The sequence below is a fragment of the Prionailurus bengalensis genome, chromosome B1, assembly GCF_016509475.1.
Source record: "Prionailurus bengalensis isolate Pbe53 chromosome B1, Fcat_Pben_1.1_paternal_pri, whole genome shotgun sequence".
Taxonomy (NCBI): domain Eukaryota; kingdom Metazoa; phylum Chordata; class Mammalia; order Carnivora; family Felidae; genus Prionailurus; species Prionailurus bengalensis.
The window spans coordinates 72,217,867-72,362,045 of record NC_057344.1 but is presented as its reverse complement, the minus strand read 5'-3'; the positions used below and the strand labels follow the sequence as shown (position 1 = coordinate 72,362,045).

General features: G+C 38.5%; 1 protein-coding gene and 1 pseudogene across 2 annotated transcripts; one reads left to right on the top strand and one right to left on the bottom strand.

The window, feature by feature from the left end:
- Window positions 1-37,492: 37,492 nt before the first annotated feature.
- LOC122467816 lies at window positions 37,493-37,901 on the bottom strand (annotated as a pseudogene).
- Window positions 37,902-51,630: 13,729 nt separating this feature from the next.
- On the top strand, window positions 51,631-113,553 carry GUCY1A1 (guanylate cyclase 1 soluble subunit alpha 1). 2 transcript variants are annotated; one of them, XM_043566838.1, is made up of 10 exons: window positions 51,631-51,704; window positions 80,512-80,664; window positions 81,862-82,230; window positions 85,809-85,870; window positions 89,296-89,354; window positions 90,662-91,371; window positions 93,007-93,492; window positions 97,336-97,479; window positions 101,715-101,869; window positions 112,657-113,553. In XM_043566838.1, exons 3-10 carry the CDS (start codon window positions 81,976-81,978, stop codon window positions 112,856-112,858), a joined length of 2,073 nt encoding a protein of 690 aa, XP_043422773.1. In that variant the 5' UTR covers window positions 51,631-51,704; window positions 80,512-80,664; window positions 81,862-81,975; the 3' UTR covers window positions 112,859-113,553. The 2 variants fall into 2 exon arrangements, with proteins under 2 accessions (XP_043422773.1, XP_043422779.1); XM_043566844.1 differs by lacking the exon at window positions 51,631-51,704 and adding an exon at window positions 52,199-52,291.
- The last annotated feature ends 30,626 nt before the right edge of the window (window positions 113,554-144,179 follow it).

The following is a 144,179-nucleotide window of genomic DNA, read 5'->3' as shown; positions in this document are numbered from 1 at the left end:
TGATTCAACTCTTCCATATGTTACTCCATGTTCATGGTGATAAGTGCATTCTAAATTCCCTTCACCTATTTCATGAATCTCCTACCCACCTCCCCTCTGGTAACCATTTGTTTGTTCTCTAGAGTCTGTTTCTTGGTTTGTCTCCCCTTTTTTTTCTTGGCTTGTTTGTTTTGTTTCTTAAATTCCACACATGAGGGGCGCCTGGGTGGCTCAGTCGGTTAAGGCTCCGACTTCAGCTCAGGTCATGATCTCACGGTCCGTGAGTTTGAGCCCTGCGTCGGGCTCTGTGCCAACCGCTCAGAGCCTGGAGCCTGTTTCCGATTCTGTGTCTCCCTCTCTCTCTGCCCCTCCCCCATTCATGCTCTGTCTCTCTCTGTCTCAAAAATAAATAAACGTTAAAAAAAATAAAAATAAAAAAATAAAAATAAATTCCACACATGAGTGAAATCATATGGTATTTGTCTTTCTCTAACATTTCTTTTAGCATTATACTCTGTAGCTCCATCCATGTTGCTGCAAATGGCAAGATTCCATTCTTTTTGATGGCTGAGTAATATTCCATTACATATATACCACATCTTCTTTATCCATTCATCTACGGATGGACACTGGAGCTGCTTCCATAATTTGGCTATTGTAGATAATGCTGCTATAAACATAAGATTGTGTGCATTCTTTCAAATTAGTGTTCTCTTGTTCTTTAGGTAAATACTCAGTAGTGAGATTACTGAGTACTTCTATTTTTAATATTTTGAGGAACCTCAAAAATTTTTGAGTAACCTCCCTACTTCCACAGTGGCTGCACCAGTTTACAGCCCCACCAACAATGCATGAGGGTTCTTTTTTTCTCCACATCCTCGCCGGCACTTGTTGTTTCTTGGGTTTTTGTTTTTGTTTTTATTTTGGCCATTCTGACAGATGTGCTATCTCACTGTGGTTTTTTTTTTGTTTTGTTTTTTGTGTTTTTTGTGTTTTTTTTTAATTTTTTTCTCAACGTTTATTTATTTTGGGGACAGAGAGAGACAGAGCATGAACAGGGGAGGGGCAGAGAGAGAGGGAGACACAGAATGGGAAACAGGCTCCAGGCTCCGAGCCATCAGCCCAGAGCCTGACGCGGGGCTCGAACTCACAGACCGCGAGATCGTGACCTGGCTGAAGTCGGACGCTTAACCGACTGTGCCACCCAGGCGCCCCTCTCACTGTGTTTTTGATTCGAATTTCTATGATGATGAGTGATGTTGAGCAACTTTTCATGTGTCTGTTGACCATCTGTATGTCTTCTTTGGGGAACTGTTTGTTCGTGTTTTCTACCCATTTTTTAAATGAATTATTTGGTTTTCGCGTGTTCAGTTGTATAAGTTCTTTATATATTTTGGATACTAACCCTTTATCAGATATGTCACTTGAAAATATTTTCTCTCATTCAGTAGGTTGTCTTTTAGTTTTGTTCCTTTGCTGTGCACAGTATCTGAAATTCTTATTCAGTGTTGGGTTGTTGTAGAGACTAATATTTAAAGATTTTTTTTCTTTATTTGTTTATTTAGCTAACTGACTTTAAGATCTCCTCTAGGGCATGAGATATTTTTTGTAACTATAGTCCCTCTTCTTTCCCATAGAAAACTAATTTTCCTAATTTAGATAAGATCATAAAAGCAAAGCCTGACCCTTATTTCAGTCATGAGTGTTCTTAAATACAATTGATATGTCAATTCTATATATAAATATGAAAACCAGGCCTTAGAAAAAAAATGTATTTAATAAGCCTTGACTCTTCCTATAGGATGGGATAAATGTTTGGTTAATGCAGAATTGGAAGGATATTGAGGATATTGAAGGTATTATGATGTCAGAAAGAATGTAATATGTGGAATCTTTTAAATCCTGGTTTTCTAATTTATTGCTCAATCCTATAGGTTCCAAAACAATTATAAAATGACATAATTAAAAGCCATAGTTTGTGGTTACTTAATTTTCTGTATTATCCCTATACTCTAAAGATCCCTATTGTGGCTGGTAAATGAGCAATCTCAATACTAGTAACTAAAAAAATCCATTTTTTGTTGCTGTTGAGGAAGAGCAGGAGAACCATATTTAAATTTCTTTCTACACTTAACATTATGACTTGGATACATAATCATTTAATGATGTTGTTAACATTGTATTCACGCCAAAGTCAGGAGAGTCCTTACTGTCATTACTGAAAGATAGTCGGAAGGTACACAGCATAAAATTAAGATGTTTATAAGAAACATGCATATAACATGTATTCATTTAGCAGACAGGAGTCATGTGTATTAGTCACTAATTTGTTTCTTCATTAATGGTATGACTGTGGTACCAAGTTAATTAATATTTCAGAAAACTGTAACATTTTATTTCTAGACCAGAGATGATATCTTTCTCATCTTATGACATATGGCTTTGTCGAAATTTCATGATGACGAACCACATTTTGAAAAAATGCAAGTTGCTATATTTCTTTGAGATAGTATCGAATCATAGCTCTTCAACAAGCTCCTCAACAGCACTTTTTTTCTTTTCCTCCTCTTGACTCAGTTTGATCAAATAATAGCACAATTTCAAGAATATTCAATTCTCAGAAAAGTAAATGCTTTAAAAAAAAAAAAAAGAATTTGTTCAGTCTTAAAAGTCTTCCAACTTGTTCCTGTATGTGTAGTGTCTTGGGTCATGAAATAATAATTGCCATATACAAAAAAAAATTTACTATTATAAAAATTAGACTATTCCTAAGTGATCAAAATAAAATGTTTAGTTTTATTAACTTATTATATCCAGAGCACTATAAGACTTTTCAACAAGGTTTTTTAGCTTCATATATTTTTTAAATTTTGCATGACTATATATATTATCGATATATTAAATATAATATATACTTTATCACTACAGATATGGATATGGATAAACTATAGATAGAGATGTAAATATATATAGATATAGATTTATCAGTTAAAGCTAATTTCATGCCAAAAGCCTCCCACTGAAAGGTGAGCTTTCCAAGCCATATGCATGGATTTTTAAATGCTTGCTTATTTATTTACTTATTTTTAATTTATTATTATTTTTTATTTTTTTAGAGAACACATGCGAGCAGGGGGAAAGGCAGAGAGAGAGGAGAGAGAGAATCCCAAGTAGGCTCCCTGCTGTCAGTGCAGAGCCCCATGCAGATCTCTATCCCACGAACTCAGGAGATCATGACCTGAGCAGAAACCAACAGTTGGTTGCTTAATGGACTGAGCTATCCAGGTGCCCCCAGATGCAGGAATTTTTAACATTAGCCTGTTTGGTATGCTTCAACTTTCATAGTTTTGTAGAGATACAGAGATTACTACTTGTTCCCTCCTTGGCTTTTTGGGTACTGAGTGGCTATTATAGAAACCCGTTACGTATAAGTCATTTAATCAAGGTATTTCCCATAAGTATCATTTCATCCACCCGTTCATTCACTAATTCACCAGTGTTTATTGCATACTTACCATGTGCTGAGCTCAGTGCCAGGTGCTAAGAGCAGAATGGTGAATAGGCATAGTAGTGGCTCCATGGAGTCTACTCTATGTATGTATCCAACATGTTGATGTTTTCTGTCAAGAAATTAACCAAAAGAATCAATGGTTCTTTTTAGTGTTTGCTTTTTTTTTTAATGTTTATTTTTACTAGTTTTGAGGGAGAAAGAGAGACAGAGCATGAGCCGGGGAGGGGCAGAGAGCAAGAGGGAGACCCAAATCTGAAACAGGCTCCAGGCTCTGAGCTGTCAGCACACAGCCCGATGTGGGGCTTGAACTCACTAACCATGAGCCAAAGTCAGACACTTAACCGACTGAGCCACCCTAGTGTTTGCTTTTTTTTAAGATTCTACAATTTAATAACATTAAAAAAATTCTTCTTTGGACTTTAAAATTTCTTTACTTCAGATTAACTCAAAATATATTTGAAACATAAAAGAAAGAAAATTTTTTATGAAATTACTAAATGCAATGTTTTATAAATTTGTTGACAACTGTGAAATTTGCTAATCATCCCCACACACACAATATGGCTCATCTATCTTCAGTAACAGTGGAGGGAAAAAAAATAAAGCTATTCTATATTTAATCATACTTCCTCTAAAGCTCTGTATGACCAAAACAGGATTTCTCATGGAAAAATAAATGTGACTGACTAATGTATGTTAAGAGAACTAATTCGTACATCAACAGTGAATTTTCATACACTAGATGGGTATATTTCCCCAATCCCATGTAAAAGGTTTCAGGTGTCAAAAATGTTTCATAATTTAGGATATATGGAACAATTGGGGGAAAATGCCTTCTTAGCCAATAATCAGGAACCTACTTTCATTGGTGCTTGAGTTTATGTCAATAATAGTGATGATCAAGGTGGTTAATGGTAGCAATTTATTGACTGTTTTTTCTTAGTGTAATACAATTTATCTCAATTGTGATATTGGTATAAATAAAGATTATAATAGTGAAATCCCATCACTTTAGCATTTAATATGCAGAAATAATTCTATTCACTTCTGTGGCTATAATGCCATGTCACCTCACCCTCACCAACACATCTAGTTACATGTTTGGTTGATCTACCCTAAGTGTGCTATGTTTGATTTTGTCACATTTATCCTCATGACATTTGTACTGCCCCTGCCATACACCCATATCCCATCCACAAATAAATTTGAAGATTCATAATAATTCCAAATTGCCTGAACTTTTCTGTACTTATGGCCTCTTTTAAATCACCAGTTCCTCATTCCCTGCATAATGATTCCCTACATGGCAACATCTAACCTTCCACAAGCTATTAAACTTGACCCCTTTAAGATCACTGATGACTTCTTCAACATTAAATATAGCTCCTTCTTAGTCCTTGCCATTCCCAGTCCTACTTGCAGAAATCAATACTTCTCTAGGCTCCCAGAAATAATATGATGACACCCAGTGTGTCAGAAATGGTGCTTTGCAACAAGAAACAGAAACTGGTGCTGGCCATCTGAAATAAGAAAGAAGTTTGAGCAGAACCAGGGACTTCATGATCAATGGGAAGCTGAGGACCTGCTCAGGAAATCTGGCAAGAACAAAGAGGCCACAGGATTTGCTGGCTGCCCAGTTCCCGTGGCTAAAGCAGTCTGTTTTTCTCACACACCAAGAACCTTGCTTATTTCAGTCTCCAAGCTTCTTTGTGTAAGAGTCCAAGTTCACTTCTTCAAGGAAGAGTCAATAGTCCTAGAGAAAGCATCTGAGGGACAAGCCAAACGCATCATCATGCTTCCTCCTACCTGTAGTCTTAACTGTTTCCACAGAATCTTTCCACTCTTGGTTTCTAGGAAACTATATCACTATTATTTAGAGAAGGAGAACACCTCTGGCTGCATTTTCTCTGCTTCCTTTGCCAGAAGTACTCATTGTAGGCATAGCCTCCCCTCTCTTGCCTGTCTCTAAATTTCCTCTTCAGAGGCACACTCAACATTTAAAGAACACCTCTCCTGGTCAACATCTTTCATCAGCCTTGACTTCTCTTGACTTCTCCCCACTTCTCCTCCCTCTCCTTCTCCTCCTCCTCCCCCTCTGCCTTCTTCGTCTTCTCCTTCTTTCTTCTTCTTCTCCTTCTTCTTCTTCATCCCTACTGCCTGCTGGATATTTCCAGCAGCGTAAATCATTGTCACTTCAAATTCAATATATTTAAACCTAAACTTGTAATCTTCCTTCTCTTTTCTACTAAAAAAAACCTTAATAGCACATTATCCCAACCATATACATCGTGTCAGCCTTCTACCTTAAGTTATTCCTAATACTTAGAAAACCACTGCTCTAATTTCCTATGTTCTCTTCCAACTCGTTCATCTGAGATATCAGTTTATTTAGTTTACTATTGATTGGTCACCCCACGTGCAGAATGTCTGGGTTTTGCAACAGGTCCTCTGAAGGGCTTCTTTTGAAATGTCAACAGTGAGTCAAATGAGGTTCAGAAACTACTTGAGAAATAGGCACTGTTTTTAAGATTTGTTTAAATTCTAGTTAGTTAACATACAGTGTAATATTAGTTTCAGGTGTACAATGTAGTTATTCAACACTTCCATAACACCTGGTGGTCATCACAAGTGCCCTCTTTAATCCTCATCATCTATTTCACCCATCCCCCCATCTACCTCCCCTCTGGTAACCATCAGTTTGTTCACTATACTTAAGAGTCTATTTCTTGGTTTGTCTCTCTTTCTCTCTTTTTTCCCCTTTGCTCGTTTGTTTTGTTTCTTAAATTCTACATATGAGTGAAATCTTATGATATTTGTCTTTCTCTGACTGACTTATTTTGCTTAACATTATACACTCTAGCTCCATTCATGTTGCAAATAGCAAGATTTCATTCTTTTTATGGATGAGTAATATTCCATTGTATATATGTTTTCCTTATCCAGTCACCAGTTTACGAGCATTTGGACTCTTTCCATAATTTGGCTATTGTAAATAATGCTGCTATAAATATAGGGGGCTATATGTATCCTTTTGAATTAGTATTTTTGTATTTTTGGGGTAAATACTGGGTAGTAAATTTGCTGGATCATAAGGTAATTCTATCTTTAGAACTCCTCCATACTGTTTTCCACAGTAGCTGCACCAATTTACAGTCCCATAAACAATGCAAGAGGGTTCCTTATTCTCTACATCCTCACCAACGCTTGTTGTTTCTTGTGTTGTTGATTTTAGCTATTTGGACAGTTGTGAGGTGGTATCTCTTCTTCCTTTTTTTTTTTTCCTGATGATCAGTGATATTGGGCATCTTTTCATGTGTCTGTTGGCCATCTGTATGTCTTCTTTGTAGAAATGTCTGTTCATGTCTCCTGCTCATTTTTAACTGGATTATTCATTTTTTGTGTGTTGAGTTGTCTAAGTTCTTTGTAGATTTTGGATACTAATCCTTTATTAGATATGTCATTTGCAAATATCTTCTCCCATTCCATAGGCTGCCTTTTAGCTTTGTTGATGGTTTCCTTTGCTGTGCAGAAGCTTTTTATTTTGATACAGTTCCAATAGTTCATTTTTCCTTTTGTTTCTTTTGCCTCAGGAGACATATCTAGAAGGAAGTTGCTATGACTTATGTTAAAAAGGTTACTGCCTATGTTCTTCTCTAGGACTTTTATGGTTTCATTTCTCACATTTAGGTCTGTAATCCATTTTGAATTTATTTTTGTGGTTGGAATAAGAAAATTGTTAAAAAAGGAAAGAAGAAGAAGGGAAGAAGAAAAAAGAAAGAAAAAAGAAAGAAAGAGGAAAGGAAAAGAAAAGGAAAAAGAAAAAAGATGCTGTAAATAGGGGCACCTGGGTGGCTCAGTTGGTTAAGCTTCTGACCTCGGCTCAGGTCATGATCTTGTGGTTTGTGAGTTCGAGCCCCATGTCAGGCTCTGTGCTGACAGCTCAGAGCCTGGAGTCTGCTTCAGATTCTGTGTCTCCATCTCTCTCTGCCCCAACCCACTCGCATTCTGTCTCTGTCTCTCTCAAAAATAAAATAAACATTAAAAAAATTAAAAAAGAAAAGACGCTGTAAATAAAAAAGTACTCAATAAAGCTTTAGGAGATCCAGGTTCTACTTCTGTACTTCCCACTAATTAGTGCTAGTAAACCATTAAACATCCCCTGGCTTTCAATGTCTTCATCTATGAGATGAGGCATACATAGGGTGTGTGGCATAAGGTCTCTTCTAGTTCTAACACTTTATGACTTTTCTTCAGATGTTCCTGTTTTCCAGATGGTGTCATTAAAGCTAAATTATCAGAGGCCCCTAGATTTAAGGAGAGTTCTCAACAAGCACCCCCTTTCCCAGGTGGTGCTCAACATTACTGAAGGGGAGTAAAAGAGCCTGTGATTCTCTAATTTCCCCTTCCTAAGTAATCAGGATCTGAAATTCTGAGCAAGAGTTGGGGTACAGTATTTGGGAGTCTGGGTAAATTATAGGATAGGCATCTCTCATGGGCTACAATATGTAGCACAAAATAATAATTTAAGATATCATCTTAGGAAGAATCTGAATCCAAAGCCAATTATACTACCCAAGAAAATCAACAATCTAAAAGAGTTAGGCAGAAGGGAGAAAAATACAAATGAGGTGGAGAAATGTTCTAGGAAATTTCTCTTAGAAGAATTTTGTCACAGAATCATCATGATCTAAGCTAAAATCTTTTACCTGGCTGGTGTGTGTGTGTGTGTGTGTGTGTGTGTGTGTGTGATAGTTAAAAACTAAAAAGCAATGGGCTAAAATGTAAATGAAATGTTAGAAAATGAAGGTGAAAATACATAAATCATTCTTTAAATGCTTTCAAGACATCTAATAGTGAAGGGGAAAAAATACGTATTAGCAAGAGGTAGGTTGGGGAAAATATTTATTAAAAACCTATTTCATGGGGGCATATGGGTTGCTCAGTTATTTAAGCATCTGACTGACTCTTGGTTTCAGCTCAGGTCATGATCTCACTGTTTGTGGGATCAAGCCCTGCATCAGGCTCTGCACTGTTAGCGCTGGGGATTCTTTCTCTCCCTCTCTGCCCTTCTCCTGTTCATTCTTTCTCTCTCTCTCAAAGTAAATAAATAAATAAACGAAAGAAAAAAAAAGAAAAGAAAAACCTGTTGCATGTATGACACTATTCTAGAGAGTCAGCAACATATATCATAAACACAGACCTAAAACTACACTGTGATGTTAATGTAAAACTAAAATTATCATATTTCTAGATAAAAATTAGACTGCCAAACATTGTTTATAAAAATATACATCATAAAGAAGAAAGCAGATTAAGGAAGATGGTGATTTACCAAATCTTCATGTAAAACTTCTATAGGTCTGCCTGAAATAGGCTGGCCTTGCTGTCTCACATTTGTGACCCAAAGATAAATTGTCCTTTGTGGCTGCTGAAATCATTAGGGGGCATGACTACCACTATGAAATTGAACACATTCAGGGGACTCATCTGACAAAAATGTAATCTAGGCTGCAGTTTGTGACTAAAACTTTTCACAGAGTTCTGTAGTTTGAAAATGTGTGATTAACACAAAGTGGGACTGGTGCGCGTTATAGGTCAGTGGTAACGCTTTTCCTTTTAGAATCCCATCTGTCACCACAGCAGAGAAAATCTCGATGTAGCGTTGTCGCTCACACAATCTCCCCCAACACTTACGGATGTGAGAACTGCTTTGACTACTTTTCCTTCATTTATTTGTTTGTCATTCATTCATACAACATGGCCATGGTACTCAAGATACTAAGAGACGAAAAAGAAAGAATGCCATGTCCTCCCAGAGTTGACCACCTCGTAGGGGATACAAACAACCAAATAATCACAATGCAATGCAATAAGCACTATTATTACAGAGTGCTGTAGAAACACAAGAGTTGGGGGGCGCCTGGGTGGCGCAGTCGGTTAAGCGTCCGACTTCAGCCAGGTCACGATCCCGCGGTCCGTGAGTTCGAGCCCCGCCGTCGGGCTCTGGGCTGATGGCTCAGAGCCTGGAGCCTGTTTCCGATTCTGTGTCTCCCTCTCTCTCTGCCCCTCCCCCATTCATGCTCTGTCTCTCTCTGTCCCAAAAATAAATAAAAAACATTGAAAAAAAAATTTAAAAAAAAGAAAAGAAACACAAGAGTTGGTACCAGCCAAGAATTGAGAAATGGATTATGAAAAGAATAAAATTTCAGCTGAAACAAGAGATAGGAGTTAGATGGGCAAAGAAGGAGAAGACTCTTCCAGGCAGATGTATTAGTAAAAGTAGGTAGGCAAAGTTATGCTCAGATAAGATCTCCAAGTATCATGGTTTACAACTACGGAGGCTGATTTTGCTTCCATTCTGTGTGTCCATCAGAGATAGGTTGCAGCTTTTCTCCACATCTTCTTTTTTCCAGGATGCAAGTTGATGAATCATCCTTCAGTTGAGACATTGGCTGTGTGTGGCAGAAGACATACATCCTGTTTAAGCACACAATGGCTCTTAAAGCTGTCATCCAGAAGTGACAAGTGCCGCTTCTGTTTACATTTCACTGGACAAAGCAAATCATGTGGCCAAATCCACAGGACAAGGATGTATAATCATCCAATGGGCAGGGAGGGGAGCCACATTGAGAACTGGATGTAACAGCAGAACAATGAAATCATCTATCAGCGGTATAAACAAAGGGACAGACCCAACACAGAATTTGGTATAGCCTAAGACTTAAAATGATTTCAATTTGCTAGAGCTTAGGTGATGAAGCAGAAAAGTGACCAGGCATAAAGCTGGATTAGTGAGCATGAGCTGGATTAAGTAAGCTCTACAGGGCAATTAAGAAGTGAGAACCTTATCATAAATGCTTTGGGTAGCCTTTGATGACTGACTGGAACATGGAAACTAGATTGGAGACAGGCCAGATCGAAGTAAGAGGGACCAGTTTGAAAGTGTGGGTCTTAAGCCGATTGAAAAATCATGAGACCCAAATAAAACCAGAAGGAATAGAAAAAGCCACTAAGATTTATGGAATGTTTGGAAAACTGACTCAGCAGTGGTTGGAGAATGCTTGGATATGAGAGGTTAACAGGAAAGGAAGGAAAGAAGCAGCTCAAGGTTTTTGTTTGTTTGTTTGTTTTTTGATTTGGTAGAGTGATATTAATCCCAATGCAGAAAACACAGAGAGGGATCAGGTTTTGAAACAAGATGGGAAATCTGTTTGGGACATTTTGAGTGCGGCTCCCTGGAAGGCATTCCGCTGAAAGTATCCAGTAGACAGGCACTCATTTAGATCTAAAGTTATGGAAGAAGGAAAATCCAAGCCAGAGAGATATAAATACGGGAGTCATCAGGATACAGTTTGTGTAAACTAAGCTATAGAGTGACTGATGTCATCCAGGGAGATGGTATGAAAGGAGAGAGTATTAAAATTTAATGCAGCACAACATATTTTTCTTGTGCAGAGATTTTCTCCGGCCTTTATTGAAAGTGTACTCCCCATACTTTTATTAGTCTGCTGGTAGAGGAAGGGCCATCATTCTCTGAGAAGGGCCCTAGGTGCTTCCTCAGGATCGGCCCAGCACTCATCTTAGTGTGGTCAGACCAATTCACTAGTGAGTCATGAGGTTTGCGTCTCAGTTCCTAGTTTTGCTCATAGCAACCATGTGTTCTTGGAAAAACCTTTAATCAGCCCTGTCTTAATTCTCTCATTGGTGACACGTGGGTGCTAACACCCCCATTCCACACTGAGTGAGGTTGTCAGAACGGGCAAAGCTGAATAATATAGACGAAAGCTCTTTGGAAGCTGAAAAGTATCTTTTCAATACAAACTGGTATTATGATGTCCACTCTAGGAGGGGAAATTCCTAAATCTATTTCGAGGTCTCATAAAATACGCAGAAAATAGAAAGTTCTTTGCCAAACCTCATAAAAGAAAAATTGACAACATTTCTGACATGACTCATTCTTCCTTTGAAAACCAAGTATCAGATAAGGGTCAGCTCCTTTTAAATAGAAACTGAAGGAAAACAAACGTTTTAGGAAGTCTTTTCCGTGTGAGACTGCTGTTTTTCACGTTGCTCGTTTTGGACGTGTCTATTACTTCTATAAGTGTTGCCCTCTGGCCCTAACCCTAACCTTAATCTTTGTCTTTTTCCCCCTCAGGCAGATACGCTTGAATGGTGGATAAAATAGTTCCATTTTCCAATTACGTTACCAAATCTTTAGCGATCTTTCCTGTGGAGCTCTGTATGAACCAAAAACTTTGAACACCATCGTACTTATAAAAAAAATTAATTCCAGAAGACTTGTTTAGAGGCCCGAAACCAGGAGTTGAGTTTTGCACCCCCAATGGCCCAGTGAATGTGTTTCCTATAACTTACATTTTCCAACAGTAATTACAACCTCCTTTTCAACAATTTTCATTTATTTAGATTAGAGCCAATCTTCACTATCATTGTTTATATGTTTTGTTATTGTCAACTCGGATGTAAAAACTCTTTAGTACCCACTATCCAAGCAGTTTATAAGAAAGTTTGGACTCTTGGTTGTATGTCAAGTGTTATTTTTTAAAGTGTTACTTTAAGTATTCTATCAAGAGTAGGATTTATGCTTTCGGTTTACTGTAATTTCTTTGTTTTATTTTCACAAACCCAAATTGCCCCAAACCTGAAAGCAATCTGAAAGTTTTTGTATACCACGGAAAGTATTAAGTGTGATTTAGAGAGAAAAAGAAATAAAACCTTCACTATACATGCAATTAAATTTGAATTTTGAGGAATAAAATGCTAACTATATATTAAGGGATATATAATTAGAAATGTTGGTCTTTACGGTTCATTTCTAATGTAATTTAGCTCTAGAAATAATATATATTAAGTATATGGGTGATGACCCACCACCCCCACCCCCAAAGTCACTAACTTGCCATTATATGTCTTCTCAAAGTGTCCTCAGAATCTCTCTCAACACAACACAACAGGCAGCCACTACTAATCACTTAGAATTGGCAAAGAAGAGAAACTGATTTGCCACTCTGAGACCAACAGTCTAGATAGTGATAAACACCGAAACATAAATGTATTTCATCCTATTGTATAGTAGATACATCTTGTATGTAGATACAATCTTTGAGTGTAAAAACAAATCTTTCTTGTAACTTAAATTATGCTATAAGAGTGAAACTTGTATACAACTACTTTTTACAGGTATTAACACGACTTATGGAATATTGAATTATTACTTTTGGCCAGTATCCTCTCTGTCACCCTTCACTACCATCCAAAAAGAATGAAGTGCTTGCTAATTGTTAATCATTAAATGCTCATCTAACAATTATCACTGCGCTCACTTCAAGTAAACTGTTATTTTAGAAATGGAAGAACATGTTGACTTAAAATCTTATGCAATTTATCACTTCCATGACTACAGCTTATTTTTTCATATTTCAGCTTCTCTTTTCATTACTGTTTGTAAAGCAATAACAAAATGGACATTTATTATGCACTAATGTGGAAAGTTATCATTATTCTTCTGGAATACATCCTTTTGCTTCTTATTGAGAGGGGTTTTCCTCTTTTTTACATTATTTTAGGCTCTTTCAAGCGAAACTCCAGTAATTGCATTGTAAAGTCACATCAGGTAGCTTTTAAGATCATGCGGACGTGTGTTGACAAAATAGCTATTCCAAACTATGTACATTGCCTTGAAAAAAGTGTTTTAATGACTGGGAAATGAGATTTGTTAAAGAAAATGCGTTGACTGAAGATAAGCAGCTGTTTCTGTTTTAAATATTCCACCTGTTGAACCGCATTTTATATCTGTCCCTTTTTCAAGTCAAATTTTCAACAGATTCATCTTTTAGTATTTATTTAACAATACATGTCTGATATTTATAGTTTATGATATGTATATCATAAAATATACGTATAGTTTATATACATATGTATATGTATATATATATGTATATGTATATATAAACTATATATATAGTTTATAATATATATATATATCAAGCTGTGTGATGAGAGTTATACTGGACCTCTTGGCTGGGGGTGCTTGGAAACTTTATTACAGTGCACAGTTCTTGGTTGACAGCATGAAACAGATTTCCAACTGTCATGGAAAAATGCAATGATACCTCATTGTCCATAGCATCATAATGTGAGATCTTACCTAAATGTGAGGCAGGAAACCATCAAAATCCTAGAGCAAAACACAGGCAGCAACTTCTTTGATCTTGGCCAGAGCAACGTCTTACTAGACACGTATCGGAAGGCAAGGGAAACAAAAGCAAACCTGAACTATGAAGACTTCATCAAGATAAAATCTTCTGCATAACAAAGGAAACAATCAACAAAACTAAAGGGCAGCCTACAGAATGGGAGAAGATATTTGCAAATGACATATCTGATAAAAGGTTAGTATCCAAAATCTGTTAAGAACTTGTCAAACTCAACACCCAGAAAACAAATAACACAGTTAAGAAACGGGCAGAAGAGGGGTGCCTGGGTGGTCCAGTCGGTTGAGCATCTGACTTTGGCTCAGGTCATGATCTTGCAGTCCTGGAGTTCGAGGCCTGTGTCGGGCTCTGGGCTGACAGCTTGGAGCCTGGAGCCTGCTTCAGATTCTGAGTCTCCCTCTCTCTCTGCCCCTCCCCTGCTCATGCTCTGTCTCTCTCTGTCTCAAAAATAAAAATAAACATTAAAAAAAATTTTAGAAAAAAGAAATGGGCAGAAGACATGAATAGACATTTTTCTAAAGAAGACAGCCAGATGGCCAACAGACACATGAAGAGATGCTCAACATCGCTCATCATCAGGGAAATACAAATCAAAACCACAATGAGATACCACCTCACACCTGTCAAAATGGCTGAAATTAACAACATAAAAAATAACAGGTGTTGGTGAGGATGTGGAGAAAAAAAGAACACTCTCACACTGTTGATGGGAATGCAAACTGGTGCAGCCATTCTGCGGAACAGTATGGAGGATCGTTAAGAAACTAAAAACAGAACTACCCTATGATCCAGCAATTGTATGTTTAGGCATTTACCCAAAAGATGCAAAAATATAGATTTGAAGGGGTACATGCACCACAATGTTTATAGCAGCATTATCAACAATAGCAATGTTTATAGCAACATTATCAAACTATGGAGAGAGCCTAAATGTCCATCAACTGATGAATGGATAAAGAAGATGTGGTATATATATGCAATGGAGTATACTCAGCCATCAAAAAGAATGAAATCTTGTGATTTGCAGTGATGTGAATGGAGCTAGAATAGATTATGCTAAGTGAAACAACTCAATCAGAGAAAGACCAATACCATATGATTTCACTCATATTTGGAATTTAAGAAACAAAACAGATAAACATATGGGAAGGGGGCAGAAATAGAAAAGAGAGGGAAACAAATGACAAAAGACTCTTAGTGATGGAGAACAAACTATGGGTTGATGGAGGGAGGTGGGTGGGAGATTGGTTAGATGGGTGATGGGCGCTAAGGAGGGCACTTATTGTGATGAGCACTGGGTGTGATATATAAGCAATGAATCACTGAATTCTACTCCTAAAGCCAAAATTCCACGGTATGTTAACTAACTAAAATTTAAATTAAAAAAAAAATTTTAACTAGCATGAGATCTTAGAAATGTAGTTCCTTAAAAACAAATCTTAATATATTGGCTTTGTAACAATACTTAATATATTTCTTTTTAGACAGTCCACATTTAAAACTCACTTTGAATCAACTTAATAAGTCCTTGCTATGAAAACCTTTTATGGCTACTTATCAAAGGATCTTTAGGTAAAAAATAATTGTAATTATCAAAAATTGTTATTTGTTTATTTTTTTATTATGAATATTGTATGATTGTGGGAGTATAATCATTAAAACACATTCAGATCATGGGGCACCTGGGTGGCTCAGTTGGTTGAGTGATTCTTGGTTTCAGCTCAGGTCATGATCCAAGTGCAAGGCCCACGCTGCGCTCTCTGCTGACATCACGGAGACCGCGTGGAATTCTCTCCCCCTCTCGTTGCCCCTCCCCTCCTCTCTTCTCAAAAATAAAATAAAATAAATATATGTAAGTTATTTATACAAATCACTACTTAAACATCTTAAATAAATGGACTGATTCACTCAATATTAAGTGATTTTTTATTAGCAGTATTTCTTAAAAATACACATGCCTCGTCTCACATATAGCCAACACTTCAACCACCTAACATACACCTTTTCTTCCGCCAGATTTAGAGACACACAGATAATAAGACGCAGTCCCTGTTTTTAAGGAGTTTATAATTTGGTGGAGCTTGAAGTCAAATAATCAGTCTGTTAAAAAAAACCAAAAACAAAACAAACAGAAACAAAAAAACAAAAAAAAAAAAACAAAAAAAAACCTTGAGCAAGATTTATTCACCTACTTACCTCGTCTGTTGACAAAATTAATTGAACAAATCACTGAAAAGAATTTTTTTTTAACAAATCATCGGCTGTAGTTTGTTTGTTTGTCTTTAATAAATTATAGGAAACTAATCTGGTGAATGCACTTGGAACTGTCTGGAATTCATTACTGGTACATCAGTGGTCTTTAATTTGGTAATGACATATCACATAATACCCTGGGAAGGTCCACAGAGACTCCACGTGCAGCTACGATTTACATGAGTACAGGTGACTGGTATTCCCGGAGCTGTGCAGTATGCAATGTGTACAATCTTCACCTGTCCTGAGAGCCTGCAAGTGGCTTGGTATTAATGTTTTGATTAACAGGTTTGATGATTAACACGATTCTCACTTTTATGTCACGATTGGCCCTACGTTTGCTAAGAGAAAATTTACTCTGTTCCTTTCAGAGTGACTGTGTTAAACGAGACAGGAGTCCTAAATTACGGTTTGTTAAGATTGAATTGTGAACTGCGTTCAAAACCTGACCGATTTTTAGCAAAATCCTCAAGTATGTGCAAGCTTTGCTTGAAAAATAAAGTAGATTCAAGGTTATCCCTACAGTAGTGTCACTCTCATTTGCATCTCAAAGTGCTTTCTGGAGTAGCTGGTGAGGAATGACACCATAAGTGAGCACCTCTAGGACTGTCTAATCAGTGCCCCCTTCTGCCTGTACCACAGTCCCTACTAGAGGTGGACCCATGGGAATGTGGGGCACGATGTGTTGGGAAGACAAAAAAAAGAGGAGGCCTGCTCTGAAAATGAGTTAGATTCACAAATACAGTCTAGTCAAGATAAAGTTCCGACCTTTAAGAATAGGAAAGTGAAAACAAACAAACAAACAACCTTGAGACCCAGAGTCACGGGCAGCAGATTTGCATTGGCAGCTGTGTCTGGCCCGACTCAATGCCCCCTTTGGCCACCTTTCCATGGTTATTGCAAATGAAGACTTTCTGCTGACCAGGCCACTCGTCTTAGGTAAAGCCTAAAGGGAATGAATTCAGCGTCAAAGTTCTAATTCTCTAGTAACTACATAAGCTTTATTTTACTCATCCATTCAACAAATATATATTAATTTCTAATGTATAGAAATTCTTTCTCAAACAGCTCATAGTCAAGTAATGCAGACTGTTGTAAACAAAATAGTGCAATATAACATCCTAAATCCTAAATCCATGTATGTGCAAAACAAAAAAGAAGTAGGCTCGATCTTTCTTTAGGGTTTGGGCCTAGAGTGGGAGACTTCGCACGCGACAGGAAGTTAGAGCAGCAAAGGGAGTAGGACCCATAAGAATGTCAGTGCCATGCTCGGCTTCTCTAACCTCTGGAATAGAAGAAGAAATCTCCATGGAAGAGTGTACAAGGGGCTGAGGTCGGGGCTTCTTCACAACAGAGCCAAATTCCCCTGCATCCTGCAGGTGGTAATGTTTTCTGAGAAGAAATACAAATTTATAAGAGAATAGAGTACAACATGGGTCCAAGGTGGGCATGGAGATCAGAGAATGTGATCTCTGGCTCCCCCCTGGACCACTGCGCTTTGAAACCCAGATCAAAGTCAGAAGTTGTTCTTATACATTGCAAGGCCACCATGTCTTTCTCTCTGCCATTTCCATACCAGCTACACTCATCTCCCTTTCAGTTCTTCCACCACGCTTTGTTTCCTATCCTCAGGGCTCTTGCATATACTGTTCCTTCTGTCAAAAAAACACCCTTCCTTCCCCCACACTCCATGAAATTGCCAAGCACAGATCACATCTCAGCTTCAACTTCACTTCCTCTGGGAGGTCCCTGACCACCTATCCACCTCCCATCTGAGAAAATCAGATTGCCCCTTTGTAAGTTCTCATTCTTCCCTGTTCTTTGTTTTTTTCATAGCACTTAGGCTGTTTTTAATTACATATTTGGCCATTGTTCCCCACCTCACTAAATATGGACAAAATATTAAACTGTTTGGCTCCCCACTGTATTTTGTTAATGTGTATTTAGTCTAGACTTTAGTTAATAAATAAAATACATGCTTAAATATATTTGAAAAAGTTATCTTTGATATACTCCTTTGTTATGACTCCTTCAGTGGTACCCTTCATTTCTGAATCTCAACATAGACTATTCAAATCAGATGTTTTATTTATTTTCCATTGCACCTTCTAGTATATAATCTCTAATTTTCGAAAAGGAAAAGTAGCTTTGCTTTTTCAAAAGTAAGGCTTAAGGGAAAAATCTTTACTGTCCACTTTTTCATTTTTGCTGTTCTTTTGATACATCTAACTTGGCAGTTATAAAAATTGTCTTCTGAGAAAGAAAAGACCTCTGAGCCACAGGCCCTTCTAAAGTGAAGCATAGGAAATTTCTGTTATAAACAGAGGAAGTTGGATGTTTCCTTTTCCATAACTTCTAAGAAAGTTATTATTGCTAACATCTATTCCCACCTAGGAATAAAAATAACTTAATAACAAATCCAAGAAATCCCTCGCACAGAAATTTACTTGCTCCTTCTAAAGAAATAGATATTCAACAACATTCTTATCAACTTGATGGGAATATTTGCTGTTTGTACCTAATATAGGTAAGTGTATTTAGTTATTGGCAAGTCGACACCATTTTCTGTGAATGCAGGATGATTTTATATTTACCAAATATTTGAATATGGTAATGACAACTAGATAATGAGTCATTGTAGATGAAACAGAATACATTATAGTCAAACACTTGCACAGGGCTCTGTAGGTTCTCAAGTTTCCCCATACTATGTATAGTCCAATTCAAACACTTTTGAGATGGCAAGAGAATACTAACAGTAAAATTAAAATTATATAAATATAACTTTCAAAATGTTTAACTTTTTCTGATAAGACACTTTTCGTATATTGTGGATTTTTTAAAAAATACATCTGTTTTCAAAAGTATTTTCTTCTTAAAAGTAACATATCTGGGGGCACCTGGGTGGCTCAGTTGGTTAAGCGTCTGACTCTTGATTTCAGCTCAGGTCACGATTTCATGGTCGTGAGATCGATTGAGCTCCACGTTGAGTTCTGCACTGAGCATGGAGCCTGCTTGAGATTCTCTCTCTCTCTCTCTCTCTCTCTCTCTCTCTCCTTTTGCCTCTCTCTCCCACTAGTGCTCTCTCTCTCTCTCTCTCAAATAAAAAAGTAACATATCTATATAAATTAAATCAAAGTGATATTTTTAATCTTTTTTTTTTAAATGTTTATTTATTTTTGAGACAGAGAGAGACAGAGCATGAACAGGGGAGGGGCAGAGAGAGAAGGAGACACAGAATCTGAAACAGGCTCCAGGCTCTGAGCTGTCAGCACAGAGCCCGACGGGGGCTCGAACTCACGGACAGTGAGATCATGACCTGAGCCGAAGTCGGATGCTTAACTGACCAAGCCACCCAGACGCCCCTTTTTAATCTTTTTTATACTGACTACTTTGTTTTTTTGTGTTTTTTTTTAAATTTTTTTTCAACGTTTATTTATTTTTGGGACAGAGAGAGACAGAGCATGAACGAGGGAGGGGCAGAGAGAGAGGGAGACACAGAATCGGAAACAGGCTCCAGGCTCTGAGCCATCAGCCCAGAGCCTGACGCGGGGCTCGAACTCACAGACCGCGAGATCGTGACCTGGCTGAAGTCGGCCGCTTAACCGACTGCGCCACCCAGGCGCCCCTATACTGACTACTTTGAATGTAAGCTGAACTTTTAGCTTCAGCTCTGACATGTAAAGAGCTAAGAAGCTGTCACTCCCTGTTTTCACAAAAAGAAAAATTCCAATAAACAGAATATCAGCTATTGTTTTAAACCCACCAGAGAACTGAGGTGGCACAGCAAATCACAATCCCCAAATCTAAAGAGATGGGAGAATTGGGGGACGACATAAACTGGTAGAAACATTCACGTGATCATTTTGATTAATCACCAGATGTTGAGAATGGTCTGGGATGAGAGTGAGAAACTCCTGAAGGCCACAGTCTAATAAGGGTCCCCATACATGTGGATTTTACTTCCAGGCATCTCTTCATGTTCTCATAGTGAGGATCTGGGAAAAATAGTAGAGGGAAAGACAGAAATAATTGTGAAATATGCCCACTGCCTCCTCCATGACAAAAACCTATTCTCTAGGGAAAAAGTTTTGCCAGAACCTTATCTTTTCTGGAGGAAGGCATCCCTCCCACTCCAACCTTCCAGTATTATCTAAGGGAGGGACAAATGAAACCACTGGAAAAACACTATCAATGTCACATCCTAGAGTCACAGGCCCACTGACAGACTGAGATTCAATCATAAGATTATAGAACACTTTCTCATCTTCCACATCTCACCACCACACCGACAGAGCTCTCGCATAGCAGTAGTGGATCACAGCTGACATTGCCACAATATACAAACTCGGGGAAGCCCAGAATCAAGAGGAGACATGAAAACAAACAAAAAAAAAAACTAAAAGAATTTGAAGCCTTGGGCACCTAGAGCTAAAGCAAACATCAAGCACCCCAATATCTTTCATAACATAAATTTTCACACTAAAGTCCTATTTTCTTCAATTTCTATTACACAGTGTAATACGTACAGCTCTCTCCAAAAATTACAAGTCATGCCAAAAAATGAAAGAAAACAACAATGATAAAAACAAGCAAACAAAAACCCCCACAGTCTAAAGAAACAAAGCAAGTTGGGGCACCTGGGTGGCTCAGTCAGTTAAGCATCTGACTTCAGCTGATGTCATGGCCTTGTTGTTTGTGGGTTCAAGCCCCCTGTCGGACTCTGTGCTGACAGCTCAGAGCCTGGAGCCTGCTTCGGATTCTGTGTCTCCCTCTCTCCCTCCCGCTCATGCTCTCTCTCTCTCTCAAAAATATATAAACATTAAAAAAAATAGGAAGCAAGCATCAGAAGCAGACTCAGGTGTGACACCAATGTTGGAATCATTAGACCAACTAATTTTAAAACAAAATTAGTATATTGAAGGTGCTAATGAAAAAAGTGGACAACTTGCAAGAACAGATGGGTAATATAAGCAGAGAGATGAGAACTCTTAAGAATGAAAAGAAAATGATAGAAATAAAAAATAGGATAATAGAAATGAAGAATGACTTGGACTGATTTATTAGTAAATAGGACTCAGCCAAGGAAAAAAATCAAGAAACTTGAAGACAGTTTAATGGAATCTTTACAAACTGAAATTCAAAAACCAAAAAATAAATAAAAAATAATAATAAAAAAAAAGAACAAACAGAACAGAACGTTCAAGGACAATGGGAAAATTTCAAAAGGTATAACATAATTGGATTACTAGAAGAAGATAAAACAAAAGAAACATTTGAAATAATAATGGCTGAGAACTTTCCAAAATGAAGGGCAGCAAACCACAGATGCAGAAATTTTAGGGAACACCAAGCAGGATAAACACCAAAACGAGCAAACAAACAAACAAACAAACAAAAAAAAACCACCTAGGCATACAATATTCAAGCTGCAAAACTACAAAGGCAAAAAGAAAATCTTCAAAAAAAATTGGAGAGTGGTTGGGAGGAAGGAAATACTAACTGTAGAAGAATGAAGAGAAGAATCATACTGGACTTCTCATCAGGAACACGCAAGAAGAAAGTAGAGTCAGATATTTAAAGTATTAAGTGAGGGGCACCTGACTGACTCTCAGAGGAGCACGTGACTCTTGATCGCCACTGAGATTGTGAGTTTGAGTCTCACGTTGGGGGTAAAGATTACTTAAATAAACTTAAAAAAAAAATAAAGTATTAAGTGAAAAAAAATCCACCCACCAACTATTACATATCCAGCAAAATTAACCTTTATAAATGAAAGAGAAATAAAGACTTTCTCAGACAAACAAAAACTGAGGAGATTCATTGCCAACAACCAAGTAAGAAATGTATAAAGTTCTTCAAAGAGAAAGACCATGATATAGGTCAGAAGCTTGGATCCACAAAAATAGCATGTTGGAGAAACAATAAAAGTATTTTTTTTCTTTTTCCTATTTAAGTTTATGTAGAAAAAATGATTGTTCCTTTAAAGTAACAATAGTAAAAGTGTGTTGAGTGATTATAGCATATGCATAAGTGACATGAATGACATCAATGTCATAGGGATGGGAATAGGAATAGAGAATATTCTAAGTTACCTACACCACATAAGAAGCAGTCTAGCATTAGTTGAAGGATAACTTGTATTAGTTAAATATATATATATATGTATTTATATATATGTGTGTGTATATATGTATTTATATTTATATGTGTATATACATATACATATATACACATATGTATACATATGTATACATATGCATATATATGTATATATATACATATATACATACGTATATATATATATATATATTTAACTAATACAAGTTATCCTTCAACTAATCTTAGACTGCTTCATATGTAGTGTAGGTAACTTAGAATATTCTCTATTCCTGCTCCCATCCTATGACACTATGTCATTCATGTCACTTATCCATATGCTATAATATATATATATTTAGTTGTTCATATAATATTATGAACAACTTTACTTTATGCCTATATATATATATATATGTATATATATATATGGGGGGGGTGCCTGGGTGGCTCAGTTGGTTGAGCATCCAACTTTGGCTCATGTCATGATTTCATAGAGTGTGAGTTCAAACCCCACATCGTGCTCTGTGCTGCTAGCTCAGAGCCTGGTGCCTGCTTCAGATTCTGTGTCTCCCTCTCTCTCAGCTATTCTCCCACTCATGCTCTGTCAATCTCTCTTTCAAAATAAGTGATATTCTATTATATATATATATTAGAGAGTTTAGGGAAAACCCTAATTTTTTTTAAAACAAATATAACTGATATGCTAAGAAACAAGATAAAACAGAATCATGAAAACGCCTTTTAAAACCAGGAACAGAAAAGCAGGAAGGAAAAAGAAACAAGGAACAAATGTAATGAATAGAAAAAAGTTGCAGGTGTGGTGGATATTAGCTATACCAATAAATACCTTAAACTGTATACATACACTAATTAAAAAAAGATAATTGTATGAATGGATTGTCTATAAGGAACCCACTTTAAATATAAATGGAGAGGCTAAAAGGAAAGCAGTAGAGAAAAACGTACAATACTAACACTAATCTAAAGCAAACTATAGTAGCTGTGTGACTCTCAGACCAAGTAGACTTCAGCATAAAGAAAATTATCAGTATACAGAGTGGCTTTTGACGATAATAAGGTCAATTCTCCAATAAAGCATTACAGTCCTAACGGTGAATATGCAAAACAACAGAGCATGAAAATAGGCAAAGCTGAACTGAAAGGATAGGTAAACAAATAAATCCACTACTATTGTTGAAGACGTCAACATCTCTCACTTAATAATTAATAGATTAAGCACGCAGAAAATTAATAAGGATAAAAATGACCTGAATAGCTCCACTAATTAATTTGATCTCATTGATATGTGTAGAATAATCCACCCAACAATAACAGATTACACATTCTTTTTAAGCCCATATGGACCATTTGCCAAGATAAACCACATTCTTGGCCACAGAACTCACATTAACAATTTTAAAAGAATACAAATAACATTAACAGATTTAAAAGAATACAAATCATAGGACATATTTTCTCAGATCACAATAAAATTAAACTAGAAATCATTAGCAGACAGAGAGCTGGAAATTCCCCAAATATTTGGAAATTGAACAATGTATTTCCGAATACGATGGGTCAAAGAAGTCTCAAGTGAAATTTAAAAATATTTGAGCTAAATAAAAGTGAAAAGCAGTGAAAGATACTGAGAGGGAAATTTATAGTACTCAATTCATGTATTAAAAAAGAAGAGATGTAAAAATAAAATCTAAGCTTCTACCTTAGAAAACTAGTGAAAGAAGGTCAATTTAAGCCTAGATAAGCTGAAGAAAAGAAACAGCAAAAATTAGTGCAGATGGCAATGCACTTGAAAGTAGGAAACAGAAACTTGAAAGTCAACCCAAATGTTGATCATTTAAAAAGATAAATAAATGGGGCGCCTGGGTGGCGCAGTCGGTTAAGCGTCCGACTTCAGCCAGGTCACGATCTCGCAGTCCGTGAGTTCGAGCCCGGCGTCAGGCTCTGGGCTGATGGCTCGGAGCCTGGAGCCTGTTTCCGATTCTGTGTCTCCCTCCCTCTCTGCCCCTCCCCCGTTCATGCTCTGTCTCTCTCTGTCCCAAAAATAAATAAAAACGTTGAAAAAAAAAAAATTAAAAAGATAAATAAAATTGATAAATCTCTTAGGTAAATGACGAAAAAAAGAGAGAATACACAAATTACTAATACCAGAAATGAGAGAAGGGTTATCATTACTGATCGTATGGACACTAAAGAATGAAAAAGGAATATTATTAGCAGCTTTATGCCCATAAATCTGATAACTTGGATGAAATGGACCAATTTCTTGAAAGACAGAAATTACCAAAACGCACACAAGGAAAGATGAATAGTCCTATGCCTACTAAAAAAATTGAGTAAAAAATTAATAACCTTCCAGAAAAGAAATCGCCAGACACAGATGGTTTCACTGGTGAATTTTACCAAAACTGAAAGGAATAAATGATAACAATTTCCAACAATCTTTTTCAGAAATAGAAGCAGAAGAAATATCTCCTAACTCATTCTATGAAGTGAGTATTACCCTAATATTAAAGCCAGAGAGACATTACAAGAAAGAAAACTACAGACCAGTGTATAGTATAGAAAGAGAGCATGCTCGATGGGATTCTGAAAAAAAAAAAAAAAGTACACTATCTCATAAAAACTAAGGGAATATTATTAGTTAATAATAATTTATCATTATTGGTTTATTAATTATACCAAATGTACCATATTAATGTAAGATGTTAATAATAAGGGGAACTGAATGTAAGGTATATGGGAACTCTGTAATTACTTCTGAAGTTTTCTATTAATGTAAAGCTGTATCTTTTAAATAAAGTCCCTTTAAGAAATTGTGCTCTACAAAAGACACTATGAAAAGAATGAAAAGTTGCATCATAAACTAGAAGAAAATCTTTGCAAACCATGTATCTCATAAAAAATTATGCCCAACTATACAAGAACTCTTAAGACTCAACAGTACAAAAGCAAATAAGCTAACTTTAATTTTTTTTTTAACGTTTATTTATTTTTGAGACAGAGAGAGACAGAGCATGAACGGGGGAGGGTCAGAGAGAGGGAGACACAGAATCTGAAACAGGCTCCAGGCTCTGAGCCATCAGCCCAGAGCCCGACGCGGGGCTCGAACTCACGGACCGAGAGATTATAATCTGAGCCGAAGTCAGCCACTTAACCGACTGAGCCACCCAGGTGCCCCGCAAATAAGCCAATTTTAAAACGGGTAAAATATCTGAATAGGCAAAGAAGATATGCAGATAGCAAATAATCACACGAGCAAAAATGCTCCCATCATTTGTCATGAAGGCACTGCAAGTTAACACAAAATGATACTCTAACACACATTATAGTGCCTAAAAGCCCGAAATCTGACAATACCAGTTGCTGGTGAGAATGAAAAGCAACATGACCTTTTATTAGCTGCTGGTTGGAATTCACAATGGTACGGTCACTTTTTTTTTTTTAAGTTTATTTATTTTGAGAGAGAGAGAGAGAGAAGGAGAGCACAAGCAGCAATGGGGCAGAGAGAGGGAGAGAGAATCCCCAGCAGGCTCTGTACTGTCCGTGCAGAGCCTGAGGTGAGATCAGGACCTGAGCCAGAATCAAGAATCAGACACTTAACCAACTGAACCAACCTGACGCCCCCAAATTTTAGTTCTTCCTGCTTTAAAACTTTTATTCCATTCTCAAAAGAGCTGTTGGAAATTGACATGACACATTTTCAGATGTCAAACAAAAGAGTGGTAGTGATGGACCTCTTTAAATGGCTGTCTAATGATTTAAATGGTCTATCAAAGGCACAGCAAAGAGGCGGTGAAAATACCTGGCATGGTACGATAATACATGTCATAATACATGTGTCCAAAGCCAAGAGTGAACCCTAGCAAAACTGTGAACTTTGCAGATGATGGGTAATGTTGGTTGATCAATAATAACAAATGTATCACTGGGGGGGGGGATGTTGATAATGGGGAGGCTATGCATGTATAGGCACAAAGGGTATGTGGAAAATCTCGGTAGCTTCCTTTCAACTTTGCTGTGAGCCTAAAATTGTCCTAAAAAAAGATAAATCTTTAAAAAATTAATTAAAAAAATTATCACATTCAAACTCTAAAATAATAACATTTTTAAAGAAGATCACAATGGTTAGCTAAACAAGTATGGATTATATAATGTTACTAAACATAAATGGCCTCTTAAAATTTTCAGTCAGAATTAAATATATGAGATAAAGGCATTTATTACTCTGAAAACAAAATTACTTATTTTTATTTTTATTTAAAAAAAATTTTTTTAATGTTTATTTATTTTTGACAGAGAGAGAGACACACAGCATGGGTGGGAGAGGGGCAGAGAGAGGGAGACACAGGATCCGAAGCAGGCTCCAGGCTCTGAGCTGTCAGCACAGAGCCTGAGTGGGGCTCGAACCCATGAACTGTGAGATCATGACCTGAGCTGAAGTTGGACACAACTGACTGAGCTACCCAGGTGTCCCAAAATTAAGTATTTTTAAAGACTTAATTTTAATGGAAGATATTTTTTGGATCTAGTTACATATATAATCTCTGAAGATATGTCTTTGCAATAGTGATGTCCCCTTTACATCCAAAATGCCAGTTTTTGTATATAAATATGACTACCAATTTTTAGGGGATTTGTCCTAAGTCCATCTAAAATTCTTCCAATAGCATAAAACTAGTCAACTTCAGATTGTTTAAGCCAACTAAACAATCTACTTGGAACAAAGTTTATTCCTGGAAAGTAAGTTTTTTATGGGATTCATTTTTTTCCATTTAAAATAAAACAATATTTTTTAATCTCATGGGGAAAATTATATTTTAGTAGTACAGATTTCTTGTACTTGATTACACAATAGCATGTCGGTGAGGAGATGTGTACTGCAATTTAGCCAGACAACAAAATGGTAACATTCTCTTTTTGAGAACTGGTCCCCATGGAAGCTGCTTTCTAAAAAATCCCTTATTTGGAGTTCTAAAATTCACAAAATCATCTTTACCAGCATTATTTGATTTTATTCTTGAAGCAATCCCTTTGAAGTACATGTATCATGTTCTCCACTTTCTATATGGAGAAACAGAGGCTCAAATGGTGACTAGTTCATGGAGATTGCGGAATTAAGATGTCTACAGTTTATTGTCCTCTACACCACATTCACTGAGCTCCAATGGTGTACCCATGTTATGCCCCAGCTCTCGGAATAAACAAGGCATGCTATTGGACCCTTTCACGATCTATGGTCTCTCCATCCTGTAATTAAGGATGTTCTTTACATTGGGCTGAGGCAAAGCTCAGAGACAGCCCATTGGGCAGGTAGAAATAATTACAGCTTCTTTGGTGATAATCAGGTCAGGCTGCCAGAGCATGCTTGCTCCTTCACTCACCGCCCAGTGAGCTGGTGTTTGCAGTGCTGACATCGTGGCCTTCTCGCGTCCACGTGGTCATCCTATTCTTGTGCCTTAGTCCTATGCCTGGGTCACATAAGCGCATGAATATCACAGGACAGCCTTTCTCCACCAGTATTCCACGAAAGACTTAAGCCCTAGTCTCCAATGAATGTTATATAACTAGTATCAGTCTAGATGTATATGAGAAAAGATAATTCATTAAATAATATTTATTTATTTTTGAGAGAGAGAGAGAGAGAGAGAGAATGAGTGGGGAGGGGCAGAGATAGAGGGAGACAAAGAATTCTAAGCAGGCTCCGGACTCTGAGCTGTCAGCACAGAGCCCAATGCAGGGCTCGAACTTAAGAACTGTTAGATCACGACCTGAGCCGAGTCGGACACTTAACCAACTGAGTCACTCAGGCGCCCCACAAGATTACAAATGTTTAAAAAACTGGACACAATTTTGAAATGGCAAGGTTCATATGAATGAAATAAATACATCCAGAGAGTTTTACAAATCTGTTTTATTTCCTTTTTAGTTATCATATGTCATTCATCTTATTTTATAAGAGTTCCAAAAACATAGTGCAGACTATGTTTTATTCCAAGAATATTGAAACTCCCATAGGCTTTGAACTTGTTCCATTTTTTATATCCTCTGATGGCATATGCAGAAATACACTGCAGCATTTCACACAGCATGGATTCTGAACAACTATTTCTTGCCTTGGTTTTATTTCAAAAATTTTTCTAATTACTTATATGTTTATAATGGCAACACTATTATACCTGATAATTGTGCTTCAGTTTCCCTATGAGGATCATTGCTAATGCTAGAAGAAATAGTTCTTTCATAAATGTGTAAGTTGTTTAAAAAACATCTATGGCTTGGGGCACCTGGGTCTGTTAAGCGTCCAACTCTTGGTTTCAGCTCAGGTCATGAGCTCACGGTTTGAGAGTTCAAGCCCTGCATTGGGCTCCACGCTGGCGGTACAGAGCCTGCTTGGGATTCTCTCTCATTCCCTCTCTGCCCCTCCTCAGCTCGCACTCTCCCTCTCTCTCTCCCTCTCTCTCAAAATGAATAAACTTAAAACAAACAAACAAACATGGCTTAAAGACAATAGTAATCTTTGGCTCAGCAGTTAAATTTTGGGGAATTTATCCTTAGTAATTACCTATTAATGTTTAGAAATACTTAGAGTAATTAATAGCAAGGAGAATGTAATGTCATTTTAAGAAAGAAAATATGATTTGATTTCTGACTTGAAGTTTAATGGTAGGCATATGAATGAATAAAATAATAAGAATATATCCGCCAAAATATTACAAAATGGTGAATGTTACATGAAATTTTAATTTTAATTGTTAAGTTTCTCTATAGTGATCATTTCTTTCTTCCGCTAAATTTGTGTTGCATTATTATTAAATAATAAATAAATGAATGCTATATGAAATTCAAGGTTATATTGAAATGATGGCGGAGCTAATCTCCATTATCACAGTTACAGAATCTCAGAGATGGAATGGGGTAAAGTAACATGTCACCTTCCCTAAGTATCTTCCCAGCACAACCCAGCAGCCCTGACAGAGGGTGAATCAGCATCTCTTGGTAATACTTCCAGGGAAAAACTGTATGGCTCTGCGCTCTTGGGCTACGATTTTGGATTATAATTCACTATATGAGAGATTTTTCACTTCACTAGGAACCACTTTGTCTAGAGAGGTTCTTGGAAACTAATTATCCCAATGTAAATAATTAGTATTTAAGTTAGAACGTTTTTTTTTTTTTTAATTTTTTTTTCAACATTTATTTATTTTTGGGACAGAGAGAGACACAGCATGAACGGGCGAGGGGCAGAGAGAGAGGGAGACACAGAATCGGAAACAGGCTCCAGGCTCTGAGCCATCAGCCCAGAGCCTGACGCGGGGCTCGAACTCACGGGCCGCGAGATCGTGACCTGGCTGAAGTCGGACGCTTAACCGACTGCGCCACCCAGGCGCCCCAAGTTAGAACGTTTTTGTATGTAACAAAAGATATTAAAACAAGCAAAAGCAATTCAAGTCACCTGCTTTTGGGCTTCTCTAACAAATTTAATATTTATTGGCATATAAAAGTTGCCGTGTATTTAAAAGAGGTAATGTAACTACTTAAAAGTTGAACAAGAGAAGTTTCAAAAATTCACTTTAACAGAAGTGACCAATTTACCACAACGCTGATTATAAAATCAACTGTTTGATCATGACTGCTATTTAAAGTGCAGAGAAAAATGCCAGCAGCCTCAAAGAAGGCAATATGAAAGAAATAAATCATTAGTCTGGCTCTCTGGTAATACACGGAGAGAATATGCTTTTGAACAAGAACTATTAAGAAAACTATTAGAAACTATTGTAACCAGGAAAAAAGTTAAAAGGATACTTCAAAGATAATTGCAGAAATATACTTTAAGAAATAAGTGACTAAAAACCATTCTGGCAAAGCTATAGTAAAGTTTAACATTTTATTGGAGAAAATGTTAATTAGACACACAAACATATATATATGTATATATATTACATATATATGTACAAATATGATATAGATATGGAGTTATATATATTAATATACAAAGTTATATATATTACATATATTGAATTATATAATGTACATTTAATATGTTTTATATAGAGTGTGTGTAGAGAGAGAGAGAGAGATAAACAGAGGTGGAAAGAAAGACAGAGAAAGATAGAGACACACACACAGAGTGAGCTGTGAGTCCAAAAAGGGATTTATAACAAGTGGTTTGGAAATGAAATATCAATCAGTCTATGGTGAATAGAGTATCACTAGTTGATTTCTTTATACTATTTAAAAACTAGCAAATGTGGCAAAATATTTATTATATGTAAATATATAATAACAAATAATAAATATATAGATCTATCCTGATGCATGAAGAAACATATCAATATAAGTGGAAGCCTAAGAATAAACCAAACTTTGTTGTAGACAAATTCTTGAATATGTATTTTTAATAAGAAATATATTTTAGGGGCACCTAGGTGGCTTAGTTGGTTAAGTGTCTGACTTCAGCTCAGATCATGATCTCACAGCTCATGGGTTTGAGCCCTGTTGGGCTCTGTGCTGACAGTTCAGAGCCTGGAGCCTGCTTCGGATTCTGTCTGTCTCTCTCTGCCCCTCCCCCACTTTCTCTCTCTCTCTCTCTCTCTCTCTCTCTCTCTCTCTCTTTCTCTCAAAAATAAACATGTAAAATTTTTTTAAAGAAATATATTTTAATAATATGTTCATTTTAAGCAAAAATTGGTCTTTCACTCATTTTTAATTTTGTAACCCTTATTGGAGGCTGATTGATTTCTTTAAAATTATGATACTCTGTGAGAGTGTCTTTTAAAATGACATTGATCTTTCCAGTGGAAAAATAAACTAGATTCATTGAAAAGGAAAAGATAAAGAATAGATTTTATTTCCATTGTTTGGATACAGCACAAAATGAAGTGATAATTTTATAAGACCATCAATATTGCAAATGGCATAATGTAATCATTATCACAGTATCACAGTTACAGACTCTTAGAGATGGATGGGGTATAATTGGAGATCACCTTTCTTAAGTTCCTACTTTCTTGTGTTTATGACAAGATAGTCCTGAAATCCTTCACTGAAACTTCATGCAAACTAGAGTTTACATGAAAACTGTCCAGTTGTTAATAACTCGGTTGTAGTGGGTTGAATTGTGACCCCTGAAAGATAGGTCCATCTGCAACCTCAGAATGTGACCTTAATCGGAATAAGGGTCTTTGCAGATGTGATTAAGATACGGATCTCAAGATGAGATCTTCCTGGAGTAGGATGGGCCCTTAATCCAATGACAAGTGTCTTTATCAGAGACAGAAAAGGAGAGGACATGGAAACACAGAGGGGGAAGTCCTGAAGATAGAGACAGAGATGGAAGTGATGTAGCAACAAGCCAAGGAAGGCCAAGCATTGCTCCTTCTCAGCAAGGAGAAGCTCTGAGAGAGGCATGGAAGGGGTGCTCCCTCAGAGCCTCCCACCTTGGAGCCAACACCTTGACTTCTGACTCTTGGCCTCCCGACCTGTGGGAGAAGATATGTCTGTTGTTATAAGCTACCAAGTTGTGATAACGTGTTATGGCGGCCCTAAGAAATGAATTCATGTGGTGATTCTCAGAAGATGAATGAAGGGAAAGATGGTCTACAGATTCAGGGTTCTATAGCCCCGTCTTAGGTTACAGGAGTATGACTATAGCTGAACAATAATAAAAGCATAGCATCAAGAACGTTTAGTTTGTTCTCTTTTTTCAATATCTAAAACAAGAGTATGTTCTTAAGGAGATTTGGAATTATCTTAAGGCTAATGCTCATTAAATTTATTTATTTTGAAATTTAAAAAATAATTAATTCCAGAGGCGCTTGGGTGGCTCAGTTAGTTAAACATCCGACTTCGGCTTGGATCATGATTTTGTTGTTTATGAGTTTGAGCCCGGCATCGGGCTCTGTGCTGACAGCTCAGAGCCTGGAGCCTGCTTCAGATTCTGTGTCTCCCTCTCTCTCTGTTCCTCCCTGCTCATGCTCTGTCTCTCTCTGAAAAATAAACAACCATAATAATAATAATAAAATAAATAATAAAAATTAAATAATTCCAGTATAGTTAATATACAGTGTTATATTTGTTTCAGGTGTACAGTATAATGATTTGACATTGATTAAATTTAGTTGAGTAAGATGAATGTTGGGAATCTGAGTGAATCGATTGTGTTTTCTGGACAGGGTAAGCTTGTGGATAATTCTGATATCTTCCTTCTTGTGTTGTGATGAATAAACTTTCCCTCTCCATATGGTGAAATTCATATCGTATCACCTAAAAAAAGAGCTAAAACATTCTGATAATTGTTTTATCACCACAAAAATATCCTCTTGTGCCAAGCACTCACCCAAACGTCCACAATAAAAATAGCCATTTATACAAATACATTTATGTTTTCACTATGAATTTCTGACAATAAGAGCAGAAAGGGGGGGGGGGTGCTGAAATGAAGAAGAAAACACTGGAAAAGCTGAGCTATTGTCTTTCCCAAAAATAACGAAAACCACTTTCTTTTCTTACAGAAGTTAAGATGTAAGTAGAAGACGAACTTTAGTGCTTTGTGTAACTATTCAATTTACCAGGAAATTTAAATAATTCTTGAGAGAATCCAGTTTACAAGACGTTACATGCACTGAGAAAGTTTCATTCCACGTAGTTATGGAATAAAATCAAGGCTAAATTAAGCAAGTTCTGAAAATAAAGTTTATGCTGAAAGAAAATAAAATTCAGACTAAATTAAGAGTCCAATGTTAATGTTTTACTAATTCCAGGTAATAGTTCCTGCAGTTTTGCAATGTTACAGAAAGTTTAAAACACACTTCTTGAATTATTTAATGTCCATAGTAATCACTGTTACCTGAAGTGAGCCTTTCTGTCTGCAATAGAAGCATTAGAGAAGGTGTACAAAGTGTTATCCTACACTGTTCAAAGAAAATCTGGTGGAAGAAATATTACCTACACCTAAAAAAAATCGAATTGTACAGCAAATTTTACTCCATCAACCTTAAGTGTGCCCCCAAACCATGCTTCCAAACTGTCACGGGAACTTGAAATCCTGTACTCTATTATAATATTCACCTAAGAGAGTCGCATTTATTTTTTTATGAAACTCCCTATTAGCAAGGATAATTACGAAGTATTTCCCATTCTTAACGGACACCGCAATGTCTTTCTAGGTTGGTTGAGTTAATTAAAAGGAGATCGACGGGTTAATAATCAGTATATTAATTGTCATAGAGACGGTGAATGAAATTTCCTCCTGATGACAAACATTTATAACTAAGCGAGCAAGTAAAGTTTTCTACAAAAAATTTAATGTTCTCAAAATTGTATCTCAGTTGTGTATATTGAAACATATCCTTCATATAATAAGACCATTCTTTGCTTCTTTTAGGGAATACAATGAAAATGAAACAGCTTTTGGACATAAGATACACAAGAGGTATAAATTATACTTGTTATATGAACACAGGTGCACACATATTTTCTAGCTTAAAAAAGAAAAAAAAAGCATTGTTTACCCAACCCTTTGTTTCACGTGTTAAAGGACTAGCATCGCTAACTGTTTAACTTCTGTTAAAGGTGTTTGTTTTTGAAGCTTTATCTTTTCTTGTCAACCTAATTTTAACAAAGGTTAAATTATAGGTATTTAAACTTACAATGTTTATTTTCTACTGAAAAGAAGATTTCTTCTTTAAATTTCTGCATGCCTATTTCCAACACATATAAAAGAAATGAAAAAGAATATACTTTTTCTGATTTTTATCCCAACCCTTTAAATGTCCTCACAATACTCAGGTGATAAAAAGCTTGTAACCCAGGAGGGGCTATGGAGATGATTCAGCCTTCCTCTCACCCCACCTCCAAAGGAAAGTGAAAAACACTGGGTGCTGGAAAGCTTATACTTTGCTAATAGTCTCGTTGCCAAATTGGTGTGTGTGCCCTAAGTCGAGTTACTCACCATGAAATAGTTATACATAAATGTTCACAAGAATAATTTAAAATTTTTGAGAAGTAACTGAGAAGCTCAGTGTAAAACACAGATAATTTACTGGAAATTAATGCGTATCTGAGAAGAGTTAATAGCCAGCAGCAGCCCAAATTACAGTAGTCTTTTTATTGAAGCAACAGAAGATAAAAAATTACAATCAAATAAAATAAGTAAAATACTAACATTAATAATATGTTAACAATTAATCTACTGCACTGTGATTTACCAAGACCAGAAGGAAGTCCAGATATCAGATTATATCATGTTTCATTTGCATAACCACAAAGCCGTATCTGTTCTTCACTCTCTTTTTTATTGTTTTTCTGGTATCTTTAAAAATAACCTATGTGGATACCTTTCCTTCTTTAATATTACACAAAAATCCAATCTCCTCTCAATTTCTCTCTCTCTTTTCCTGACCCACAACTGTGACTTCAAACATAGAAAATCCTGTTCTCCAGAGACCATTGTTTTCTGTTCCTCCATCTACCATTTCCTCAGATCCCTTTACCACAAAGCCCCATATCTCTGTGAGTCACATTTATGTAGTACATGTAGCTGCTGCTAACTTGCTTACCGCATCTGACAGGAGAAACCATAGGCAAGAATAATATGGCCAACCGGTCCATCATGACTTGGACATTGTAGGGTTAGGGGAAGACGTCCTGAGTAAGATGGGAGATGAAAGAACCCTTCCTGATAAGACTGGAGAGATGGCAAACTAAGATAGGATTCCAAATCTGCAGCATCTGACAGTCTAGAAGAGAATATGGGTGGTGGGAACAGAGGATTTGTGTTCAGTAAAATGTATTACCTTACAATCCTACCACACTGTAGGGAGTAGGAGGCGAGGCGCCTAAGGGTGTTGACGGGGAAAGAGATAGAGACAATTTGCCCCGGGGGAAATTCTTGTTTTATGTCCATTATCCCAACATAATAATTGCTCTTATCTTTTTCATTCTCATAAATGGCTCAGTTTAGATAAGTCATCCTTCCAACCTTCAGACCCATCACCAGTTCTGACTTTTGAATAATTTAATATAGCCAGGTCTTTTTATTTGCTCATTATAACTGCCTTGTTTTGCTCATTTTCCATACCAAAATGTCAGATAAAGTTGATTACTAAATATGTTAAATTATTTTGCATTATAAATTATTTCTATATTTCAGCTGATGGTCTTAAAGTCCTTAAAAATAGTTCTATTACATGTACCAAATTAACTTTGTACAAAGAAAGAAAAATTAAGCCATGGCAATTTTGCTACTCTTACTGTTTTTTCTATCTAGCCACAATTGTTCGTTAACATATCAAATTTCTAGGTACGTTAATTTACCCATTTTAATACCCAAAAGAAAAAGTTATTATTTGTAGAAGAAAAGCATATAGGTAATAGGATAAAAATGCTCTTGCTGCTCCATTATAGTTAAAATAATTAATTTACTTGATAACTCGTCAAAAGTGCCTGGGGACTTGCTATTTACTTTCCATGGTCTCTAGGCTAAAATAATTGTTCTGTAAAAGCAATAGTCTGAGTTGGTTCTTATATTTTTGATCTCTAACTTAGATTACAAATTTACAGGAAAAACAGAAAGTATTTGGGAATTCTTAATAGCATTTGTTGAATTACATAAAGCCATAATTAAAATGTACGAATGTAGTTGTTAATTTTCTTGAAGGTTTCACTCGCCTTCTTGGTTCGCCTTGTTATGATCATCTAACGTAATTATGTAATAGGCCCTTTAAGCAGGTTCGATTTCTTTATTCTTTTTTTTTTATTACTGGTATTGTTTGGTAGGTTATTATCACAATAAGAATGTTGTCTTATTTCATTTTTTTAAGTTTATTTATTTATTTTTGAGAGAGACAGAGACAGAGACGGAGCAAGTCCAGGAGGGGTAGAGAGAGAAAATCCCACATAGGCTCTGCACTGTCAGTGCTGAGCCTGAGGCAGGGCTCAAACTCACAAAACACGAGATGGTGACCTGAGCCTCAGTCAGAGGCCACACAGGTGCCCTGAATTTTGTCTTTTTTTAAAAAAAAAGTACATCACGATTCTTTTAAAAAGAATCTGAAGCAAGCACTAAGCATTTTCTAAAATTTGAAAATATAAACCTTAGAAAACTTCAGTAAAGTCAGTAATACCCTCATCCCCATCGCTCTGGACACTAAATCACCCTTCACCCTTCCATCCATTCAATAAATATTCACATTAGGAGTCCCTGTTCTGTGACAGACACTATGCCCACTGTATGGCTTCACAAAATTAGCCTTTCAATCTTCAAGTCTTGGTCTGTAAAATTGGAATAATAATTTATACTTCCACTTAGAAAATTACTAGCCAGCCCTGACATCTCAATTCAAACATCATCAGTTCTTCAAATTGTTCATGACCCTTCATGGAGTCCTAGAGCACTCTCTGAGTATTTCTATCAGAGCATTTGCATTTCTGCATTGCAATTATTTTTCAATTTTCTTTTCCATTTTTAAACTATGAACTTCTGGAGGGCCATAATTAGATCACTTTTGTAAAAAAAAAAAAAATCCCAACAGTTAGGTTAATAGGCAACTAATGACATATTATTGAATCAAGTGAAAGAATTAATTAATTAATTAATTGAAGCATTATTATTAGTGGCATTAGTTTATCTCCTGAAATGGTAGACTGTTTCAATGTGTGAAATCAATGAATAAATCTGAAATATAGCTGATTGAATTAAATTTCATATTGCACTTCGTGATTTAGATTTTCTTGATTTACCAAACAGCTCATAAAGGGCATGGATGGCAATAGAGCTGTCCTTTGCTGTCAGCCTTAACCCCATCTCCCCACAATGTTCTCTTCTGGCTTGCTCTTTTTCTCCTTTATTCTTCTTTCTTTTCTTTTCTGTTTTCCTTTTCTTCCTTCCTTCCTTCCTTCCTTTCTTTCTAGTGGTTGTACCAATTTTATTACTTTTACTAAGCCATTTTATCTTCCTCACATTCAATGCAAAGAAATAAAACAATATAAAGAAAAATGTGTCCTCGTTATTATTCACAATAAAAAGGGTCTGCTTCCATTCTGCAGTCCTGGGCATATTCTATAATAAGCAGCACTTAATGGCCCGTGTGGATCAAAGCACCATTTTGATTCTGACCCACTGAATAGAATCTCGTGCATATTTGGTGACTGGACTAACTTCATGGGAGTTGTGATGTATTGAACTATTTCTGTGGTATCCCCAGATCTCACTAAATAAGAAAAGACCCTACACACACACACACACACACACACGCACGCACACACAATTAATCTGTCTATAAATTACATCTTTTGGCTCTTTTCTTTAGTGTAAGGTAGAAAAAGGGGCCGTTTCTTGAGTACATGAAATTCAAGTATTATTGTCGTCTAAAGATTGTTGGATTGCTACTGCGTCTGTTATGATGAAAACAGGGTGTACATCAAAACCACTGCCAGATTAAGAAACTTCCACAACTTGTCCCAATTCTTCAAACAACGGAGCAAGTTCCTTTTCTAAGTTGACAATTAGTTCTGTACTGGCATTGCTGCTGGCTATGAAAGTCACAACCAACTGTAAATGATCGAATTGAACCACCTGGTGGATGATACTTTTATTTTTTTGAAAGAAGTTTGCTCCTTTGGTCTGTTGCAAAGGCAAAGGTAGATAAGAAACCAGGTCTCAAGGCATGCTCGGGAGCTTTATTTTTGGCCACTTAAATAACAGGAATTCATCTCTATCTGACATAACAATTGCATGGAGTCCTTCAACACCTGGTAATTTTCTATACAGGAATCGCTTTAGGCCATCCGCCATGATGAACCCCTTTCTCTACAGGTTCAATCTCCACACCTGGCTTTCTGGGCTGCCGTGTTCTCTCCACCGTGAATTCAGGAAGAGCTTCAAAGAGAGTCTCCCCTGAAAGCCGTGCTCACAGGATTTGTACCTCCTCTGTGCTCCAGGAAGCACTTCCTCTGCCTTTGAGGCCCGGTGACAGAGGAAACCTGCTCTTCTTCTAACATCATCTCCGTGCCCTGAACTTCTGGCTAATTAACTCAAAACTGGTGGGTTTATTTATACCTTGGATGAGCAAATTCAATGTCCCATAACAAAAATATTGCATAAGCTAATAGGACAAAAACACACTTATGCAGTTTTTGCAATAATAAATTTATTTCAAACTTTGCTGTTATGCCAGTCTTGTAAAGTGAACATCAGCCCTGCCCCTTCCTGTATTCTTGCAATGCAAGGATGCAAGCTGGAGCATGGAAACTACAGTTCCCAGAATCCCTCACCCACAGGATTTAGTTTGAATCGTGAGCTTCAGATGGCAGAGAAAAGAAGTGCCATTTCCCTCTGGCAGCAGCAGGCACCTGCATTGACAAAGAGACTCTTGAGATTTGTATCAGCCACATGCATGCCACACGCAGCTAACATCCTCAGTGGTATCTTCCTCTGATCTGTACTTTCCTCCTCAGGGTCTTCCGGGAGTTCTCCTAACACCTCTTTCTGCTTGAAATGCATGATGATTTCTGCTTTCCTGAAGAAAAAGATTCTGATATAGTGGTTATGCCAAAACTTAAATATGTGATAGCTGAGATATTTTTTTTAAAAAACCTTCTTGGTTGAACAGTTGAACCTCTTCCTTAGCACCTCACCTCCATCTTCCTCCTCTGCTTGATTTTTCTCCATAGCACAAGATCACTGTCTGACACCCTGTATCTTTTACTTTTTAATCTTTTTAATTGCCCGTTATAGTAAAAGTGCCATGATGACAAGGACCCTTGTTTATCATACTGTTGAGTCCCCAGTTTCTAGAACAGTGCCTGTTACATGATTGTTACTCAATACAAGTAGTTAAATAAATGCATGAATCTGAGGGAGTGCTTTTTCATTCTTCCTGAGTGTCAGTAAACAGAAAAAAAAAAAAAAAAAAAAAGGAGAGGAGACCCAACTAGGGTAAGAAGAAACAGAGCATGCATGTTTTAATTTCAAGCAAGTTCTTATCCTATTTGACTAGTCCTCCAGCCATGTTCTTCCTTCATTGTCTACTATGGTCACCGTAAGTTTTAACTCACTTGAAAAAGGTAATAATCAGCCCAGCGCTGAGTAGTGTTTTTCTCATGGTTTATCATTAAATTCCATTGTGATCTATAGTTGCTTATAATTTTAATCAAGAAGAATTCAATTTGGGGGTTGATAATTTTGATATTTCAGAAGAATATTCTAAGTGTATAAGCAGGTCCTTCACACGAATTAGGAAGAAAGCACTAATACCCCAACCAAGGGCAAAGAGCAGACACTGACATTTCAAAAAACAAGAGATAATGATCATAATAATGACCACATGAGTATATAAATAAAGTATTTAAAATCGTTTATGAAACTAATACAATTTGAGATTCACTTTTCATGAAAATGTTTAACCTAAAATAAATGTCTAATTAAAATAATACCAAGCATGTGGAACATCCTTTGTACAAAATTCGTATCATAAATTGATTAAAGCTTATGAAATCATTTGGCAAGTGGCATTAGTAACCATAAAATAACTCATTTTCTAGAACCTAAATCCCTGGGAATGAATAAAGGAAAATACAAGGCATGTGAACAAACGTACTTACTTACAAAATTGTTCATCCATTGTTAATTATGTGTTGTCAATAACTTCAATTTGTTTATATCTTGTCTCTTTAGTCTCTTTATAATGTCTTTGATGAAACTAGTCAGAGTTTAGCAATCAGTTCCTTTGTCTAAATTTATCTTAAACATATTAAATATTTCCTTTTTTTTTTTTTTTCTTTTTTACTGACTCTTCTGCCTTGCTTTCCGATGGTCTGACTGGAGATACTGTTTTTTTCTAAAAATGTTTCCAATAAAAATGGAGTATATCTTTAGACATTGTGTTATTAAGAATTTGATGGCTGGGGCGCCTGGGTGGCACAGTCGGTTAAGCGTCCGACTTCAGCCAGGTCACGATCTCGCGGTCCATGAGTTCGAGCCCCGCGTCAGGCTCTGGGCTGATGGCTCAGAGCCTGGAGCCTGTTTCCGATTCTGTGTCTCCCTCTCTCTCTGCCCCTCTGTTCATGCTCTGTTCATGCTCTGTCTCTCTCTGTCCCAAAAATAAATAAACGTTGAAAAAAAAAAAAAAAAGAATTTGATGGCTATAAAATCACCCTCCTCTCACCCTACCTGCCAAATCTTGCAAGTCAATTTTGTTGGATAAACAGTTCTAAATTGACAGCTCTTTTTCTCTCAGCACTTTCTAGCACCTATAAGGTAATAGTGTATTTTCTTCTACCTTCAATCGTTTCTGTCCAGAAGTTAGCAAAATTGGCAGTCAACCTGTCATTCCACTGTAGATGATCTTAATTTTTTTTTTTTTTGTCAATTTTAAAATCTATGTATCTTTGGTTGGGTCATTTCATCAAATGCTTCATAAGTGGATTTTTTTTTAATTTTTTTTTTCAACGTTTATGTATTTTTGGGACAGAGAGAGACAGAGCATGAACGGGGCGGGGCAGAGAGAGAGGGAGACACAGAATCGGAAACAGGCTCCAGGCTCCGAGCCATCAGCCCAGAGCCTGACGCGGGGCTCGAACTCACGGACTGTGAGATCCTGACCTGGCTGAAGTCGGACGCCCAACCGACTGCGCCACCCAGGCGCCCCCATAAGTGGATTTTTAAAAACTGCATCTATCCTTTTTGCAAATTGTTGGACTAACAAGAGGATAGGACGATGGGAATTAAATTCTGGAAAACTTTATCAATTGTCCCTTTTAATATCCTTTTAAATACCTTTAAATACCTTTAAATATCCTTTTAAATACCTTTCTACTAGATGTCTATTCCTTCTCAGTAGTATCTTCACCTGTCCTTTATATTTTTACCCAACTAATTATCTAAGTTGTGTATCTAATTGTGTATCTAATTATCTAAAATTATCTAGATCTATCTAGATCTATTTTCCAGTTTATTAGTATTCTCTTCACTTTAATCTGCTATTTAACTCTCCCAGCAGAAGAGTTATTTTCAATCATTATATATATATATATTTTTTTATGTGTTTTTGTTTTGAGAGAGACAGAGTGGGAGCAGGGGAGGAGCAGAGAGAGAGGGAGACACAGAATCCGAAGCAGGCTCCAGGCTCTGAGCTGTCAGCACAGAGCCCGATGTGGGGCTTGAACCCACAAACTGTGAGATCATGACCTGAGCCACAGTCAGATGCTTAACTGACTAGGCCACCCAGGTCCCCCTCAATCATTATATTTTTATTCCTGAGAGTTCCTTTTGGTTCTAGTTTCAGACTGGTCAAGTTTATATTCTGGTCTCTTTCTTACACAATGAATATATATTATTTTATAAAATATATTAAACATACTTATTTTATATTTTTTGAATAATTTCTCTTTGTAGGTCTGACTTCTAATTTATTGAGTTTTTTCTATAATATAGTTGTCTTTTTCCTCATGTATTTGGTGACTTCCTTATTACAGGCTCAGTTTTCTTAGGACTATATCTGTAGAAATTATTTGAAGACTTTCTTTAAAATGGATCCCCCCAGGGGGGAGATTTGTGTCTGCTTCTGCCAGGTTCCTTGTAGCATTCCCAATACATGACCACTTTAAAATACAGGTTCTGCCTGCAGATTTTCAAGCCACTGAATTTGTATTAACTTCCAGTCCCAAACTGGCTTGGGATCAGGAATACTTAGGAGAGACTTGTTTTCCACCCACCCCCACCCCCCTCCATTCTGAGTCAATACCTTATGAGAGAGAGTTACCTTGTGAAAACATGGCCTCCAAGATTCCTAGTAAGTGTGCCGTCACTTCCTCTTTGCATTTGGTTTTGTCTTCTAGGTCACATGTTGTCCAACAACCCAAGCTCTGGCCCACGGTGGATAAGCACATGCCCATTAAACAATTGCCAGCTACCCAGCTACGGTGCTTGCCTCCCAGGGAAGTCTTTCTTTCTCACTGTATCTAGCTTGGGCTTGTTACACTTTCCGGACATCCAGCCTGGTGAGACCTTAAAGTCATGTTTAATTTTTTTATCCAGCATCGTCTAGTGTTGTGTCCCAGGCAGGGTTTCTCTGCACATCTGCCATAGTGTTGGAAAGGGAAGACCTGTTTTATTACTTTGCATTACTTTCATAATCAGACCCAAATAGACTATTTTAACAAGTAAGAAGAGATTTGGTAAGGCACTATTTCCCTTAGGTACTATTGCCAACTATTTAAACACATTATTTTATAAATATAAAAGCAGCAGCTATAACTGTCATTTTCACAAAATGAGATTTCAACAAGTCTGCCTGTGCATAATTTGCCTATTTTTTTTTTCAGTGTCAAAACAGAGTTAAAACAGAGTTACTCTGAAACTTGAATTCATCCCTTTTTTTAATCTGTGGCACAGGAGATGCCTTTTGGCCCCGTCTGGTGGGACTATCATTCAAGAGCATCTCAGTCTCCTTGGCTGCTTTTTCCAGTTTCGAGATCCATGTGCTCAGAAGGAGAAGCGTACATAAAACACTCTTATAAGCAAAGCTCAAAGAAAACATCTTGGCTTTGGAAGTAAATTGCAAACCGAAAGCAAAATTGATCCCATTCAGCAGATGTTTCTGACACATTAGTAGAGCTCTCTATCTAGCTCATTAGTAGAACACATCACCAGTTGGTGAGTGTCCTGTGTTAGAATAATGAAAACTACTGGGGTCATGGTCACACTGGGCTGCTTAGTGAGAGGCATATTATGCTTCTTATACCATATTTTGTGGCTTTGCATTATAATAGAGTAATGCAGGAAGCAGCAAAGTTTTTATGTTACAACACTTAAAAGGAGAGAGGATACCTTTACTGACTAAAGCATACTTTTCATTTCATTTACCATTATTTAAAAAATTAAAAATGTGTCTTTGCACACAGGTGGCTCTCTTTTCTATGGGTCAGTAGGTCATGTTGCCTTGGAATGTTTCTTTTAACACTGAAGGATTGATAGATGTTCACATATTTATAGTCACATATAAAAATTCTCATTTTGATTAAATGCTCTCCTTTATAAGTAATATTCTATTAAGACTGTGATATTTTTAAACTGTATTTTAACCCAGCTCTACGGGAACCCCTTGAGATAGTGTTGTCATCCTGTGGAGGAAGATTTCTTGGGAGTTTCACTTACAGGAGCCCTGGGGTTGTTTATACATATAGTGCCTAGAGATAAAAAGTGTTAGAGAATTTTCAACTCTCCATATAGTACATTCATTTAATCGCTGATTATTTTTTAAATGTTTATTTTTCAGAGAGAGAGCGAGCCAGTGGGGGAGTGACAGAGAGAGAGAGAGAGAGAGAGAGAGGGAGAGAGACCCCCAAGCAGGCTGTGCACTGTTACCACAGAGCCCAATTGGGGGTTTGAACTCGTGAACAGTGAGATCATTACCCGAGCTGAAGTCGGATGCTTAACCAACTGAGCCACCTAGGTGCCTCAATGATTACTTTTTAACATACCTTGCTTCAAGAGAAAACAAGAAGAAATGAACCTTTATGACATTTGAAGGATTGGGAGAAAATGACCCAAGTGTGTTTTCCTTAATAATTTCTTCTGTGAGATGCTGTGAGAGTATACCAATATACTCCCAATGTTTTGCCTACCTCTTCAGCAATCTTCCTAGCTCTGTTCTTCCCTTCCTTCATTCCTTCTCTCTCTGTTTCCCTTTTCTTTCTATAAATACATAATTCATAGAGAACATACTACCCTTATTTAATTAACCAGTCTATTAAAAAAGAGAGCTATTGACTTTTGTTCCCCACTGCTTACTTGGTAGCTTAAAACTAATGTCAAGCAAAGAATTTAAGAGAATATATACACAGTTTGAAATGCAAGTGTTGAAAATCTAAACCTATTGCATAATTGTGTCAGGACTATGTCCCTGTTCAAAGAATTCTCAACACTACCTTGAAATATTTGTTTCTGGGCATCATACTCAACCATCAAAATGATCCACAGGTGTTTGTTAAAAAGCAGGTTTCTGGGACCTACCAGTACCCAAAGAAACTGATTTTTTTCAAATTTTTTAATGTTTACTTATTTTTGAGAGACAGAGTGCGAGTGGGGAAGAGGCATAGAGGGAGAGGAGATACAGAATCTGAAGCAGGATCCAGGCTCTGAGCCGTCAGCACAGAGACCGACTTGGGGCTCCAACTCAGAACAGTGAAATCAAGACCTTGTGCCAAAGCCAGACTTGACCAATTGAGCCATTCAGGCGCCCCATCAAAGAATCTGATTTAATACATCTGAACTGGAGCTCTTTATTTTGCATAATTAAGAAGCTCTTTGCAACATAACTAGAGTAATTCACACCTCAGGATTATGAACCAGATGGCCTGAGTCTGAGTCCTGTTTCTGTCACTTGCTAGCTGTGTGCTTTTGGGAAAGTTACTTAATCTTCCTATACCTCAATTTGTCATGCGTGAAGCAAATATAATCATAGTGCTTACCTCAAAGGATTACTGGAAGAAAAGAATGACCTAATGCGTGTAGTGCTTTGAACTGTGTCTGGAACATATTTAATATCTTACCATGCCAACTATTACGATTCTTCTTGACAACTAAAATGTTTGAATCCCAGAAGTCATCCATTCTCCTTTTGCTAACTTTGGTTGTTGTTAATGTTTTCAAATCAACTTTATTAGATAAATGTACATACGATAAAATGCACTCATTTTAAGTGTGCAGTCCGATAAGTTTGAATACATGTATATACCCTCAGAACCACCGCCACAATCATGACATAAAACATTTTCATCACTCAAAGAGTCACCTGTGCCCCTTTGCTGCCATCTTCCCACCCTGGCCCCAGGCAACTACTAATCATCCCTCTGTCATTACAGATTAACTTTGCCCTTTCTAGAATCCCGGACAAAGGCAATCATGTAGGACGTGTATTCTTTTATGTCTTCCCCTACTTCCCCCAGCGCAATGTTTTTGAGATCTATCCTTGTTATTCTTTGTATTAGTCGTTTCTTTTTTTTTTTCTATTGCTGAGTGGTATTCCATTTTATGAATATATCATAATTTGCTCATCCACTTATCTGTTGCTGGACATTTGAGTTGTTTCCAGTTTGGGGCTATAATAAATAGTCCAGATAACCTTTGCTAGAAGCTGGCACTAGTTTTTCTATTTAAAAAAAAAATAGTAAAATAAAAGGCTCAGAAAACAGAATCTGTCTTTATATGGTCAATTATTTTGGAAAGTCTCGAAATCTTATAAAGGCACGGTAGGGAATGGGGACTTAGCTAGAGAAGAAATAGCAATATTGAAAAATAAGTGTGTTTTGAATTAAGTTAGAATGATAGCTTATCCGGAGCTATGGACTTTTTGTTTTGTTTCCAGAGACATCATATCTGTGTATGGCTGAAATGTTCCTTTTACATGTGTCAGTTTTTACTTAAATGAAATATGTTTTACAAGGCGAAGAGTTACACTCAATAAATATCTTTGAGCAAGTGTCTCAAGTGTTTCCTTTGCAGTATTCATCAACCCATTCATCTTAAGGACTTCTACATCACTGTCTCCACTCTACATTTTCTTGTCAATTTTCTGAAGTCAACAGCAGTAAATATGTGGAGGTCTGTAGGCTACGACATTGGCCGCCTTTTGAAGCGCAATTCATGGAATACTACTGGTGCTACGTAAAGATATTGGGGCTGAAAGAGTCAATGTGACTAGTACTTTAGGACACGAGCCTAGAATTGGGGATCTGTTGTATCCGTATGTTCAGCAGATTTTTCAAATATGAGAATCGAGAAAGCCGCTCCACGGCACCAAAGTACAGGGACATTACACGGACCTAGAAAAGGGTGGAATGGCATCTGTTGCAGTCTCGATGAACTGAGGATGTCCGAAATGACCAATCCGGGTTCCGTTTTGCTTCATAGTTCCTCCTTTCAATTTCTCTTTCCTCTCACATTTGATAATAAGCAGCCAGAAAAGCCCAAGCCACGCCTTCAACACTTTGCTTAGAAATCTCCGCTAAACATTCAAATTCATTCTTTCTGCAAACCTGCAGACTCCAGTTCAGCTAAGTGTCCTGCCAGTGTATAAGGATAAGCCTTTCCTCCAGTTTCCAGTAACGGATTCGTCATCTCCATCTATGTCCTCACTGGCAGCGCTGTTAACATCGTAATTCGACCAGTCAGATCACGACACGTCAAGTGCTCTGTAGAATGCTATAGGCTTTCCCAACCATGCTTCTACTTCTCCACCACATGGGGTCCTCACTAGCAGAGTTAACAGCCATGTTTTCACTAACAGCTCATTCAAAGCAACTCAGGCTTTTAAAAAATCATATTCAATAAAATTCTTGCAGGCTTTGCCGATGCCTCATTTCAAAGCCACTTCCCCATTTCTAGGTGTTACCACCGCAGTTCACTCTCCAGTACCAAAATCTGTATTAGCTGCCCACTGCTGCTGCAACAAATAACTGCAAACCTAGTTGCTTGAAACAAACAAACTGAGACTCTGAAATGAGTCTCATCAGATTAAAAATCAAACTATTGGCAGGGCTGCTTCTTTTCTGGAGGACTTCAGGGAGATTAGGATTTCTTACCTTAATCCCGTTTCTAGAGGCTGCACACATCCCTTGGTAATAACCCCTTTGCATCTTCCAACCCAGCAATTGCTGGTCAGGTCTTTCTACACTGCATCCCTCTGACTCTAACCCTGACTGTCTTGTCTCCATTTTTCATTAAAAAAATATTTTTTTAAATGTTTATTTATTTTTGAGAAAGAGAGAGACAGAGTGTGAGCAGGGGAGGGGCAGAGAGAGAAGAGAGGGAGACACAGAATCCGAAGCAGGCTCCAGGGTCTGAGCTGTCAACACAGAGCCCAACGCCAGGCTCCAACTCATGAGCCATGAGATCAGGACCTGAGCCAAAGTCGGATGCTTTACAGACTGAACCACCCAGGCTCCCCTCCAGTTTTCATTTATAAGGACCCTTGCAATTACAGTGTGTCATATGGATCATCTAAGATAATCTCCCCAGCTCAAGGTCAGTTGATTAGCAACATTTTTTTAAAAAATTTTTTTCTTTTTCCTTTTAAAGTTTATTTATTGATTTTGAGAGAGAGAGAGAGAGAGAGAGGGGGGGGGAGAGGGGGGGAGAGAGAGAGAGAGAGAGAGAGAGAGAGAGAGAGAGAGAGAGATACAGCGGGGAGAGGGGCAGAGGGAGAGAGACAGAATCCCAAGCAGGCTGCACGCTGTCAGTGCAGGAGCCCCATGCATGGCTGGAACTCATGAACCATGAGATCATGACTTAAGCTGAAATCGAGAGTCAGACGCTCAACCAACTGAGCCACCCAGGCACCCCAAGCAATCTTAATTCTATGTGCAGCCTAATTTCCCCTTGCCATTTTGTAACATAGTCATAGTTTTCAGGGATGGTATGGGCATCTTTGGGCATTATTCTGCCTACCACCCTATTTACTGATAACAAACACCATCTGTTTGAGACAACATGGTGAACATTTCTGTCACCATTAGAATCTCTTGGAGTCCAAACTGCTTCATGAATGTCTATACCAGAGCTGGAAATTTAGGGACTCCAACCCTACATGGCCTTTTCCTAATTAATACTTCACATTCTAAAAGGGACATTTTGGAGTACTAACATGGCCCCCATAATTACAAGTTACTAATGTAAAGTCTGTCTAACTAGTTGTATTTCAAACGAATTGAAAGTAAATAAGCATAAATAAACATTTAAAAATTTAGGAAGTAAATAATCTTAAGAAGGAAGAAAAAAAGAGTAATAAAGGGGAAAAAGATAATCAAGTTATCTTTCTTGTGTTTGACAAGTTATCCTGATTTGATAAACAGTACAATCAAGTAGTTTGTTTGCTAAAAAATAAAGTGAAGCTCTGCCTGTGACATATATTTAAAAGGATATAATATACAAAAGTATACAATGTTTCTCATATCTTCCCTCCTGCCACATTGCCCTCCCCCCTCATTTCTCTCTCAATTCCCTTTGGTTTATGAAGTTGTGTTTGGTTCTTAAGTGGACCAAGAAGCCAGCAGAGATGACTTAATTAGTCCCATTACTTTATTTAAACTGACTTGGTAATAATATTCCAGAAAAAAAAAAAAAAGATGCTCGTTCTCAAAATTCCTAGGTTTCAACAGATTCATGCAACCTGTTTCTAGGTCTAGCATACTTAATGCATTGATATTAGATCAGGGCTTCTGGAACTTTAATATGCATAAGACTCACCTGAAGATGTTGTGAAATGAATATTCTGATTCAGTAGGTTTGGAGTGAGGTCCAAGGCTCTGTATTTCTGACAAGAAGACAGGTCATGCTGATATTGCTGATATCTTGAGTAGCAAGGCGTTAGATCACATGTCTGGTTGCCATTGTCATTTGTAAGTGTGCAAAGAATACACATTTAAATGCTTTTGTGCTATCATCAATTGTGGATACAGGAAAAACAAAGCATTTTGAGAAGAAAAACTTGAGCTTTTCTGCCAAAGCTGACAAGAATACCAAGACTTGCTTTCAACCAAATATTTGTCGTTGTTAACATTTTTATTAAGTTGTCATGACAACTTTCTGATTCTCAATAAAGTGGAGACAAGTAGGCTTTAACCTACACATTATCTATAAGACAGAAGAACAGACCTGGAAGATGATGAAACACTCATATATGCATTTAGCCACTCAATAATTATTTTACTGAATCCCTCTTAGGAACCGTATACATTGCTAGGCACTTAGCTGCAAAGATTCCTTCCATAACAGCAGGGAACTCTTAACCTTGTGTCAGGGCATATCAAACATTCAGATTAGAACATGTTTTTCACAATCACCCGGCACCCTAGATTGGTTGCTTTTCCCACACACCCCATTGCCTGGAAGTCGTAAAAGATGGGAGAAGGAGAATACAAGCTGAGAGTCTACCCTTGGTAAAGCTGGTAGGCCCCTGCAGAGAGGACTGAAGTTAAACGTCCTATGGATTCTGGTGTGCTATGAGATACTAGGACGGTAAAGGCAGAGATGAATGGGTTAAGCAAGTCGTGTTCCAGGATGAAAGGAATATTGACAAGAGTAATGCCAGTAAAGGAACACAAAAACACAAACACTGCTTTTATACAAGTCTTCTGTGCAGCAACTAGAAGACAGGCCAATGAGATCATTTGGCCCCAACTGATGTTTCCACTGTATCTTCCTATACTTTTTTTTTTTTTCCCCATTTGCTTGGCATTTCTACCTAATGGCATCACTCTCTGTTTCTTGAATATTGGTCTTGATGCCTTCCCACCTCCATGCCCTTCTTCACAAGTTTCCCTTGGCCCAAAAACAAAACAAAATGAACAAAAATTTCCTGTATTTCATCTTTTCTTAAAGATGACCAAACTTTTAAGGCCTAACTCTAATGCTGCTCTGTTAAGAAGTATTTCTCCTGTCAGAAGATAGCTGTTTCTCCTCTGAGCTTCCACATCATCAAATTTATTTTTTAACAATTATAGTAAGGGCCCTCTTCTAATGATGGTGTCCACTGAAAGAAAGCCAACCCCACAGTAGGTTGTCTTACTGAGGACTACAGCCTGGGACATAGTATTTCCGATTGCTCTGAAGAATTACTTCAAAGCTTGTTAGCTACAGAGAATGATATATACAGAAGGGAAAGGGGTACATGTGCTCACAAGTAGTTCTCCAGATACCTGTACATCATAAGGTATAATTCAGTTGTAAAAATATGTATATACAGTTGTAAAATATAATGTAGTTATAACTGTAATATAGTTGTAAAAATTACGGTTTTGTGCTTTCTACATAGACACAATGAAGATCCTTAGTCATCTCAAAACATTATGTATCTATCATATCTGGTTGTTCAAAAATATTGTTTGCCTGCCTCTACCTAACTGGTTTTCCTGTTTTCCTGTTCTTGATTTCTCCTTGAGATCGCTTGAGATAATCACACAATGCTAACATAGTCACCTACTGCAGTTTTAGTGAACAATGCATTACTAGGTATTTATTTTTATTTTTTATTCTAGGTCTTAAATTCTAAGAACACTGAAGACAAAAGCCCTACTGACTTAAGACATTTTCATGGGTTGGTTATAGGAGAAGAGAAGGTTTCAGATATGGTAGAACCAAAAAAATTCAAATTTATAGCTCTGAACTTTTTGCCTGATACTAAGGCAAAGTTTATTTAAATGCCTTTTAAAAAAAAATTAAATGTCTTTTTTTCCCTTTCTTTGCTTATTCTGACTAATGTCTGCCATGAGGAGAGCATAGTCGACAAGGCTGGGAGAAAATTTTGCAAATGTGGTGAATCTAACATGAGACCAGATTATGTGGTGGGGTTTGGGAGAGATTTAAAAATTGTAGATAACCAAGAACAATGTTTCAGAGTTACTGAATTTGAAGAAGGATCACACGGTAATCATGATTAATTATGAATTCACAACGAAATAGCATAATGACATTTTTAAGTCAGAAAATTGACTCAAAATCAATATCAGAATTTATTTTTCTGTGCTGGGATACACACACACCCAGCAGAACTAAATGCACTGAACCAAGCTGTATCAGAACTCTATTGGGAAGATGGTATATACTGTGCAACCATAAGGTTGCATTTGCAAAGGCGTAGATTGTTTTTAAACCTGTAAACCAGGACAGGAAAACCATCTGTGCAGATATTAACTTCTCAGCAGAAATGTTGGAGGTTTTAACTACTGCTGAAAACGACAGATTTTCCGGAGCAATGCATGGTGGAGAAGATTTGGGGGGCGGAGCGGGGAGCAGATTTTCCTTGAGTTCCCTCCTTTTGTTTTTGTTTTGTTTCTCTTTCTTTGTCCCTGTCCCTTCGTCTCAGTCTCCACACAGTAAGTGCTGGGATGGCTATGTGACGGCCGGAGAGGCCAGGACTCGGGTCCCCAGCCCTAGTCTGGGCGTAGTGGGTGGGACTCCAACACTGAGCTGATTTTCCAAAGCAGGTTTTTTCGAAGCTTTCCGACAGTTTCGCTGCTCTCGATCCCAGGCAAAAAGCCGGGAGCAGCTGGGGAGCCGCCCTAGGCGACCCATACCTGCGGCAGGCTGGGTCGGGGGAGAGGGGGCGGGGAGCGTCACGAGCCTCGGCAGGACCCAGACCCTGAGTGACTTCACCATGGTGCGTTTTAGTCGCTACTTTCTTTTTCAGTCTTTCGGTGCAGAGAAGGGGAGGGATTCTGAAAAGAACTTGAATGCAGTAGGGAAAGGGATTATACGGGATCCTTCGGGGTCAGCAGAGAGATACGGAGACAGGGAGGGACCACGGCCAGAACCGATTGAGTGTTTGGGAGCAGCGCGGGGAATACGGTTTGCAAGGCACGTCGCGTCCCGCCCAGCCTGTTGAGCAGGTAGACGGGAGTGAGGCCGAGCGTCAGTACCGCGGTCGCCTGTGCGGTAGGTGCACTCGAGCACGGACTGACAGGTGCCGCTCTAGGGTCCCCTCTCCCGCTCACCATCTCTGGTTCCTGACGCCCACTCTCTTTCTGCGTTGGCAGTGGGGATTTGCGAGGCGCGCCCTGGAGCTGCCGGAGATCCCGAAACGCAGCCGCGAGGTCTGGGAAGCCAGCGAGTAAGTGGTCGTTGCATGCCCACGCGGGTCGGGGCTCCCCAGAGGGGCAAGCCATCTGCCGGGGCTCCAGGGCTGGGTTCGTCCCCCTTCTCCTCCCTGGGGAGACTTCCATGCGCTCCCAGCTGCTCAGCCCCCGGGGCCGGGGCGCGGTTCCCACGCTGGGGAGGAGCGAGGGAGCAGAGGAGACGGCGCCCGGGGGCCCGGCTCAGGGCCCGGGGGAGCTGCGGGGCCAGAGGGAAGAGGACTGAGGGGGTAGGCGCCGGGCCGCGCAGCGCCAGCGGCCGGGCTCGCACGGCCGGGGCGTGAGAACGCGCGGGGCGCGCTGGGGCCGCTGCTCTCCCACGGCCGGGGCGCCCGGGCCTCCGGCGCACGCGAGGTTCAGCTGCGGCAGAGCAAAGGGCGGCGGGGACCTCAGAGCCGGCCGGGGCTCGAGGCCGCGCCCCGGCTTTACCGCAACTTCACCCCGCCGGCTGCTGCGTGGGCGAGCCAATCGCCCTTCTGGAGAGCAAACCGCGAATGATTGCTGAATTGCTTAGACAAAGCATCCAGCAAACTTCCAGCCGGGCTGCTCGGGGCTCGACCGAAGAGTAAGTGTGTGCGTGTGCGTGTGCGTGTGCGTGTGTGTGTGCCCGCGCGCGCGCGCGCTCGCGGTCTAATTTGGCAGTCTAATTTCTGTTTTCATTGTGACCGCCGCGCTTCGGGGTAATGGTAAGCAGGGGATCACAGCAGCCTCTGCGCGTCGGGTCTGTGGCTGCAGCCTGTAGTGGTGAGCTGAGCAGCTTCGCTGTGGCGGTCGGTCGTGCGAGGGGCTGCGGTGCATCGTGATCATGTGATTCAGGCTATGGATTTCGTGCGTCTTTCTTTTGCTCGCTTATTTTCATATGGTTCTTCCTTCATTTTGCACTTGATAAAACAGTTTGTGTCTTCTGAAATAAACCACAGTGAACCTCTCACTTAATGGTAACTGGTCAAAGGCACCTTGGTTTACAATATATTGAAAATCCGTCTGAGTTTTAAATAGAAGAGGAGCTCTCTCTCTCTAGATATCTATATACATATGGGTTTTTTTGAGCTTTTGTTTTGTATCAGTAGTCATTTTTTTCAGGCTCAGCCCTCCATTGGTGATATCATTAAAGGTCTACCTACTTGCTTGAACTAGTCTTGGTGGGAACGTCATTAACCCTCTGGTGACAGATACATAAACGTTGAAGCACTTAATGGTGGAGATTTTCATATCTTGGTTCATAGTGCAGAAGTAATCTGTTGCTTTTCCGAAAATGGCTATGTTTTCTTTTCAAGAGGGGTCATTTCAGGTGCTATGTTATGAAGAGTGGTAAAAATCAAGAGCAACAAAAATATCACAACAGTATGAAAATCTAAAATTTCCAAGCAAACTTTAATTTGTCAAAAAGCCATATAAACTCTATTACTTTTTTTGTGAGATGGTCTGTGTTCTGTTTAGTTATTAACCAACTCAAGTCTGTGTATCTGCTTCAAAGGGTCATGCAGCCCCTGATACTGTATTTAAACATTTGAGTCGCTCTATTTTTAGGTGGTAGTCCAGAGGGATCTTTGACTCAACAGAAAAATAAGAACTACAAAGTTAAAATATATAAGCTTTACTTCTTGTCACAACAATAGGCTTTCTGCATAAAGACTGCAGACATAAACTAGGAAAATTCTAGAATAATTAGCGTTGTAATATTTAAACATTTCATATAACACTTGCATGTTTTTAAATGTATCAGGCAACTTAGGTTGGTGAAGTTTGTTTAGTAGAAATTTGTGATGAATAGATAGGTACATTCTGTTTCTTCTTGTACTGGGAGATCTCTTTCCAGTGTATGACATAGAAAATAAAAATTATATTTTTCTCTATTTGGAACCCCAAAAAAAGATAAAGTACTTCTACATGGTGTGGTGTTTCAAAGTATACGAATATAAATAATCTCTTAAAGGCCCTTCCAGGTATAATATATCTAAGATCGTTTTCTGTCATTTAGAGAATGTGAAAGAAACTGTAAAGGTATTTGACTTCTATCTGGCAACACCAAAGGAGAAAGAAATGTGGTAAACTTCAAAGCCTTAGCCCTTATATCTCTTATAACTATGGTTTGTGAAACAATTTTGTTCTAAGGTGTCATTTTGAAAAACTGCTTTAATTCATATTGCACTGAAAGCTAAAGAAGTGATAAAATTAAACCATTATCATGTGATTATGAATATGTCAATAAGATATTTTTGTGCCTAAATGTTAGCTGTTTTGTTGCAGACATTTTTCAAACAAAAAAGCCTAAAATCTTTAGTTAATATCATTTTTTTTATAAATTAAGATTAGATAACCTTGAATTTGGTCAGAAACCATGTCAGGGAAATTAAATCTTATATTTACACTTATACATTACATTTGCTAACAATTCATAATGACTATAGAGGGGATAATACTGATTTTTTTTTTACAAGTTAGTTTAAAACAATATAGATACCCAAAATGTCTGTAGTTAGTATTTTTTCAAAAATAGAAAAAAATTCAAATTAGCCTTAATGAAGTTTTCCAGGTAAAGAGAAGTGGAAAGCTAAAGCAGTATTTGAATAAACCAAAAAGCATGTTATTGATGGGAAAGTATTTTGGAGGAAATTAGTTATTCAGAATATTTTCTATATGTCAGATTTGCCAGGAAGTTGCTTAGCTTTTCTCTTTCATTTGCTAGGATATATAACTTTTATGGCATTAATTTTTACACCATTTGATTATAAATATTCATCCAAGCAACTGTTCTTAAACATCACTACTTATTATTTTTCTGCATATTTTTAGAAAGATATTTTCTTTGTAAAATATTAATAATTGCAATAGTTTTTAGTCTCTAGAACATCTAGATGTATTCAATAAGTATTTATTAGGTGTTTATCCAATAAGTTTGTTTTGAGTATCTCTATCTTGACCTGATACAATAAGAACTTTGGGCAACTTTTAGGGCTTTCTATGAACAAATTTAGTTGTTCATAGGCTAGTTGACTTATTTGGGGTTGGGATAAGTTTTTGGCTATCCTGAATCATATTTGCTTATTTTATTTCTTTCAAACAGTTTGGAAGCGTCTGACCTATTTCATATTTTTTTTTCTCTTTCCTGGGTTCAGGCCAACAGATTTTATCTTCCTATAGCCATGAGGGTTATTGAGTATGAATAGTTATTTGCAAGGAGTAAAGATAGGCCCGCTCCTTCCTCAGCCTACAGTAGAAGAGAATGATTATCTTATAAAATCTGAGGGTCTCTGGTCATGATTTCCCCTTGCTACAAAAATGTGATTTTAACTGCTTGTAGTTACTCATGTCAACGACCTGAAATGCTTTCTGGCAATTCATACTTTTTTATAAAATGTACTCTCCCTTTCAGAAAATCAAAGGCAGCTCAAATTAATTAACTCACAGACCACCTCCTCCTACTCACTGTAGTAGGAATTAGCAAGAAGCCAACAGAAGACGATGGCTTTGAGAGGGAGCACCCTGGGGAAAGGAAGTTGGGCGAAGAAAAACTTCTTAATCCTGAAATTTTTTCCAGGTCTGACCTGTCTACATATATATCTCCTTTGTCTGCACCACACTGCATTAAAAATTCCTGTTAAGATGTCTGTATTGCCTACCAAACTCCCATCTCTTTCAGGATATTCAACCGTTGGATCCACAGTGCCTGGTACATAGTAGGTGCCAAATAAGATTAATTATGTTGTCTTTGTAATGATTGAATTAAGGTTTTCGTATGCCTTGATGCTTTAAGTTATTTTGTTTAAGAATATAATTTTTTAAAAAAATATATTTGTTTTCCACTGACCTTCTGTGGAATATTATCGTCTTCATCATCCAGAGACACTGCTCTGCTTTTCTCTCATGGCATGCAGTCTGTTCAGAACTGCTTGTAAACTGTTATTTCTTTTATCATCATCCAGTTACCCTTTATCTTTTTTTTTTTTTTAAGTTTATTTATTTTTGAGAGAGAGAGACAGAAAGCAGGGGAGGGGCAGAGACAGAGGGAGACAGAGAATCAATCCCAAGCAGGCTCTGTGCTGTCAGCCCAGAGCCCGACACGGGGCTCAAACCCACAGACTGTGAGATCATGACCTGAGCCGAAACCAAGTGTCAGACACTTAACCGTGTGAGCCACCCAGGTGCCGCTACCCTCTATCTTTTTAAATTTACATCTTTCACTCATGTTACCCTCGCCCCACTACCGGTGCTTTTTGATATCCTGAACATTCTCCTTTCCTCAGAAATCTAAAATAATGAAGGGTTTTCATCAGCTGTCATTGTTCGGAAACTCATTCAACATCTACGCATCTGGCTTTCACAGCACCTTGGCCTGTTCTACTTCTGCTGCTCTGGAGTCTGCTGGTATTTACCCATCTGGGTCTTCTTATCGCTCAGGATTGCCCCAGCTGAACAGAAAGCTAAGAATTTCATGTCCTTTCTTCCACAGCCTCTTATCCTTCCGATCCTTCCACTCACGCACAACTACCCAACATCCTTCTCTCCCGTTATTGTTCATTGGCCACGCCCAATTTGCTCATGTTTTCCTCTCTTTACTCACCACACTCATCTTGGACAATGTCAACTCTGCTGCAGACTTCAGATCTCTAGCCACTGTACCTACCAGAATCTAGTTCACTCTGACTTCAGCTTAAGGGATGATTAACAGTGCTAGGAAGTTCTTTTATCCTTTCTTGGATAATTCCGTATCAAATTCTCCATCGTGCTTGTTCTCGATGTTTCCAGGTTTTCCAGCCCACCCACATTATCCTGATTTTTTTCATTCTTAGTGGATGACCTGATGTCCGGATTCACAGAGAATATTAAGATCACTCTAGGCAAACTATTTGTCAGGAATTATCTGGAACTTAGGAAGCATTTCTTTATTTGACCCATCCTAAGCATAAAATCTATTTTATTTTGTTTTATTTTTAATTTTTTAATGTTTCTATTTATTTTTGAGAGAGAGAAGAAGAGAGAGAGACAGAGCATGAGCAGGGGAGGGGCAGAGAGAGAGGGAGACACAGAATCTGAAGCAGGCTCCAGGCTCTGAGCTGTCAGCACAGAGCCCAATGCGGGGCTCGAACTCGTGAACTGTAAGATCGTGACCTGAGCCGAAGTCAGACACTTAACTGACTGAGCCACCCAGGTGCCCCAAGAATCCTTTTCTTATACTGCATGAAACTATTTAACAATGCAATATTCGTATCCTGATTTTTATGTCTTAGAGCACTTACACAAAATGCTTTTATATATGACAGCTCCTGTGTCTCTATGGTAATATCCGGTTCATTCAACTCATCCTTAATTGACACGGTTTGTAAGTCTTATCATCAGGGAATTTCTCTTTTGGATGCATTCGTGTTTTTCTTAAAATGTGGTGCCCCGAGCTGAACATGGATGAGTGGACGGATATCATTGGATATATCTGATTATCTCCTCTGGATACCATATAGTAAATCATCCTAAAAATCGAATCTGTTTTTCCCCCACTTTTTTTTACATCCACACTGCACTGTTTAATTATACATCCTTTTATCCATACCCTTCTGAAGATACACTTCTACTCAGTTATACATTTGGCCACTTAAGTTGGGACTTTTAAAGATGCTACAATTAAATTTAATTTTTACCTTTAGTTAGCCTCTTGTTCCAGAAGGTCTTGCAAGGTATTTTTGGATTCTGATTCTTTGATGAAGATTAGCCATTCTTCCCAATTCAGAGGCCGTAACAGATTTGATTATGATACAGTTAATGTCTTCATCCAAGCAACTGTTAAAAATGCTAACTGGAAGGACATCTGTCACCATCCTAGATACCTTCCTCTTCTTTACATGAGTCCGTGAGTTAGTAGTCCTCTTTACATGGATGTCCAACCAGTTACAATGTCAAGTAACTCTCTTTCTTTGGAGTTTGCATTCCTTCATGTGGCCCAGGAGAGACAGGTAATAGACTTGGTCAAACTTCTTTCTAAAATGCATTTCCACTTTCTGCAGAATAGATCCCAAGTACCCTTATTAAGAACAGAAGGAAGGGGCGCCTGGGTGGCTCAGTCGGTTAAGCGTCCGACTTCGGCTCAGGTCATGATCTCACGGTCGTGAGTTCGAGCCCCGCATCGGGCTCTGTGCTGACAGCTCAGAGCCTGGAGCCTGCTTCAGAGTCTGTGTCTCCCTCTCTCTCTGCCCCTCCCCTGTTCATGCTCTGTCTCTCTCTGTCTCAAAAATAAATAAACGTTAAAAAAAAAAAAAGAACAAAAGGAAATAACACTAGATCAATTTAGAATGATATGCTCCTTGCGACACTTCACTAGTTTGTAGGTAACAACACCTCACATTTTGAGTTGCCATACCACACCGTAGATTTAAGAATCTCTTGGGAATCGTGCCTGGAATGAAATGTCAAGCTCTCTAGGCTGCAGTTGGTGGAATTCACCTTCTCTATTTTGAAAATTGAGACAGTGACTGGATTCTTTGTTCTCTATCAACACTTTTCTTCATTGTAATATTTTTAAAGATGACTTTAACTCTCCCCTTCTTTTCCGCAAATGCTTTTGGTACGTTGTAATGCCGTTTCTTCAAATGAATGGATTTAAACTCATTTAGAATATTTACCATCATTCCATATCTTGAACCTGAAATTTGTTATTTTGATTTTGGTCTTACTTTTGCCAGTATGAAAATTATTTTCTTGAGGAATGGGGCTGAAATGAAAGTAGAGTAATTCTGCTGGACCAGTCATGTGCCATCATTTGAATTTTCTCACATCCCCCCCAGTCTTTGAACTCCTCATACACCTGATGCAAATGCCATCATCTCCACTTGATCTGGTAATAAAGAATTGAAAGAACTTTTTTTTTTTGCATTTGTAATTTTTGGAAGCTTCGGCTTATTTTGTGTATTACGATACCCTTCTCAGAGGCTCAGTCCCTTTTTTGTACTTCTCGCAATAAAGTTTATTATGGATTATGGTTGTCACTGTGGGACATACAAGCACAGTTTATGACACAGCCCCCGACTTGAGGGAATTTAAAGTCTGCGCGTAGAGATAACAGAACCCAGAAATAGTCTCAGAATTACACACGTCAGCACTTAACAATGAGCTTAATATTTGGGGTGCCTTTTTAATAAGTTCTGAAGAACTTGAAAGAGAAAGCGCTTTGCAGGATGGAAACATTGAAGGCTTTCTAGAGAGGATCTGGCTCTTAGCTGAGATTTTTTTTTTTTTTAATTTTTTTTTTTTCAACGTTTATTTATTTTTGGGACAGAGAGAGACAGAGCATGAACGGGGGAGGGGCAGAGAGAGAGGGCGACACAGAATCGGAAACAGGCTCCAGGCTCTGAGCCATCAGCCCAGAGCCTGACGCGGGGCTCAAACTCACAGACCGCGAGATCGTGACCTGGCTGAAGTCGGACGCTTAACCGACTGCGCCACCCAGGCGCCCCTTAGCTGAGATTTTAAAAGAGGACCCGTGTAGGACTTTGCAGGACCCGTAGGACTTAAATATAGAGAAGCGTGGGAAGAGTGTTCTGGGCAGAGGAAAAGGGAGGCGCGGTGCCGGAAGCAGGTGAGTGGGCTGAGTGCGGGGTGCAGGTGTGCGTGCGCCTCCACGTAGAACCGGGGTGTGAAGGGGGAAAGGGCACACCGAGACTTCTCAAGCACAACTTGGCAATATTCCTTTGTGGAAAACCCTTCTACTCCTCCCTCCGCTTCTAGATCCCTTTTCCCTCTGCTCAGTTATCGAGAGGCCCATACCTACTCATCCTTCAAACCTCAAACTAGGCTCTACTTTCTCAGAAACTTTCCCTGACCTTCTGAGTCTCCGTGGAGTGTTTTGTTATGTTTTCCTTCGAGGCCCTGCACTTGCCCGCCATATGATTGTATTGTCCTGTAATTGCTTGCCGAATTGTCTGTTTTCACCATTACACTCCTTCCTGTTCGGTGGCCGGAGGCGCCATTGCTGTTCAGTTCTCATTCTGTTCACAGACACCTAATAGAAGTGTCCCATGGATCATGAGCACTCAGTAAAAATGTGTGATGTGAGAGGGGCCTGCTTGGAGTGATGAGGCTATGCGGGGACTTATTTATAAAAAGATTTAAGGTAAAGAGAGGTTAGATTACAAAAGGCCAGGATGTCAGGCTGAGTTTTCGCTTTATTAGGTAATGTAGAACCATTTTGTTTTTTGAGTCTGGGGACAGGATACGGCATATTCCTGACTTTTAATTAGACCTTCATAAATCAATTCAAACTATTCAAAGCTTGATATGCATTTCTAGCTTTAAGGAGGGATTATTTGGCTCCTTACCTTGCATCAGGTGTTTCCATCTGTGGGGTCGGGAAACCCTGTGACTTTAATGCCGTGTGTTTTATTAGAGAAGTTTTGTTATTTTACTAGTCTAATTTTGTTTGTAGGAACTGAAATTATTAGCTGCTAATTGTGCTCAATTTTCAATCATTTTGCAGCTTCAGATACTTACTATTATAAGTAGTCAAATGTTCTTTGGTTTATATTGTTAACACACAGGACAAGGGATTTCAATGTTCCACTGACATAATATCAGCATTTAAGTTGTGTATTTGTGAACCTAGAGTTTAATTGATATAGCACAATGGGCGATTACAACTGTAGCATGGAAGAGATTTGGGTAAACACATTAACATTGTCAATATGTAGTATTTAAAACAAGTAGTATGATATGATATGTAGTATTTAAAACAAGATATGCTTACACCAGATTAGCATTCATTTGTAAATGTGATTAGCAATGGCACTTTTCTCAGTGAAGATTCTTTGGGTAAAATTCCATTTTTTAAATGTTTTAAAATATTCACAGTCACTAATTGTAAGTAACATTCCTCTTTCTCCACTTCTACCCCAAATAATAATTTAATATGCCATGCATCTATTTCTGGTTCTTTTTTCTTTTGTAGTGACTGATTTACAAGTAATTCTTAAGCTCATGTTGTGTTGTCTTATGCTTAAAAACATGTATATCAGTGATAGTATATAGAAAAGTTGTGATATTTCTTGCTAGAATCTGTTCCTTGGGTTAGATACTAAATTATACCTAGTAGAATTTGCTATCTTTCCTCCTCTCTTTCTTCCCCATCCTTGGAAGCTATAAGAATTTATCTTGACTTAGACTGGGTTACCACGTGCAACTCACCTGATGGGTTGGCCAAGGGCAAGAAGGTTGTATAAGAGGCATGTATATAAGGGGTATCATAAGACCATCTACCACAAAAGTTTTTCTTCCACTTGTCCGATACTAGGGACAACTCCTTTGGATCGATGTAGTCCTTTGGATTTTATTTCTAGGAACCCTAGAATAACTTTGTTACTCAGAAGAGGAGTATAAACTTGTTTGCCCAATACCAAAAGTCACATTTATTACGTTGCCTTCTACCGTCAACCAAGAGCATAGTTTCGTTGATGTAGACTTTTAAATATAGGAGAAAAAGAAAATTGAAAGACGTAGCATGCATGACATAAATAAGAAAGGTTAGATACAAGTAGGGTACATTGGGTGGCAATATGGTGCTAAAACAGGAAGAGTAAGGTTAAAAAAAGTGAAGAAGGTCCTGAAAAGAGTTGTTTCTTCACACTTTTGTTTCCTGTCCAAACTGGGGGCGGTTAGAACATCTCCCTCACCAGCATGTTGTGGCCTTGGTTATCTACACAAATCAAACCAGAGTAATATTGGTTGAGTTATTTTTATCTTAACATTGGATCTGTTTCAGGACATAATGGAAATGGGTAGTTGTATGTTGTCTTAGTCTGTTTTACACACAGTGAAATGGTACTTGGCTATGTTTCTTTACATTAACTGTCCTCGATAAATAGTCATTGGTCATTGTGTGAGTATTAAGAATTTGCTGCATGCCATGTGTTAAAAGACATTGTAAGTGATGTAAAAACATGCAGTGTTCATAATTTCAAGCAGGTATTCTGACAGCCTTACTTTTCTGTCTAACTCTGCTATTCAGTGTTTGATTATTCTCTTACTTGAATTCTGTGTTATAGCCATATTGCCTTTGCTGTAACTGGACACCAAACTCTTTTTTTGTTTCTGTCTTTGTCTTTTGAATGTATTTTTCTACTCCTTGGAATACCTTTCTTGTTTTCTGTGCCTTATTATTTCTTAATTATTCTAGAAGACTCAACTCTTTTTTTTTTTCTTTTTTTGATGAAGCATTTACCAATGTACCATGTCAGATTTAGATGCAGATTTTCTGGGTCCCCATCACTTGTCACATGAGATCACCTTTTAATTGAATTTGTGTGTTTTTATTCTGTCCACACCCCAATCCCTACATGACGCATTCCTTAAGGATCTAGTGGTGTTTTGTTTTTGTTTTGAATTCTTGAAACCTCATGTCTTAGAATGCAATAAGAGAGGTGCTTAATAAATATTTCTAGGATATATGAACACATAAATGAATGGTTGGATGGATGAATGGATACATTGAGGGATTCTAGTAGAAGAAAGAGTAAAGATTTTAAGGGAAGATGAGGTAATTATAAAGAATTACCCTGGAGAAAGCATGTTGCTTTAGAGTCTGGAGCCATGCATAGACTTTGAAGAGGAAAGACATTGTCTTGTCCAGTATCACAGGGAAGGATCCACTGGGTATAGAATTAGTGTCACATTAAGGTACAGCCTGTGGAAGAGTAAAGTGGTGTCACCCAACTGATTTGTGAGATATAAACCGAAAGTATATTATTTGTAAGCACTAACTGTGCATTTGGTATAAGAACCCACAATAATTATATAATTGTCTGAAATAAAAAGTAATATTTTCTTAATACTAAAACAAAATATATAATGTATTATATTAAAACATATTAAAATATATTAAAACAAAATATAAAACAAAATCAGGTTTTTTGAAGTATATGAAAAAATTCCAGCCTTACTCTGGTACACAGTTGAAAAGGGAGGAGTGATTTAATAGTGTTTTCAGATAATTGTGGGGGAGCCTGAGTGGCTCAGTCAGTTAAGCATCCGACTTTGGCTCAGGTCATGATCTTGCAGTGTGTGAGTTCAAGTCCCACATCTGCACTGACAGCTCAGAGCCTGGAGCCTGCTTCAGATGCTGTGTCTCCCTCTCTCTCTGCTCCTTCCCTGTTCATGCTCTGTCTCTCTCCCTCTCTCAAAAAATAAATCAACATTAAAAAAAAATTTTAAAGATAATTGTAGATTTTTCTGGTGTAAAAATTTCAAAATTTGAAATGATCATAACTTAAAGGTTACTTGCAATATGGGACATGAAACCACTAAAATCTGTGTTCTGTGAACGGATCCTTTATTAATATATGATTTTGTAACATCATGGTCATTGGAAAATACGGGTTCACTGAGCTTTTCAGATCTTCCAAATGTTGACACACTTTGCATTTTATCAAAAAACCACATTTGTTAATATCGCTGTGGCTATCATCTGGAAAGAGTTTTAAGTATTGGGAGGATGTCAAGACCGCCGTGGCAGGTGCAGATGGTACAGCTGTGGCCTGAGAAAGTCTTCCAGTGTCATCTTTTCAAGCCAAGAGTGCATCCTTAAATATATGAAAAATACAAATACATTTCCCTTTAAATTGAAATAAATATTATCAACTTCTAAACTAACAGCTGAGTGAAAATTTGAAATTTAGAAAACTTTAACATAATTTAATATTACTACAAAACAAAACAGCAGAGTATAGTTGCTTTTTGTGTATACATGTAGGTGTAAGGAAGACTCGGGAATTTTAAAATAATAACACTGCACAATGATGAGGTTGCAGAGATAATAGCGAGTCTAACCAGTGATTGCTGAGAAGAGCACAGTGCAAATTCTAAGAACAAACTGAGTTAATCCCTGAACACACATATATTTGTACACTAAATCCGCTCCCTTAGAGAGTTCTTCACAAGCACACATTCCATTAGCTGGGAGAATGAGGACATTGTTAGATGTTGTATAGTTTGTGGAAAGCTGCACTGTGTGCCTTTGAGAGAATGAGAATGAAAAGCGCACATAATACCTCAGTACTGTAATGAAAACAGCTCCGATCTTGCACACCCTTTAAAGGGTCTCGGGGGCATCCCCAAGAAGTTACAGACAACACTTTGAGAACTAGTGTGCTGCCGCCTTAGATCAACCAAGCCTTGAACAATGTAGCAGAGAGGTGCCAGACTAATTTTGTACCTAATTTCAGAAAATAGGAGTCAACATTTTATTAAGCACATACTATATTCTAAGCACTGTTAAAACTGAATTAAAATGAAAACTTTACCGAGCCCCTTGAGAAATGTCCTACGTTATCACTTAATGTCCAGGTGACGAAATGGAGTCAAGAGCGGAAAAGTAATTTGCCTTAATGTCATACCTTCAGTTAGTGGTGGAACCAGTGTTTGTAGCTAAGCAGCGTCCGTCCTCTTAAATACTATGCTTCACCATCTTTCCTGGATATATATAAGTTTTTCTGGTGGTTTGTAAATGATTTTGCATATGATCAATAGCATATTTGCTTTTACAGGGTGAAATGAGACTCTAGAGTTAGGTTTCAAAGACCTGTAAACTTCCAAATTAATGCATGAAACAGAAAATTAATGCATTTGAAAGAATTTTGATAGAAATTCAGTCAAATTAAAATAAAGTATCTTTAAGTTTTCCATCAGTCTAAAGTTATGATTGCAATAGTCAGGCAACTCTTTTCTTCACATATATTAACCCTTGAAGAATATTTTGTTGGATGTATAATTTAAGGGAAACAGGTTTGTTTTTTGTTTGTTTCCTTTCCTCAGTCCTTAACTTTTTGTTTCATTATTTGTTAGTTTCCATGATTCTTTCGCTGTTTTTTTTTTCTTTTTATCTTTGAATTACGGAAGTTTGGTAACAATATGCTTAGGTGTGATTTTCTTTGTATTTATTGTGCATGAGGATTTGCTGAACTTCTTGGATCTGTGAGTTAGTGCTTTATCAAACATGGACTATTTCTAGCCGTTTCAAATATTTCTTCTTGTATCCCCACTCTCTCCACCGCCCCCCCCCCCAGGAGTCTAAATACATGTATGGCAGACCTTTTGACATTGTTCTATAGATGTCAGGTGCTCTTCTGTATTTTTGCTGTTTATTCTGTTCTTTTGTGATTCTGTTGGAGTTGTTTCTATCAACCTGACTTCAAGTCCACTGATCCTCTCTTCTGATGTTAAGCCAATTAAATGGAATTCTTTGTTGCAGATTGTGTATTTTTCATTTTTAGCACATTTCCAATTATTTCATTTTCTTTGCTTTCTGTTTCTCAGTGGATACTCTATTTACTTATGCACACGTGTACATTAAGCTGCAAGTACAGAAGACTGAGTCATTATAAATTGTGGGGCTTCTCCGGATTCTAATCTGTGATACGGCAGTTAAAAGTTTGATAAACAATTAACCAACTTTTCTTGACCCCTGCCTGGGGGAGATTCTGTAACCTTCCACTACTTCATCTGGGTTGAAAATAGCCCCTCATCTCTCCTAGACCTTTTATTTACTTACTTATTTACTTACTTATTTATTTAGGAATATAGTTCATTTAGGTGTATATGAGTCCTTGACTTAAAAAAAAAACAAACTTAACCAATGTATAACTTATATACAATAAATCCCACATATATAAAATACCCAGCTGGACTCTATTTGATAGATGTATACACCTGTGAAACTACCACCAAACTCAACATAAAAAAAGATTCCCATCACCCCTTAAAAGTTTTCTTGTGTCTTTTTCCAATCAATTCCTCCCTCTTCCTCTGTCCCCAGACAATCACTGATCTGCCTTCTGTACTTACAGGTTTGTTTGCAGTATCTAGATTTTATGTGAAAATGAGATATTCCTGTATGCGTGGTCCCATTCACACAACATAATGATTTGGAGATTTAGCTACGTTGTTGCATGTATCTGCTGAGTAACCAATAGCTCTTTACATGTATGGCTATACGACATCTTTCTTTATTTGTTCACATGAACAGAGACATTTAAATTGTTTCCAGGTGTTGGCTATTACAAATAAAACTGCTGTAAATGTTTGCATACAAGTCTTTGTTTGAATATATCTTTACCTTTCTTTTGGGGAAATGCTTAGCGATGGAATAGCTGGGTGGTATGAGAAGGCATGTTTAACGTCTTAAGAAACCACAGAACTGTTTTCCACAGTGGTTGTTCCTTTTTACATTCCCACCAGCAACATATCAAAAAAATGTCCGGTATCTCACATCATCACTAAGTCTTGACATTGGCAAACTTTCAAATTTTAGACATCCCAGTGGGGTTTTGCCTCATAATTAATATTATTGAACATAGAAACAGATATTTATGGGCTATTCTTATATCATTTTTAGTGAAATATCTGTTCAGATCTCTTGCCCATTTTTAATTGAATTGTTTGCTGTCTTAATTAGTGGTAAAACTTTATATATTCTGGATTTAATTACTTTGCTGATATATATGTGGCAAATGTTTTCTCCCAGTGTGTGACTTGTCTTTCTGTTTATTTAATGGTATCTTTTGAAGAGTGAAATATTTAAAGTTTTGATGAACTCTAATTTATCATTTGCTTTGATGTTTCATGATTTGTTTTTTCTATTTAACCATCTTTGCTTTGGGGCACCCGGGTTGGCTCAGTCAGTTAAGAGTTCAACTCCGGCTCAGGTCATGATCTCATGGTTCATGAATTTGAGCCCCACGTCGGGCTCAGTGCTGACAGCTCAGAGCCTGGAAATTGCTTCAGATTCTGTGTTTCCCTCTCTCTCTGCCCCTCCCCCGCTTGTTCCCTCTCTCTCTCTCTCTCTCAAAAATAAACTTTAAAAAATAAATAAAAAATAAACATCTTTGCTTCATACAAGGTAAAGATTTTCTCCTATTTTCTTCTACAAGTATTACCATTTTAACATCGATACTTATGGCTGTGATCCATACAGAATTAATTTTTGTATGTGGTGTGAAATATGGGTCAATGTTCATTTTTTTTCCATATGCATATCCAACATCATATGTTGCTCCAACATCATTTATTGAAAAAAAATTTTTCCTCGTTGAATTGCCTTGATATGTTGGTTGTATAATTGAACATCCAAATCTGGATCTGTTTTTGGACTCTCTAAGAGTCCATTGATCTCTGTGTTACTCTTTCAAACCAATATCCAACTCTCTTGATTATGTTAGCTTTATAATAATTTTAAAAATAAAGTGTATAAATCTTCCCGTGTTGCTTTTCTTCTCTAGTATTGATGTAGCTATTCTGTGTCTTTCATTACCTCTTAGTATCATTTTGTCAATATCTACCAAAATGATTCCTGGGATTTTCTCTGGGATTGCATTGAATCTGTAGACTGTTTATGAAAAATGGATACATTAACAGTATTAAGCATGATATACCTCTCCATTTCTTTGCCTTCCTTATTTTATCTTACCAGTGTTTGTGGTTTTCAGTATAGAGGTCTTGCAAACCTTTGGTTTAGATTTCTTTCTTTCTTTTTTTTATTAAATATAATTTGTCAAGTTGGTTTCCATACGACACCCAGTGCTCATCCGAACAGGTGCCCTCCTCAATGCCCATCACCCACTTTCCCATTAACCCCCCATTAACCCTCAGTTCATTCTCAGTATTTAAGAGTCTCTTATGGTTTGCCTTCCTCCCTGTCTGTAACTTTTTTCCCCCTTCCCCTCCCCCATGGTCTTCTGTTAAGTTTCTTAGGACCCACATATGAATGAAAACATATGGTAACATATGTCTTTCTCTGCCTGACATATTTCACTTAGCATAATACCCTCCAGTTCCATCCACGTTGCTACAAATGGCCAGATTTCATTCTTTCTCATTGCCAAGTAGTATTCCATTGTATATATAAACCACATCTTCTTTATCCATTCATCAGTTGATGGACATTTAGGCTCTTTCCATAATTTGGCTATTGTTGAGAGTGCTGCTATAAACATTGGGGTACAAGTGCCCCTATGCATCAGTACTCCTGCATCCCTTGGGTCAATTCCTAGTAGTGCTATTGCTGGGTCATAGAGTAGTTCTATTTTTAATTTTTTGACGAACCTCTACACTGTTTTCCAGAGTGGCTGCACCAGTTTGCATTCCCAACAGTGCAAGAGGATTCCTATTTCTTCACATACTCTCCAGCATCTATAGTCTCCTGATGTGCTCATTGTAGCCACTCTGACCAGTGTGAGGTGGTATCTCAGTGTGGTTTTGATTTGTATTTCCCTGATGAAATGTGACATTGAGCATCTTTTCATGTGTCTGTTGGCCATCTGGATGTCTTCTTTGGAAAAGTGTCTATTCATGTCTTCTGCCCATTTCTTCACTGGATTATTTGTTTTTTGGGTGTGGAGTTTGGTGAGTTCTTTATAGATTTTGGATACTAGGATGGTTGGATTTATTTCTAAGTACTTTATATTTATTTATATTATTACATACAGGTTTTTAAAAATGTTACTTCCCAGTTATTTACTATGAGTACAGAAATTACAGTGGAGTTTTGTAGATTAGCATACATAAGTACATAGGTATAACTGCAACCTTGCTAAACTCACTTCTTAATCATAGTTGTTACAGACATACCTCATTTTGTGTTTCACTTTATTGTGCTTCACAGATCCTGTGTTTTTACAAATTAAAAGTTTGTGGCAACCCTGAATCTAGCAAGTCTACTGATGCCATGTTTCCAACGTTTGCTCACTTTGTATCTCTGTGTCACATTTTGGTATTTATCATGATATTTCAAGCTTTTTCATTATTGTATTTGTTATGGTTATCTGTGGTCAGTGATTACAACTCACTGAAAGCTCAGATGATGGTTAGCATTTCTAAGCAATAAAGTACTTTTCAATTAAGGTATGTACAGAGACATAATACACATTTAATGTACACTTAATGGACTACAGTATAGTGTAAATACAACTTTTACTTTTATTTGTACTGGGAAACCAGAAAAATAATTCGACTCACTTTATTGCAATTTTACTTTATTGCCATTGTCTGGAAATAAACTTGCAATGTCTCTGAGACATGCCTATATTTGGTAGATCCCTTGGGAATTCCTATGTGAACAGTTATATATACATATAGCAAACGGGGACAGTTTCACTTCTTTTTTTTTTCTTTTATTATTAATTTTGAGAGGGAGAGAGACAGAGTGTGAAGGAGGGAGGGGCAGCACAGAGCCCGGCATAGGGCTCGAACTCACGAATCATGAGATCGTGACCCAAGTGGAAGTTGGGCCACCCAACTGAGCCACCCAGGTGCCCCTTCCCTTCTCTCTTTCTAATCTTTGTGTCTTTTATTTCCTTTTCTTAACTTATTGCAATGGCTAGGATCTAATTTCAATGCAATTGATTAGGGGTGGTGAGAGGAGGTATCCCTGCATAAGTGTTAAATCTTTAACTTGGGGTATGACTTGTAACTGTAGTTTTTTTTAGATACCCTCTGATAGGTTTTTTAAAACTATGATTAGGTAGTGTATCGAGTTAGTTCTCATCATTGGGGCTTGAGTGGGAGTCTCTTGTGATTTTCTACAACCTAATCAGAAGTGAAGTCTCTGTACTGTGACTTTGAACTAACTTGATACAGTATGTAGTTAGTTAAGTATTTCTGTTTACAGAAAACTACCAATAAACATAAACAAAGAAGAAATATTTCGTATTCTCAAAATCCTTCTTTCAAACTTGCTGTTTTTCAGTGTAATCTGCAATCAGTTACACTGTAGTATTTCCTCATCATAACCCATTGTTTTCTTTACTTTTACCCTACTATTCTTATTGAAATTTGTCTCATAAAAATTATAAATTTTTTTTAATCTAAAAGTCAGATGATATTTTCTCAGTCCTCCTGGTGTGGACTGAATTGTGTCCCCACCAAAGTTCATATGTTGAAGCTCTTAAAAATCCCCAATGTATTTGGAAGTGGGGCCTTTGGGAGATAATGAGGCGTAGATGAAGTCATGAAGGTGAGACCCTCATGATGGGATTAATGCCCTTATAAGACGAGGCAGCTTGCTCTTCGACCATGCTGGCACCTGACCTTGGACTTCCAGCTTCTAGAACTATGAGAAATAAATGCCTATTGTTTAAGCCACCCAGTCTGTGGTATTTTGTTGTGTGTGTCAGACTGAGCTGACTAATACACCCCCTTCCCCTCTTCAGACTTACAAAATGCACACTTGTTTTTGAACATGTGTTCTCTTGTTTCCATTCTCATCATAGTTTTCGTAATTTTTTTTTAATGTTTATTTATTTTTGAGAGAACGAGTGGAGGAGGGGCAGAAAGAGAAAGACATACAGAATCTGAAGCAGGCTCCAGGTTCTGAGCTGTCAGCACAGAGCCCAACATGGGGCTCAAACCCATGAACCACAAGATCATGACCTGAGCTGAAGTCATGCTTAACCCACTGAGCCACCCAGGTGCCCCTTTAGTCATAGTTGTCTGGTTGCTCCTTCTCCATCTTAGTCATAACGTCCTTCTCCAACTCTTAAATAATGAATGTTCCCCCAGAGTAATGAGTTTGGCTATTTTCCCTCTCCACTTGCATCCTTTTGACAATGAACAGTTTGAATTAAAGTCGACTTTAATAGCTTCCTCAGTGTGGCAGACCACACACTCCTATCTCTAATCCTTAATTAAATATTCCAGTTTTCAAATGCATCTCTGCATAGATGCCCTGCCAGCAGTTCAAGATGTGTACAAAACAAAATTCAACATCCCTTCTGTCAAGCCTACTTCTGTTACATCTTTCTATTAATGGCACCATTATCTTTCCAGATAAAACCTCAGTCATCTTGTTCTTCAGACCTAGTCATTGGCCATGTGACGCCAACTTTAATTTTATAATATCTCTATCACCCATGCTTTCCTGCCCTTTCCCACAACTTCCTTCACTCACATTCACTTATACTGTTCTCCCTCTCTGGCATGAGTTTTTACTAATGACTTTGTGCCCAAACCCTAGTCATTTTCAAAACTAAGCTCAAATTCCCTGCATTCCAAGAAGTTTTCCCTGATCACCGTTTTGCTGCTGTTGCCTGAAAGCAATGTTTTTTATAAACATCATTAATCTTCTATCTCTACCTATTCTCCACCTTTTATTTTAGCCATTTAAGAAAATGTATATCACCCATACTAGACTTTGAAAGAAATAGTTTTATCTTTTTCAGAAACTTAGTGAATATTGATTGAATAAGGTTGATTTATTAATAGCTCATAAAACTTGTTTTCAAGGGGCAACACATTTTATATGTTCCAATCTAGCCTCATTTTACTTCTATTTTATACTTTCTTGTCTGTGTTTTGTCCTTTATATTGGTTATAATTAATAGCCTGATAATAGCATATTTTATTGATGAAAGAGTTCATATTTATTGAATACCAGATAATATGTGATACTGTGCTCAGTGCTTCTGATAAAGCAGTGAGGTATTGGACACATGTATGGTTTTTCACTTAGCTAACTTAACAGAGAAGTGGAGAAAGAGCATAGGCTCTTGACCAACCCCCCGCCCCATCGTGTCCCCAGGAGCTTCCAGAGAAACATCTTTCTTGGGGTCTTCAGGGTGGAAGTTTTGAGGGAATTGTAGAAGACGGAGGTCTTTTTCAAAATACAGCCATTACATGCCCTCCCCAGGGATGCTATCCACCTAGCACCTCCATGCATTCAGCATCTAAGAAGCTCTCCAAAAGTCTGTTGGTTAGGAATTTTCATGGAGACTTCATTAGGTAGGAATGATTAACGAAATCATTGACTGTTAATGATTAATTCAATCTTCGGACTCTGTCTTCTCTCCAGATACCACCGTGGGATGGAGAGTTCCAACCCTCTAATCACTTGGTTGGTTCCCCTGGCAACCAGGCCCCATCCTGAAGCTATCCAAGGAGACTTATCACTTTGGAGATTCCTTGAGTTTTAGTAGTTGTGTGCCAGGAAACAACAGGCAGAAACCAAATATATATCCCTTATTCTGTCACAGCACGGCTGTGTTCCAATGAAACTTTATTTATGGACACTGAAATTTGAATCTCATACAGTGTTCGAGTATCGTGAAATATTCTTCTTTTGATTTTTTCAAACGTTTAGTGACGTAAAGACCATTCTTAGCTCTAGGGCTGGACAAGAAAGGCAGCAGGTTAGATTTGGATCACAGGCCATTTTATGCCAGAGTCTGCTTTAAAGGGTCCGAAAGGTCCAGTGTGTTCCTGAGTGGTGGTTTGGCTTTATCTGCCCTTGCCAGCCCTGGCCCAGTATGGGCATCTCCTTCACTGCCTGAGCCTTTACTATTGGTATATCTGTTCCTGTTCTTGTGTTTTCTCTCTTTGTTGAGAGAAAAGTGCTATATTTCTATGGCTTTATTAGTTTGTGGCCCTTTTTCTCAAGGATTTTGAGAAAAGTTTCAAGGGCTGGAGTGGAAGAATCATGAGGGCCACTATTGTGTCTTCTTCCAGAATTTTCTCTCCAAATACGACAAATTAAAGCCCAGATAATTGCACTTTTGCCTACCGTAGGGTGAATTCTGTGCTGCACGGATTACCCATTTATTCCCTTCAAGGATGAGGCCACTTTGATATCTCCTCATTGTTGAAATGTTAATTCAATTGCTCTGCAGGTATGACCGTGAAAACCAGAATCCACTTTATTTACTCTTGCTAGAAACCCTGTCATTTTTCTGTTTTAATCAGACTTTGGGTGACTTACCTAGTTTTCACAAATATCCTAAAATTAACATTGCTGGTTAGTGTTACATATCTTCCTGCCCATCTCTTAAGCCTTTATACAAAATAAGTAAATATTGAGGAGATAAGTACATAAAAGAGTTAACACTGAATCAATATGGAGAACAGTTGGCTTATAAAAGCCACGATCGGAGGCAAGAGTGTTTGTGTAACAATACTAATCATTTGTCAATCTAACGTTCTAGGAAAAGAAAATCAGATACCACAGAATTTCTGTTGAAGCTCGGTTGTTACGGGTTTATTTTGTTTAAAAATGTTTCCACATTAGAAATTGTGTGGATTTATGGAAAATACTATGTACTCCACTGAAGTCAGGCTTGCCTGATTTATTTAACAGGTTTGGTTTCATGAGTGGAAAAAGAGATTTAAAATCTAGCATCGTCCTTCAATTTTTATTCTAATATCATATTAAAGAAATTTGACATGCAACTTATCAGCTAATGGAATTATATAAGATAAAACCAAATTAGAATCTTACTAATCTGGGCTGTGCTGTAAACTCTATTATTTTGTAATTCAATAAAATAAACCCTAAGTATTGACATAGATGTTATTTTTCCCCGGTATGTATTAATGTATTTCAAGGGGAGAATGTTTTCCAAATTTGTAGAGTACCAAGCACCTGCTATATATCAGTTTCCTCAAACTGGTTTTGACAAGTTATAGGAAAGGTGTCATAGATATAAAACATTACTGGATCTTTCTGAGAAAATAGAATAAATTTGTCATTCTTCTATTTAGTGACTTTCTTTAGCGTGCTTTACATCTTGTATCTTGTACAGTGCCTTTGCATAGATTCTTTTCTAATCCTTCCTACATCTCTATTTAATCTTTTTTTTTTTTTTTTTTATTTTACCATTTTACAATCGTGGTAACAGAAGCTCAGTGAAGTTAAGAAACCTGCCCACGGGGCGCCTGGGTGGCTCAGTCGGTTAAGCGGCCGACTTCGGCTCAGGTCATGATCTCGCGGTCTGTGAGTTCGAGCCCCGCGTCGGGCTCTGTGCTGACAGCTCAGAGCCTGGAGCCTGTTTCAGATTCTGTGTCTCCCTCTCTCTCTGACCCTCCCCCGGTTCATGCTCTGTCTCTCTCTGTCTCAAAAATAAATAAACATTAAAAAAAAAGAGAGAAACCTGCCCACTGCCGCCCTCCTTCTAAATAGCAATTGCGATAGTCAACATTAATCATTACATGTTGGGTCCAAGTGCTTATTCTAAGTCCTTTACTCTTATCCGTTTGTTTACTTTCACAACACATTTATGAGATAGTGGCTGTTCACGTCCCTATTCTCCAGATGGAGAAAGTTGAGGTGCAGTTACGAATTTAACTAAGGTCACAGAGCTAGTAGATGGTAGAGGCAGGGAGCAGACACAGACCATCTGGTCCTTGGTCCTGGAGCCTGAGCTCATCACTGCTGCACTAACTCCACTACCTCAGGGCACACCTGTGCATGGCACCAACATTCGTGTGAACTGATCTTTCCAACCACCAAGTCTCTATCACACTAAGTATCTTCACAGTGATACAGATAATGAGTAAACATAGAGTCTCAGACACTAAAAACAACCCACTGTTGCACGAGAGGGAAAATAGGTGTTTCTGTGCGTGTATGCAGGTTTATCAAGTCGAACACGTGCTTCCAGGTCTTCCTGACTGACCAACGTTAAAAAGAAAAGAAAATCGAGAAGTAATGATGTTAAGATAGTCAGGAGTTTTGTTATGCTACTTAAACAAAATTTACCAATCAGCCCAATTGTTTCATCATCATGGACTTGTTTTCATTTTAAGTTTCATCCAGGGGCGCCTGGGTGGCGCAGTCCGTTGAGCGTCCGACTTCAGCTCAGGTCACGATCTCGCGGTTTGTGAGTTTGAGCCCGCGTCAGGCTCTGGGCTGATGGCTCGGAGCCTGGAGCCTGTTTCCGATTCTGTGTCTCCCTCTCTCTCTGCCCCTCCCCCGTTCATGCTCTGTCTCTCTCTGTCCCAAAAATAAATAAAAAAAAAAGTTGAAAAAAAAATTTTAAAGTTTCATCCAGTTGTAGTACCTAGATCATAATGGAATCTATAGCGTCCTCAAGAATGTGGCCTCATTGGGTGTGTTTTCCAAGTAGTTATGTCCGCTTTTCACCTTGCAAACTGAAATCAAACATTGTCGAGAGCACAGGCATTTCTGAAACAACACATTACATATGTTCCTGAAAAACCTCGCATGCTGCAGAACCACACTAAAAATAAAAGGACTTGTGGGAAGAAAATGTGTTAGGGTAAAAACCAGTCGACACCCTGAGCACCAACAAAAGCAGTAACAATCATAAAAACTGTATAAGCTTGTTAAGGAGACCAGCTGAATTCTGAGGAATCCTGCACGAAAGCAATTATAAGCCTGACATTAGGGGAAAGGGTGAAAGTAGTTTGATGGGAAGGGGCTATAAGAAAGTGCTGAGCCTACTGAGTGTCGGAGATGGGGAAGGAAATAGAGGACAAGCATAGTAAGTACTTCCGAGATAGGACACATGGTCAGACGGAGCTAGGAGGAAGACCATGGGGTAGATGGAGACCCAGCATGACTACTCCTCTAGACCGACTTTGTTCACCTCTTTATGACTGTGTCTGAGCCAGTTCACATCACAGAAATACACAGTATTTACCTGAAAACAGATAAAAAACCAAAATGGCTTTTTATGCGGTAAGAAGGAATTCCATTTCTCATTTCACTCCTTTCACAATAATTGTTATATTTTCAGTAAATATATTTTTAAAGGACCAAGTCTCTAAGGAACTATTTTAGTAAAAAAACAAAACAAAACAAAAAACCCCCAAAAAACTATGATGGCAATTACAGAAATAGCTGCAGGAAATTGTTTTATATATCACAGGAACAAAAGATTGAAATGGTTATCTGATTTCCTCATGACCGACATGACCTGCCATCAGTGGTAATGATATTGAAGACATACTAACTGCGTGTATTCAAGTTTCGGTGATAATCACACTAGAGAGTTTTAAACATAGAGATTTAGGATTTATAGTCCCAAAACTTTCGCTGTATAGTTATGAAGTATGCTATAAGCATTTTGCTATAAAAACTGAGAATCCCATAATGCTAATTCTCAGAGATAAAATCTCCCTACTAGAGTATACTAAACTCTGCTATCACTTCAAAGATGTCAGAGAATTGCTCCCTATTCCAATGAAAAAAGATTGTGAATCACACCCCTATTATTCTTAATAAAGAATTAATACAGTTTGTTAAACTGTAATTATCAGTATTAAATACAATTGTGGCAATTATTATTAAACATAATTTGAATCGGTACCGTGGCTCTGATGAGGTAGTTGCTATCAGGGGAAGGGGGATTTCTGGCATTTTGGGCCCTAGCATTGACATGGCCATTGCCTTTAGAGTCGATTTCTTTGTGTTTGTGCTGCTGAAGCGAGCACTGGAGTTGACTTCTTTGTTGTGGGAAGATTAACAGTATGGGCTCTCTAGTTACAAAAATTCAAGGTAAGTATCCCCTACTCTTTATCTAGATAGAAGATGCACCTTACACTTGCATGTAAATGCAGTCATGGAAGGTGAACACTCTGTGCTGTGACATAAACTGGAGTCAGCTTTCCCACGTCTGGGCTTCTGAAGCAGGAGAAATTACTTTCCAAAAGGAGATTTTTAGCAAGAGAGTTGGAGCATTCTGACTCCCACAAGGTGTTATGTAATAGCGAGAACCCAAAATCTGGGCTCGGTTATGATTGAATAACCAACGTTGTGGGAAATGGATTATGGACTCTTGATTGCTCCCCATGGGGCCTAGAGTCTTTCCTGGGCTGTGGTATTGAGAAGTGAGATCAGAGGAGTATGTCCTCACTGTCCTTCAGACCCCATATGCAGTCAGTAGCCAAGGGCTGTAGATTTTTCTATCTGAAATACCTCTGGAATTGATCCACTTTTTCATCTTCAGGGTCACTATTTTAGTCCAACCCAGATCAGCCACCTGTCCAACTCTGCCACATTTCTCATTCTCCGTTCCAAATAATCTTTAAAAAATACAACCTAATACGTTCACATCCTTACCTCTTAGATTTCAGTTAGTTGCCCTTGGAATAGAGTTTTCCTTTGTTTAGCAAGGTTTGGAGAGCCCTCCACAATTGTGACCTCTCACTGTCTCAGCTCCCTCCACCGTCACCCTGCTCTCCCTGACCCCATGCTGTAGCCATTCTGGAATTATTTCAGTTCCTAGAACATGGCTAGGTCTGTCTCGACCTCCAAGAATGCTGTTCTTTCTGGAACTCTCTTCACCTGCTTCAGGGTCATAGCTCAGCTCAGATGTCTGTTCCTCCTGGGACTGGGTTTGGATCCCTGATTTGCACTCCTAGAGCACTATGCACTTCCCCTTTCATTAGCACGCATCACACATGGAACTGATGTGTCAGAAATGGTTCTCCTGCTGGATTGTAGACTCCACGAGGGCAGGCGATGTCCTTCATTCACTGCTCTGTCCCTGCGTCTGTAAGAATTCCCGACACACAGTAGGTCATCCATAAATACTTGTTGAATAGAATGAAAAGTGAATGCGGTAGACGGTAATCCGGTGTATCAAAGAATCTGTGGGAGTGGAGATTATAAAAAAGAAAATGCAAATAGCATTGGAGAACTCAAGTGTGTTACAAGCCAAAAGGTTCATGAGCTTTAACTTTTCAGAGGTCGTCATTGACTTGAGCAAGGTGCATGGCAGTCACCCAGTGGAAGCAAAGGCCAGGGAGTTGTAGACTTAGGAATTACTATTTTGTAAGGAAGTGAACCCAGCACATAAGGCCTGATCTTTCAAGAAGTGTGACCATGAGCAGAGACAATGGCGAGGCGAAGGAGGCATGGTGAGATGAGAGAGTCTGACATTTGCTTGCTTTTTTTTTTTTGTTTTTTTTCAAATATAGTCCTGGAGTAACTTGGACATTCTCAACCAGTTTTTCTAGTACTTTGTCCTGCTTTCCTGATATATCACAGAGGAATGTCCTATAAATATTTCCTACTGCAAAATGAAAAGAAACACACTTTGGAAGTTTGACTTACGGAGTTTTAATTGTTTTCAATTTTTGAAGAACAAAAACTGCAGATTGTCAGCTTACCTGCAAAATAAGCTCTTTCCTTGACATCGGTTTATGAACGTCGTGATTAGTTTGTGCTGCTGTGTGCAGACTCTACCCTTACCAGGGCACTTTGTGTTTCGAGCCTCTCTTCTCCCTTCAGCTAAACTTAAAATTTTGGACTTTGGAATTTGATCTTAAAACACTTATATCTCTTTATCCCCGGATTTTGGCACGGCTAGGTCCTCGGCCTGATATTGGACACTCGATGTAACTACTGACTTCTACTAAGGAGACTTCAATTCTTAGGCGCCCCCTTCTGAAATTTCTAATTTGAAACCTGCTCTTTACGACCTGCTGTTCTATTTAAGTTGTTGCAAAAGGGGCTTTCTGTGTCAGAGTCCTTATTGTGAGTGTTTTCCCTCAGGTCTTTGATAGGGAGAAAATAAGATTCTTGTGTATAACTCTGGAGTTTAAATGATGGACAGGCCCCTTACCCGAACAATAATGCATCCAGGTTATTAATATGAGGCCAGTAGCTGAGTCCTTTTTCTCACTATAGAAGGGTTAATCACTTACTAGTTAGAGGGAGAGAGCATTCAATATGTTCAGAGGCTGTTTAATCATTAACCTTGGGGATAGCAAATAACATCTCTGGGTTTCTGAGAACATATATCCCACTGCTTGCCAAGGCCTTGTCACCAAGCTTATTATTTTAATTAATTTGTTTTTCCCTTACTGTGTTACCCTCATTTCTATAACCAGCTGTGGACTGAGTTCAGCCATTGACCAAACCACTTCCGAAGTCACTGCTAATGTTACACATCAATATCACCACTCATTTAGTCGAAGAACATATTCTGTATTCCTAGCAGGCAAACACAAGACAAACATAGGTTTCCAAGGTATCGGCACTGAGAGCATCTGTTTCATAATGTAATTTCATCGGTTGAACAGATGAAGAATGCTAATTAGTTTGTTTATACATATGTGATTTAATGAGACTAAACACTTAACTGAACTTAAAGTAAGCACAACTTGTTTCCTGTTGCTGTTTTTTCTTAATAAAAAAACAGCGTTAGACACATTTTCTGGAAATTATAGTGATGTGCAATACAGGAGAAGAAAGAATTTCAAGGTTGACTGGTCCGTTTTATCCTTCTGCAGTGAGATTTAACAGGAAATTGAGAGTCAAAATGTTGGGTTCAGGGACAAGTGTTGAAATCCAACATTAATGAGAAGGTTAAACTTAATGGGAGACTTCAGGGCACCCGGGTGGCTCAGTCGGTTAAGTGTATGACATCAGCTCAGGTCATGATCTCAGGATTCCTGAGTTCGAGCCCCACATCAGGCTCTCTGCTGTCAGCACAGAGCCCACTTTTGATCCTCTGTCCCCCTCTCTCTCTTAACCCCCCTCAAGAATAAAAAAAAATAAACATTAAAAAGAAACTTAACGGGAGACTTTATCATAAACTCTTTTATGTCAAACTCCTAAATCCCAAACTAAAATTCTAATATGTATCAGAATGACTTATTTTAGAGAGAAGTTCTATACCTTCATCAGATCCAACCTAAAATCTTCAAATTTTTTTGGCTTTTTTCTTTTTTTGTGTGTACTGTCTTCTTCTAGTTATATTTTGATGACTGAAATCATGGCATTCAGTTAATATAGCTCTTCTTCGAAAATTAACATAATGTATGAGAATTTTTATAGTTATTTAATATTATCTTCTACATTGTCTTTTTTACTTACAAGTTATACTAAACTGGATTCACATGGGCTACTGTATTTTGGGAGTGGAGTGGGTAGAGGAGATGAGGAAGTGACTCTGGTCCTGTAGTCCAAATTATATCTGGATTAAAATGCTTCAGTTAACCTGCTCAGCTTTTTACAGCCAGGGGTCAGCAAGCCATGGCCTGATCCAAATCAATAAGGCCATTCTGAGGGCCAAATCCACAGCCTGTTTTTGCAAATAAAGTTTTATTGGAACACATGCATACCATTCCTTTGTGTATCAGCTGTGGTTGCATTCATGATGTAACGGCAGGAGTTAAGTCACTGATAGAAACTTGCAAAGTTGAAGTTATCTACTCTCTGGCCCTTCACAGAAAAGTTTGCTGCCCACTGATCGAAAGCATGTATGAGGACGGGAGTGAGTGAAGAGTAATTGTTATGTTCGGATGCATTAAAGACTGAGAAACACATATTTGTGGAATTGAATCAAGATAAGTGTGCTTGAGAGCCTTGGAGTTTTAGGTCTTTCAAAATCAAAGTAACCATTCACTCTCTTACCAAATTACCTTTGGGTCATTCTAGCCTGCTGAGATAGCTGCTTCTTTTATTCTGGCAGGAAATGGTCTCTGCTTGTGAATATATAGGATCTTCCTTGTGTCTTCTTGAAGAGTCATAAATTACACGTGATCACAGATTTGGGGGATTTTAAGTAACAGAGAGTAGCACCCACTTCTTCTGGCCTGTCAGCATCCATAATCTTCGCCCATACCTAATACCTCATGATGCTCCCGAGGGCTATCACGTACGTGGTGAATTTAGCTTCCTTATTTGCCCCAGTTCAGAAAATGAATTGCCCATTGTTCTAAACTTACTAGAGAACATATCTGTGTCAAATTACAATCTGTTGCTGGTATACATGAAGAACATATTAAGAGCATTGAGGCACACAGAAAAGAAAAAAATAAGTAATTGAACTCCAGTTCTAAAGACTGAAATATAAGGTTTTATCCTGGATGATTCAACTACCACCAACCAACGAGCAGGAGAATCATGTTTTTGTTTGCTTTTGAATATAAACTTGCAAACCATATCTTTACTCCTAGTTTATGAACTAAGCCTGATTATTTAGAAACTGGCCTAGGAGTTTGGGTTGATAGAAAACACATTGGTTCTGGTGTCAGAGGGACCTACCTGTGAACCCTAGCTCTGTCACTTTCCAGCACATCAAATGAAAGAAAATAGCCTAAACTTTTGAGCCTCTGGATCGTTGGGGATTGTGTCGTCTGGCTGTTGGGAGGATCGATGGAACAGTTCCCGTGAGGCTTGACTGTAAATACAGAATCCCCAGCACGGTGCCAGGCACGTCGTAGGAAGTAAGTAAGCTTGGGCTTTTTGGCACTCTTTTTGTGTTTTTGCTTTTCAAAGAATGAAGATGGTTGGTGGACCCAGTTACTAAAGACTGTTAGTATTGCTGACAGTTCATGAGACCATTTGAGCGACAAATAACTAATTATAAATGGGTTGTAAACTGTGGGTGGGAGGATTTACAGTCACGCATCGGCAAAAACAAAAGTACGAAGGGAACATGCTGAAATAGCCACGTATATGATTCCCGTGGGCCCCTGAGAGGTTTACTCCAGTGTCCTCTGGATTTGGATCCAGAGACCCCTGCAAATCCAGTGGCATGTGCTTAGGGATCAAGAGTTCTTGGAAAAAAATATTACTTTCTTACATTTTGATAATATTTTTAAATTATTTTGCTATTTATAGAAACAAGTGTCTTCTTTTGCAGTAATCATTTTTTTTTAATTTTTTTTAACGTTTATTTATTTCTGAGACAGAGAGAGAGACAGAGCATGAGCAGGGGAGGGGCAGAGAGAGAGGGAGACACAGAATCTGAAACAGGCTCCAGGCTCTGAGCTGTCTGCACAGAGCCTGACGCGGGGCTCGAACTCACGGACCGCGAGATCATGACCTGAGCCGAAGTCGGCCGCTTAACCGACTGAGCCACCCAGGTGCCCCTGCAGTAATCATTTCAATTAATTTTGTTTTCCTCTAAAACTCAGTATTTCAGCCAAAAACATATCTTTGAGCATCATCACATACTTTTTTTTTTTTTTTAAGTATCGGAGACACTAGTTTATGCTATTCTGATTTTTCAGGAAGGGAAACATAATGAGAATGTAGTAGGACTTAGCACTAAGACACAGATTTATACTTGGCTTCTGTCATGAAACCGTAAAGTTCCACTCTTGTGAAATCAAACTTAACGAAGTGGGCTATCTATAAAAATGGAAATCAGTAGTTTGCGGTAAGGACATTTTGGAGAAGATTATATTCCATTTGAAGAATACAAAACCCGAGTATTTAGTACACTAAAATGCACACCTATTAAGGTCTTTACCAAATGTTTCATCCATATGGTAGCTGACATGTCCACCAGAATTTTCTTTTTACTTGAAAATGGCACATGGACATGTGGTCTTTGCCTTTTTTACACCTGTCTTTTCCGGTTTACACAAGTACACGTCCTCACTTCCCTTTCTTTTCTGACTCTCCACTACCGGTAGACACCGCAGTCACCAGGACCTTTGATCTGATAGTGGCTTCTGTTTGTCAGTCCCGCATAAAAAGAACAGCTCATCGGGAGGCTATCCACAGCAGGGCGAGAGGCTACCAACACCATGTTCTGCACGAAGCTGAAAGATCTCAAGATCACAGGAGAGTGCCCTTTGTCCTTACTGGCACCGGGGCAGACTCCCAAAGAGCCCGCAGAAGAGGTAGCAGGAAGCTCAGAGAGTGGCAAAACAACTCTGCCCATCTGTCAGGATGTGCCTGAGAAGAATGTACCAAGAAGTCTTCCTCAAAGAAAGACCAGTAGGAGCCGCGTCTACCTTCACACGTTGGCAGAGAGCATTTGCAAACTGATTTTCCCAGAGGTGAGTGCTTGCTCTTCTGAGATTTTCCTGATATTTTGAATATTGTAGAAGAGCATTTTTTAAGGGGAATGTAAACATTTGCTTTCTCACTTTCAAGGATATATGTATATAACAGATGTAGAGTATTTCCTAGAAACATCTAAAAACACTTCTTGAAAGCAAACATGTTCTTTTTTAAAAAATATTTTTTCTTAATGTTTGTTTATTTTTGAGAGAGTGAGAGTGAGCAGGGAAGGGGCAAGAGAGAGAGACAGAGAATCCAAAGCAGGCTCTGTGCCAACAGCAGAGAGCCCAATGCAGGGCTCGAACTTGCAGACTGTGAAAGTTGACCTGATTTCGGTCAGACCCTTAACTGACCGAGCCACCCAGGCACCCCAAGCAATCATGTTCTTCAGTTGTGTTTATTCTTAAATGTTTAAGATTTTGAATTCTTTTCTAAAGGATCCTGCCTCGATGGCCTTTATGACTTTGAGCAAGTGCTTAAGCCCTCTTATCCTCAGCTTCCTTATCTATAGTACCTACTGCCTAGAGTTTCAATGAGCATGAAGTGAAATAATCCATAGCTCTTGCCATACCTTAAGTGCCTGGTAGTTGTTAGCTATTATTTTTAAATTAAATTTCTTGAAGAATAACTTATTTTTCTGCCAGTTTCTTCTAATTCCAAAGAGCATCGTAGGTTCCCTGCCAACTTGTTGAGGTGGGAAAATCTCCCCTTTCCTCCTCTGGCTCTGAGTATGACCCAGAAGTCTCTGTTCAAGCCAGAGTCCTTGAGCCAGAGTCATGGCCCTGTGCTTGCAAATTACCTCTGACACTTCTCAGTATAGCTCTGTGAGCTGTGTAGCCTAATGCCTCTTCAAGATCTGAAGCACCTTCTGTTAATCCACCTATAGGAGAACCTTGGGGGCAGGGCAAATATCTAATGAAGTCACATATTAGGAATCACAGAGTATATGGAGAGCTCCTCTCCCCCTGTGGGGCTAAAGAGAAGAGCAGCTGAAAAAGTCTTCACGATGTCTTTCTCCTTCTGGCAGTGTTTACAGTTCTATGTAAACTCACTTCATCTGGGAGATTGGACATTGATATAATCTGACTCCAGCTATAATAATCCGTTGAAAATGTTTAATTGACCCAGCACCAACCCTCTGCTTTGTGTAGAGCACTGAAGAACCACAGATTGCTGACTTTTAGAACTTACTGGAACTTTAGAAGTGATTTTGTCTTACTCCCAGGAAGGATTAGAGAGGTTAAGTGACTTGACTAAAGTCACCCAACTTTTGCAGGGGTAGAGCAATTACTGCTGTCAACAGTATGCCTAGAGTGACTGTGAAAGAAGAGACTAGCACTGTAGCTTGAAGATGGAGAAAGCAGAATCAGCAGAAAGTTGAGGGAACTTACTTCAAATACAGTATTAGCACAATCGCGCCTTGGTTAATGGCCTTTGAAATGGGAATATTTCATGATTCTCTCCCCACGCAAGTCACTAGACAGCCAGTTTTGGCTGGGATGAGCGATGTCGCCTTTCTCAGGGTGCTGGTTGGCATCATAGTCCGGGAAGTGATTGAGACTCTTATTTCCAAGAACTGAGTGAGATACACAGAGATGAACAGATGGTGATGATGGGGATGCTGGAGAGCTTCCATGCTCTCCTTGGGTCCTGTCATTACCATCCTGGCTTCATTATTTTGTTTGATAAATTTTGAATTCCTGCCATAGAAGTCAGACACATTTTGGAATCTCTTTTAAAAACATTCTGAATACCAAATATAAATGATATTTTACTTTTTTTTTCTTTTTTCTTTTTCTAGAATAATCTGTGTTGTTTGTGAACTCATAGGAACAAACATCAAAATTTGACTGTAGCATCATGTAGCAAGGAAGGCAAAGCTGTAGGAACTCTAGAGGGTAAAAGAGGTACATTTGGCATTAGCAACTAGAACTCTGACAACTGAGGCCATTTTGCCTTATAACAATAAATGTCCCAGTGCTGGATGCATTTGGACTGTCTGGTGATCAGTGTAGATTACTCCATCAGCCATCCAAATGTCAGCATGTCTTTGATCAAATACAGCATTTTTTTTTGTTTTTGTTTTTACTGATTCTTTTTTGAATGGACAGATTTAATGCTTAGCCTACTGTTTAGTTTCAGTTCTATCAGGGACCCAAAGGAGAGACTCAAAACAGCATTTGACAACATTACAGCTCTTGCTTTTTAGATAATCCGATTTAACTCCACAATCATGGTTTTTGTTTTTTTGTTTTGTTTTGTTTTTTGTTTTTTTTTGGCAGGGGGTGGGATACAGATCCATAGCAAATTTAGAGTGGGGAGGTGTCATTCCAGAATAGTAGAATAGAAGGGCCTGGAAAGGTGCTATTTGTTTTTTCCAATAAATTCTAGATTTGTTTCTAAGCTCTATATGCATTTTAAAACTGAAAGTCCTTTTCATAACTCATTTTATTGAAACATAAGCTTGCTCTATTTTGCTTAACAGTGCTGCCTCACTTGACCAGTGGAAACTCTAAGCGTGATATAAATAGTTCTTAAGGAAAAAGGAATTTCCTAACTTGGAACATAACCAGAAAATCTTTCACTTTCCTCTGGGCAAACTACAGAAAGAGTCAACAATGATATGTACACATATAGATACATATGGTTTTTATATGAAATGCAAAACAAAAAAAAAATTGGCAGTGCTGCTATCCAGTGTTGTACTTGCCACTTACGACCTAGTTAAAGAAAACAGGCTGAGTGTCCTGTTAAGAGAGATTAATTGATAGGCAGGTATTTACAAAGTATGGAGACTTACAGAAAAATAACTTGCCATGTAGGGAAACTCATGAAATACTCAGAAATCTAAGAGAGTAAAAGTGTAAGTATTTGATGAAAATTAGTAGTTCTAAGAAGGGAACTTAGTACACGTTAAGGTAAATCCGAGATTTGTTTCAAATCAGTGACCAACTGACCTTGGTGAAAGCTTGGATTTAAGGGATTAGAGAATTAGAGAAGTGGGGGGGGGGCACGGTGCAGGGATAGCTTCAGAGTTTTCTAGGCCAGGACATGTAAATGAAATAGGCAACATAAATTCCCATTTGTAGTTGAGGGTGGGGCAAAACAGTGGGGTGGCTGGGTGTAGAGTTTGCGAAAAGAACAGAAATTTGCTTGGCGAGAGCCATACTGAGATTGAAGTGTTGGCAGCACATCCAAGAGGATTTCCTGACCCAGAGGAAGTGATCTACAATTTCTACTTGGAAGACCCGGCATTACCAAACTGGAGTCTGCTCTTTGGATTTCGGTTCAACTTGACCTTGTGTTGTGGCTGTCAGGGAGACCACCCACAGAGGGCAGAGCCCGTGAGCCACAGCCCACATCCAAACTCAAATTAGTCTGGGCTCATCGGTTCTTCTAGGCTTGAGAAACTTCTAGAAAATCAGTCTCTGTTTCCAAAGCGTAAATTCGCCACACTTACCAGTAATCGTGTTTTTGCTTGAGAAGAAGCTTACAGTACAAATTTGTAAAATCCGTGTCTTCAATTAAACTATTATTTAAGAGAATGTTTAAAAGCTTTCTTTTCAATTTTTAGTTGGAGCGGCTGAACCTTGCACTTCAGAGAACATTGGCAAAACACAAAATAAAAGAAAGCAGGTAAATTGAACCGCTTACTTTAGTTGTGTGAACTCCCCATTACAATCACTGATACCATTGCCAATGGCCATCACTTAGCAAATGCATCACTGTGTTTCGAATCACTGCCAGAAACTGGATTAGGTGTTTTAGCTGCTACTAATGTGAAAGGAAGTGTCTTAATTTTTCACAGTTGATACATCTAAGCTCAGATTTATGTGAAATGTTTAGGATTTTACAGCCGTTTAGGAAAAGGCAGATCTGAGTTGCAAGCCTGGGTTTTTCAGAGCCTGTGGCTTTAACCATGTTGCCATATACCGCTGCTTTTGACAAGTCATTAAACCTGTTCTTTCCTACTAAGAGGTAATCATCCCCACAGTACTTAACATGGAAGGCATGGATCCCGGATGCTCAATACAGACTCTGTGCCTGAAGGATACTGCCAAAAGGTGGAGCAGGGTCCCAGTGGCCCTTGCCTCCCACGGGTTCAACTTTCAGCCGCTGCATCAGGAGGAGATTCAAGAAGAATCAAAGTTGGGAGGCTGTTTAAAGGGAGGGGTTGCCTCAGGGGGTTAACAGCAGCGACAGTTTATCAATCCTTAGGGAGGTGTTTCCATATTTTCATAACCAGTTGGGTTATACTTGTGTGCACTGGCTGAGTGTCCATTCCTTTTATACCTTTTTCTTGTAGTCTGAAAATTTTTTAAAGAATGCTTTCTGTAAAGGCTTAATATATAACGTGATTTTTTTTTTTTTTTTAGAAACCTGCTTTATATAGTTGATTTTTTTTTTTAATTTTTTTTCAACGTTTTTTATTTATTTTTGGGACAGAGAGAGACAGAGCATGAATGGGGGAGGGGCAGAGAGAGAGGGAGACACAGAATCGGAAACAGGCTCCAGGCTCCGAGCCATCAGCCCAGAGCCTGACGCGGGGCTCGAACTCACGGACCGCGAGATCGTGACCTGGCTGAAGTCGGACGCTTAACCGACTGCGCCACCCAGGCGCCCCTATAGTTGATTTTTCAAAGATATCTTGGCACATCCACTACTGGTGGATAATTTGATTGGCTTTTTTATTTTTTGATTCCATGCAATCTCAAGGATTATTCCTTTTGCAAATAATGGAATAAGTACTCGTATTCAAATTTGCGGAATTGAACATTGCAGCTTTGCAAACCAGCACCATTGTTGGGAATGTTTTATAAATTCATTCATCCGTCTATTTCTCATGAGTGGATTATCTGCCCATAATTTTCCTTGTTGACTAACTGGTCCCAAACTGCAGGCAGCAGGCAAGCCAAGAAGGGGTCATGAGGGGTCCAGAAGGAGAGAGTGTGAATCTGTGTGTCTGACAGAAGCTTTGTTTACACGAGTGATAGCAAAAGCATTCCAGAATGCCTCTGACCTTAATTCTCAGTCAAGCTGATAAGATAGCCACAAGTCATTGTAGCTATGCTACTGTGTCTGTCTCCTTAAGACTTTGGCAGCCAGTTTGCTCAGAATTTATTCTCAGGGCTTTGTGTTCTGAAATGTTCCTAAACTAGATGCAGGGGTTCAGTTAGGATGTACTCCCAGCGTTCTATCTCTTTAAAAATTAAAGAACTTAAAACAAAGTCATTTTCTTTGGAAATCTTGAAAAATTTTTTATCCCTGCCATTATTTCTTCAAGAGCTGATCATACTTTTAAACTGCCCTAATGATAATTACTCAGTTGTTGAAATAAAATAACAAGCCTTTTTTTCTCATGACTGCCTGCTGATATGCTAAATGGCTTCTCTCTGCTTTGCTTTTTTAGTTTTTGGATTTGTTTTTTTGTTCCTGTTTCTCCCCCATCTTCATTTTGGAAAGTCAGCTGCCTTTTCTACTGTTCTCAGCTTGCCTGACCATAAGTTAACTCTTTTTTTTGTCGAACGTTCAGTATCTTGTGTGATTTGAAAAGCAAAGAATAAATATATTAAAGAATAAACTGTCTCTAAATGAAAGACTGGAGCTCCCTGTACCCCACCTTTTAAGTAAATGAATTTTAGTACAGTCATTGTGGTATCTCTCTCGGTTGGTTTCACAGAGAGCTTTTGCTTTGTTTCTTTCCCTGGGATCTTTTGACCACATCATCATATCTGTGCATGGCTGGTGTGTGTGTGTGTGTGTGTGTGTGTGTGTGTGTGTACAAGCACACACACATTTGCTGGTACATATGCAAGCTTACTCCTTTTTTTTCTATTAAGTTAAAGATAGCGAACTTATTTTTAATTGCATTATATGCTATTTGAACTAAGTTTTGCTCACATCGCATATCATGGATGCTGGGAATTGCCAGAATTAGAGTCCCCTGAGCAGAAATGCTCTCATTCTTTAGGAAAAAGAAAAGAAAAAAACAGAAATTGCTTAAATGACAAAAATAAGCAAATCTGAAGAGTGATTAATATAAAATAATATATAACAAGAGGTTATAAAATTATGTGAACTAAATAGAAAATTACATAGTGACCCTCAACCAGTTTAGATAAGAAAGTGTTTCTCCATAACATTTTAAACAATTAAAAGCAATGTACCTTTGTGTGATAAAGTAGTGGACTGAGCAGTTTTCCTTCTTGAAAATATATCCTTTGGAAACTTTTCTGCATGTTTTGTGTTTTATTGGAATCTGTCTAATATTTAGATTTTTGCCTGTCTGTAAACTTGGATTATCTAATGGCAAATTGAAGTACAAATAGAACTTTGGGTGTCTTTTAAAATTTGTTTGTAGTTTGGCCAACTTGGTCAGAAATCAGTCACTATCGGAAATCATAAAAAAACAGTTAGGCAAACATAAATCAATAAGTTATCCAGTTGAAATTGCCAAAACTTTTTGTCATTCAAAATGTATGCTATGATATTAGCAACCTCTATGTGATAAAACTGAATGCAGTAATTGAATGAAGAATAGATTTCTTTAGTTACTAATTTTTATATGTGGATAGTTAAATGTAATAATGCCTGAGAGTTAAATGTATAGAACCTTAAACTCAGAAGCAAGACATGCTATGTATTTGCTTTGGAAAAAATATGGTGATACTTAAAAAGTGAAATCCATCAGTAGGTAATTTTTTCTTTTTGATTGTGTTATCAGACGACCCCTTGGCTGATTTATTACCATCCCCTACTTAGCCACTTCATACTTTTGGTTGGTTCCCTGCCAGTGTAAACACCCACAGTATTAGCCTAGGTAAAGTTAACTTAAAAGGTAAATATGCTTCAGAAGATGATGAAACACGTCAAATCAGGTATAGTTTGGGGTTTTCCAACATTGTTTGGGCTGGCTCCTTTCCTGTAAATTCAACAGTCACGATTCACCTCTGCAGAAAAGGTAGTTTAAATTATTTCCCATCGTCATGTTTGTATGTTATAATCTGAAGTTGTAACATCCAGTTTTCAGTTTATAATTTAAGATGTTGACATATTTTCAGGAAATCTTTGGAAAGAGAAGACTTTGAAAAAATAATTACAGACCAAGCAATTGCAGCAGGTAATAGAATTGTTTAAGTGTATGTAATGAAGGAGTAATTATACTACAGAACTAATATTTTACCTATAAACTAATATTTTCTATTAGTAGAAAATATTTACCTGTAGAACTAATATTTTCACCTGAAAGGTGATTTCCAGTATGAAGTGTTCAATATTATGTATTGTGTTAACTTGAAGAATAATTGTGTATTTTTGTTTGACCTAAAACGTTTCCTCTTCTTTATGTGTGTCTGCTGAGAAGGAGATAAGGCTGCATGGGAAGCTGACTCATAGACATTTACATGCTTTGGCCTTGAACTTAAACTAAGTATTCCTCATTTATGCATGAGAAATTTTACTCAACAAACTAAAATAAAGAATTTTGCTTAAAGGTTGGAAACAATCGTGGGAAAAAGGATTAACAGAGTTCTCGTATTAATGAGTTTGAGGAAAACAAGTAGATGAGTAACTTTGTCATACTGGCCTTTTCAAAATTGGAGTGCATGGAGTAACGGGTTAAATCTTTCTGAAGGTACAAGGTATTAAGAATTTAAGGACGATGATGGTGATGGCAAACATCCTGAGCCCTTCCTGGGAGCCAGGCAGTATTCTAAACACAGTCCCAACACATCACAGCGGTGCTGTGAAAGGGCATTATTGTCTTTGCAGTTACAGAGGAGAAAAAAAAAAAAATGACACACAGAATTTAAAAAATAAGAGATTGCAGAAGGAGAAGTTACAGGAAGTAAATATATTCCAAACAAATATTCTTCCAGGTAACACTAAACAACAAGAATGCTGTTTTGCTAAAAAACAAAACAAAACAAAACAAAAAACAATTACTTTCTGTCACATCTAGAGAAAAACGACAAATTGAGTTTCATGAGCAGTGATTTTAAATTCCTCTCTGACGTTCCTACTTCTGGGGGCCCTCCAGGTGGGACAGTACCCCCTTCATCAAGACATACTGTTTTTGCCATTGACAGAAGGGTGGGAGAGCTTTTTCTGAAATGAACTTGATTCTGTAAATTCTAGGTGTTCTTTTGTAAGAACCGTCTCTTAAGGGAGATTAAAAATTATGTGTTAGACTTAACTGATCATTCTTGTATAATTAACTGAGTGGGAAGTTTTTATTTGGAGCTACCAGGATTTTAGAAACTAATCCATGTAGATAATTTGAATATAGGTGGTTAATTTTGGTTGGAACTCTTGTTACCAGACTTAAAGGGAACTAAATCATCAAACAATGTTAAAAACAGTAGTAATGATACAGCTCTTCCAAGAGGATCTGTTTGATATGGCAAAAAATGTATTATTTACTTTCAGGAGTTCCAGCAGAAATCATCAAAGAATCTCTCGGCGAAGAGCTTTTTAAAATATGTTATGAGGAAGATGAACACATCTTAGGTGTGGTTGGAGGAACCCTCAAAGATTTTTTAAATAGCTTCAGCACCCTTCTGAAACAGAGCAGCCACTGCCAAGAGGCAGAAAAGAGAGGCAGGTTCGAGGACGCTTCCATTCTATGCCTGGATAAAGATCACAATTTCTTAAATGTTTACTATTTTTTCCCTAAGAGAATCACGTCTCTGATTCTTCCTGGCATCATTAAGGCAGCTGCTCACATTTTGTATGAAACCGAAGTGGATGTGTCACTGATGCCTCCCTGCTTCCGTACTGAAGGCAGCGAGTTCGTTAATCAGCCCTATTTGTTATACTCGCTTCACGTCAAAAGCACCAAGCCATCCCTGTCCCCGGGCAAGCCCCAGTCCTCGCTGGTGATTCCTGCTTCCCTCTTCTGCAAGACCTTTCCTTTTCATTTCATGTTCGACAAAGACATGACAATTCTGCAGTTTGGCAATGGCATTAGAAGGCTGATGAACAGGAGAGACTTTCAAGGAAAGCCTAATTTTGAAGAGTACTTTGAAATTCTGACTCCAAAAATCAAGCAAACGTTCAGTGGAATCCTGACCATGTTGAACATGCAGTTTGTGGTCCGAGTGAGGAGGTGGGACAACTCTGTGAAGAAATCTTCCAGGGTAAGGAGAACGGAATAGTGTTTTGAATATGAAATAAGTCACTTCTTGTTTAAGGACTAGAATCAAAAAGGTAAAAACATATGCATCACTTCAAATGTGTTGATAAAACATTTATGTTTAAGGCAAGTCTGACATAATTTTAAGGCTGAGATCAATTTAAAGCAAAATCCTTTTTGCAATCATTGGCTTGCTTACTTGATTTATTACTTCACAAACATTTATTGAATGCAGTGTACCTTTTAAAATCCTTTCAGAGTATTTTATAAACCAAACTAGATAAATATGTATTTAAACATATGTTTTCAGTTATCACCAAATAGCTGACAGTTTGGGGTAATAGGAAGCATTATTCTACAACAAACACACAAAAACTACTTGTTTCTAATTGGAGGTGACTAAACAGGTTTTTTAATCAATATTTAATAGACATGGAGAGGGGCGCCTGGGTGGCTCAGTCGGTTAAGCCTCCGACTTCGGCTCAGGTCACGATCTCGCGGTGAGTTCGAGCCCCGCGTCGGGCTCTGTGCTGATTGCTCAGAGCCTGGAGCCTGTTTCAGATTCTGTGTCTCCCTCTCTCTCTGACCCTCCCCCGTTAGTGCTCTGTCTCTCTCTCTGTCTCAAAAATAAATAAACGTTAAAAAAAATATTAAAAAAAAAATAGACATGGAGAATCACTAACTTTTTTAATTGTTAGAGGAATGTTGGGAGGGTTGTTCTGATGGTAGAGAACTTTGGTAAACATTTAGTCTAAGGGAAGAGTTTGCAAAATCATAGTTGAGGGTACGTAAGTAAAGCCAACTGTCAGGCTTATGATGGATATCACTTTGAAACATGCACAATTCCAGGAGTTGTGCATTTTTTTTTCCCAAAGTGAAAACAGTTTTACTACTTTTTATCATAAAAAATAATGCCGGTAGATGTTCAAAATAGGTAATACTTAAAGACGTTCATTGCAGCAAAAAAATCAAAGACGTTAATTATATACATTTTCGGGATAGATCAAAACAAAATCCTACTTGCCACTTCCTTTTTCTCGCTAAACAATATTTGGGGCATTCTTCCATGTCAGGAGGTATTGGTCTATTTCACTTTCACAACGGCCACATAGAATCCCATTGTATGGTTATCCTCTACTTTATTTAGCCAGTCCTATTGGAGGACATTTGTGGTGATTTGGACTCTTTGCTGCAGTGAACACACATATACATATTTGTTCACCCTCATAAAGTAAATCTGGTGTCCCAGGATGATCACCTAAAGCCTCAGCTCTCTCAAGGCTTCCTTGGTACAATCCTTCACGCAATCTGCTGCTATCAAAGGAATATAATAGCAAAAGCATCAGCATTCCCCCTAGTTAGAACGCCTTGAGGCAAGAATTTTTTGCACTGCTTATTGGAAATCATGATCTCTGTGTAGAGTTTCTCCAGTCTATCTGTTCTTCAAATGTCTGCATGCATTTTAGGACGCACAGTAAATGAGAACTATAGAAAGCATATTGTTCCTTCTCTGCAAGTGGTAGCAATCAAGTTTAAATGCAAAGGGAGTGTCGCTGTATCTAATGCCTTTCCTTTTGTCTCAGAAAGGTGTTGAAAACTTGGATAAACCATGAGAGTTGGCTTTGCCTTTGCTTCACAGGTGATGGACCTCAAAGGCCAGATGATCTACATTGTTGAATCCAGTGCAGTCTTGTTCTTGGGCTCACCCTGTGTGGACCGATTAGAAGATTTTACGGGACGAGGGCTCTACCTCTCAGACATCCCGATTCACAATGCACTGAGGGACGTGGTGCTGATAGGGGAGCAGGCCAGGGCACAGGACGGCCTGAAGAAGAGGCTGGGCAAGCTGAAGGCCACCCTTGAGCAGGCCCACCAAGCCCTGGAGGAGGAGAAGAAGAAGACCGTAGATCTCCTGTGCTCCATATTTCCCTGCGAGGTTGCACAGCAGCTGTGGCAAGGGCAAGTCGTGCAAGCCAAGAAGTTCAGTGATGTCACCATGCTCTTCTCAGACATCGTTGGGTTCACCGCCATCTGCTCCCAGTGCTCTCCGCTGCAGGTTATCACCATGCTCAATGCACTGTACACTCGCTTTGACCGGCAGTGCGGAGAGCTGGATGTCTACAAGGTAGGGGTGGAGGAGCGCTAGGCCCGTTTTACAGGCAAAAGTCACTGAAAAAAAACCTCTGCAACCAGGTCTCGAGTTACAAGGCAGACGAAGGGCTTTCTCTGCAGGGCTACACAAGCCGCACCCTGGGAGCCGGCATTGTACATTAATCATGTGGGTGTTCTCTAGCCAGAAATAGCTCTGAATCTGCTCAGAAACAGAGATCGTTATTCCACGAAAGGACTGACACATTCATTGTCTTCTCAGATAAGAGGCACAGAATGTAGGGGTGATTGACTGAGTGGAGGATGGGGTATAGGACCCCTGAGCAAGTACAGTTTAAGAATCAGTGAACCTGGGGGCGCCTGGGTGGCTCAGTCGGTTAAGCGGCTGACTTCGGCTCAGGTCATGATCTCGCGGTCCGTGAGTTCGAGCCCCGCGTCGGGCTCTGTGCTGACAGCTCAGAGCCTGGAGCCTGTTTCAGATTCTGTGTCTCCCTCTCTCTGACCCTCCCCCATTCATGCTTTGTCTCTGTCTCAAAAATAAATAAACGTTAAAAAAAAATTAAAAAAAAAAAAAGAATCAGTGAACCTGGTACTAGACTGTGGCAACTGAGTTATTAGGCGAGAGATGATTCTTAAATATGACTTGTATGGGAAAGATTTATCCTTTATAAAAATAAAAGTATAGAAGAAACATGAATATTATATGGTCTTTAAATAGATTAACTCACCCCGCTTCGGACTCTATCCTAACGGCACGGAGCCTGCTTGGGATTCTCTCTCTACCTCTCTCTCTACCCCTCCCCCACTGTGCATGCTCTCCCCCCCCCCACCTTTTTCTTTCTCAAAATAAATACATAAACTTAAAGAAATAAATAGATTAACTAAATACAGAGTTAACATGATAGTTTGCATGGCTGATTAGGAGGGGAAAAAAAACCCTACTTAAGGCATTATTGAAGAGACCAAGGGCAGAGATGTCTGAAGAAGAGAGTTTGTCTTCAAATCTTGTTCTCTACTTGCTTTGTAAGCTGGGAAAGTCAAGTAGCCTTTCCCATTTCTTACACAGAGAAAGTGATATCCGCCTACAGAGCTTATATGCATGAATAACATACATTATGTCCCATTATCTTCATGAACAAGACTGTTCTAAAGATTATGGAAAATGACATCGGTTATCCACGATGCAGCAGGATTTCTTGAGTGCTTACCACGCATCACTCTAGGCACAGGGAAGCACAGTAATTACCCCTAATGTGTAATAAACTTTTTAAAATGTAACTTTATTAGCAATAAGAGAACTAATAAGGTGATTTGGGGTTCCGTGTTTTTAGCATTAAAACATATTTTTACTAATTTAAAGTATTTTCCATTATTTTAGCTATTGGCATTAAGAATCTTCCTTCCCGTTTGTGTGGCTTGACTCACCTTTTAGTTTCCCGCGTAACAACCCGGCATTTCAGAGCTTTGCCCGACAAGAAATAAATACAGTTATTGAGGAGAAAACAAATACCATTTGTGGGAATACATAAGCTTCTGCTTTGTTCCAATCTAGATGGCGAGAAGTAAAGCCTTCCTTTTTAAAATATCTAGCAGGAAATTCCAGACTGAACCATGATTCCCTTGGGAAAAAAAAGAGATCCATGTATAATTACAGATAAAATAATTGGCTTCAGTTAGGTTAAGCTTGACGGCCTCTTGTGGAATTGACTGTATTTGTTTGTAGACAGTTTCTATCTTGATATTGTCTCCTCTCGAAACTGTGAGAAGAAATTCTTGGTCTCCTTTGCAACTGCTGTGATTGCTTGCAAGAGTAGCAGCCCTTTTCTACAGATTTCGAATTGTTGAAACTGAAACACTGTGGTTATTCCAAGTTTTCAGGATCTGTGCTCCTTGCTCCAAGGATAGTAGCCACAGAGTTCCCTGGTTAATCCAACCACAACCCAAGCTAGATAGGGAACCATCTGCTCTGCCCTTATTTCCACCTTCTCTTCACTTCTGATTTTGCATGAAAATATCTGAAGGCAGCGGTGAAGACATCAGGAAGGGTCTTAACCATGAGATAAATGTAAGATATACAGAATGTATCATCACACGCTCACCTGTGCGTGTGATGGCTTCCAAGGAATAGTTGAACTTTTCTTTTCCAGGACCTGTTTGTTTCAGGACTTTATTTAATTTCATTTGCTTATTGTCCTTCAGCCTTTTGTCCATTTTTCAGTTGATTCAGTATTCATTTATTGGTTGTTTTAGCAAATATTTCCTGTCATCCAGCATTGGCCAGCATGAGTGAGAATATCTCATATGTGGAAGGAAAGGAGGGTGGGGCTGACCGATGCCCGATCTCTATGACCCGGTGAATGCCCGAACCCAAACACAGGTGGACAAGGTGCTTTAATAGCATAGAGAGTAGACATCGAACACCAAGGAGTGAGGGCACCGCTTCTTCTGATTAGTGACACGTACTGAGCACCGGAGATATGTTAGACATTATTTTAGGCACTTCTTATGTATTCACTGAGGGAAATCTTATAAGAGGCACTACCGCCTGGTTCATTCATTAGCAGATATCTGGGTGCTGGTAATTCAGGAGTTAATAAAACGGACAAACTCAGAGAGCTAATATTCTACGGGGGGAAAGACAGAAAACAAACAAATGAGTATATTTTATAGTATTCCAATTGGTGTGGTATTCTGGATAAAGTTAAAGGAGGCGAAGTGCAGAAGGTAAGGGGTGATTGCTACTTTATAGAAGGCAGTTGGGACAGGCATTTCTCAGATGGTGATGTTTAGCAGGCACTGAAGGAAATGAGGGACATGCCAAGTGAGTATCTGCAGGCAAAGGAATAGCAAGCAGGAACATGTTTGGTATGTTTGAGGGATAACATGAGGCCAGTGGCACTGAGACAAAGTGAGCAAGGGAGAGGATTAGGAAATAAAGTCAGAGATTCGCAGACAAGTTAGGAGAACTTTGGAGGTGTTATAACAGTTTCAACATTTATTCTGAGGAGATGGAGAATCACCGAAGATTAGTCTCCCTTTTTTTCTTCTCATCTCCATCCCTCCATAGTGGAGGGTTTGGAGAGGAGGAATGATATGATCTGATAAGCTATCATAAATATTTAGAGGAGAAAATGCAATGATTAAAATTGGGTGGATTGTTTGTAGATTTAAATTAACCGGTAGCTTTGTCATCAGCATCACAGACATAACAATCACTTCTTACAACAACAGCAATGACAATGATAATACTCGGAATTTATCAAACAGCTTAATTTTCAGTAGCCTTCCAAGAACCGTTATTTGACATCTTTCTCGGTTTCTGTACTTTGTGATTAATATTCCTGTAGACACTTAGAGTTGCTGTGAGAACCTCCAGATCCTTTAGAAGAGCTAAAATGTCTCAGTTTTATGTCGCACATTCTTACTAAATTCATATGACATTGATTGAGTGGTGACTGTTCAAAATACTTCAGGCTAAAAGGATATAAAGTCAGCAAGTGATTCCAATGATCTTTATCTCTGTTATAACCCCAAATATCATTTACATAGCATCACTTACCTCTAAAGAGCCATTTTACATGGTGAGGGGGGAAAAGGTGCGTTGATGAATGTATTGACTCAGCAGCAAGTCTGGAAGTAGAAGCCACCTCCTAACGTTGGGCTCGCAGGACCCCACTGCTCTTCGGAGCAGTGCCTGATATAAGGCATCTAAACTTTATGAATTTCCCAAAAGGGAAAGCCATTGCTGAGTGTATCCAATTTACTCTGATTTCCTATAGGACCCAAACACTGAGATTTTCTGCTCTCTGATGTGCACTCTAACTCTGAACTCGTAATATAGAATATCTGTTCTGTGTAGGTGGAGACCATTGGCGATGCGTATTGTGTGGCTGGGGGATTACACAAAGAAAGTGATACCCATGCTGTTCAGATAGCACTGATGGCCCTGAAGATGATGGAGCTGTCTGATGAAGTTATGTCTCCCCATGGAGAACCTATCAAGGTAAGGCAGATAGATATTGTCCGGGAAGTGTCACAGAGAGTGAATGCTTTTTAGTTACCCAAAGAATAGTGCATCCCTCAGGGTTGACGGAGAGCAAAATCTCTAATTTGTGGAAGCGAGAAGGAATGTACTCAGGGGTATCGAGTGGCTTACAGAACTATCGAGAGAGCTAAAGAAGCCATCTATACATTCAACCTTCACAAAATGGCTCCCAAAGCGGCACTTCAGAAACCATTGTTTTTCCCAGGATCAAGAACCTGGCTCCAGCACCATACCTCCACAGCCACAGTCAGGAAACTGCTGTGTTCAGAAAGCTGCTGCCTCCATTATTGGCTGCAGAACCAAACTGCACTTACTATAATTTGAATCAGTAACGTGGAAATTCTGCATCATGACCCTCACAGAATGAATGACGTCCACAGAATAAAGACGTCCACAGTTGTGCTTGCACTTGGAGGCCGTCGCAGCAGAAATTCTGGCTTCCAGACCTCTTGTGAGTGTATCAGATTCACCAAACCTCAGTGCGCCTAGAAAATGCAAGGGCGTTGGGAAAGTGTAATTTTTGGTTTTCCAGTCCCTGCAGGGGAGGCCGTTAACACTACAACGAAAATCGACCGCTAATCCACCAATATTTTCCAAAGCCCGTGACACTCTGAAATGTCTAAATTATCTCAGAATAATGTCTTACTGCAGATGAGAACCTAAAATTACCATGCTAGGCATTGGTTTAATAGAACACAAGAAGATTACCTTTATTTGTCCTACTTACATTGAATCTGCCACTTAATTTTTTTTTTAATTTTTTTTTTCAACGTTTATTTATTTTTGGGACAGAGAGAGACAGAGCATGAACGGGGGAGGGGCAGAGAGAGAGGGAGACACAGAATCGGAAACAGGCTCCAGGCTCCGAGCCATCAGCTCAGAGCCCGACGCGGGGCTCGAACTCACGGACCGCGAGATCGTGACCTGAGCTGAAGTCGGACGCTCAACCGACTGCGCCACCCAGGCGCCCCACTGCCACTTAATTTTTATTGGACGGTCCTTAACTGATGACCTTCAGAAATGGGCCTTTGAAATAGTACAGAATCCTATCTGGCATGCTATAAGATATAGAGAAAAGAAAGAAAAATGCAAAATACAAGAACATAGTCTTGGTGCTCTTCGTAATAGAAGCCATATGTCTGAGCCCAGCCCTTTTCTCCTCCTTGCCTTGCCACCCCATGGATTAGAATCAGAGTGAAAGAATAGGAAATATTTCCTTTTTTCCCCTCAAGCTCTATGTGTTTCTCCAGCATGCCATGTGTATAAATCCTCTATCACTGTTGATTTCCTTACTGACACCCTCAACTCTGGCTTAGAAAACTGCAGGTGGAGTGTTGATAGAAGCCAGAGCGCTGAATGTGGCGGGGAAAGTCAGTGAGTGCAAAGTGAACATGGAAACAGACTCCTGTTAACCCCCTTCCTGTTCCCAGATGTCCATGATGGGACGCGGGCTGCATCAAAAGTGGTCCCCAAATGGAAGATGCCCCCAACAGGTTTCCAGTCAGGGCTTGATATGCATCTTAAATTTGGGATCATTTACTTGTGAATTTGAAAATGAATTTGTGAATTTGCTTGTGAATTTGAAAAGTTCCCTGATAAGAAAGCTGTGGAGTTAAGAGTGAAATTCAGAACTGGAGAAGGGGAGAGAGGGAGGGAGAGCAGCATGGGAGGAACTGGGTATTTATCCAAAGGATACAAAAATGCTGATTCGAAGGGGCACATGAACCCCAATGTTTATAGCAGCACTTTCAACAATAGCCAAATTATGGAAGGAGCCCAAGTGTCCATTGACTGACGAATGGATAAAGAAGATGTGGTTTATATACACAGCGGAATATTACTCAGCCATCAAAAGAATGAAACCTTGCCATTTGCAACAATGTGGATGGAACTAGAAGGTATTATGCTAAGCGAAACAAGTCAGTCAGAGAAAGATAAATAGCATATGATTTCACTCATATGTGGAACTTAAGAAACAAAGCAGATGAACATAGGGGAAGGGAAGGAAAAATAAGATAAAAACAGAGAAGGAGGCAAACCATAAGAGACTCTTAAATACAGAGAACAAACTGAGGGTTGCTAGAGGGGTGTTGGTTAGGGGTATGGGCTAAATTGGTGATGGGCATTAAGAAGGGCACTTATTGGAATGAGCAGTGGGTGTTATATGTAAGTGATAAATCACTACTCTGCTCTTAAAATCATTACTACACTATATGTTAATTGGCTTGGATTTAAATAAAATCTGTGGAAAAAAAATTTTTAAAGAAGAAACTAGAATAATTAAGTACACAGAGAGAAACTGGTTTAACCAGAAGAGTGCCCAAAAAGAGCAGAAACTTCTTGATTGAAATATGCTAAAATTGTGTTTGACATTTATACACAGAAAATAGCTTTTTGTTCATATTGATCAGTTGGTAGATGTGTAAAACCATATTGCCCATAAAGAAAAAAATGCTAGAGGTAACATGTCTAAGTGTTGCTGATTAAAATGAGACTGACAAAGAAGGGACTGTAAAACTAATTCAATCCTCTATTTTATGGGTAAGGAAATAATAAGAGGGAGATAAAGAGACTTACAGAAAGTCAGACCATCAGTTACTAGCAAAGTTGGGTTGAGAATGCAGATCTCCTGATTTATAATTTGGTGCTTTGTTTGAAAATTTTGCAGAATTCATATTTGACACCTTCTGAACAAATGATTCTAGAACGTTGTTAGCAAATACCAAAAATTTGTTGCAAAACTAGGCAAAACTGGAGTCTCCTTGAATAACATCTAAATTGTTGAGTACTTAGCCTTTGTTTAAAATTCATATATAATGTAACTTTTTTTAAATGGTCAACTAAACATGGGACTTGAAAATAATGAACACGGTGTCTGATTGTGATATAAAACATCCCCACTTGAACTTGCCGAGTTGTAGCATCAATTTAAGAATTTGCACATCCTCTAAGATCATCAAGAATTCAGATCTTCTGGAAGATGCAAGTTTAAGATATTGTTTTAATTGTTCTCCAAATCACTGGTAACCTTCAGAATTCCTAAACTTTTACGCCAACATTTCCCAGACTGCACCTCATATCTAGATATGGCACAGCTCTGGTTTTCTGTGCGTCCAGGTGTGTTTAACAACAGTGTTGATATAGTCACTGTGATGCGGACCTAAGCGGCTCCCGCTCTGCTTCCTCTGTCATTTTCTATGAAAACATCACAGTGCCTTTCTTCTTTCCTGTGAGTCATTTGAACAGTAGGGTAGTGTTTGTCTTAAAGTTCTTTTTATTCTTTCTTTTCTAAGAGCTGGCTTCTCTTGCCCTTCTCTGACAGCGCATTGGGAAACAACACCTGGGGTCCAGGAATTATGTCTGTCTCACCTGATGGACAGAACAGGTTCACGTAAACTGCCCATAGACCCTTTGTCTTGTCACTCTGGTGACTGTGATGGGTATGTGTGGAAATGTGTTTCAGACATTGAGGGCAGGTGCAAGATGCCTTGTTTAGACGTAGGTGCTTAATGGAGAAGAGTTGAGAAGTGTGATTGATTTTGCACTAGTAATGTTTTTTTTTATTTTTTTAAACGTTATTTTTGAGAGACAGAAAGAGACACAGGGAGAGAGAGAGAGAAAGGGAGGGAAAAGGAGAGTGGGGGAGGGGCAGAGAGAGGCTCCGAAGCAGGCTCCACACTGTGAGCGCAGAGCCTGATGTGGGGCTCAGACTCAAGAACCTTGAGATCATGACCTGAACCGAAATCAAGAGTTGGCCGCTTAACTGGCTGAGCCACCCAGGCGCCCCTGCACTGGTAATTGGATGCGAAAAGAAGGAAGTTGGCAGGAGGTGTTGCCGAGGGAGGAATGGTGTAGCGACAGCAAAAGGCAAAATCATTCAAACAGCGTTTGGGGCAGCTGGGTGGCTCAGTCAATGGAGTTGAGTGTCTGACTCTTGATTTTGGCTCAGGTCGTGATCTCATGTGTTTATGAGATCGAGCCCCATGTCAGGCTCTGTACTGACAGCAAGGAGCCTGCTTGGGATTCTTTCTCTCCCCCTCTCTCTCTCTCTGCCCCTACCCTGAGTGCTCATGTGTTTTCTCTCAAGATAAACATTAAAAAATAAATAAATAAATAAACAGCAGTCGTACAATACCGACTAGCAGGAGACATTTTACCGACGGTGAGGACCCCGTGTTACTTTTTGCCTTCAGATGCGGATTGGGCTACATTCTGGATCAGTTTTTGCTGGAGTCGTCGGCGTTAAAATGCCTCGTTACTGTCTTTTTGGAAACAACGTCACCTTGGCAAACAAATTTGAGTCCTGCAGCGTACCACGGAAAATCAACGTCAGCCCGACAACGTACAGGTACTGTTTGCACTGAATGCCTGAAATCTATTATTTTTATTGATTCAGAGTTGTTGTATCTTTCCCATTGGTTTCCTGCATCCTCCATGACATTTTCTTGCTTAGATAATCTTGCGAGGAAAAGGAACGCAATGACTTTATCATCCTCACTTTTTCTAAAATTACCCATTAGCATCATGAGAACAACCCTCCTGAGATATTTGTAGCCCAGCTGTAATCCTTGATGCACATCCTGTTTTCCCTCGCTATTCTTTCTGAAGCATGTGTTAATGCTCTCCGTGCTTTGATGGCTAATCTGACCAGTACAGTAGCTAACTGCCAGAGTTAGCATGGTCCCCACAAGTTATAGGGCATGGTCCTCAACATATCCTTAATTCAGGTGTCAGACAAGGATACGTGTCATCTCATTTTAAGAATCCAATCATAGGGGCGCCTGGGTGACTCAGTCAGTTAAGCGTCCGACTTCAGCTCAGGTCACAGGTCACGATCTCGCAGTCCGTGAGTTCGAGCCCGCGTCGGGCTCTGGGCTGATGGCTCAGAGCCTGGAGCCTGCTTCAGATTCTGTGTCTCCCTCTCTCTCTGCCCCTCCCCTGTTCATGCTCTGTCTCTCTCTGTCTCAAAAATAAATAAAACGTTAAAAAAAATTAAAAAAAAAAAAAGAATCCAACCATAGGGACGCCTGGGTGACTCAGTCAGTTAAGCGTCCAACTTTGGCTCAGGTCACGATCTCACAGTTCATGAGTTCGAGCCCTGCATCCGGCTCTTTGCTGACAGTTCAGGGCCTGGAGCCTGCTTCAAATTCTGTGTCTCCCTCTCTCTCTGCCCCTCACCTGCTCATACTCTTTCTCTCTCAAAACAAATAAACGTTAAAAAAAATTAAAAAAAAAAAAGAATCCGATCATAATGAAAATGCTTGAATAACAAAACGCTTTCCAGATATGTGTGGTAGCTGATTTATCAAACTACACCAAGCGAGTTGTCTTTTCTATTCTCAGAGACAAATATTTTATAGCATCTTCTTTCTCTTTAAAACTCCACAACCTTTCCTTTCCGGCCCTAATTCTAAGTTGATAACTTCACTTCATATTTCACAGGAAAAGAAAAAAAATGCAGTCAGGTAAGTACTGCACCACCTTCCCGGGAAGATCCCATCAGCCTAGCTATCCCGGTACCCTGGTCTTAGGACTTCATTCCGGTGGCCAGTGACTGTGTACCAGCTGCCTAGCTCCTTTCCAGATGATCCCTCCAGGTTTGCTCTAAGTGCCGCTGCCTCTCATCTTCTCCAAAACTTGCCTTCTGAAAATACCTGCTCTCCCTCTATGATTAAATTCTCGGGTGAAATGATTATTCCCATCAGAATATAGACATATCTTACTATTAAAACTCTTAAAATAGTTGCTTCCTTGTTTCCCAGTGTATCTCAGCTACTCCTCTATATTTCTGCCCCCCTTTCCAACAAAACTCCTTGCGAGAGCTATGTTCACGTTTCTACTTTTTTACCTCCTGTTCGCCCTTCTATTCACTCCGATCAGTGTTTGTCCCTTGCACCCCACTGAAATGGTTCTTATCAAGGCCGTCAGTGTTGCTTGCTAAAATCATGGTCGATTCTCTCCCCTTATGTTCCTCAACATCTGGCAACTGAAGAGCTTGAGAACTCCCTCCTTTAAACATTTTCTTCCTTAGGCTGTGACACCACACTTAACCTGGTTTTCTTATTACCCTGTGGCTGCACCTTCTCAGTGTCTCATGTCGGTACTCTTTCCCTACCGAACCTTCGAATGTTGTAGTGCCCAAAAGCTCTGTCCCTAGTCTCTTCTTTGTCTGAACTTTATTGACTCACCTTTTCTCTTCTCTCTAGCCCATCCCACAATTCTCCATCGAGCTGCAGATTCATGTATCGTATTTTATATTTCTACTTGGATGACTAGTCGACACACTAAAATTAACATGATAGTCTTAGAACAAGTGATTTCCCACACACTCCAATCTGATGAAATGAATCCACTTCCCACCCCGCTTTATCAATGTCCTTAAAATGGCACCACCGTCGATTGTGTTACCTAGACTATAAACCTCAGAGTGATCGTTGCTTTCTCCCCCTTACAGCTCACCACCTCCGCCTACAATTAAATACCCCGAATACATCTTTTTTTGACTTCCTTCAGTACTACACCCCAAGGCAAGCCTCCTTCATCTGTTCCACCTCAGCCAACCAAGGATCATCCTCACTCTTCGGCTCACTTTCTTGCTCACCTCCTCCCCGCAGTTCATCCTGCACACAGTAGCCAGACTATCTTCCTGAAGTACAAGTCAGATATCATCATTCCTGTGTTAAAAACCCTCTAATGGCTTCCCATGGCAGCCGGAATGAAATTTAAATTTGTTACCACAGGCTAAAATGTCCTCTTTGATCAACATCCTGCCAGCCTGTGTCACTTGATTTTCTTCCATTTTTTCCGTCACTCTCTGATACCCGGCCACCCTGGCCTTACTTTTATTTATCAGACTTCCTAAACCCTTTCCTGAATCGAAGATACTGGCTATTCCTCTGCTTCCCACTCCTTTCCTAGATCATCGTATGTATTCTTCTTTCTCATAATTAGACTTAAGTCAAATATCCCCTCTTCAAAGAGACACTCCTGGGGTACCTCAGTGGCTCAGTCGGTTGAGCGTCGGACTCTTGATTTCGGCTCAGGTCGTGATGCCAGGGTCATGAGCCCACGTTGGGCTCCATGCTGAGTGTGGAGTGCTTATCGTTCTCTTTCTCTCTGCCCCTCCCCTGCTCATGTGCACCCCCCCCTTCTCAAAAACAAAAGACACTCCTTAACTGTTATACTTAGAGGAACAACTTTCATCTCACACACCTTACGTTATCTTACTTTTTTCATCTTCTCAGCTCATACCTGTGTCTAAAATGTTGTTTTCTTTATGTGTTTATTGCCTGCCTCCCCTTGTAGAGTGTCAGCCTCCTGTGGTAGACGTTTTCTCTCCCTGGTTCCCAGATCAATGCCTGGCACACAGTAGTAGGAAAGTAGTGAGTATTTATTGATTGACTGTCCACGCTTTGATACGAAAATGAGTCACTATCCATGAGAATTGGAAAACTTCCTAGGGATTATTGTAATGGTAATAGACCTGTAAGCTTCCCAGGTAAACCAGGAAGGGATGAGAACTCCTGTCCTCAGGATTTGACTTTGCTTTCTTTGGAGGATTGGAGAGTAAGAATCCTGTGATCACATGACTAGTTGCTAGTCCAGTCACTGCTGGTGGGTGTTCAATAACGTCATACATGTGCACATACACGTTGAGGAGTCCATGTGTGTGTGTCTATCCTTAAAACCAAACCTTTGCATATAGAAAAAGTGATTTTCTGTTTCTTCTGATTGTCTTTAAGCAACATAAAAGAAAATCTTCCTTCGTTTCATATCTCAAAGTCTGGTTGTCTTGAATCTTGATAGGAAACATTGATATCAGCAACTCATTTTACTCCCAAAACGTAATACAGGATCTCTTGTCTTCCAACAGAGGACCATGACATTTTGATATACATACTCGGCAACAGGATAAGGTCCATAGCTTCAATCCTTAGATTCACCATGTTGGCCATGTTACTAGACTTACTAGATGTGCAAAAACAGGATTTTACACTACAGTGTTACCTTTTATTAATAAAATATCTTGTATTATAATAGTAACCTATGCTTATTTTAGAAAATTTTTTTCTAAAAAATTTATATTTTTATATATATTTGCATATATATGCATATTTGCATATCAGAAAGTTATATTTGCATATCAGAAGTTATATTTGCATATAAGAAAGTTATATATTTGCATATCAGAAAGTTATACGTAAATAAAAATAACTCATAATTTCAGTATCCAGAGACCATAACTATTCACTTTTTTGTTTTTTTAAAATTATTTCTTAGTATGTGTTTATATGCACATATATAAATGATAATGAAAACTTAATCGATACTGAGCATCAATGCATTTGCTATTTTTATTTCTATCTGTTATAAACAAATATGGTATGCTATTCTTTCCTTTTTTTTGTTTCAAGTTTTTATTTAAATTCTAGTTAGTGTATAGTGTAATATTAGTTTCAGGAGTAGAATTTAATGACTTCTCACTTACCTGTAACACCCAGTGTTCATCACAAGTGCCCCCTCCCTTTTTGTTTTTAAGTTTATTTAATTGAGAGAGATAGAGACAGCATGAGTAGGGGAGGGGCAGAGAGAGAGGGAAAGAGAGAGAGAGAATCCCAAGAAGACTCCGCATTGCCAGCACAGAGCCCAATGCCAGGATCAGACTCATGAAACCGCGAGATCATGACCTGAGCTGAAAACGAGAGTCAGATGCTTAACCGACAGCCACCAAGGCACTCCAGAAGTGCCCCCCCTTAACACCCATCACCCATTTAACCCGTCCCCTGCCCACCTTTCTTCCAGCAGCCCTCAGTTCTCTATAGTTAAGAGCCGCTTGTGGTTTGCCTCCCTCTCTGTTTTATCTTATTTTTATTTTTCCTTCCCTTCCCCTATGTGTATCTGGTTTTCTTTCTTAAATTCCACATATGAGTGAAGTCATGTACTATTTGTCTTCCTCTAACTGACTTATTTCATTTAGCATAATACACTCTCGTTCCATCTACTTTGTTGCAAATGGCAAGATTTCATTCTTTTTGATGGCTGAGTAATATTCATATATATACACATATATATAGGTGTGTATATATTTGTGTATATATATGCATATGTGTATATATATATATATTTATTCATCAGTCGATGGACATTTGGGCTCTTTCTATAATTTGGCTATTGTTGATAGTGCTGCTACAAACATTGGGGTGCATGTGCCACTATTTTTCCTTTTTCAATTTACTTACCTCTCTTATATAGGAAATATTTATGTCTTACGTAAAGGGCAAGTGACAGTTAAAATGCTTTATGTAGGAAACAAAGAAATATTTAACATGAAATACCTCTAATAGCATTTTAAAATGCTTTCTTTTAAAAATAGTTTATTTTTTTCCAAATGATAGAAAAACTTAAAAAGAGAGTAATTTAAATTTCAATAAAAAGTCCATGCTTTGTGAAATTTAATAATTGGATTATAAAACAGAGACATAATTTCAGTTCCATCAAAGTTGGGGACAAATAGTAGAAGCTATTAGAAGTTGTACAGGGGTGCCTGGGGGGCTCAGTTGGTTGAGTGTCTGACTTTGGCTCACTTGGATTCAAGCCCCGTGTTGGGCTCTGTGGTGACAGCTCAGAGCCTGGAGCCTGCTTCATATTCTGTGTCTCCCTCTCTCTCTGCCCTTCCCCTGCTCGTGCTCGGTCTCTCTCTCTCTTTCAAAAATAAATAAACATTAAAAAAATTAAAAAGAAGTTGTACAAATATAGGGGTGCCTGGGTTGCTCAGTCGGTTAAGCCTCCAACTTCAGCTCAGGTCATGATCTCACGGTTTCTGAGTTCGAACCCTGCATTGGGGTTCTGTGCTGACAGCTCTTGGAGCCTGGAGCCTGCTTCGGATTCTGTGTCTCCCTCTCTCTCTGCCCCTTCCCCACTCGTGCACCATATCTCTCTCTCTCTCTCTCTCTCTCTCTCTCTCTCTCAAAAATAAATAAACATTAAAAAATTTTTAAAAAGTTATACAAATATAAAACCTATTTAGTTCCTTGGGAGAACTTTATTGGTAATACATTGAATTTTAGGGTGACATTTGTCAAAAAATAAAATAATATCTGATGTAGCTTCCTTGATATATTTATGAAACACTTATACATTTAAGACACAGAGTACAGGGGCGCCTGGGTGGCGCAGTCGGTTGGGCGTCCGACTTCAGCCAGGTCACGATCTCGAGGTCCATGAGTTCGAGCCCCGCGTCGGGCTCTGGGCTGATGGCTCAGGGCCTGGAGCCTGTTTCCGATTCTGTGTCTCCCTCTCTCTCTGCCCCTCCCCCGTTCATGCTCTGTCTCTCTCTGTCCCAAAAATAAATTAAAAAGTTGAAAAAAAAAATTAAAAAAAAAAAAGGACAGAGTACAAACCCACATGCACAAAAAACCCTAACCTCAAATACTTATCTTTCGTTTCCAGTTCTAATCAGTAATTTAGAATGTTGCTGTGTAATGACCGTTATACATTCCTTTATTCTAAATGTCATGAGGAGTTTATTATTGGGGACAGTTTTCTGCTTTCCTGTTAGCTGTTACTGAAGTGCAGAAAACAGAAATATTGTCCAAGTTTCAGGTCAGTGGATTAATGAGATAGGTTTATGTGGTGGTGAGGGATCATTAAAGACAAGCATGGCAGGTGGGGAATATAAATGGATACTGCCCAGTATAGGCAGGTAGTAGACCTCGGAACTCTTATTTGCAAGAGAGCTGGGAACTGATAGCAGGGAAACAGGACTTGAATTCTATAAGGGGAAAGAACAAAGAGAAGAAAGAGAATGTGGGAGAGATGACAGAAAATAGGATAGTTGATGCAGCATTTTGAGGTAACTGTTATCTGGTCAAGAAGGAGTAAGGAAAACTGCCATGACCTGCCTGAGCCTGTTACTGCTTTTCATGTGCCTTAATTCCATCAAGCTTTCATTTAAATGGTTTTATTTTTTCCACCTGTTTCCCTTAAAAATTCTGATCTTTTCTTAAAGATGATTTAATGAACGTTCTAACTCCATAACATTCTAATTGTGTTTATCTGTAAGTTTCTTTAAAAAACATAAAACTTGGGGGCGCCTGGGTGGCTCAGTCAGTTGAGCGTCCGACTTCAGCTCAGGTCATGATCTCGCAGTCTGTGAGTTTGAGCCCTGCGTCGGGCTCTATGCTGACAGCTCGGAGCCTGGAGCCTGCTTCAGATTCTGTGTCTCCCTCTCTCTGTGCCCCTCCCCTGCTCATTCTCTGTCCCTCTCTGTCTCAAAAATAAATAAAAACATTAAAAAAATTTTGAAAAAAACGTAAAACTTGTATCCAGAAGACACGCCATACAGCCCCAAACACAGAGCTTTCCAGATATCTCATCTTGAGCAAGGCACTTAATAAATTCTAATGATATACTTTAAAGCCACTTCTAAATGCTGAATATTTTATATAAATTTAAATATAAAGTTATGATTATAATTACCATATTTAAGGGGTGCCTGGGTGGCTCAGTCGGTTGCGCGTCTGACTTCGGCTCAGGTCATGATCTCACGGTTCATGGGTTCAAGCCCTGCGTCGGGCTCTGTGCTGACAGCTCAGAGCCTGGAGCCTGCTTCGGATTCTGTGTCTCCCTCTCTCTCTGCCCCTTCCCCACTCCTGCTCTGTCTCTCTCTGTCTCTCAAAGGTGAGTAAACGTTAAGAAAAAAATTAATTACCATATTTAACAGGAAATGTTGGGATAATGTGGACAGAAAAAAAGAAAGCCCTTAATCACTTACAATTTTATGTTTTTATTTATCAAACCTTTATAGTTTCGGGCATTTTTATAATTATTTTTTAAATATTTCAAGCATACAGAAAAAAATCAAAGAAAATATGATACCCATGTGGCCAAAGCTAGTATTTAATAAATGTCAGCATTTTGCCATATTTCTTTTGAGATCCCTGTTTTATTAAAAAATTAAAATATTCTAGGCCCCAGCCCCTGCTGTCTGACGTGCTGGACTCTGTGCCCCTTAGGGTTTGCGGGAGTTGCTGAGAACATGTATTTCCTACAGACGGACAGGCTCCCAGAGAGAGAGGCAGGAAGGCACTGAGAAGAGCATGTTCAGCAGCTTCTCCCAAACTCACCAATAAGACACGTTGCTTCTAATTACCAGGAAAGAAAGTGGACAGAGAGAGGCCAGGAGGCTAAACTCTCATTTAGGTACCTGCAGGTAGAAAAGCAAAACCAGAGAAAAATTGATTCCCATTCAACCTGCCCCTAGCCTTTCACGACTTGCCTTAAATCTGTTGAATACTATGTTTTTGAGATTGTTTTTTTGATGAAATGTAAATCTAGTTCATTTATTTAAACTATTCCTAATGCAGTGGTGTGCTAGTAAACCAGCACTGGGGCGGTGGGGTGGGAGGGTGGGGTGGGGCAGGGTAAAGCGGAGAATCTCTACCTTTTTAGCATTTACCAATTTCTGTGGTGTACCTACTGCTACCATAGCAAGTTTCAGGCTACAGATGGTTTCATTGGCTCATAAAATTCCTGAATGTTTACCAGTTGGTCCTCATAAGCCAGCATGAGCTAGATCTAGCATGGCACTATCTGTGCATGTGATATAATATGTATTCTAGAGTATGAATAAGCCATGTACAGCTATAACATACCTATAAATGGTATTCCCAGATCATAGGCCATATCCAGTTCAGCTTTGCTGATCATCCATTAGCTGTCCAAATTGGTCTTGTTGATTTATATTCCACCAGTGGTATATGAAGGTTTCTATTCCCGAAATGTTACCAGTATGAATGTTGAGTGATAGCTAATTGATGCTTAACCAATCCTGTTTAATCTGTTTATTTGATCTTCACAACTGTCCTAAGAGACCTGTACTACTATTCCTTTTCACAGGCTAGAAAATGGACACCTTTGCTGCTATTCAAACTTAGGTCTACCAGACTTTGAAGCCTATATGTTTAATACTGTGGAATTCTGTAACTTTTCATTATATATTACCAAATATTATGCTTTATAAATAGTACACACTTAAATATTTCTGGATCATGACTAAAGCATAATTTCATTAATTATTTTTCAGATTGCATATTTATTGATGACTTTCCAAAAATGAGCTAACTGAATACTCACATGTTCTTTTCTGCTGGAAGGCTATCATTTGTGAGACCTAGGTTTCTATTCAGTTTTTTTCTTCATTGCATAGAATGGTGTCACAGTACCAAATCTAATGCAGCACCATCATCCAGTTGCATTAGGACATGACATCACAAACTAATGAGTAGGAGGCCATGGTCTGGTTTAGGGCCCAGAACTGACAACATTTTTTCATCCATTGCCTGAATAATAGATTAGAAAGACGCTTATTAAGTTTGCATTTGACAGAAAGCTAGGGAAGCAAGTAGAAAGAGGAGCCAGTAACTTCATCAGTAGGATTGGAATTTAAAATGAATTGAACTCATATGTGGAAGAAACAAAACAAATGAGCACAGGGAAAACAGAGAGAGGGGCTGGGAACCAAGAAACAGACACTTGGGGCACCTGAGTAGCTCAGTCAGTTAAGCATTCAACTCTTGATTTGGGCTCAGGACCTGATTTCATAGTTCACGAGATCCAAGTCTCTCATCGTGCTCCATGCTGTCAGCAGATTCGTGGTCTCTCTGCGTCTCTGTCTCTCTCTTTCTAAATAAATAAATAAACTTAAAAAAAAAAAAAAGATACAGATGCTTCACCATAGAGAACAAACTGATGGCTACCAGAGGGGAGGTGGGCAGGGGGATGGGTGAAATAGATGATGGGGATTAGGGAGGGCACTTGTGATGAGCACCGGGTGCTGTATGGAAGTGTTGAGTCACTATGATGTATACCTGAAACTAATATAACATTGTTTGTAATATAAACTGTATGTTAACTAACTGGAATAGAAATGAAAACGTTAAAACAAATTAAAAATAAATAAATAAAATAAAATGACTTTACTGTACTGGACAAATAGTAGTAAATAATAAAATTTGGTAAACAGATAGATAGAAGAAAATATTTCAAATACCAGATAGTTAAGAAGAGTGTCAATTTGTACAATTAAATCTCCTTTTAGTCCTACTAACCTAGAATTCATATAAATTCTATTGAGATTCAAATGTTATTCTCACATTATTGGCATGTACCTTATATAGAATTTTTCTTCTATAATTTATTGCCCTTGATTGCTTCTCAATAGTATTTACAAACGGAATGAATTGCTAAAGGGACAATGTTATTTCTCTTTCAACTTAGGAAGCCTTATTCTATAACATTATGTTTCTGCATGGGCTTGGGGTTTTCCTGCTATTATTAGACTTTTGGGTTATTTTGCATTTTCTCCCAGTACGGTGAATTCATGGTTAAATGAGTTATTGATTATATCTTTACAAAAATATTTTATAATTACTTTTCCTAATAAGAGTGAATATATTATTTGGTAGAATTGTTTCAGTTCTTGTGAACTGATTCTTCATTGTTCTTCTGTGAAGATGTTTGTTAACATCATTAAGATCTGTCAATCATACTGAAAATGGCTGCTTTATTAATACAGACAGTCCTCGGCTTTCAATGATACAACTTAACGAATTTTCAACTTTACCATGGTACAAACCCTACATGCATTTAGCACAAACCATAGTTTGAATTTTGAATTTTGATCTTTTCTCTGGTTTACCAGTATGCCACATGACCCACGTTCGCAAACAGGGGTTTAAACAACCCATACACTTACAACCATTCTGCACTCGCGCAATCATTGTTTGTCAGTTTCAATAAAATATTTGATAAATTACATGAGATAATAAACGTTTATTCTAAAACAGGCTGTGTGTTAGAGGATTTTGCCAAACTGCAGGCTAATGTAAGTGTTCTGAGGACATTACAGCAGGCGAGGCTAAGCTATGATGTTCGGTATATTATGTGTACCAAATGCATTTTCAACTTACGATATTTTCAGTTCATGATATTTTCAATTTATTAAGATGTAATCCATCATAAGTCAAGGAAGATCTGTATTTTCAGGAATATTCATTTTTAGGTTGTCTTTTCTTGTGTAGACAGTTATATCGGTAGTAGATTTTAATATTGATATTTTTATCTTAATTTTTTCAGATTACTCAAAGACTGTCCTGGTTTTGTGTTTACCCCTCGATCAAGGGAGGAACTCCCACCAAACTTCCCCAGTGAAATTCCTGGAATCTGTCATTTTCTGGAAGCTTATCAACAAGGAGCAAATTCAAAACCATGGTTCCAAACGAAAGATGTTGAAGATGGCAATGCCAATTTTTTAGGCAAAGCCTCAGGAATAGATTAGCAAAATGTAAACCTGGTTATTAGGCTTGGGTTTTGACTCCTATGAGCATGTGTGGAATCTCTGAAAGCACTTTAAGATTGCAGATGACTAAGAACAATATTCAAATTTCAGGAGCTAAGTCACCATCTACTTTTTCTTCCATTTAACATGACAAAAATGTATTCACTTCAATACTTCAAGTCTTCAGAGAAAAAAAAAAAAAGGAAAGAAGCCTCAAAAATGACATTTGGGGGATATTTCTGTTACTATAACAAACACTTATTACCTGTACTCAAAACTCAGCACCTTGTACATATATCCGGTAATTGTAGTGACCTGACTTGCACAAACTGATGGGGTTACCTGCAGTCTGTGCCCTAGTGGAATGGTTGTTAAAGTGTATTTGTGATAGTGTTGCCTTAAAAAAGCTTTCTGAATAGAAATGATAGTCTTTGATACCATAAGCTCTTTGAACCTTTCAAGTCTGCCTTTTCTTACATTTCTTCATTTAACTGTTGGCATAGATAACAAAATAGGTTGAGTATTTTTTCTGTTGCACTGTTTCTTCTCCATTTTTTAAGAAAATAAGCAATTATGGGTTAGATGCAATATGAATATAAAATAGTTCATCTATAAATATCAAAGACTGTTTTATAAAAATATCTGCCATAACATAATGTGTCATATCAATAAATATTGACTTTTGTTTGACATTATTCTGCACTTTGGTAAAGGCTATTTTCATTCATATTAGCAATTTAATTCCTATTAATTCATTTTATGTCATAATATCCAGGATACAAGAGGCTTATAGCCCATATACAAATGCAGTAATATCATTCTGATTTAATTAGAAGTAACATGGGAGTAATGTAAGGATCAGGGAATATACCATGAAGTACAGATGCAAAACATTTAAACACACACACACACACACACACACACACACACGTAGAGTGATTTGGATCTATTTCAGCAGCCATTCTGCATTGCCATGTTGAGTTCTATGAAGTTCCAGTGAGAAATTTAAGTTCAGAAGTGGGAAATGAGACTTGTTCTTTTTGCTAATAGCTTTTTTTTTAAGTATTTGTGTTGGACACTTTGGTGTGTATGTATATCCTAAGAATCATCAAGTTTTTTTGTCTAATCAAGTACACATCTGTGAATTTTTCTATTCTATTTGAGATATCGCAACGTTATTTTTTAAAGAGAATGTTAGTATTGATGAAAATGATGCTGCGACTTCATTATGGAAATTCCTAAACATTTTTCTGGAGCCGGAACTTTTATTTTTAATGACATTAGCCTAAGCTCTCTGAAGAAGAGAGTAATCTACGGAGTTTGGTTTTGGATAAGGATTTGATTTTTAAAAGAGCTCAGTTTCAAAGCAGGAGAAAGATGAACATTGCAATCTTTAAATCAGTATTAGCAGAGTCATTGATACACTAGCCTGGTGACCTCAGGAATAAAAAGTCACCATTCATTGACCTCTAGCATCCCCAGTTTTCTACTACAGATGTGGCAATGATTATCATTTATTAAATGATATCCCAACATCTTGAAGCACTGATTATATCTCACTAAATACCAATCCTGGGGCGCCTGGGTGGCGCAGTCGGTTGAGCGTCCGACTTCAGCCAGGTCACGATCTCACGGTCCGTGAGTTCGAGCCCCGCGTCAGGCTCTGGGCTGATGGCTCGGAGACTGGAGCCTGTTTCCAATTCTGTGTCTCCCTCTCTCTCTGTCCCTCCCCTGTTCATGCTTTGTCTCTCTCTGTCCCAAAAATAAAATAAACGTTGAAAAAAAAAATTAAAAAAAAAATACCAATCCTATTATTGGAAAGTATCACAGGTCTTGGGAAAACAGAATTTTGGAATGAACCCTTATTATAGCGAAATAATAAGAATTAAGGGATTAAAGGAAATTAAAAAGCATAGAATAAAATGTTTTCTTTATCAAATTTTTAAACACACCCCAATCTTTTAATAATTCATGTTCTAAGTTTGTAAGTTAATTAAAATTCAAAAGTATTTTCTTGGTATACACACACACAGAACCAATGGAAGACAATGTAAACAATGTGAGTAACAGCTATATGGGAATTCCTTGGACTATTCCTGTAACTACTCCATAAGTTTGACATTTTACCCAAATAAAAAGTTATCAGAAATGTATTTTCATGGAGAAATGAAATCATCTGTGATAGATACCCAGCCCAGCCTACAAAAGCACATTAATTACAAAAGATTACCTTGTGGATTATAAGTAAGATGAACATACATTTCCATGATAGAGTGTGTTCAAAAATCACAGAGTGGATGGCAAGCACATTAAGGAGTCCCTTTTGTCTCTCTTTCTTATCCATTTTGGAGGGTAGTGGTTATGGAGACATTTTCAGATCCAGACCACTGATGGAAACCAGAGACCCAAGAGAGTAAGTTTTCAAGGAAAGTAAGGGATCAAACTAGCACCTCTGAGGTTAAGAGTGGAACTAAGGATAAAGGAAAAAATGGACAGAGAGGGCCTATGACGGGGTTGGGGGCTAACGCTTCTGAATATTGTTGCCAGTTCAACTATTCTAAAAAGTAATGTGGGTCCCAAGAGGGCTTCCCAGTCAGCCTACTTCTCCTAACTCCAGGAATGCCAGGAACTGTTCCTTCAGTTCTGGTTTTACTGTCTCCATATGTGGCTTCTTATTCCTTCTGTATCTCAAAAGATACTTTTCCTGGGTGCATACACGTAGTTATGAACTGGTGCATCAGGCATTTGAATTTCATATTACTCTAAAGGCCATTAGTCCTTCAGAACCTTTGGTGGAAAGGAAGGAAAAGTTACTTCAACATTTTTTAACCTTTTCTCCAAATTACTTATCCCTCATATTGCCTGTCATGCCAAGGCCGACCTTTCCAGTCTTGTCCTATGGTTAAGTTAAAAGCAGTCCTAGGATGGAAAAGGATGTTCTCTGGTGGACCCAGCAAGCTGAAGAGGTGAACGAAGGGGAGTGTTTACTCCACATAGTGTCTGGGGTATAGACATGGCTCCCTGAGACTCCCCAGCTGGGAAAGTGCCAAACTGGAGTTTTACATGCAAAGCCCCAATGAAGTCTAGGGCTATACAATGCTTTAAAGCAATTTTCAAATCCCTGTTAAAGCAAGAGTTAGTAGTCCCAAAAAGAATAAGTTAATGAGGGGCGCCTGGGTGGCGCAGTCGGTTAAGCATCCGACTTCAGCCAGGTCACGATCTCGTGATCCGTCAGTTCGAGCCCCGCGTCGGGCTCTGGGCTGATGGCTCAGAGCCTGGAGCCTGTTTCCGATTCTGTGTCTCCCTCTCTCTCTGCCCCTCGCCCGTTCATGCTCTGTCTCTCTCCCAAAAATAAATAAACGTTGAAAAAAGAAATTTAAAAAAAAAAAAAGAATAAGTTAATGAATTATTGTAGTAGTTTTAAGCATGTGGGTTTTACCTGGATAAATCACTATTAAAAAGTGAAAAGAAGAGGTGCCTGGGTGCTCAGTCAGCTAAACATATGACTCTTGATTTCAGCTCAGGTCATCATCTCAAGGTTGTGAGATCCAGCCCCACACTGGGCTCCATGCTGGGCAAGGAGCCTGTTTAAGGCGATCTCTCTCTCCCTCTCCATCTTCCCCTCTCTTGCTCATGCGTTCTTTTTCTCTCTCTCAAAAAAAAAAAAAAAGTGAAAAGGAATCTCTCATACACATTCATTGGGGTGGCTTGAGAGGTCATTATCTTTCACTGAACAATACAACATAAAATGTGTTTTGCCTGATTGTGCACTTTGGTGGTATTTCACTCCTTAGATGGCTGTACATGGAAAGTTACACAAAGGCAGATTTGAAAGGTGGAAGGATTGGGGGATACGGCCCGGCCCTGTGGGTGGGAGGGCAGTACTGGAAGGAGCTAGGCAAAAGGTGTTGCAATTCCTTTGTTGAAGGACTTATCATCTTCTGCAGTGCAAGAACTGAGTGCTACAGAGACCCTAGATAAGTTCAATCCTCTTGTCTAAATACAAGCTAAAAGCAGGGACAGCTTGCTTTATTGAGCAGAGAACACCAAAATGTAATTTTTAATCAAAGTTTACAGTGTTAAAAATGTACATTTGCGGTTAGGATTCTTCCGAAAGCCTGGGAAATCTTTGCATCCTCTAGTGAGAAGGTGAAGCATCACTCCTGTCCCGAAAAGCATAAGCTTATGGAAGTAATTAGTCCTTGGGAGTCTTTGTTGCACTCAGCCTTCTGCTCTTAGCCACCACTGCTTCCAGGTTTTACGTAAAGTGCAAACTTTCTTTTAAGTGCTTCTTTTATTGTGTTGTTGATATGCACTCATTTGGTATTGTTACTTTAAAGCACCTCAAACATTTTACATTTTGTTGCCATCTATACATTTCCTGTGAAGCAGCTTTGCTCTGAACCTGTCACACCTACATCTGTTTTGACTAACTCACACAATCTACACAGTTTTTCATTCAAAGCTCTTCCCCTACCTACCCCCATTTCTTCTATTCAATGCCTGAAAAAACAAAACAAAACAAAAACAAAAAGCAAACAAAAAAGCATAGGTTTTATAAATGCATAGATTCTGATTTAAAAAGAAAAAAAACAAACTAAGCAAAAGGAGAAAAAAGGTGATATTCTAAAAGCCAGGCTTCTTTTATCATCAGTACAGATTCTTTTTCATCATAGTGAATTTACATTTCAGGAAAGTGTTAATAATTTAGATTTAAATACCCGGGTAGAAATCAGGACAAAATTTAAATGGCAGATCTAGGACTTTTCAGATATTCTGGTAGAAGATTTTGGATAAAGTTGTGCTGCTTTTCCTTTTTTTTTAGTATTTAATGTCAACATATTACATTGCAAATAAACCTTACAGATTGTGAAGAAATTTGCTTGGCAGAAAAATGACTTTGCATAATGTCTAAACCTTAAAGTAGCTGCTAAGATATTTGTTACATCTGAAATGTTGCCAAATCCATTTGTATTGAAGAAAGAACTCTGAGGTAGTCTCAGAGAAAATTAAAGCACAGCGAAACAAACATACAGTTACAGGAGTTGGACAAGCCCACATAATACATTGCAGAATGGAAGGGGCAAAACTGAACTGGTAGAGAAAGTTATAGTGATAATGGTCACGGAATTCTGTGCCTTCAGAGAGAGTGATGACCAGTGAAACAGGGATATGCAGCATCTAGGCACAGTTCAGTTACAATAAGCCAACTTCTCCCCCAAACAACTTGTGTCTTGGAAATTTGAAGTGAATAAAAATATATTAGTATTTGAGAATATACTGTTCCTTCACCTCCTCCCACATGTTAATTAAAGATGCCTTGCAAAATCTTATGACAACTTAACATTCACTAATCTAGAGCAGTGTTCTTCAATCTTTGGAGTCCTGTACAATATTAGTAAGATATTTTGGTACATGGACAGTATATTATCAATACATAAGCATAAATGTAAATATTACAAAGATTAATGATTTATAAACATAATACGCTACCCTCAATCTGATATACTATGGTATAGTGGTAAAGCTTATTTTATTTTTTGAATGAGCATGAATATAAATAAAAATTCTAATATTTTCTTCACTTAACCCGAGTGAATCAATCATCTTTATATTTTACTTTGGAAACTGCTGCAATAGGCTAGTGGGTCTTCATTTTCACTGAGTCCTGTATCACTATGAGAACTAGGTAAAAGATGATAGATACAGACCATCATCCTTCCAAAAATGTGCATATGACCTTATACCCTAAGACTTACCTGTATTTCCAGAGGGCTCCCTGGATTCTATTCCTAGGCCACTCTTGTTAGGTAGCATAACCCTCAAACTGAGAACTTACTAGAAGAGAGGGAAAAATAGTAAATAATGTTTGAAATGAGAAGTGTACAACCAGGAGAAGTCAGTGACTTTTGGTTTAGATGAAACCACTTTTGATTTTTGAGGAATAAAGGGAATTAGTTTATTTGGTAGTATTCTGTAGAATAATTCATGGGGCTTCACATATAGGCAACTAAAGTTTCTTTTCAGCCAATATTTAACATATCTCTCGACCTATTTTTCTCTAGTTTTTGGTAAATGTGTATGCTAGAAGTATCCCAATTTTTTTTTTTTCTAATTTAAGTACTTCTTTTCACTTTTCCTCTATGTGAAATAGAATCACTGTTGGACCTTGCATTGAAAACCTTGATACTAACAACACTCCTTTTATTATTACTTTCACAGGTGATATTTTAAATAACACATTTATTTTGAGTTCTGCCTCTGGCAGAGTTGCAAAGTCTATCAAAAAGTTATCCTGTGTCTCAGAAGCTTGTTTGTGCTGCCACATAAATATTATAACAAGTGTTAAATAAAAACCTTTTTAAAATTTAAAAACTAGTGCTGTCTAAAAAGAAAAATGAACTGTTGCATCAAGTGAAAGCAATGCTGTTTCAAGTAGCACAAACACATTTGTTCTCATGTAGGTCTTGCTGCTACAGATAGAGGGAACCTCCAACACAAGAGTGTGGAAAAACAGGACGGACAGCTATCATCCCTTTTCAAAAAGTTGCAGTTAATGATGGTACTAATGTAACCAAGATACATTTCATTAGGTATGTAATGCTTTTATTTTCAACAGAACTCACATCCAAGTTTTTCAAGTCACCCATAATATCAAATTATTTTTTAAACTAAACTTAAGAATAAAACTGTGCTCAGGGCGCCTGGGTGGCGCAGTCGGTTGAGCGTCCGACTTCAGCCAGGTCACGATCTCGAGGTCCGGGAGTTCGAGCCCCGCATCAGGCTCTGGGCTGATGGCTCGGAGCCTGGAGCCTGTTTCCGATTCTGTGTCTCCCTCTCTCTCTGCCCCTCCCCCGTTCAAGCTCTGTCTCTCTCTGTCCCAAAAATAAATAAACGTTGGAAAAAAAAAAAAATTAAAAAAAAAAAAAAAAAAAGAATAAAACTGTGCTCTGACTACCCAAGTGTAATGGTTAGTAGCATAAGCTCTGGGGACAATTTGTTTTAGCTACAATCTGCTAAAAAAAAACAAAACAAACAAACAAACAAACAAAAAAACCAAAAAACAAACAAAAAAAAACACCAAAAAAATGCTTTCCATCGCTGCCTTTATATTTTGTAGAGAAACAGGAGTACAATCTGCTAAAAAAAAACAAAACAAACAAACAAACAAACAAAAAAACCAAAAAACAAACAAAAAAAAAACACCAAAAAAATGCTTTCCATCGCTGCCTTTATATTTTGTAGAGAAACAGGAGTACAGACTGCCTTTGTTCTACACTATCTTTTCAGGATGCTTGTATAAGAAATCATCTTAGAAAATAGAGATGATGTTTTCCCTTGAGCAAAAAGACAGGCATATTTAGTGGCCATTATAAAAATTTCTGTTCCTAAGCTCAGGGCTTCTTTTTTATAATGCAACTCGCTGTGTGTACAGGGGTTCTCTCCCCTTTGCCCTGTGGAAATTGGGACCCAGGGAACCAGTGCAAGATAAAGCTGATGTTCTCTGTCTGCTATCATAGTTGTGAGAAATGAAGTCTTTAATCTCTGACCCAGGAATCTTGTGTCTTCTGGCTGCATCCACATAACTCTGGCATTTTAACTTGTTAATTTGCAAATGGTGTAAAATCTCACTCCTCATAGTTATCAACAGTTTTGGCAGAGGATGGAATGTTGACAGAGACATGGCTTCCTGGAAGAGAGGGTATGAGGGTCTTGTGGGCTAATTAAACAAGGTTTGAGGGACGAGTCTGTAAGAATCAGGGGCAAGGATGGTGACCAAATTGTATGTTCGGCAGGGTGATAAATGGTCCTCCATTTTGTTGTCTGCTAGTGAGGAAGAATTAGAGAGGAATTTGCATGTCAAGTATCAGAAAGAATGTTCAAAGCCAGTTGCCTGAGCAGCAGCTTGATTGTTGCTTATACTCCCCTAGGGGAGAAGACTTCCTCTCCAGTCAGGCTGCCAGCCCCAAGTCTACCTCAATATCATAAATGGTAGAAAGAAAAATCCCAGGTTAAAAGAAGTTTCCTACCCTTTTCAGACAATAGTTACTGAGATATACATTTACACTCAAAGGAAGGAAATCTGCATAAACCAGGTGAATTATTAAAATTTCAGATTGCTCACTTGGGAAAGGAGCTTGCTGGATGCACAATGCTCGTGAAGGAAGGATGGCAGTAGAGGGAAGTCTTAAGGCTTAACCCTTCCTGCAATCTTTCATGCTAACCTTAGATCTCTTCAGAGATGACAGTTAAAGTTCTTGATGTTCTTTTCAATAGTCCTGGCTGCCATAGGGGAGCTTGGTTCTTTTGGGGAGATTTCCCTGAAACAGACAAACTCCCATGGGAAACTATAGTAAGGCATTGTTATGGGTTGGATTGTATTACCACAAACTCATATGTTGAAGTTCTAGTCCCACTACATCAGAATGTGACCTTATTTGGGAATGAGGTTGGAACAGATATAACTAGTTAAGATGAGGTCATACTAGAGCAGTTAGGCCCCTAACCCAATTTGACTGATAACCTTATAAAAAGGGGAAATTTAGACACAGACAACACAGGGAAAATGCCATATGAAGATTAAGGCAGAGATCAAGGTGATGACTCTACAAGTCCAAGGAAATGAATTATTGCCAAGAAAAACTAGAAGCTAAGTGAGAGGCATAGGACAGATTCTTTCCCACAGCCTCACAAGGAACCAACTCTTCTGACACCTTGATCTTGGACTTACTGTCTTCTGTACTGGGAGACAATAAATTTGTAATGTTTAAGCCACCCAGATACTTGTTTCAGCAATCCTAGTAGCTAATACAGACATTGGCCTATATTTGGACTTTTAATGCTCTGAATTGGATTTACAATGCTGCTTAAAGTGGAGCAGCTCAAACTGGAGAACGAGAGACTGAAATAGATCAAGTATTGAAGGCAGACCTGCAGCCTTGGAAACCTCCCCTAGACCTTACATTTAAATTGGGCAAGAATTTAAAGATATTTTCTTAGTAATGAGGCAATTTCCCCGGACTAATGTGATCTCCTTAAGAAGTTGCTGTTGTCAGGCACATGAAAAGATGTTCAGCGTTGCTCCTTATCAGGGAAATACAAATCAAAACCACACTCAGGTATCACCTCACGCCAGTCAGAGTGGCCAAAATGAACAAATCAGGAGACTATAGATGCTGGAGAGGATGTGGAGAAACGGGAACCCTCTTGCACTGTTGGTGGGAATGCAAACTGGTGCAGCCGCTCCGGAAAGCAGTGTGGAGGTTCCTCAGAAAATTAAAAATAGACCTACCCTATGACCCAGCAATAGCACTGCTAGGAATTTATCCAAGAGATACAGGAGTACTGATGCATAGGGGCACTTGTACCCCAATGTTCATAGCAGCACTCTCAACAATAGCCAAATTATGGAAAGAGCCTAAATGTCCATCAACTGATGAATGGATAAAGAAATTGTGGTTTATATACACAATGGAGTACTACGTGGCAATGAGAAAAAATGAAATATGGCCTTTTGTAGCAACGTGGATGGAACTGGAGAGTGTGATGCTAAGTGAAATAAGCCACAGAGAAAGACAGATACCATATGGTTTCACTCTTATGTGGATCCTGAGAAACTTAACAGGAACCCATGGGGGAGGGGAAGGAAAAAAAAAAAAAAAAGAGGTTAGAGTGGGAGGCAGCCAAAGCATAAGAGACTTAAAAACTGAGAACAAACTGAGGGTTGATGGGGGATGGGAGGGAGGAGAGGGTGGGTGATGGGTATTGAGGAGGGCACCTTTTGGGATGAGCACTGGGTGTTGTATGGAAACCAATTTGACAATAAATTTCATATATATATATATAAAAAAAAGAAGTTGCTGTTGTCTAAGTCAATCACTTGTCAGCTAAAGCGAGCAAACCCCAAGCCCCCAGTTGGAATACAATGTTGCTGTGGCTGCTGAATCAAAGGATGTCCACCTGCTAGAGTGTTGTGCAGAGTCAAAGACTTTGGAAGTTCATTTTTTCAATCCATGAGCTACCACCATGTGCTCCAAACTAATAGTAGATGTTCCTTTCTTAGTGGATTAGAGCCACTCTTGGCCTCTATACCCCTTGACCTATCCTTTCTTCTCTACTCTGACCTCAATTGCATTAAGGAGAAAGACTATTATGGGTGGGTCAAGGAAAATCAAAGGTAATAAGCTCTTGCCTAAATATCTGGAGCTGGGAGGCCTTTGGGGAGGAGTAAGGAAGGAAATCAAATTGTATACCTCTGTTGTATACACATCATCATCCTAGCTGTCCTTGGTGGGATGGAGCAGTGAATTAAAGTAATGGGATTTAGGCAGGAATCATAGTGGAGAAGGGAGGCAGACATACTTTGTGTTTGGGGTCTTTTAGATTAATTCAGTGCATTGTTGTCACATCAATATCTGAATGTATATTAATATTTGATGTGTTATATGCTTGTACTTCCTTTTTCCCTAAATGCCAGGAGGAATTCTGGAAGGAAGGAAGGAAGGAAGGAAGGAAGGAAGGAAGGAAGGAAGGAAGGAATAAAGGAAGGAAGGAAGGGCAGCATGCTATTAGACTCTTGTCAAAACTGAATGCCTTACTCATAAGGGTCTTGTGACTGTCCAGTCTGATATTCCCATTTCAGGGTGGGTTGACTCAGCCTCAATAATTAACAAGGTGGGAATGGTCCACAAGCTTCACTAGGTAAATAGAAACAGGATATTCAAGCAGGCAGCGAGCCTCACACGAGCAGCATCTCCGCTTTATAAGAAAAAGTGACAGCTGTCACTGTGGGGTAAACTTTATATCCTACTCTGCTACTTAAAGGAAAGCTACTGGCTCAGTGGAGGCATTGGGTGACAGAGGTTTCCCACCTCTCTGGGCCTGGTCCACTGATGGTTCAGCTAAGCTAAAACCCATTGGTGCCCTGTTATATTTTTACTTATTCTTGGGCTGTTGCTAATGTCCTGGCTCTTTGGACGGCTACATATTAGCAGACTAAAGACACCCCTCTCTGGGGCCATGAACACTCAAAACAAATGACAATTGCTGAATCATTCATGTAAATGCCTGCGATGAGAATCTGTTCTCTAACGATACGGGATGAAATGCAGGGACTGAATGAAACTGCACCATTCAGATTTCCACCATCACTACCCTGGATCCATCACTGTAACTAACATAGCAACACATTTGCCATCATAGGTCAGGCATAACAATGTGTTTCAGACCTTTGACCCTTTCTTGAAGCATTGTAGTCCTTGCACATAAGCTCTGTATTGTTTTAGGTTTCTTGGAACATTTACAGTCTAACAATGCTGTAGTTTTTAGTGCAAAAGCCACTCACCAATGTGCTGAAACTCAAATCTTCTTTTTTTTTTCAACGTTTATTTATTTTTGGGACAGAGAGAGACAGAGCATGAACGGGGGAGGGGCAGAGAGAGAGGGAGACACAGAATCAGAAGCAGGCTCCAGGCTCCGAGCCATCAGCCCAGAGCCCGACGCGGGGCTCGAACTCCCGGACCGCAAGATCGTGACCTGGCTGAAGTCGGACGCTTAACCGACTGCGCCACCCAGGCGCCCCGAAACTCAAATCTTCTTAAAAAATTTTTTTTAATGTTTATTTATTTTTGAGAGAGACAGAGACAGAATGCAAGTGGGCTGGGGCAGAGAGAGAAGGAGGCACAGAATCTGAAGCACGCTCCAGACTCCAAGCTGTCAGCACAGAGCCTGACGCGGGGCTTGAACTCATGAGCTGTGAGATCATAACCTGAGCTGAAGTCGGATGCTCAACCAACTGAGCCACCCAGGTGCCCCTGATACTCAAATTTTCACCTCCATACTTCCTACCATCCTCAAATACTTGTATCATTGACGACTAGAATGAGCTTCTCAAAAATTGACTACAATTTTTTTGACAGTATTCCCATCACCTTCCTTAATAAGAAAGTTTGATTACTGAATGCAGTTGTCTGAAGAAAGGAATCATCTCTTCTAGGCTGCTTCTTGGATAATGAACAGAATGAAAGGGATAAAGAGCTGTTAAGTAGACCGAATTTAAAAATTTGGGATTTTGCTCTGACTTTTCCTGGACATGATGCTTCTTTCTGTTCCTAACAGAAAATCCCAGGCCAGCATAGCTCTCCAGCCTCTAGGATGGCACCCCATATACAATGGGACCTAGAAAATTCAGACTTAATTTGAGTTTGGCTGCTTGGATTCCCTCGTTGTGTTAACATGGTCCTAAATCATAAGGATGACCTCTTGATTGACTGTAATTTTTATTGAGTCCCCAGATAGGCCAAAGTGGGGAACTCAATCCATTTTTCTAAATTTCATTAAAAAATGCCCTTGTCTTTCACCATCTAACCTTTCTAGATAAATGGTCTGGGTGCAATTAGAGGAAGATTTTAAAAAGATGAAGTCATAACTACTAAAATAAGACCCAGATTCATGGTGGTGAAGCAGGAGCAATAACCCTGGCACCCGGGGAGCAAACACTTTGAACCCCAGGAGATGTGGCAGAGGGAAGAATATTGACGATCTTTATCATTCAGAGCCACTCCTGGATCCTTTCTCATAAAAGAAAATGCTCTAATATGGCTCTAAACTGTTTTAAATGCCTTAACTTTTGCTGATTACTGGCCTGCCATTTCCTCTGAAACAACTCTGAACATGAATTAACTACCACTCCCTTAACTTTACTGAATCTGTCAGACAGGAGATGGCTGTAGCACATGTGTATCCTACACAAACTACCTGTGTTCTCCATCCCATTCCTGTGACTGTTACTCAGTCATTTCATGGACCCAATGAATACCATTGGCTGGTGGCATGGATCTACAGCACAGCTTGGGCCATCTGCCCCCAGTGACTCCACGAACAAAGACTAGACTCATGTATCGAAACAGAACTGGGCACCCCAATGTCTACTAGCTTGCTGGGAAGCAGCAGACGAGGCATTATCAACCTGTGCCCCCGAATAAAGCAGGATCCACTTGAGAGATCCCAGGAATGGTAAACAACACCATTTCCTTTCTGGGGACACCACATGCGACCTGGGACCGTATTCCCTGTGTGGATGCACAGCATTAATTTTCCTTCATTCTGAAAACAAGTGATTTGTACTGTAGGGGTATGGAAGAATAAGGAAGGAATAGGAGACCTTCAAATGCTTAATGCAACACCCAGAGTAAACAACTGCACACAGCTACAGAGATCTCTCCAGAGTGGGACCATCCTTGATTACTCAGGGAAGCTTCCTGGAGGAATGAATAACTGACTGGTTATTTATGCATACACTGCAAGCAGTTGTTCCTGTGATGGGAGTCATACAGTTAGAATGGTGCAATTAAAATTTCCCCACCTAGGGGCGCCTGGGTGGCTCAGTCAGTTGAGCGTCCGACTTCAGCTCAGGTCATGATCTCGCGGTCCGTGAGTTAGAGCCCCGCGTCAGGCTCTGGGCTGATGGCTTGGAGCCTGGAGCCTGCTTCCGATTCTGTGTCTCCCTCTCTCTCTGTCCCTCCCCCATTCATGCTCTGTCTCTCTCTGTCTCAAAAATAAATAAACGTTAAAAAAATAAAAAATAAAATAAAATAAAATAAAATTTCCCCGCCTTTAGCTAAAGTCAAAGACACTACCTAGGCCCTCCAAGGCATTACACTCAGCCTCAACTGACTGGTCTGGGTGATTGTTAATGATGATAAAATTGCCCTAGACTTTCCCCTTGCAGGTCAAAGTGGAGTCTATGCAATCTCTAACATAACAGAGTGGAGAGGTCACTACAAAAACTTGACAAGAAAGCCACCTGGCCTTCTAAATTAGACCTGGTGGTTTTGGGGGCTTGTTCAGCTGTCTGGGACTCTGGGGCAAGGTTGAGGTCAGTACTTCATCATGGCCTCATTCTGTTGCCCAAGTGCTGTTGACACTAGCTATAATTAACTGTTGTGTGAGCCAAATTGAACGAATTTGGACTCAGCTCTTTCAATTAGATTAATCAGAGTGCTATACTTATAAAATTCACCAGAATCCAGGATGGTGTAGAAACAACAATTAGATTAATCAGAGTGCTATACTTATAAAATTCACCAGAATCCAGGATGGTGTAGAAACAAAGGATGAATATTGTTGGGAGATCATTTTCCATGCACCCCTCATATTTGTGTGGGTCTTATGACCAGAGACTCTGACTGTCTTTTTCCACACTATCTTTTTCAAGGATGTTTGTATAGCAAACTACTTTGGAAGATACAGATAGTATCTCCCTCTGGAGCAAAGGGAGGCGCCCTTACAGTTCAGGATAAAACACTTAGGTTCCCTAAGGTCAAGGCTCCTATCTTTTAACCCACTGCATACACAGGTGTCTCCTGGCCCACTTTGCATCACCCTGTGGGAATTGGGACTCAGGAAACTGGCTATCGCTATTGCTGTGAATAATACAGTCCTTAGTCACTCTCCTGAATCTGGAGTTTTCTGCCAGCATCGTTGGAACTGCCTCAGGCTGACTTGTTAGCTTGCAAGTAGGCAAAGGTAGGACAGAATGCCAAAATTCAAAAATTAGATTATTTTGCATAAAAATCTAGTTATAGATCTCGCTAAGGAATTTCAGTGTATTTGGCATTATTGGCCCACAATCTATCCTGTCGATGAAAGGCTGTCCCTGAGTAGCAGAGGCCTCACGGGGGCTGGAAAAATACTGACTAGTTCACTGCATTCCCCAACACTCTCTTTTATCTTAAATGTATCCAAACTGCCTCATCACTTTATATTACCTTCCCAAACCCAGTGGGCTTTAGAGACTGTGGCTCTTGCATATTTCACCAGGATAGCAAACCTGTTTTACGAAAATTATGAGAAGATGGAATGTTCACTGTGCCAAAAGAATCTTTCCTTTATAACTCTTAGCTCATTTTAGGATTTCATTAAGTATCTACCCTTGGTACATCTAAATGTGATTTGATTTACGGTCTTAAGAACTGCATGTAGTTGTCAGGAATACAGCTTCTACAAAGTGAGATTTACTTTAATACTGTTCTCTCATCGTTCTGCTACGAGAGAGCTGTATTTATTTTGTAGATGGCACAGGGTGGTAGGTTTGTGTTTTGGAGCTGGCCCAATAGTACAGACATTCACAGCTTGGGGTCCCTAGAGGATTGTTGTGTCAATAACTTGAATATTATGACTCATGCCAAACCTTCTGGCTGATGATTTTGAGACCAGATAAAGTCGCAGATTACACCTTTGCTTCCTGTTTACGGAAAAGTAATCCTCTTAACTGGAACCAAGTTCTTTATTTATTTATTTATTTTTTTTTAGTGTTTATTTATTTTTTAGAGAAAGAGACAGCATGAGCGGTGGAGGTGCAGAGAGAGAGGGACACACAGAATCTTAAGCAGGCTCCAAGCTGTCAGCACAGAGCCCAACATGGGGCTCAAACTCACAAACTGTGAGATTACGACCTGAGCCGAGGTCGGACACTTAATGGTCTGAGCCACCCAGGTGTCCTTTAACTGGAATCAAATTAGTAACACAAGGACAAGGCACAGTCCCACACTCATTTGGATGGACAGAATATAGGGGAAACAATTTCCTCAAGTTCCTGTCCCAGGAAAGCTGTATATGGTACCCTATTACCAGGGTGAGTAATCCAGTCTGCAAGGCCCTCAGCTAGTCCTGTGTTATTTAAGGTAGGCTAACCCTCAAATAAATAAAACCCTGAATGTTTGTAGCCCACATGAGCTATTTATCTCTCACCAAACTAGGGATGGGGAAGAGTGGTGCTTCACCATTCATTCAGGGCCTGGACAGACAAAACTTTCTCATCTTCAGCAACATCCTCAGCATGGATACCCATTGGGCAGATGGGGAAAGAAAATGGGAATGTTTGTGTGGCAGGTTGTACCCATGTCCCTTTGGTTCACATTTTGTTAGCTTAAACGAAGTGACATGGCCAGCTTCACTGCAAGGAAGGGGAAGAAATTGATCACTTGGTTGATCAGTGCAGTTCCTGGCACAAAGATTTACGGAAGACGTACCTGGGATCAGGCAGTGCTTTGTACTTTGTGCCACAAATCATTTGGCAGTTCTACATACTCAGGAGACTGGACGCTTTTGGCCAGATCAGGCCCATCCTCAAGTCTGGAAGCCATGTAGCACTGAGAGTAGGTGACAATGAAGGAAGAATCTCAATGTGGCAATGCATCTAAGCTTCTGTGGGGATAGCGTGATGTGCCCTTTTCCCTCTCCCATATCAGGACAACCATTGATGGTGCTGTTTGGATTTTGCCCATCATCTGCTGAGCCTACTGGACAGGAGCCCAGAACCCTTTGTCTCCAGGGAAAGATGAAACACATGTGAGTTAAGAGCAAAAATCGCACTCCCTATTATAAACCTTGGTGGTTCCCAGGTGAGGGAACAGGGCACCCCTAACAAGAAATAATGAGTCAAGGCAAGGAAATGTCTCTTACTTCTAGATTGTTTATGTGGATGGTGGGTGCCACCACTCTTTGGCTATAGTATGAGCTATGAGGGTACTCTGGGAGCGTTCATTGGCCAGATGCTCTGACCAATCAGTTCTTACATGCTGGTTCTCTCCCCACCAGCACACTGAGGGCAGTTTTTTTCAGGACACGTTTTACACTAAGCATAGGAGCCTTACAAAGCAATCGCTAATTGGAGCCAATCACTGCCAGAGCTGGAAGGAGTCTGTATAGAATTTTCTTGTAGCTGATCCAACCTGTCTAAAAATGTATTATAGTTTTTTTACAGGGTGTTCCCTGCACATTGGATGTCATTCATTTTTCAACCTTGACAAGGAGTAAGAGGAGACCAAGAGTACCACGCATTGGACTTCATCTGAGAACAAGACAGTGGAACCCTAAATGTGGGCCACTTGCTTTAGAATCATTGGAGGTGGGTGCCTGGGTAGCTCAGTCAGTTAAGCATCCAACTCTTGGGGCGCCTGGGTGGCGCAGTCGGTTAAGCGTCCGACTTCAGCCAGGTCACGATCTCGCGGTCCGTGAGTTCGAGCCCCGCGTCAGGCTCTGGGCTGATGGCTCAGAGCCTGGAGCCTGTTTCTGATTCTGTGTCTCCCTCTCTCTCTGCCCCTCCCCCGTTCATGCTCTGTCTCTCTCTGTCCCCAAAATAAATAAACGTTGAAAAAAAAAAAAAAAAAGCATCCAACTCTTGATTTTGGCTCAGGTTATGATCTCACCGTCCTTTGGAGCCCCACGTTGGGCTCTGGGCTAGCAGCACAAAGCCTGCTAGGGATTCTCTTTCCTTTCCTCTCTTCTCTCTCTGCCTCTCCCCTGTTTTCTCTCTCAAAGTAAATAAACATCAAAATAAAAGAATCATTGGAGGAATAGGATGCTTGTTAAACTTGCAGAATCCAGGGAAACAATCACAGACGTAACAGTTTAAATAGCAGGATTGGGGTCCAGAGATCTGTATTTTACACAAACTTCCCATGAGATTTTTATCAGCATTTTCAATCCCAATAACCTACTATAGCTTTTCCAAAGTGTTGGAGTAACTATTAAGGTTTTACCCAACAGGTGGAAAGACCTGCTAACAACTAATATTTCTCTAACTATGTAGATTGCTTGGTAAGCATTTCAACTCACAGTTCCCCTACTTTCTGGACCATGGTGGTATTTACAGAGGTAAGGAACATGCAGCTTCCTTGGATTCCTTCCATCTTGGTTATTCCTAGCTCTCCAAGGCTCAGTATGTTAGGCAGATGATATGTACAGTCCAGTACACTGAGTCTAGAGTAAAAGGGACCTTAAAATGCTAGACCATACACCATCAGATTACATTTGGGACCAAGACTAAATGACAGATAGTAAGAATCTGTGCCAAGGAGTAATAGGGAAGTCAGGAACCAGAAGATGAAATAGTAGAACTGAGACCTAAAAAAGCCAATCAATTGGTTTACAGGGGTTTCACTGCATTTTTTTCTCAAATACATTATCAGAATCTTTAGCTAAACCCATGATAAATAGCTTTTTGATTTTTATTCTCACACTCATCACTGAAATGTGACTCATCTTCTGGGGATTTTTTCCCTACCCCCGAGATGATTAGTTTCATATGTTGCTCCCCTTTTCCTTTCCCAGCCTTCTAGTTTCACTGTTGGCATTTTCTCAAACTTTATGCTCAACTCTCAGGATGAACTACCTCCCTCTACATATTCCTGATGTTCAAGTGCAATTTAGAAAAAAGGAAAATTAATTAGTGTTGGGAAACAGACCAAATATTTTGATAGTAGTGGAAGGGAGGGCTCTAAGAAAACAGGCAGGAAAAAAACTTCAGACCCTATAAGGCAGCTACAGCACAAAGAGCAGAGATATATTTTTTAGTTCCCCAGATGAAAAACTATTAAATAAAACTATCTATCTTCTTGTAAAAAGGAAATGTCCCCAAATCTACATGTTTTTGTAATATATACAATACAGATGACTCAAATCGATATCTCTTGGATCACCCTTCATGCAGGAAATGAATAGAATTACACATAATTTATGTTTTTCCCACTATTTTTCCAGTCTTCCTTGTGATTCTGTGAATTACTCAGTATTCGTATGTTTCCTTTTGTGTTTAACTTAGCCATAGCTAATTTATGTTGCTTGCAATGCAGAACTTGGACTGATGGAAAGACTAACAATTTCTGTGACAATAATTCTGGGGAAAGATCATTCTTTCAAAGAAGGCTATGGTTAACCATGGGAAGGGGGTCCACCGGTGGTCCTACATTATATATCAGCTCTATCAGTATGATCCTTTTCTCAGTAAACACAACATAGCCAATGGCAGAACAAGAGATCTATACACATAGTGATAGGATATGCATGGAATAGAGTGGAAGATGTGCTATTATTACCAACATCTCTGAAAGCTCAGTATAAAAATATAATTTATAAGTCTGTCTTGGTCATCTTAGGCTATCATAACAAAATACCATAGACTGGGGTGGCTTAAATATCATACTTCTCACAGTTCTAGAAGCTAGGAAGTCTAAGATCAAGGTGTTGACAGATTTGGTTCCTGGTGAGGTCTCTCTTCTTGGCTCACAGATGCCTGTTTTCTTGTTGTGTCTTCACATGGCTGACCTCTTCCTCTTCTTATAAGGACACTAATCCCCTCATAAGGACCCCACACTTATGGCCTCATCTAAACCTAATCACCTACCAAGGGCCCTAATCCCATCACATTGGGAATTAAGAAATGCTTCAACATATGGATTTTAGGGGATATAAACATTCAGTCCCTAACAAGGTCTTCAAGAGATCTCAGAATTTGGTTCAGAAAAGATACTGAAAAAACTGTATTAGTATTTTATTGCTGCTTTAACAAATCACCAAAAATTCAGTGCCTTAAAACACAAAGTTATTTCCTTACAGTTCTGAAAGTCAGAAGTCCTAAAATCAAGGTGTCAGCATCACTGCATTCCTTCTAGGGGTTCCAGAGAAGAATCCATTTTCTTCCCTACCTAGGGCCACCTGCATTCCTTGGCTCATGGCTCTTGCCTCAAATCACTCCCGCCTCTGTCTCTGTCACCACATCTTCTCTGACTCTGATGCTCTTGTCCCTCTTTTATAAGAACCTTTGTGATTACATTAGACCTACTCAGAAAAATCCAAGAGACTCTCCCCAAATCAATATCCTTAACTTACTCACATGTACAAAGTCCCTTTTGTCGTGTGAGAAAATAGCACAAAAGAGATAGGAGAGTGGGATATGTAAGACTGCTGCATTTGGTTCTACTGTGGACCAGTTACTGAACTGTCTAAAGCTGTAAGATTTAAGGCAATTGTGGAGATGGAATATGATAATATATGTAAAGGACATATCACAGTGCTTGGTGCACAGTAAATACTCATCATATGTGAATTTACAATCCATTTAAGAAATGTGTTTATAAAAATGTACATAGTTTATTTTAACATGAGTTAAGAAAACACTCATGTTCACCATTCATATCATTCAAAGAATCATATAATAAAGAGAGCAAACACAATGTGCATTAATTGTACTGTATATAAAATGCATTTCTTTGTATTTACTCATCTGATCCCTACCAAAATCCTACAAAAGGCATAAAAGTTACTATTTATAATGTCTTTGTTTTAAAGACAAGAAAAGTGAGGTTTATGTTAGTTCCTTCCAATTTACATAGCTCATTGCAGATAACTTCTCTTTTGATTTGATTTCTTTCTACTCTATTAGGCATTATAATAAACAAACACCAATTGTTGATTTCTCCAGACACATAAAGGAAAAGAATGATGCCATAAGGAAAGAGCTATGGGTTTGGAATCAATGACCTGCCAAGGGATCAATGAGTAGAGCCATTGCCCTTATCATTGTGTGAGTCCCTCACCCTTTTCGCCCTTGGGTCTTCACATCTAAAATGAGCAAACCCATCTCCCTCATAGACAAGGGGATAATGTGCTTGCAAGTACTAGGTGAATGGCAAAGGCTATTTAGAGGCAAGATGTATTTAAAAAAAAAAAACCTAAATAGCATTAAAATCATTCTAGTAGAGCAAATGTTGTTTTGCACTCTAATTTTTTCAATAAGGTATTGATGCTTCTCAAGTGAAACATCACTGCCAGCTCTTTGAATCTAATTAAACCAGTTTAGGACTGTTTGTTTATTCATTCTAGTTTGATGTTCTTTGTTATGTGGGGAGCCATCATATGGAGACACCAGAAATCATAGTTAAAGAGCATTCAAAATTCATTCTAAATGATATTTTATTAAGTACTTAGGTTTGGTAAACATACTTGTGATTACATTCAATGCAATTGTTTTGCTTTAAATGTCAATTAAATGATTAATATTTTATCACATTTTAACCTTTTATGTTGCTGATAAAGTACTCATTCAGAAAAAAAAAAGCTTATTCTCTGTGTAAATGGATCAGTGGTCAATTTACTTTCATTTCATTATTTTTACTCATGTTGTGTTTGTTAAAAAATGCACAACATTGTTGTATCATTCCATTATGTTTGGACTTTATTTTTAACAAAAAACTAAAGAACAGCAAATATGAATGTCAAAGGTGGATGCCGCTGTTGGGGAGAAAGAATTTACTATGCCCTCAAGATCCTTCTAGCTGGACTAAGAATTGAACTGACATAAGACAGATTAATAGGAGAAAAATTGAATTTCACACATATGAGGAATCCACATCGACATGAAATCCCAAAGACAGTAAGGCAACATGAGGCTTATGTGAGAAGGAGATGGCAGGAGTCCAAGGATATAAAGATGAGAAAGACCATTAGGAGGAAGTTGAGAGATGTTTGGAAAACAAAGGGTGCCCCTATTATACAAATAAGTATCTTAGATAAAGATGAATCTCTGTTAATAGCTCTCTTCCTAGTACCTGCAGGCAGTTGGGAACAGTTAAAGAGCTTTTTCTGAACCTGTTGGGTTTTGGGTTTTGTTTGTTCTTATACATATATATTTTTTTAAGTTTTATTTATTTTAAGAGAGAGAGAGTGTGTGTGGGTGCGGAGGAGGGGCAGAAAGAGAGGGAGAGAGTGAGAGAATCCCACTCGGCACTCTGCATTGAGGGCAAAGCCCAATGCGGGCCTCAAACTTACGAGATCATGACCTGAGCTGAAGTCAGACACTTAACCCACAGAACCCTCCAGGCGCCCCAGGTTTCATTTGCTCTTTACTCAAAACAATGTTTATGCCAAAGTGGTCCATCTTGGGGCAGCCTGCCCTTGGCCTCTAACAAAGTCAAGAGATTGTCAGATTGTCACTTGTCACTGAGTGCTTCTTACGTGAGTCTTTGGCTTATTTAGTTACTAATCCCATACAATCAGTAACTCGGCGGTATAGCTCTTTAGGGTTTATGGAGAAGCCTTCAAATATGTCTCATTTGATTCTCCTTGAACCTTAGTTTAGGAAAGTGGGCCAGGCAATGTTATCACCATTGTAAAATGGGGAATTTGGAGCTCAGGTTAACCTGCCAAGCAGTAACTGACAAGGCTGGTTGAAATCTTCTAAATTGCCGTGTTCCAGCTTTTTTCGTCATGCGTGCAATGCCAGTGGACCTATGACATATCTGGGATGCAAGGAGTTGACTCATGTTAATAGTTGATTGTAAAAACCGCAATAACAGCAACAACTTCAAAAAGGGTATTAACTAACAGTTTCTTAGTACTTAAGGGTGCCACTCTTGTTTTAAGCAACACATTTGCATTAGCAATTTGCTATTCACAATAAACCTGCGAGGTAGGTAATATTTTTAATATTCTATTTTTCCCATTTTAAAAGTGATGAAACTGCACTTCAAAAAATCAAGTACCTGTCCACTACTAAATGGTAGGGGCAAAAGTGTAATGCCCGAAGTTCCGAAACCTCCCACAAAAGTCCACCAGAGTCGTAAGTCAAAGCCAAGCGGCAAGGGTCGTTTATTGCAGGTTCGAACCTGGTCCTCTGCGCACTCGTCGCCGGTGACGCAAGAGGCCACGATTAGGGTTGGTACAGCGTTTTTATAGACAGAGACAAATAGCACAGGGGAGGTTTCAAATTATGAGGGGCCTGATTAGTTGATTTTAAAGTAAGGACATTTGTTGTTCTCTGATTGGGCGTCCTTTGTCTGTCCTTTGGCGGGAAGGCTTTGTCCGTTACTTGTGGCGGGAGAAAAAAGGGGGAAGGGGGAAGGGGGTAGGCTAGGTGAGGAATGTGCTAAGCAAGCAGGTTTACAGAAGCGAGAAATGCCGGTTAGTTTATGTACAATCACTCATTCCATCACATATCAGACTACATTTAGGAAGGTTTACAACCCATTCTACTACACAGCGGGTTACATTCAGGAAAGGCCTCACAATGCTCGTAGCAAACAGCAAGCAAAACAGACTTCTCAGCAATTGTATTTCTTCTCAAAGATCCATAATAAGCAGAAAAGAGAACTTTAGCTTTAAACTAAGGCAGGGCTGTCATTTGGATTTAAAGCTGTTCTTTTCAAAAGCAGTCCGACTAAAGAATCTATGCAATTAACTATGACACTATATTGTCCTCATAGTTAATAACCCTGTTCTTTGTTGTTGTTTTTTTTCCAACCAAAAAAAGATGATCAAACAAATATTCAAACAAATGAATTAGTGGCTCATTCTCTCCTGTTTCCTTTGATATCAGTAATACTCAGTATATAACTGAACATAGGCTAGAAAAGATCAATGTTGTAATGTGATATCTAGAGGCTTTTAAGAATTGTGAACTGTTTTGGAATAGACACATGCAGCTCAAGTAATAGACTCCATCTACCACTAAATGAGACTATGGGAAAGTATATTTAGCTCTAATTTCATGGGAATCTTAAAATCTTTCAGGGCTTCTGAGGCCAATAACCTATTACTTTACTAATTACTATTTTTTAGCTAAGGTTTTAATTTTTCATTGTTCCCCTAACAAAGCAAAGTACATAAAAGGTTTCCTGATATAGAAAAATAAAGTTTTACTAAATGGCCTTTAAATTATCTTTCACTGCTCAAAGTAGATGAAGCTTTGACAAAGTCATGGTAGACCTATTCTTATAAAAAAATCTGATAATCTCTCCCAGTCATATATAAGTGCAGACTGTGGCCAGTAAGACTTGTTAGTTTTTTGTTTCTGTTTTTGTTTTTGAGACCAGTTAGTTTTTATTTTAATCAGTTCGGCTGAATTAGAGCTGAATCTTGTTTTCATAAAGTTTTCTCAGAAATAAAACATATTTCTATTTAATTGTATATATTCCAATATAAATATAGGTAATGGGTTGATTTACCTTAATGCTTCTAATTCTTAAGCCATCAATAGCAAGCATTATCCTTCATTCTTTTTTCATTTCTTTCCATTTATTTACAGAGTAAATAATTATATATATATATATATATATATATATATATATATATAGTGCTTGACTATATGTGTGTGCGTGTTTATGTGTGTGTGATTATTTTCGTTTATTTGTTTATTAATTCTGATGACAAGATAAACATTTAAACAAATCTGATACAGAAATGGTAACTTTTTATGTGACTACACTCATAATTGATTTGCAAATTCAAAGGAAATCTGAATGTCACCTCTTTAGGAATCTGAACTATTGAATTTTTTCCATTGATCCAATACCTCATCATCTAATGGGTCATTTAGAACAGTTTTGGCTCATGAGCATTCTTCATTCCTGGCTTTGAAGTATTGAAGTGACTGTATTAGCAAAAATTACAGCGACAGGTGTGATTACTGACTACCCATCCAACACTAGGACCAGAAGCTCCATGAAGACACATTAATCGGGCTTTGAACCATGGAGATTAAGAAGCATACAAATACAAATCAGATCATTGTATAAGGAATTATCGAACTTAAAGAACATGCTGTTCCATGAAATGATCCAAAAACAGAAGCTCTGATTCCATGGTAGAAAAAACTGGCAAAACATCAAAACCTTGAAAAACACATGCACAGACCTGAGAACATCTTCCAAAAATGTGTTCCTTTTTGTCACTAACCTAAGGTTTATTATTTTCACATCTCTTGAAAAGCCTTGAAAGCAATAGTTAAAATACCTTTAATATTTAACTTACCTAACTAATTCATTTTTATTACTTGAAAATGTGAGTCATTTCAGCTGATATTTCTGAAGGCCACATATTGTCTTTTTATATATTTATTTTTCATGCATTGAACTGATCTACATAGTGTTAACTTTAGGGCTGGCTATGGAATTCCTCAAGATCTTCCTATTCCTACCTAAGGAATTCTTCTCAGCATGGGGTATACAGAGAAGAGGGTGTCAGGGAGCAAGAAATGCTGTCCCTTTAAGGATCCTTCTAGCTGGACCAAGAGTCAAACTGACATGAGACAGATGAACAGGAGATAGTCAAATTTAATAACGTACATACAGGGAATCCACACAGACATCGGGATTCCAAAGACAATCAGGAAAATGAGGCATATATGTCATCCTGAATTAGAGAAGAGGGTATTAGTCTAGGACTTAAGAGGAAAGGAATGCACTTCACAGAGTGATATAAAGAACAACAAATGTTTCATAATTAGATGTTTGCCCTGCCATGCAGATGGGCCACTGAGATAAAATTTATCTCTATTAACCCTTAGTCTGGAAAAAAAAATCCCCAATTTAGATTTTCCTATGTAGTAAAGGGAAGGGCAAAAATCCCTCATGAGACTACAGGGTCTCAATTGCCTTCAGGTCAAACAGTCTACATGCCAAATGGCTCATCTTGGGGCAGGCTGCCCTTGGCCCCTACAATTCCTTCCTCTGAAATTTCAGGGAAGTTGACCTGGTATATTGTTTCATCTCATTGAACTCGTCCCTTACTCCTGACAACAAGTCAATTCAGTTAAATTCATTTCAGGAGGCAGTGATACAATTGTGTTCTCAAAGTCAGGCCTATGGTTCAAGTATTCAGGTATTAAATGAGAGGTATTTCTTTAGAAACAAAAGCAAAATAACAGTTACTGATTGGATCAAATTATAAACCAGTTTCTGAGTTCTTAAAGGTAGCCAGTTAAGATTTCTAGATGTCAGGCTGCAAGCATTTTCAGACAGAGTGAGGACAGGCAGGGATAATCTGACAGATTGTCCTCGCTTGTAGTTTAAATGTCTCTGGCCATCTTTTTGAGTGGACAGAGTAAAACACACAAACATCATCTATACATGAACATTGTGGCAATTTCTCTGACATTTACATCAAGTTGTTTATAGTCAGTTTTCAGGGCTTTAGGAAAAAGAATAATTTTAGCTCTCAAATGATTCCAAGTTGAAAAGATGGGGAAAAAAATCAAATGTTGGTTTAGAGGTTGTAGCCAGGCATTGGAGGATGCTAGAATAAATAGGGATTTACTCCAGTTTATAATGAATAGTATTAAAATCTAATATCTACAAAAGTGTGCTATTGAAACAAATTTTCTGTCTGTAATCACTCTCATTTCTACCAAAGATAGCCAAATTAACAATAATTTACAAAACAAGTCTAGTTTCAAAAAACAAAAACAGAACAAAACTTGGCCCAATTATTTGCAAAAGCGCTCTGACAGTAGTGATGTACCATATAGACTCTTTAAAACCTACTTTACTGGAACTTTTCATTAGGAATATCTAGACTGAACTTTGAACAGCCTCTCAAGGACAGAAGCCAAGCCAAATACTTGCCATCAGACAATGCTTGCAATATGTATACATTTGGGTGAATTCCTTTTTTCCAAGGGCCTCAAAATATTCTGTTTCCTGCACCTGCCAGGAAGTGACCTTCTTTACTCAACTGGTAAGGCTTTGGGAAGTCTGTAAACAAATTACCAGGCTGATATTTCCAAGGTACTTAATTCCTTAAAGCTGGTCATAGCTGAGTCTACCCTAATTCCTTAAAGCTGGTCATATCTGAGTGTATGCATATCTCTCTTTGACATTCCAGTCAAAGTTTTGGTAATATAACCTACGTTTTCAGTTGTGTCCTGTCATAAGAAATACGAGTTCTTATTGAACTTATGCAAATAAATATACTGCCATAAAAATATAAGAGTACTAACTGAGAGTTTCTGAGTTCTGGAGGGTTCAGGTAGGGAGAAAACAAATGTTTCAATTTGTTCACAAATGTATATTTTATCAAATTACTATCAGTTTGCTTAGAAGTTTTCTTAAATTAAGAAAAACAAAACACTTTAAAAAGTCAGCAACATTACAAACAAAAAGTTATAAAATTTATAGCTCCTTAGTTTATACAAGTCTCATGACATTAATTCTTGTTCTACTTGAATTCAGTTTTTCTGGTAGAACCAGAAATTTTTACCTAGTCAGTTTTATGATCTTAAAGCTATCAGAAACCTGTACTCAGAGTTCTTTCCATGAGTCTTGCTAAAGATGAAACACATCTGCAGGAAACTTTTATAAGAGCATCTGAGTAAAAGTATCACTGTCTGTAAATAATAAAAGACTCAAAAAATGGCTGTGATTAAAGAGCTGATTCAAGTTCATTACAATGCAATTGACAAGAAAATATGGCTAGTTTGTGACACACACACTTCAAGATAATAACATACCTGGTTATTATCACCAGCTTTCTGGGAACTTTACACAATTTTTAGAACACTTATTTTAATAACATATCTCTATAAATATAATCTAAGAAAGTTTAATATCACTTATCTGACAATGCTTCCCCTGTAACTTAACATACAAAATAAGCCTAATTAGTTTAATTTCTCACAATATTATTGTTTTGAAATGTTTCAGGGGCCCACTGGAAATTTCAGTTAGACTGTGGTCAAAACTTTTCATTTTAGAATTTCATTTGGGGAAATATGTCAAAAAATACGAAAATGTTTGAATATTTGATTAAACATGAACAGAAATCATTATGGAATAATATTGAAATATCCATTTAATGAAGTGACAATAAAAGATATCAAAGGCAAATAAAGAAGGTTACATAGTTGTGAGCAAAATTTAGCTCTTTTAGTATTAATATTACACTGTTTACGTAAGTAATCAAGGACTATAATAATAAATTATCTGTAATAAATATAGCAAATTATTTTGGCAAAACAGAATCCTTTTTCTTTTTTTTTTTTTTTTTAGGCAGATAACTTAAAAGGTAAAGAAACACTTTGTTTCTATTTCCGTATTAAAAGCAGACTGGGGTGCCTAGGTGGCTCAGTCAGTTAAATGTCTGACTGTGGATTTCAGCTCAGATCCTGATCTCAAGCTTGGTGAGATCCAGCCCTGCATTGGGCTCTGTGCTGACAGCTTGAAGCCTGCTTGGGATTCTTTCTCTCCCACTGTTTCTGCCCGTCCCCCTCTCACTTACACGTGTGTTTGCAAGCTCTCCCTCTAAATAAATAAATGAACTTAAAAAAAAGAGCAGACCCATATTCGAGAAATATTTGTCCTTTTAACAAAGAGAAAACAAATATTTTACACTAGTGTACTTTTGATGTTAAAAGTCATTTGTTTACTTAAATTTATCTTAATCTTAGCAAGCGTCAACCACACATGTAACTCCTCTCTAAAGATTCCTCCTCCACAAATCTGCAACCTTTTTACATTTAGACTTTGTCCTAAGTCTTCCTAAGTCTTTGTCTCACTTTAGGACAAAACTGCTTTCTTTTCCCCCAAAAAACTTTACTCTCATTCTTCATACTTTTTCTTACTGAAATCACAAATCTTAGTTTCCTTGCATACAAAGTTGTTTCCCTTATGATTTCCAGTAGTCGTCATTACACTGGTCAGATTTTTTAATGCTTAGAAACCTTAATTTCTAGCAAAAGCTAAGTAGTAAGCAATTGTGAACTGTTTGCTACACAAGAGTTCTTTATTTTGGCAAATATATGACTGTATTGCATAGTTAGAAACTCTTTTACAGCAATTTTTTTCAATAAAGCATATTTACAAAAAGACACAAATTTATCTTTACTTTTTCTGTAATAAGACAAAAGCAGATACCTAGGTTTAGCACTTAATGTTTCGTTATTTACCTAATTTGGAAATGACCTAGATATTCAATAAATTTAACTTAACTCATCATTTAACTTAGCAACACTGTAAAGTTTTAGATTACCAAAGATTTGGAGAGCTATTTAAAAGTGTATCCACAAAACTATTCACTTATTTATATCTCTTTAATTTATTTGTTCTTAACAATTATGTTTATACTACAAATAAAACTTCATGAGGCACTAGACACAGACATTCTAAGCTTTTTTTTCTAAAAATAATTTGCAACAGAGATACCATAAACTTATTTGACTTTCAGTAAACATAAAGAGAATAAAAGTTTTATATTTAATGCTGATAATTCTAAAGACATGTATATCTTAATTAAACCAACAACATTAAATTTGCTTTAATACTGAATATTTTCCCAGATCATGTGAACTTGAAAAATTGAGTTAGTTCTTATCTTTCTGAGTTTTACAATGCCCAATCCTTACAAATACTTGCCTTCAAACCATTTAAATAGAGTCCTTTTTCAGATTAATTTTAGTAACACCATCCAGAGACAGAAAAAATACCACATTTACAACATACATGGAGATACATTTTAAAAAATACACAGATAAGACTGTTTTTACTAATATCTGTGAAGAGGAAATTATAGGCTCAATTTTCAGTTACAGGCTCAGTTTTCAAATACCTTCCTCTGTTTTCTTTTTTTCTGATAAAAAATTTCTTCCTTAAAGTTTGTATTTCAAAGAATGGCTCTTAGGTCCCAAAGAATGTAGGGGTAGAAAATTTACATCACAAAGGCACACAGAAATTACCCAAGATTTTTCGAAGGTGGGTATTTGGAACATATCTGCCCATTATCAGAGGTGTTAGAACCTGCAGTTTTTATTTTTCATGTTTTAGTGTTTATTTTGAGAGAAAGCATGTAAACAGGTAAGGGACAGAGACAGAGAATGTCATGCAGGCTCCACACTGTTAGCACAGAGTGCAATGCAGGGCGGGATCTCACAGACCATGAAATCATGACCTGAGCAGAAACCAAGAGTCAAGACACTTAACCAACTGAGCCACCCAGGCGCCCTTGGAGTTTGTATTTTTAAAAAGGTCTCTTTCCCCTTCTGTTTTTTCTTTCTTCAGTCTTAGGCAACTGTGGGCTGTGTTTATATTTCAAAAAAAAAAAATAGATTTATAACTTGAAGGGATAGAGAAAGAATGTAAAAAAAAAAACACCTATTTTTTTCCTAATGTCTCAGGGTAATTGCTATTTAAAACTTACCTTTTTTTTTTTTTAAGTACAGAACAATTTAGTTCCAATATCCTGATCTTTTATAATATCCACAAACATTTTGATAGGAATAGGTGAGGTTTAGAGATTAGTAAAGATAGGTGGGTTTTGACTTGTTTTTAGAGTTGCATTTCTGGTTTTGTGGAAATTTGTAAGACAAAAACAGTTGACTCTAATTCCCCAAAGAACTGGATTATAGCCTAAACACCAAGGGTCACACTTGTCTTTTTAACTAAATTTGCTTCTTTATATCAGGGAAAAAAATTAAATAACATAGGAACCAAAAGATTTATGCCTTTGTAAAGTCTGTGTAATGCATTTTAACACAAGCCTTTCTTCCCGCCCCCCCCCCCAACCCCACCCCGGGTGCACCATTCAATCTTGGGTTCTTTCAGCCCCTGAATATTGGCCTTCCACTGATCATTTGTAGGACTTATGAAAAAGTGTTGTCTTGTTTCCTCTGTGAAGGGAAGGTTGTGAATATAGTCAAATAATCTTTCTAGTTACTTTCTAAATTTGGTAGGATCTTTTCAAAGTAGGGGTAAAAGGTCTTTATAATTTAAAAGATGTGCTGTTGTCCAGGGGACACAAATTCTTTTGCAGAGGGTGTCTAGGATATACCTGTAAAGGATATTGCATGGTAATAATGTCTGAAGCTGGCAGAGCCTGATTTCAAGAACCCTGGAAGGTAGGAGTAAAGCAAGCCCTATTGTCAGTCTGGGTGCTTTTGTTAAATTCATTTCTGGCTTTCAGCATTTACATGAGCAGCCTTTTCACTTTGTACCTAGAGATTAGGCCTGAGTGATCTCTGTAAATCTTGCAGGGAAATGAGGCTGGACTTTAAGAAGGGGATTTTATATTGGGTGCGGATATTTATTTTTGTCTTAAGTCTAGTTTCTGTTCTTTTATCCTGCCGAGGGAGTCCCTGAGGCCAGTCATTATACCACTAAGTCAATGGAGTGTTCTCTATTATATTTATATATAATATAAATATAAATTATAAATAATATTTATATGCAAATATAAATTTAGAAGGAGAGAAAAACGACTCTTACCACTCTTGCTTCATTGGACTCCGCAGATAGATTCCAAGGGACTGACATGGTTAAGACTGCCAACTGCATGTATGTGTGTGTGTGTGTGTGTGTGTGTATACATACATATATATATATATATATATATATATATATGTGTGTGTGTGTGTGTGTGTGTGTATTAAGATTCCAAGGGACTGCCAACTGCATGTATGTGTGTGTGTGTGTGTGTGTGTGTGTGTGTGTATATATACACATACATATATATGTGTATGTATATATATATATACATACATATATATATATACATACACATATATATGTATATATATATATATCTCGCAGCCAATTTTTAAAAATGTTTATTTATTTATTTTGCAAGAAAAAGAGTATGAATGGGGGAGAGGCAGAGAGAGAGAGGGAGAGAGAGAATCCCAAGCATACTCCATGCTCAGCACAGAGCCCCACGACCGTGAGATAATGACCTGAACTGAAATCAAGAGTCAGAGGCTTAACCAACTGAGCCACCTGCA

Bases quoted from the DNA above. Each gene is read 5' to 3' on its own strand.
- GUCY1A1 (XM_043566838.1), top strand. From the start codon at position 81,976: ATGTTCTGCACGAAGCTGAAAGATCTCAAGATCACAGGAGAGTGCCCT. The intron at 82,231-85,808 runs GTGAGTGCTTGC...TTCAATTTTTAG, and splicing joins GCAAACTGATTTTCCCAGAG to TTGGAGCGGCTGAACCTTGC. The intron at 91,372-93,006 runs GTAAGGAGAACG...TTTGCTTCACAG, and splicing joins CTGTGAAGAAATCTTCCAGG to GTGATGGACCTCAAAGGCCA.